The 144,179-nt window shown below is 42.3% G+C and overlaps 1 protein-coding gene across 2 annotated transcripts; it reads left to right on the forward strand.

Annotated features, from left to right (window-relative positions):
* Window positions 1–18,904: 18,904 nt before the first annotated feature.
* On the forward strand, window positions 18,905–94,753 carry LOC138199375 (matrix metalloproteinase-16-like). Of its 2 annotated transcripts, XM_069151425.1 has the most exons (11): window positions 18,905–19,419; window positions 37,245–37,393; window positions 39,308–39,322; window positions 39,639–39,761; window positions 46,557–46,861; window positions 68,788–68,949; window positions 73,581–73,798; window positions 84,078–84,216; window positions 89,201–89,351; window positions 90,232–90,347; window positions 94,392–94,753. In XM_069151425.1, the coding sequence occupies exons 1-11, from the start codon at window positions 19,294–19,296 to the stop codon at window positions 94,724–94,726; spliced, it is 1,839 nt and encodes a 612-aa protein (XP_069007526.1). In that variant the 5' UTR covers window positions 18,905–19,293; the 3' UTR covers window positions 94,727–94,753. The 2 variants fall into 2 exon arrangements, with proteins under 2 accessions (XP_069007526.1, XP_069007527.1); XM_069151426.1 differs by lacking the exon at window positions 39,308–39,322.
* Window positions 94,754–144,179: the final 49,426 nt, after the last annotated feature.

A 144,179-nucleotide genomic window follows, 5' to 3' on the forward strand; every position in this document is an offset into this window, starting at 1 on the left:
AAGACTGTCAGGAGCCGAGTTTAAGTTTGTTCAGCAACGTCAATGCGGCTAGAGCGGGCAAGACCTCTCAATGAAAGACATTCTGAAAACTTGTGCTTTCAGTCCGAGGTACAGTTCACAGCACAAATTGAGCAAAATTGTAAACTGTCTCAGTTGACCTCCCTCTGAGACACAGTGTAGCATTTCCCATCCGGTGAGTGCCATGCTTGTTGAATCAAATTCTACTCAATTATTTTCTCCTATAAGTGCACCGTGACCCCGGTGAAAATATACAGTACTGCAGGGCTCGCAGGAGAGGAGGAAGATGGGACTCATTCTGACAATCTCCAGCAGAGTGTCTGGGGTTGATAACACCCATAACCCCCCAGTGTGTCCAATTTTTCAAGGTTTCACAGGGTTTGGACATAAAAAAAACACTACCCCAAGGCAATCATACCAGCTTGATTTTTATGCCACAGTGTACACTGACTCCATTAAATCTTCATGTCCTCTCATAACTGCCATTGCTACTCAAGCAGCAGTGTATTAGGATTTTATTGATGATGATTTGGTGTTTTCTTTCCCTCTAGCTGCTTTCATGGCTTGTGCCTGCAGCAAGTGACACAAACAATAGGGGGCTAATGTCCTCTTAGAGCTCCGTTCTGCGTATTAAGATTAGGTTTTTTATTATTGCTCTCATAGGTGCACTGTCATTGTAAAAGTTTCCCCAATAATGACATGCAAGCAGCAGTGATGCCAGCAATCCAGGGTTTCATCAAGTTTGGAGTGTACCTCAGACATTTTGCCTAAAGGGGAGATAAAAAATAATTGAAGACCAACCTGTTGTTTTATGATCCATATTTGTCAGAAAAGAAACTCTGGAGGACTTTCAGCTCTGACTAATATAATATTTTCTATTGGAACGTTATAACTTTAGCTGGCTACTGGCAAACATTTTGCTGGTTCACTGGATTTAATGACTAAAGCGTAATTTTGACTTTGGCTTTGACTTTTTGACTTTTGACTTTAAAATAAAAGAAAGTTAATTTGCATCCATCCCCTTGAAAATGCACTTCAAAAAGTTTGGTAATGTTGTCATAAAAACGAAAATGAAAAAGAACAGTTCAAATTGTTCTGCTCCCTCAAAAGTCACCATATTCTCTCCATCAAGTAAAGTGTCACTGTCCTTATTTTTAGTCACACAGGAGAGCAGACAAAGGTCATTCCTTCGTCACTTATCTTCCAGATTCTTCAAAAACTGCATCTCAGGATGAATCTTCCAAAAGTTGGACTTGGTGTAAAACAAAGGTGGAGCGAAAGAGACATTTTGGGTGGCGTACTGCAAAGTGAGGTGAGGGCAGTTGCTCAGGATGTCTCAACTACAGTACAATAAAATGTGTTTTTACGCAAGGTCTGCATGCAATTGAGTTGTTGATCCTTTTCTTGATTAATCGGTCCGTAAAATATTCGGAAATATTAAAAATGACACAGACACAGTTTCCCAAAGTATAGACATGTTCAAATTAAGTGTAATTAAAAGGCAATGATTGACAATGCTATCATCTGAGAAGCCGTAGCTAGTTTTTGGGATAAAAAAAAAAAACAGTGAATAATGCAATATTTAAACTAAATGGGGACATTAATAATTTGCATGTACCAGTGGTCACAATGTTGGTCAAGTAACGTAACTTTCAATACGTACTCGTGGAAGTTATAGTTTCCACCTGCACTGTGCACGCTACAGTGCTGTTTGACATGCAGTTTGTTTTACATGAGATATTTTCTTTTCTCAACATTAGGGTAGATTTTGCTTCAGAAATAACCTTCTATTCAAGAAATATCTGCAGCCAAGACCAGTATTTTAAATACAATATACTAATTGGCCAGTAAGATCACTCTTCTTCTTTTGCCACTGTCCTCCTCCAGGAGACGGGATAATTCAGGCCAAGACTGTAAAAGTTTAATAGCAACCTGTCTAAACCAGGTGCTTTGCCAGAGGGCATTAAGGGAATGTCGTCCCAAATTTCCACCTTGGTAAAATGAACATTTGGACGAGACAGTGTTCATCTTCTGACACAGCAGGGTGAGGGCTCCTGTCCAAGTAGGCCATTAAATCTTCTCCAGCCTTTTTTTTATGAAAACTGTGGAATGTGCTACTAATGACCAGCGGAGGGTAAGAAATAAGTCCTGCACTTTTTTATTCTGTTTGGAATTGTTTATACAATGTTTATCTGGTCTGATGTTAACTGCCAATGTTAGCATGTCAAGATAATTAGCTTACTACCTAAAATAAAGCTCCCTGTTAAGCTAAAGTAGTGTTACTTTGAAGGTCAGGCATTTAAACTATCTGGGGGCTCGCAGACCAGAGTTTTCTAAAAGCCCTGTTCACACTTTGATTATTTTTTTCACTGTGTGGGAGTCGGTTCTGGATTCTCCATCAGACTGCCAGCTAATGTGCAGCTCTATGGAAGCCGAGCTACAGTTTTTATCAAACCGCACAATGATGGAGGACCAATCACATCACGTCAGTGGAGCGACGGTCAAGCCCCCTTGGCTCGGTGGATAATCACATTTTTGGAGCAATAAAGTAACAGAATTTAGTTTTCCAAGAATAAGAGAGCCAACAGGTAACAGCACGGTGGTTTCCCAACACATGCAGCAGAACAAGTCTGTTAATAACATAAAAAAAAAAGTCAGCTGGAAACGAATCCACTAATGGAACTAACGTTAGATAAATTAGCTACAGTTTATAAAAGTTCAACCACCCTCAACCTCCTCCCTAATCTGACTTTATCACGTTGTATTTTATCAGGTAACGTCTGTCACATGACCTCCTCCTTCAAACTTGCGTGTAGTTTTCTCGCCTGGGTGAGACAAAACGTGTCCCATAGCAGTGGATTACCGGTTGTGTAACATCCTTTGGCGTTAAACTGGGCCTGTTAATTTATAGTTTTACCATATAAATGTATGTCAATTAAATTCTAACAGCACAAATTATCTACTCATGTTGTGCATTTAGAGTATTTGTTCTTCCTCTTCCAGTTACATAGTACTAAAGTATTGTCTTTGATAAAACCATATAATGGGAGAAATATTCACAAAGTCCTGAGGCTACTTTTTCTTCCGTCCAATAGTTAAGAGAGCAGTATTCCTTAAAGCCAGGAAGTTTGGCCTTGGTTTAAGCTTGCACGTTGTTGAATGAGAAGAAAAAGCTGTACAACACTGGTTTTCCCTGAGAACCTGGGAAGTGCAGCTGATGCCTGTGCAGACTGTGAGGGAGGATATGTTTTGAAATGACCTGTAATCCAATCCGAGCTCCTCAGGTTCCTCCCTGATGGAATTCCTTCGCCGGGCCTCTGTTGTTTTCATTTTTTGACAACACACTGAAGCACATTTCATCTCCACAGCGAGCACCCTCCTCTGCAGGATCATCCACTCCATGTTGCAGTGATGTTGCAGAGCCAGGTGCCCTCGTTCAAAGGAGAACATGCATTTCCAGTGCTGTTGTCTCCTGTGGAGAGCAAACCACAGGCCTTACAATAACAAGCCTTACCGAGTGAGCTGCGCAGGGCCAAAAGGTCCATAGCTTGGTACTCTGATTAGACTTTCATACCAACTCACAAATGAATGGAAATACAAAAGGGGCCTTGAACTTCTTATTATTGAGGTCAGCAATAAGAATGAAGGGGAAGGAGATAAGCCTTTCCAGAAGGAGAAAAAAAGCTTATATAATAGCAGTTAGCTGCAATTCAGTGTTCATGCTCTGGAAATGATTTGAATTGCAAATATTACAGTCATGCATTCACACTTTACAAATTCACCTAAAAGCTTGATTGAACAACCACTTCGTCATCACATCTCAGCTAGAAAGTGATACAAAGTCATCATACAGTACAAATATACGCACTGTACTATTTACTCTTCTGAGAGCGTTGGTTTATAACCTACTTACAGCTGAAAAACCTAACGTATGTCGTCATTTTCTTACATATGGAGTATGTATTATGCATAATGTGGGATAAAGCTAAAGCAACATTAATGCAGCAACCAAAAATCCAGTTAATTCACAGGTCTTTATATATATATAAACTTTATTCTCCATATATATTATGTGAACAAATTTTGGCATTCTTTTATGTGCCGGTATTGCTGCAGCAGTGCACTGGATGCTATGTTTAACTTTCAATGTCAGCATCAAATTTCTTTGGTCAAATTTTGTTCTCAAAGCATCTCTGTGGCGGTTCGGTGCCTGTCTGTTTACTCTACTGGACACAGAATAAGTTGTTCATTGATGAGGTTTTTTTTCCCTCTTTGCCCTGCAGCAGAGTCGACTGCAAAAAGTAGGGTGCACAGCTAAAGCTTCCTTCGCCTGCATGGCTCCATCTGGGCACCAAATGTGAGTGGGTAGAGAGAGAGAGAGAGAGAGAGAGAGAGAGAGAGAGAGAGAGAGAGAGAGAGAAAGAGAGAGAAAGTGTGCAAAGTGACCAGAGTCTCTTCCCAATGTCAGCTCTGTAACTGAGACAGATTGCAGTGGGAGGGACATGTCCCATTTCTGAGTGTGAGTAACACAGAAAGCAGATGACAGCATGATCTCAATTAAAGAGGCTGTCAGGGATAGAGCGACGGGCAGAGAGAGAGAGAAGGAGGCACAGAGCCAAAGATCCTGATGTAACACTGCACACTCAAACAAAAACAGTTGTTTCTGTTTTTTTGAAGAAACCTCAAACTGTTTGCCAGGATTTGCTTTATTTTGTTGACTCATTTGCAAGTCATTCTCTTCTGCTGGATATTTTGCTTACTCACTGTTGACAAGGAAATTTGTATTCTTCAATTCAGTTGAGTTTCATTTACACAGCACCAATATTTACAACAAAAGTCTTCTTCGTGCACTTTAACCCAACAATTCCGCAATTCCCACATTTGCAAACATGCACAGTAGGACAGTTCTTCTTGCTTGTTTCGTAGGGAAATGTACACTCTACCAATATTGTAGTTCCACTCTACAAAAGAGACTAACATTTAAACTCTTTCCAACTTAAATCTTGAAAGTAATTTCATACCTCTATACTGTTATAATATTCAGCATTTTGGATGCTGTTCTGTTTATATTCGACATGGAAGTTCGTAGCTGGCAAATTCAGTTCTTTTTAAGTGAATGCTAATTAGCTTCACTTGCTATCAATCGTGCTAGTTTAGTGACCTCGGCTCAATCCAATCAAGGCTGCTCTTGTTTCACTGTTAATGACATCAGTTGAGACTTTAATATTGGATTGTGCAATATTGGCTGCTTAAAAATAGTATGCATACAGACCAAAGTAGATGATATGAACTTAATGAGTAATGTTTGTGTTCTGTTGTTGGTGATTGTGCATGTGTATGTTTTGACGTGTGAACACATGTTGAAAGTATTGCCGAACCATGTTATTGATTTTAAGATGGGTTACATATATTTTTTATTTCCTCCCCATTTTTTTTTTTTATCATACTGTGTAACGCTACATTGTGCGGATTAGATTTTGTTTTCATATTTGATCATTAGAAAAAAGTAACTCTGTGAAGATGAGTTTACACTTTAAACGTTGATAGAGAAAACTCACATTTAAGAACTACTGTACAGTTTCAGTCCAGAATATCTCCAACAGTCTCCACATTGCGTGTGCATGTTTCTGAGTTCATGACATTTTGTATCACTGGCACCAGTGTGTCCCTGCAGCACCGGCCGAGTGATTACGCTGCTCCCACTTGGAACATCCACCCTGCAGCTGGCTAAAATGCTCAACCGCCACCCACACGAATCGCAAACGACCCAATCAGATAATCCAACTCCACCTGGCTGTCCAAACGACCGGCTGAGCTGCCGGGATGCTTATTAGCCATTGATTACAGCTGGCCCAGATTGCCTATCATAGCTTTAGAAAGGGCTTCAAGCACCCATGTGCTGTGAGTCCATACTGGGTCAAATGGATAATATTGCAGATAGCAGTGTGCATGATTGATCGTAAGATAGCGAGCTGGTGCCGGCAGCTGTTTGGCTCGGCAGCAGGCCACCAGTGGAGGATGACACTGACTGGATTCATTACGAAACAAAATGGGAGCGATTGAGCATTGTTTGCTTTTGTAATGGGGATTAATGATGATGATGAACTCAGCGAGCTTTACGAGTCTGTCAAGTCTGCACACAGCAGACTTACGTACAATATAGTCACATGACCTCACAAATTGGTGGAGAGGAGCCACCTATTGATAACAAGAGCCATTCCTGTATTCGTTAGAAGGCAAGAAACCAAAGAATAAGTGTTAGATTGTAAACCTGCTGAGGATCTTGCTAGAAGAACATGAAGTCAATCAACCACCTCTACAAACTGATGGTAGTATCATGTAACATATTCTTCTTTACATTGTTGTATCGCTCATGCTTTTCTGTAAGGAGATAAACAAATGACGAAGTCAAGCAAACTTTCCTTCCAACCACCTTCTAACTTTGCACTGTTTAATACATAGATAATGTAATATTTGCAGATATCTTCCGCTGCCCGCTTCAGACGAGTCTGACCTTTGAAATGAATATATCTTCTTATCATGAACACACTTTTGGTAGATTTGTTTGCTGCCACGCAGAATACCAACAGCCTGCGCTCCCTTTGGCTGAATTTATTTGCGGTGGCATTTTGATGTGGCCTGCTCCCCGCCGGGAGCTGCTCATCAGGGCCGGCTCATCATCCACAGGGGAAGAGAGAGCTATAACCCCCGAACGGAGGATAAAAAGTCTGCTCTCCCTCCCACCTGTGGTCAGCATTCCTCACCTAATCCACAAACCTGTCTGGAGTTACCTAATGAAAAATTTACAGTGTGAAATTTAGTGTCTGTCTGTGTGTAAACACACGGTTCAGCCTGACACCATCAGCTCTTCTATTTGCCCTTCAAAAACAACCCTGTTATGCACCCAGATCTACTCTAACAAAAAGATGTTGATACCGTTTTTGGAGTCTGTGTTGTTGCTGTGACATTAGAGATATTTCATCTTCAAAGTTTCCCCTGAGGTTTCTGTTGATCAACTCTCTTAAACTTTAAGATGTGATCCTACACTGCTTGATCAGTCAAACTGTGTCACACTAGCTGGATCTGGGTTATGAGAAAAGGCCAACATACAGTCAGCGGATGTGACCTGTTACATCCTCCATGCGGGGATCCGACGGTGATTCAACACACATATAAGCACACTGAACATCATCCTCACACCAGTTGGCAGTTTGGTTTATGAGTCAGGGTCAAAAGCAGCAGGTAAACTTCCCGTCACGTGTGTGTGGGGGGCAACGGGGCTGCCAGGAAATGACATGTCTAGTTAGTGATGCTGCCAGGTTGTTCTCAGCGCACGCTCGCACGCACACGCGCGCACGCACACACACACACACACACACACACACACATACACACACACACTCACAAAAAAAACACCGTTCAGTTTGTTTATACATGTACCTTTGACACTGTGATATTTCTATTCCTGTAGCCTATGTTTCCAGACTTCAGTTCCTATTTTGTGAACCTTCATCATTTTTAAGAGACAGGATTTTTTTTTTTTTACTTTGAGTCCACAGTCCCTTAACTTCAGAAAAAAATGTGAAAGATGAGAACTAAAATATTTTCTGTTATTTCTGTGTTTATTATCACTGGAAGTTATAGTAGTTATAATTAGAAATTTTCTCCCCCACAACTTTTTGTCATTATTTGTCAATTACTGCAATTTCACTGCAAAAATGTCACACAAAACTCCACAAATTTCATTGCAATTGTTCATAATAGCGTCTGCCAAATCAAGGATTTTTAATTACAACAATCACAAAAAAATGGACTGACTGGCTGCTAACGTTTAGCAGGTTTAAAGGTTTCCGTCTTCCCCATAAGCATGTTAGCGGTGCTAACACTGGCTACTTAGCACAAAATACAAAGTAGAGCAGAGGGGAATGTCATTATTTTTGCAGGTATTTATACAGATTATTATACAAAGATGGATAGCTAGAAATTGCCCCTGAAGTGTGTGGCCTTCTGCACATGTGCATTAATGCTTCACCTATAACCGTGTACCTCGGTCAATGTAGTATTCACCTCTCTAGAACTCCCTGCTATATTAAATTGCACCACTTTAGCTTCAATGCTAACATTACAAGAGGAATGTTTCAGAGACTCAATTGTTTTTATTGTTTTTGTATCTGGCCAATATTTTGGTCTGGTCTCAACATGAGGCGAGTTTGTTATTGTACCCTCATTTTTAGCAATGGTCAGCAACAATTTACTGCACATACATAGGTAAGTGCAGTTCAGGTCAAAGTTCAATAAATTTAAACTTTAAGTGCACCTCACTCTGTTCCTCCTGCAGACACCCAGTCGTCACAAACACACCACGCACACAATAATGCACAATAATTCATGCGATTATCAGAAGATTATATGCTGGGATGATGACAGTAAAATAACTAAAGCTGTTCTGACAGAAAATACTGTAGTCATGTAGGATCTTATTACTCATATTCAGAAGCCGATAATTCATTCAGAGCCTTGAAGTGAATTAAAATAGCCACGAAAACGCAGGACCGTTAGAGCTGTCATGGATTAGCAGCCTTATGTCACTTTAATGTCTGAGCTGCAGGTGAACTCTTTATAAGAACTAGTTCTAATGAGGTTGAGTTATTTGGTGTTAACAAGCAGAGCAAGCCCACCTCCCTTCCTCTAAATGCTCCCAGAAGTGTTTCCAGTTGCACCACATTAAAGTTGGTAACATTCTTGTATCTGCAGCAGAGTAAAACTTAACACAAAACCCTCTGACTCCCCACTGTTCCCAGTTCACTCATTTTTATTAGCGAGGAACATTTCCCTTAATGACCTCAATCTGAACGGCCTTCTGTCTTCAGTTAATATCAGTTAACATCTGCAGCATAGCATCCTCTTAAAGTGTTTCTTAACTGTTGGAGTAAATTTGCCTTTGAGAGCCCAGGGCTTTTTTTTGCTTACAATTAACATTTTTAAAGGCCTCTAATGTCATAACACTTTTGTTTTAATATGATCGTTCATCTGAGAAGCATCTGCAAGATAATGGCTTTCCCATGGCATATATTCAGCTCATTATTATTCTTGACCCAGGGCTAATTTAGTCCATCACATTTTTAATTTTTTTTCTACATTTACATTTTAGAGTCTTGGCTAACACTTGTATCTGGAGCTGTACCACTTGAGCAGGCTTCAATTTCAAGATCACCAACTTTAGCAGCAATAGCTACAATATATTTGAAAAGTATGAATGTAATTCAACACATATTATTCATAAACCTCCATAGACTTACACTGAACATTTGCCTCTCAGGAAAAAGAGCAACTTTAGAAAGACTTAAAAATATATATCTGCATTGAAGCTGCTATAATCAATATTTCTTGTAATAACAACAGGCCAAATGGCTGTATGAGCATTTTAGCATCTTTCAGCAAAATTGTTTGTGAAACTATGGCCGTCAGTGTTATTATTTGGTTCACTTTCAGCAGGATGGAGGAGTTCAGCCGAGCACCAAATGGCCAACAGAAGATATTTATCTATCTGGTGAACATAATAAAACATTTAGCTAATACGTTTAGGGAAGACGTACAGTAAATTACTCCTCAGGAGTTGGTGGAGACCAAAGCCGAAGTAAAAGAGACTTTTCCTGAAATGTAGAGTCACCAATAAACGGACAAAGAAAAAGGGACAAAGTGGTGGGACAGAAAGTTTTGTGTTGGTCATTCTCTCTGGCTCCCCTCTTTTCTGTCAGCGTCAAAACTGAACATTTCTGTATGAAGTGAGTAAGATGTCATTTTACCCTATTTTGATTTCATTTTTAATTGTATTCATTTTCATTTAGAGGATTTTAACAATGCAGCTTTTCAAAAGTGGAGCAGACAGAGCTTGGGATCTAAACTGATGCAGACTGTCAGTGTGGGCACTGTTGTTAAAAACGACTACTTCTTGTACTTTTTCTTTTCCCTCCCTTGAGCTGAACTGACAAAAACTTTCCATCTGCGGAGTCTTGTACTGCTTCACGCTTTATGACCTGAGCGAGTCTGGGCTAACAATTCAGACACGTTTGAAAAAAATCATATAGGGTCCCGACTGGGTCCTGAGCCCGGACGACAATCAGGAGGGTCTAGGTGTTCACTCTTCAACCCGTTCGGACTCCAGGCTAATCTGTGCCGACAGCTGGGTTACCGCAGTCCCACTTCGAATAATAATAAAACTCATCCAATGTGAGATAGCTTTAAATTCATCTGCTACCTGTGACCACTCTGGGATAACCCACTTCTGCAGGCTACAGTCTGCTTTAAAATGGTCCTGTGTGACATGGGGCTTTGCCCAGAGCCAAGAACCGAATTATAGTGCTTGAAGAAAACTGACGTGAGAGCCGCTTCAGGGAGCTATAATCAATCATAATTGCTCAAAGTAGGGTGCTGAGTGCACTGCTCACCTTCCCGCTGTGGCAGTCCCCTCACTGCTGGACTTGATCCATTCAGCTTTTTCCCCACAGTATGCTGAGGTGGACGACAGGCGGGAACGACAGCCGTGATGCCAGAAGTGCTCAAGTATTTTCCCCTCAGCATTTGCTGTATTACAACATGTTGGCTGAAGTCTTACCATCATATTATTCACACAAGGCCCGGATGATTCCTGGGTCTTCGGTTACAGCGGACTCCTAAAATCTCCACCACACACACATTAACATTTGAAGAGGATGGTGCAGATATCAGTAGACCTTGCCTGGTAAATTATAGATCAGCTGGCAAACACAGCACTCTCTTTCACTGAGCTCGAGCATTTCGTGCTTCTTCACCACAACATTTTTTTTAAATGACTCTGACAATGAATAATGTATTGGTGGCAGTCATTTACACTCTTCATTTTTCTTTTCTTGATACAAAACACATGCACTGGTGCTGCTTCCAATATTAGTGGATCGGATCATTATGAGTTGTATAAACAACAATCATCAAAATGGTAATAATAATAATCAATTTGGTGAAGATGTTTTGCCATCTGTCATCCTAAATATTATTTCCATTAAGAGTTAATTTGACATTTTATGAAAGAATTTGCATATTCACTTGAAGATACCACTCTGGGCATTTATTGTAAATGTGAAACTACTGCCAGCAGCTGGTTGGTTTCACTTAGCATATAGACTGGAAACAAGGGGAACCAGTTTGCTTGCATATGTTCAGAGGTGACAAAATCCATCAGCCAGAACCTCTACAGCTCATTCATTACCATAATATATGTTGTTTGTTTATGCACTCAATCATGTCCCATTGCTTAATCCGTGCTGGATTGTGGTGGCGGCTAGCTGTGATTATAGTCTGGAAACCCTGTTCGTATGAAGGTTTGCTCAGCCACTCTGAAGGGCGGACCAATCAGTGACCAGTGGGTGTGGCCAACTGTGATGACTTTGAGGTCAAGCATTTAGTCTGAATATAGTTTCAACAACAGCAGGGGTTGTAGAACATGCGACGCAGAACATATGTCATAAGGTGGTCAAAGCCGATTGGTTAAAGGATGCTCCAATAGTTCTAAAATTAACCCGACGTCTACGCCTAGTACGATGCAATGACTAGAAACAATCCTCAATGAAGTGTACCCAGACCCATTTATTCACACAATGAATGTGGGTCGGATGATATGGTTACGTGGCAGCAGGCAAAGCAACGTCTTGTAGCTCCTCCGGGGCGATCCCAAAGGATTCCCACAGAAGTGCTCAGGAACCTTTATCCTTATCCACGATCTCCAGTTCTTTCAGTCCCTGCCCAAAACCTGTGATGATAGGTAAGGATTGGAACATCGAGAAGAGTGGACTGAGCCTGAAGGCAAAGCTCTTTGGGACGATAAAACACCCACATGCCTGATGCCTCTCCAATCCACGTCATCCCACACAGACACTTAATGTGCCAACCAGGACGCTCCATACGAGTGTAAAAATGACATATTGTGTCTAATATTTTTTATGTTGGACTGTTTCCTCGCCTTGTACAGTAACTCCCCCTGTTTCCAGTTTCTATGGTAAGCTAAGCTAACCTGGTGCTGGCTCTCGGTTAATTTTAACTTTACAGACACAAGATTTCCCTCATCTTTCTCTTTTAGCAAGAAAGCCAATTTTCCAAATATTCCCCCAAATGTCTGTCATGTCAGAAAAAGAAGTAGTCAGTACAAAAGCCATATGTCTTTCCTCCGCACAACCTACATATTTGTACATCTTGCCATTAATTGCAGGAGATAGGAAGTGGCCATTGCCTTCTATAGTGTTGAGCTTTCCCTCCAAGTTTCTCCCACTGACGTTATTAACAGCTCTGTTATGGCATCAGTCTGACTTATTCCCACAAGCACAAGATTGAAAAAAGGAACTGTTGGCCACACTGAGCCAGAGAGAGAGAGAGAGTTTGCCAACAGCACCAATCGACCTACTTCCGATTTTGCGGTGAAGATCAGTTTCAGGTTTTTGGCCAGTGGGTGGCTGCATGGTATGAATGTTTACCTCGTACAGGAAGGGTGGAAACATTTTTTGGTGCAGAGCAGAAACTCTGGGTTTCAGAGCCTCTGCAACCACAACCAATCACAAAGGAAAATCTCCCAAAGCCATTTGTGTGTGTGTGTTGTGTTTGTGTGTGTGTGTGTAATGAGTTACTCTCCAATGCTCTGACTTTGAAGCTTACAGTTTCTAGTCTTATCAGATCTATGGGGAGGTACTGCACAACCAATTTTGACATTGCGGTAGTCATCTTGATTGCCCATCTTTTAATCAGATCAAATTCATTTTTTACCCCAAAAATATGGGTTTGAACTAAGTGGAAGCATTTAGAGGGTTTATCTTCTATATTATGTGAATCCTTTTCTATCGCATTCTTATTTAATGTATCAGCACAGTTTCACCAGGAATTATGCCTTTTGTTACTCAAATTTACGCCCAATATCAATGTTCAGAGTCAAAGCCGGAAGTCGTTTGTCCCACAGCATTGTAACACGAGGTTTGTGTTCTGTTACACACAAACAGACCAACACCAAAGTTAAACCATAACTCTGTTCCTTCTCAAACCATAAAGTTTGTGGCCATTCTGACTATAGGTCATGCTTGTAGAGATTTGTCAAATGCCAATATATGTAAGGATAGGTTGCTTGTGCCTCCATTCATTGTTTTTCTTCCTCTATTTGATTTTACCCTCTCGATTTTGAGTGAAATGACTTATAGTCATTCCAATAGTAGTCAGCTGGATAACTAGCCATTTCCCTGAATTTCTTCAGACAATGAGAAGTAAACTGATTTTTTTCCTTGTTCGCTGCTTATCTAACATGCCTACACGCCCAGTGTACAACATGTTACTGGCATGTAGCTAGTTTAGTAAGCTGGTAAGTTACACTGGCTGTTCATACAGTATGACAATAAGGTTTTGGATGAGAAAAGAAAGCCCTTTAAAAATGTTTTGCTGTATAACTGAAACCCTATCTTTTTCTAGCCTTACCTGTATCTCAATATCAACATTATCATACTGCAGTAGGAATCCACAGAAAAGAAACCAATGAACAATAGTTTGTGTTAGAATTTCAGATCGTATGTTAGAGTGTACCTTAGTGAGATGACGTTATGGACGTACTGGACCATTGGTTCCCTTTGACTCCTGTTTTACATTTGCTTATCGATTGAAATACATTTTTAAAAGTGCATTTTCAGTTATTATAGCAGACATAATTACAGCCTCAAGAAATACTTTCAGGCATTCCAGTTTAGGAATACTGAGTAAATATGATGGTGGATGGCACATCCTATGAATCTATGCTTAATAGATTAAAAGGAAGCTTGAAAGATGGAATATCACCTTGAGATCACTTTGGACTGAAGCACCAACTGTAAGCCTGTTCGATTTCAAAAACAGCTGAAGCTCTTTTAATGGAAAAATCAATAAAGAATAAAGGAAAAAAATATGGACCACACTCAAACTACATTCCCAGCCTCTAAACATGCAGTCCAATTGTAGTAGATATTGCAGTATGTCCCACGCTATGCTTTGATTTTCACAGCCCTCTTCCACACCTTCTTTTTTCTGTCTCTCTTTTTTTATTGGGGTTTTTACTTTTATCAGGGAAAACACTGCCAAGATTTTAAAGCCAACCAATCCACTGCCATCCCGACGCATGCTCGCCCAGTTTAGTGCCAAATCAATTGACCACCCTGCTGAATGAACAGCTTCATCTCATTCATACATCCACATCTCTTCTCAATAACTGTCTCATCAGGTTTTGGAGTCTGGTGGTGAAGCATGCCGCACACGCTTGTTACCTGCATATTTCTCTCTCAATACAGATTACAGGAGCCCTATCGTTTCTGGCTGCTGTGAAGCTGAATGCACGACTAAGCTTATTATGTAAATATCCAGTCTGTTTCGGCGACGGCAATGTGTGGGCTGTAATCGGGTTATTTTTTATCCCAAGCCGACCCATTTCTGCTCTTTGCCTGTGTGTCCAAAGTTTAAACGAGCTAGTGCCCAGCACCGATGAAGCTACCTGGCAGCGACTCTGGCGTCACGACTGGGTTAATGGAGATCAGCTCTCTGCCTCATGTATAAACTTCCTAGAAGGAGGTGCAATGACATCACTGATGGGCTCTGATCGGAGCCAGGGACCCAGATGTGTTGATTTCCTGTGTCATTTGGTCTTGAGAGCTGAGCCAAGCCATGATTCAAATTGGCAAAAATTAAAGGTTCAGCGAGCTTGCAGTACCATATTCTACAATGACATCATGTGTAGGAATGCATACATGTGAAAGCTGCAGTGGGATTTATTTTCTTTTTTTAAATGTAGACCTGCATAAGGCTGTCTTTGAAATGTGTACGGAGTAAAGTACAAGTTGGGAAAGAATGAGACAAAACTTTCCATCTTTTATTGAACTGAATGACTAAATGTGCATTGGCGGCCTTGAAATCCAAAAAAATCCTCTAAATCCTAAATAAGGGAAAACTGCAGAGCTATTGACACACGTGGAGTAAAATAGAGTTTGAGCAGAAACTGTTTGAAATTAGAAGATAACCAAGAACCCCTTTTAATATAAGATACTTGAGGTACTATTTTTAAATGATAAGAAATGGTCGCATTAAATAAACAAAAAGTGATGCTGGCAAACACAAACTGTGCATGGTTTGGAAGAGTTTCCGTGTAAAAGAAAAAAGGGAGAAAAACAACCCAAAAGGATTTTGGGTTGAGACCCAACTAAAATGGTCCAACTGTGAAAAAGACTCTTTTTGGAATAGAGCAGTTATTTCAACTGGAGAGGTTTTTCCTTTTCATTGGCTTCAGCTGGCCGTACGATAACACAGCAATCAATCCGAGACCTTGTTGAAAGGGCGGCTCCTCGCTGTGCTTCCAAGCCGACCCTGGAGCTTCATCTGGGGAGAGAGAACGTGATCCCGTCATGATCCCACCCAACCTCAGGAAGCACATTCAAAATTTAACAGATTATGATGTGACGCGCTCCTCCCAAAGAAGTGAAGGAAATGCCTGCTCCAAATTAGATTTTGTTGATAAATTGTGGTACATTTTAAATTGTATTGCTTGAGCCAAAGCAGAACTGCACATTACTTATCCCCAGAACAAATGTACTGTAGGTTTTCACTTAGAAACTCTTTATTTAAATTACCAACCAGCTAGTGATACACTGCAGAACACTGGCCCCCTTGATCATATCGTTTTATTTTTATTTTATTCCTTTGCTCGTAGAGAAAAGAAGGCAGACGGGGGGGCTTTGGTTTCATGCTGCCAGGAGATCCAGGAGGTCTGACTGGGAGCAGATGCAGCAGTTATGAGACAGAATCCTGTTTGCAACGGGAGGCTTTAAGGATCCTGGCAAAGCTCTGCGCTGGTGGGAGGACCAGTTGGAAAGGGCCAGAACCTTTCAAAAAGGGTATTCAGGATTATCAAGAGAGAGGAAATCATTAAGGAGACGAGAGGAAGGGAGACGGTGAGTGCGACAGAATTAGGGAAGGAGAGAGGAAGTCAGGATGAGAAAATGATTCTTCCAGCCAACAAACTTCGAAATGAGCACAAGGAGAACAACGAGACGATGTCAGGCCTTTAACTCTGGCAAAACTATTTTAAATTTGTATCATGGCAAAGAGCAAATAAAATTAATTGAATCCCACAAATAAAGAGAAGGGAAACAACTTAAATGTCACAACTCTGCAGTTCTTTTCAGCTGTGTCTATGCAATTTATTCAGCTACAAATTACACATAATCACTGAGAAGCACACTGGTTTTCTTCTGTGGTACAAATGAGTCTAACTTATAAACTGTGATAATAAAGAAAGAAATGCATTCACACCACCTAAACCAATTGTTTGCTCCTAACCGACTAGTTTCTGAGGGAGTTAAACAAAGTAGAATGACTGGAGTTCATTCAAGATCAACATGAAGAGTTGTTTTTGTACCATGAACTATACCAACTTCAATAGTTCTGGGTGTAAAATCACCTGGGCTCATATTAGCGATTAGCATCTTAATCATTTTTCACAACCCTGGATTTTAATAATGGGTGAATACTTTTGGAAAGAAACAGTTTCGGAAGAAACAACTGTGACCAGCTCCGAGTTCACAAGTTGTGTATTTGCGGACGTTTATGGAAATTGCGGGTGGCCATGTTCATTTTTCATTGGCTGTTAAGATAATATACTGTAATTTTAGTCACATAGAGTATTACTCCATAATTCAATCATTCATTGAGGAAAATGTTGACGTTCCAACATCTTGTCCCTTCTCGTTGTGCCTTTGCATTCACATTACCCGCATGCTGGCTTGCTGCATTTTTTTGCCTCTGTGCCTTTGAGACGCTGTCCATTTTGCTGTTGCCTATCAGCAGCGTTCTCTCGATTTAACCACCAGACTGTATATAAAAGTGGACGTAGCTTTCGGGTCTGAAAAACAAGGCCGATGAGGAAGTGCTTTTTAAGCTGCAGTACCACCGAGTGTCACTAGAGGTTGGCTCCAAAAAAGCGTTTTGTGTCAGCTGCAGCACAACTTTACCTCTAAACTGCAATTTCACTTGTTTTCATCAAGTTGCATCTTTTTAATTGCGCAAGCTATCATGATATTGTGGAAATTAGTTTTCTAACCCCTGCTGCTCAGTTATTAAACAGGAAACCTGCCTACATATTAGCACTCACTATTCTGAGTGGCAGGAGGACATAACCATCATCTCCCTGGTAAGAAAATGAGAGCTTGTCACATTAATTTGAAATGCTCTCCTGGGAACTCTGAGGGTGATTTTAATGTCTATATCCTTATCACTGATGAGGTAAATCAACCATTTCTGTCCTCCCTTATTGCCCTCAATTCTAAACAGGGGGCTCGGCTATGCAAAAGGTAAATCAACAATTCATAAGACTGCGGTCCACCCAGTGAGATCTAATGGCTGTGTGGATCAGCAGACCACCGAGCGACCCGTGATGAGTTGTGTCACGTATCAACCGAGCATGATTGCCACCTCCTGTGTCTCGATACTATAAACTATCAAGTATGCTACCGTTATGAAATGCGGTTGGTAAGGTGTTTTTTTTTTCAAGATTCAGTGTGACAGTATGTCCTGCAGAGCCTCGACTCGACTCATGTGGGTCATACAGGGGTCAAACAGATAACTGTGGCAAACAGTTTAATTCCTGACTGCAGTGGTGCCTGTGATTTTGTAAAACTTTAAATGGAGTTTTCCATTTAGTGTGGTCGGTGAGAGTTCCTCAGAGGAGGACGGCGGGGTGTGTGTGCAAATTGAAACCTCATTAATGGGCTAATGGTGCGGCTCACCTAACTTTGCTGTAGCACACACACGCACACACACTGACACACACACACACTCGCTTGTTCCTCATCCCTTGGTGTTAGTCTAAGTGGAAAATCATTGATCTGGTTCATTAGGTCTGACCCTTCTTTATTATCTGGGAAGACTAAAGAAAGGCCTTTTCATCAGACACTCTTTGTGTATTACGAGGGAGCCGCAGCCAACGTATAGGTCTTTATGAGGCAGTAATGCTATTTTTACTATTAATATGTGACACACAAAATTATAATAGGCTATTATCCTTTATGAATATAAAGAAGATTAGACCTTGATAAAAGGTTTCCTTGTAAAAGTGGGACTTTAAAACCTTCAGCCACTCCAATGTCTCTGTACAGGAACAACAATAACAGTCCGGGCGGTGTCATAATTTTTTAACTGGAAGTAACACTGACACAGAAGAGGTTTCTCAGCGGGATTACTCATCCACATTGAGGGTGGTGGTTACCGGAATTGAGCACTGAGCCTATCATCGCCCTCTATTGGCATTGAAGGGTTCATAACATAAATACAGTAAATAAATCCGCCACACAGACACAGAAACACGGTGACACATGTAGTTTTCTACAAACAGATAGAAATCCTAAAAAAAAAAATATCCACATCTAAATCTACTTGTAAAGTAGGGAGAAATAAAAAGCCAATATCATGAAATAATGTAAACCTTTACACATAAAATAATTTATCCATCTCCAGAAATGTATGTCGTAAAATGCCAGCATCAGTCACATTCTGCATATATTTGTAAAGCCTGGTAAAGAAGTTGTCTTTGTTAGTATCGTAAACCGACACTATTGTTGTCATGTGAACAAATGTGCTCCTTAGTCCACATATGGAAAGGCTACGTGAGTGTTTATTTTCATTAAAAAAAAAAATGAAATAAACCAGAGAGTGTGAGTGAAAAAAGAGCGACTAAGTTTATGACAAAACACGTCAAATTGAACTACCGGGATGAGAACTGTTTTTTTTTTTGTGTGTGTTTTTTTTTTATATAGGAGAATTTGGATGAGGAGTGGGATGGGGGTGCTCGTGCCAGTGCGCACATGCGCATTCGGTGGGAAACACGGTTGAAAACGGGCAGCTATGCCGCGCGGTGCAGAAAACGGGCTGGACGCGTCGGCTTGGAGCAACGGCCGGAGTACCGAAGTACTGACCCGGGAGAGTGCGGGACCGGGACGCTGCTGACAGGCTGTAACGACGATTGTTTTTCCCACCGGGGGGGACAACCTCCTCCTGAAGAAAACCGCGTGCGAAAGCAGCGGCGCGGGCGCTCGACGAATCCGCTCCGTCTCCCATTTCTCCTGTCCTCTCCGCTGCAAGAGAGACACCAGCAATGTTGCTGCTAAATGTCTAGGATTTATTCCCGCTGTCCGTTTGTTTGTATCGACTGTAAATAGAGCAGAGTACAGACAGTAAGCCACCGCAGCGGGGTTCACTATGGTTTTACTGGCGCTCCGCAGTGGGAGATGTCTTAATAGCTGCTGTATGGGGACGTTATGCTTGCAGTTGTTGCTGTGGATTTTATGTGCCGTGAATGGAGAGGAGCAGCAGTTCAGTGTCGAGGTAAGAACAGGACCGATATATGTTGACATGACAGTGTTTCTGTATAAAAAACAACAAAACAACAACGAGCCTCCCCTGCTGTTAAATTGCATTATGTGTGTCTTCACGCAAAAGTACGAGAGGCGCACTGGAGCTCATGTTCCCTCAGTGTTGATGTTTCAGCAACAACAACAGGGTCTTTGTGAGATGCCTAGCTGGGTTGTTTCTTCCCCACTTTTTTCTCTCCACTTTGAGACATTTTTTTTTTTTTGTTGAAGGAATAAAATGAACATTTTGAATGGGAATGGTGCTAATGTAGTTGAAAAGCCCCCAATTGTCTCCCATACTGTTGTTTGTTTATGTTCTCAAAGTGGGGAAACGGTTTAGTTGGGATGCCAGCAAAATGAGGGGCACCTACATTTCAGTGTAATTTAATAGAAAGAGTGAAGGGTGAGAAAAACGTATCCCATTTTTGTCCACTCCTACCTTTCCACGCAAACACTGCATCCCCCTGGTGATTTAATATTAAGTCAGCACCAGCAGAAATCTCAGAAGTCGATGGGGCAGATACTGAGCGAAGCTACTTGTGGTAAAATAACATTCAAATACTATCACTTGTCACTGTAACAAAAGCAGCCCATGCTACAAGGCTTAACTCTGCGTCCCAGGGGGGGGGGGGGGGGGGGGGGGGGGGGGGGGGGGTGTCAGAGACAACAATGTGGGCAGCGAGATGAGATTTTAACTGAGCAAAGAAGGCTTCTTTACAAAGGCGGCTTATATTCTGATCTGATCTCCAAATTCAATGGATTGTTAAAAGTCTTCAGGCTACAAGTGTTACGCCAATGCACTCTCAATCAGCCTTTATTCTTTTCCTTCCAGACTGTGCGGGACCACCACAGGCGTCCCCCCCCCCCCCCACACACACACCCCTTTAGAAAAGAGCAGATTTGGGGTTTTATCAAGAGCACATCTGTCTATTTGACATCCCCAGTTAAAAAAAAAAAGAAAAAAGAAAGTGTTACACTGTGTCCCGCAACCCCGAGCCATCTCTCGCTCTCGGCTGTGCACACGCACATAGAGACACCACACAGGATCACCCTGGCATGTGTACTGACAGTCATTCAAGCCCCACGTATCCACACGGTTTTGCAAGCCTGGCCTGCCGTGCTGTTCCCCTCGTTGAAAAGGCAGAAAGGCAGCAGATTTAGTCCAGATGCTACAGGTTATTCTGTTAAAATGCTCAAGCTCACATGACAGACGGAGGATGTTAGTTAGGAGGATGTCAAGAGATTTGTTTGTAGCTTTCAGTAGAAGCCAATTCTGGATCCAGTTACTTGACCGTTGTGCCTACATGACCAAAAACAGCTTTATCTTTGTGCCCGACTGCTGTTTGAATCCATTCCTTTCTCCCACATCGTCCGCCTCCTCTTGAATGTTATTATCCTCCCCCAGCCTTTGCATCTCTTATTTCTTTGTCCACTGTATTGTGAATATGGCCATGGCACTCTCACCTGTTCATTAGAAATCTCCCAGCTGTAGTAAGGCAGCCTGTAACCAAAGACGGTTGGACTTTTAAATGTGCGAGATGTGTGCATGGAGCTATTTCTACATGTGTAGGAGCGAGAGGATGACAAGATGCCGTGAATATATGTTGCTGGCAGCCTCCTGCTATGTCTGTCGTGTTGACGACACTGCTGAGCTCACACCAGCACATTATCCTGCCTGGAAGATGTAGTACTGTAATAAATGTGGTTACAGAAGATAGATAGATAGTTACTTCATTAATCCCACAAGGGGACATTTTTTTCGCTAGTAGTTCCAAATCTCTGTGTTTTCCTGAGGTGACAGCATGTGTGTGGGTTTACAAAGCTTCCACATGTGGATTCACAGCCAGTGAGAAAAAGTAGCTGGAACATGAGACATTTACGGCCCCTTATTTAACTGTCGGCACTGTAATGAAGCGAGAGTTTTACTAGCATTTACACCCTTTTGTCAACAACTGTTGAGGTGGCCTTGAGCACACTTTGAGGCTTTAAACTGACTAGATGTTCCAGCGCAGATGTCTGATGTTACAGGGAAAAGAAAAGAAAAGAAAAGAAAGCCCACACATCTGACTAAATATGAGTTATACGGTACAAAAAAAATACAATCTAACTTGACCTCGGGGGGTATTTGAAGCCTGAAATATGTTGTACAGCAAGAGCAATGTCAACAGCACTGCCTTGCATTCGTCCCACTTCAGTCCGGTAGAATTAGGCTGCAGTCAGACAGCAGTGAATGACGTCCGTCTGCACGTCTGCAGCCTTATAAACACTCTGTTTTGGAAAGCCTGTGGAGACTCAACTGGTTTCACTGGAGCCACTTAGTGCACTTGTTATGACTGTGCGTATGTATGTGTCTGCCTCTCCACACCACCGCCACAGGTTACAGAGGGTAATAATGAAGACAGAGATGAGTGTTTCCTTCCAAATAACAGGTGTGGTGTGTGCGGTGGGAGGTCATCCTGAACCTGCCCTGTAATTGCCGGTCGGACTGCAACCTCCGAGAAAAAAACTTTACCCTTTCGCATGGCAGCAGCTTTACTGCCGACTTCCTGGATTTGACTTCATGGCTGAACTAACTTTAATACCGCTGCTCCCCAATCGCTTTCCTTTCTCCGCGCTTTGGATTATTTTTTTTTTTTACTTTTACAGAAAGCGCAGCCTGTCACTGGTTGATAAAACAGTAATTAATACCAACACCTCACTTCAACACTATAGATCCTCCGCTCTGTGCTTACTGCTGAAATATTTCCCAAAGCTCTTTAGCTTTTGTTTATCCGATTGTCTTCCCCCGAAGAAGTAATTTTTTCCGGAAATTAGACAATGTTATTAACAAAGGCTCAGCCACCAGTTGATTTTATTTATCTACTCGTGCGGTTTTTTTTTTTCTCTTCTGTTTCAATCCGTATAGATTTTATGTGAAAAAGCTAACAATTTTGTGTGACAGCCAGCCGGTAAAGTCCTCTCTGGTGCTTAGGTGGGCAGCCCAGCTATCTTGAGTTATTTTTATCATTAGCTTTTATATAACGCAGAGTAATTAAAAGAGAGATAATGGAGGTTTAATCTCTTTTTCCTGTCCGCGTCTGACAGTGTCAGACAGTTGGGGGGAAATTTCCCTTGATATTGCATAAGAGTTGTCCCCACTCAAACTCATCCTGAACTGCGTTTAGCCCTGCTCACGTTTTTTTTTTTTTCTTTTCTAAAGGCTTTCAGTTCAAAGTACAGCATCATATTTAGCACTTTTAAAGGACAAGTGCACCTAAAAGTGTCGCCCCTGTCGTACGTGTACGTTTGATGACTCCTGGTTTGAACGTTAAAACAGGAATCGGTTCATCTTCAATCCTTTTGTTTCCATCCGAGTCCAAAAATTGTCGAGTTATGTAAAATCCTCATTGTATCACTCACAGCTATTTCTGTGCTCCGCGGTCTGCCTTCTCTCCACTCTGCTGGGAGTTCAGATATTGTGGTTCATTTTTTTTCTTCTTCTCTCGCTGCAGTAGCTTTCTCTAGGAACACAACAACAACAACAACAACAACAACAAGAACGTGGAAGTGCCAAAAGCCTCATGAGCATCTCGCTGCCTTGGTTACACTCGCTGCTTCACCGAGAGGCATCAGGTGCAGTGCTGCTATCTGAGTCACATTAAGTGTTTGAATCATGCCACTATGCTCACCAGAGACAAAGTGAAGTTGCTTAGTCAGAGATAATCTGCTGCAGAACAAAGGGAGCGCAAAGTTGTACTCCTGTCTCTTAACACATCCTGATGGATGATGCAGACGGATGAATGACTGAATTGATAAAAGGCGGTTTGGCGAGACGCAGCCGAATGCCGCTTCTAATTGTCAACTCCACCGAGGATTTGATCTGCTCCCTGTGTTTGTCTCTCTGTCTGTCAGTGAGTTATCTCCGAAATCTGGGAGCTGATTTCCATGAAATGTCCTCGACAGATTGAACCTTAGTCCCAAAACATTTGATCAGACGCCGCAGTCATTTAGGACGGTGGTAAATCATTGACTTTGAGCCATAACTATGATACAGACACGGATGGAGATTTAGGATACTGAATTTACAAGCAGCCTAAATCTATGGAACATTAAAAGCATTGGTAGATTTTATTTGGAAATTCATACGCGTGACTGCATTAAATACTTTTTAGTGATGGATTACAAAACTGTAGTTAGCACTAGCTGTGACAGATTATTGTAAGAGCTGCCTGCTCGTCATGATCGGGGTTTTGCCCTCTAATGGACTGAATTGTTGACTGATTTTCGAAATGATCAGGTCAGATCAGATCAGATCCAGTATCGGGTGGACTGGTGGTGTCCTACTGTGGATGTTATTTTTGACTTTTGTTAGTTTATGTATTTGCTTTTTTCGCAGAGAGTCAGATCTCAGCGTTGATTGGCTATCACTCATGACAAGACACGACAGAGTGGAGACTACAGACTGAGAAAGACGCTGCATCACAGCCAAAGCAGCGCATTTTTAATTCATTCATTTTATCGGCGGTTGAACACAAAAAAATACAGATAATCTGAAAAATGCTAAATATCGGCTCGGATAATCGGTCGACCCCGAGTTAAATGTGGACCTCAGCTTAGTTGAGCACTGCAACTGAAAACGAGGTGGTTCGAAGCTCTGAAATGAACTTACCAGCCTCAATAAAAGTCATTAACTAACACTTATATTGTTCGGTTCAATCATACGCAAACTGAACTGTAGTGAAGTGAAGTGCGGTTATGTGGAGGAAGTATTTCTCAGCCGGCCGCAGTGAATCATAATCCGTCAGTTGTACATTTGCGTTTGGCAATAAAATACAAAATTTTAATTAGTGACCTTTTGAAAGCGCATGTAGACATTTTTTGTAACCTTTGTATCGAGCGAGACTCATAATATCTCCCTGTTTTCAGTGTTTACACTAAACTAAAATAATCTGTGGTTCTAGCTACGCCTGATGGCAAATATTTGAGCTGGCTCCAACCGACTTCTAGTTTCATCTTTAATGTACAAACGTAAAAGTGGTATCAAACTTTTCATCTAACTTTGGGCTAGAAGTCGTATAGCCCCTATTTACCTCGGGGATTATTGCTGTGGTGGCTACCCAGTAGATAACAGCTGAAAGAAAACAAACTTATTTTACACGTGTGAGGAGTTTGATTGAAGTACGACAGTGAAACGATGTGTAATATTGTCTCAAATATGAGTTTCACATTTGAGACAATATTTCCCACATTAAATATACTTTACTGTATATTGATAGAAGAGCAGTATTCTCATTGATGTCACACTTCTATTAGTCACCGGTGTAACCGGTGGAGCTGTTCGCAGCACTCTGCTAACGCCGAGCTCACTGTGTCCACTGCAAACTACTTAATGCTGTTGTCACTATGTGAGCAATGGCAGAGCTTCATCCACCTCTCGGCTCCAGTTACTGGTTGGCATGCTCGGCCCTGAGTGGCATCTGAATAATGGAAAGCAACTGGTGCGTGTGCGTGTGCGTGTGCGTGTGCGTGTGTGTGTATGTGTGTGTGTGTGTCTGTGTGTACCTTCACTGCCCTCAGCTTTGCCGTCAGCAACCAGGTCACAGGACTAAAGGAGAGACTTGATTTCAGGCTTGAATACGGCTGCACACAATAGAAGAAAATGATCTTGGTTGCTATTTTTGGTGATAAGCGCTCGCTGGCACGCAGTTGTTGCGCCGCATTTCCCAGAAAATGTTTGGCAGTCAAACAGCGCACCTTATACTTTGTTGTGTTTCCCCTTGAAATTTCTCTTAATGAACTTCGAATGTTCCTTTACTTCCCAGCGCCATGGTGGTTATCAGCATTGATATTAACTACCTAACTACTCCACACGATTCTCCAAAATAGCCCCAAATTCAAAATGCATCACTTCCTTCCTTTCGCAGCCGAAGCTTTTCTTGTTTTTTTTTCCACGAGCAGCAGATGTAAAAACGACAGTTATAATTGCCTTTGTGTCCCATCGGTCGGTGGATGTGATTGGGCTTGTATTTGCATGAAAATAAAGCCCGTTCTTCCTTTATTTCCTGAACAGTCTACGCCCTTATCTTTACCAAAGTAGATGTTAAATTGTTGCCTTTGTTTCCCTGCAGCCACATCTCCCTCCTACATACAGTACAGTAACACTCTGTATGGACGAGCTTACCTCCTGTGTCTGAGCGCATGCAGGCGTATTTATGAGTGTATTTATATTGGTGTCCTTCGCCCTCGTTTCTCACTGAGCAATCGTATGGATTGCAAACGCACAAACACACACAGACACACACACACACACACACACACACACACACACACACGCACGCACGCACGCACGCACACACACACACACACACACAGAGAGCATTCCTGACGTCATTTGGCTTCGGTGAGAGAGCAGATTTAAGAGCCACTGGGGTGTCTGTGTCAGTCTGTTCACCCAATCCTGGAGAAATACAACAACACCTGCACAGACCTAAATGATTCACAGTCGCAGACTTTCCTCCGCAGCCACTTTGTTGTTGTTATGTATTGTTCTAAATCTCTCTGTGTGTCAGCAGACAGTCTCCGTCTTTCTAAGACGTATCTTTGGTCACAGCTTACTGAGTTGTTAAATCTTTAATGTGACTGACAAAGGCAACATTAGATGGTGCCAGTGGGGCATCACGTGTAAAGCTGTCAATTAAGCTTTTGACAGAAATGCTCAGGGACGTGTGTGTGTGTGTGTGTGTGTGTGTGTGTGTGTGTGTGTGTGTGTGTGTGTGTGTGTGTGTGTGTGTGTGTGTACATTGCTACATTGCACACTTTTTTGTGAATCACGACAACTGTTGCAGTTGGTTTCTGCGCGCAGCCGCTAATATAATTACCTTCCTGCATGTTTGAATAAGTGATTGCTCGACGCTTCATCCCCAAATTAGCACAAGTTAAAACCTGAATATCAAACAGCCTCATGGAGGATTTTGTCTTTTAGGATAGATATTATTCAGCAGCTGCTGTCAGATTCCATAATCTAGACATTACTTGTTATCATTCTCCATCATCTTAAGTCATTAAAATCCTTTGACAAACCCGCTAAAGATCATCCAGTCAAAAGCCACTGTTCTGATCAGTATGTACGATCAGACTGTGACATTTTTGGGTGACATTTTTGTGACATTTCGTCCTAATGGGGCGACTGAGATGGTGGACATGACATGCATAAAGCGTGCGTGTGTGTGTGTGTGTGTGTGTGTGTGTGTGTGTGTGTGTGTGTGTGCGCGCGTGCGTGTGTGCGTGTGTGCGTGCGTGTGTGTGTATAGGCACTAGGGGGCTAAAGATGAAGCAGTGCCCCTGTTCAGCCTCTGCTATAATCACATTGCGTCGGGGTCAGGAGGTGCAGCTGATCGTTCTGGTATCATCAGAAGTCTCGTTGGCTCCTTCTCTAATTAGAATTTCACATTTTGGATTCCAGTGCAGCAGTTTGAATTATGCGTGCATGTGTGTGGGTTTGTGGTTATTGGTGTGGGCAGGAGAGGCTGCGGTTGCCTTGACGACCCTGGCACACTTGCCAGTGGTTTGGCATGTAGTCGATGAATAATTCAAGAGGGGAGGAGAGGGGAGGGCAGAGGAGGGGAGGGCAGGGGAGGGAGGGAGGGAGGGGGTCAGAGGCAGAAGGCTTTCCACAAGTCACCTGTGCTCAGAGCTCCGGTCGCTCCGAGCTGCTGGACTGATCCACGTCTCACCATCACCGCCTGCCAGCTGACGTTTTACAGTCCGGGAAGATGAATGCAGAGTTACACAGCAAACCCACTGGACGTTTTGATGTTAATGTCTCTGCTTTGCTGCACATTTACAAATGTATGACGGGGCTGGATGTGCCTACCGGTAACACTTAGAAACACAGGTACAGTTTCTCTCAACAGTCTGCATGTATCTCGCAGCTGGGTTCATTCAAATAAGTGCTTTCTTCTAGAGCTGCTTTGTAAAGTTTGTAATAATTGGTAGACCTGTTATTTGTGGTATAAAAATGACTTGGGGCAAGGTCTCCCTTTGCTGATTTTCCATCCTGGCAGGGAGCTAATTGTATTCTGTCAGCATCCCCGTGTGTAAATCATTCACTGATAAGATGGGCAGAATTAAAAGTAGAAGGGCTTTAAGTGTGTGCGTCAGTGACTGACAGGCACTGGCTTAGAGCAGAAGAACTTGTTGGCATCTTGCAGCCTACAGGCAGTATTTCTGTCCTGCCAACACTTTACCTGACAGGCTAAGTACCGCTCTGCTAACTGTAGCTCTGTTGATGTTTGGGGAACGGTACATTAGACCGCTGCCATCACACCTGCGACAGATGGATCTCCTGAATTATGAGTGAACGACTAAAAAGACGAGATTTAAAACAGACTTTAAAACGCCATATAAGTGAAACACTGTATGTCATTATGCAGTGTTTGTACATAAAGTCTTATAAAGGAGCTGCAGCAGTACGGGTGTTCAGCCCGCGCTGTTCCATTCTGCCTGTAAACCTTCTCTAAACTCTCTGCTCTCACAGGCTTAATTCAGAGATTTGGTAACGGCCAGAGCTTCATTACCTCCGTTGTTACGGTTACCGGACTTGGGAGTGAGTGACAGAAGATTTTGCAAAACACTTGACAATAATACACGGTTCATGGTTTCAGAACGTTGTTTGGAAAAGTTATCGAAGCCCGTGACATGTTGCAAGTGGGCAATTTTCGAACACAAACCACCATAGTTAGTATTTTTCTGCTTATTATAAGAAATACCAACTCTTCTGAACTGTTCCAACAAAAGACAGGAGGAATTCGCAAAACAGGGAAAATCTCGTGTCTCAAGTTCACAGCATAAATTTGCAAATTCCCCCAATCAGCATTTCCAAAATGTCAACCCTAGATATGTCACCGCTTCATGACTACTGAATATGCAGCTGTTGCTGGTAACTCACCACCACATGTTTTAGAATGCTACGAATTATATCCAGCGCCGACAAAAACCTGAAAAGCTGGCAATTAAAACAAACGTAAAGAAAGTTGTTGCCATGGAGATGTTACACCGACGGGTCTACTTGCTTTGATGTAAGATGTTGAGCTGTCAGAAGGTAACAGATCGGCAAATCATCTTGTTGTGAATCTTTGGTCTGAACTGGGCTTAAGTTGCTTATGAGACCTGATTCGTGGCAACATTTCCCACAAAAGTCTTAAAATTCGTGACCAAAGAAAAGTCCTGATCTCTCCCCTGATGTCTTTTTTATGGCTTCTCACACAAATTTCAGCTATTTTGAAGTCACTATAATGTCAAAAGTGCACCGCCACCCTCTGACTGCAGCTCCGACTCTCATGTCCACCACTGGCCATCAACAACTAACGCACACGTGATCTGCGGCACGGTAACCTGAAGGGACCCAGCTCCTATCAGCTGACCGCCCACAAACGTCAACATCAGCAGCTGCTGCATGCCGTCCACGTGTTGCCATGCCAACCGGGCGTCCTCAGCCAGTTCTCATCCATAATAGAGTGAGTCCGCCGCCTTACAAGTTGGCCTTTTGATGGCACCCATCGGTTAATTAGCTCGCCTTCTGCTCGTCAGGTAGCGGGCCAAGTCGGCTGGTTTAGAGGTGGTCTGGGGACATGAACGCTGCCAGTTCAGGGCTGTTGTGAAGCATCTGGATGAGGACAAGACCTCTGAGTCACCTCAGTTCTCCGCCACCTCTTTTACTGGGTAACTCGCCTCTTTCGTTTCCGAGTTTACCCGACACGGCTTTGCTGATTCTGGTTTTCTTCTCCCTGCTGGAGACCATTCGCCACCTGAAAGGTCTTAAGTAGGAGGATAAAAGGCTTAGAGCAACGGGAAATTGTATTTTCTCGTTAGATAAGCATGTATAAATGCACTGAAAAGTCCTTTTAGGGTAGCTACGTGGACAGAGATTTTAAACCACAAGCTGTGTTTTTATTCGTAATGTGTAAGAAAGAAATGCACTCCGCGTGAGGAAGTGTGAGGTGAGGTGAGGTGAGGTTCTTCTTGCATCTGAAGCATGAGAGAAAGTGTGGAGAACCCCAAAATAGGCACTGATGCAATTCAGAGATTCTAGCCTTCATCAGGGTCTCGCTGGTGGACGCCTTATCTTTCCACTTCGAGAGGGTTTCTGGAAAAGTCTAACCTCATCACAGCACTCACCGCTTTCTGCTTACAGGAAGTCCTCAGTACAAACAGCGTTATTGTTAAATCGCACACGAGAGACCTCCGCTTGTTCTCTCGCATATTAACACTTGGCTGGTTTGAATCGGTTGAACCCCGGCAGGGGTTGGAGTTAGAGTTGGTACGGATGTGTAAATGAACCAAACTGGGACACCAACATGATTTCCGCTTAACTTGTGGTGAGAATGTAACACGAACCACGTGATATGTGGGAATTGATGAATGGCAGCTTAATGAATTTAAAAGCTGTTTTTTTTTGTTCTCTACAACAGAGTAAATATAGTTAAAGCATTTAAAGAGCGGTTTGATGGTGCTAAGATATACTTTCACTTTTATGAGAAGATTGACACCAAATTACTGTTTGTTTTAGCTTCGTTTAGCATAAACACTGGAAGGAGGGGAAAACCAGCCAACAGGAAAATTGTTAATTTTACAAATATGGTTAATATTTACCAGAAGAACCATCTCTTTATAGTGCTCATATCCAAATGTTTTCTTTGGATGTCTTTCTTAGCTTTACTTTCTTCAGTTCCCTTTCAGCCAATGTGACTTGATATAAAAAAATAAATCAAATCCAGTTTATGGTTTGGTTTGCAGAACTAAAATGTAACAGTGTATAATTTTCTGCTTTGATCCTGAGAACTGAGCTACACATGTGAACGAGCTCTTAATATCCTCATTAAGCTTTCATGTGGTTTTCAACCCCATCTTTTCTCGCTCTGTTATGTAACTTGTTTTTACTCCCGCTCATGTTTTCCTGAGCTCTATTTACACTGAATGCTGTGGTACCCCGGTGACTACATGAAGTACGGTTACCATTCTGGGTATTACACCACGAAGGAGTCCGAATTGCAGCTCTATTGAACGGCACCGTCTATGCTTACAAGCTCCCTCGTTATCCATTTGCAGAGAGAGGACGGGGAGAAATTTCTGTCTTATTGAATAAAGGAGGCTGTCGAGCCGGAGCCTCCTGCTCTCAGGAATCCTTACATCGGCAAAACGCCGGGAACCATAGATCACGAGGCGAAAGAGGAAATCGATTAGAAAGAGAAGTGGCCAGCGGAGAGGGAGGATAAAGAAAGGAAATGGAAAGAGATAAGGACAGATAGAGTGAAAGGCGGAAAAAAAAAGAAGCAAAGGGCTTCGCACTTATTCAGCTGAACACATCTTTAGGATCTGCTCTTTTTTCCTCTGATTGTAAGAAGATCGGTCACTATTGTGGAAGTGGTGCAAGTCAGCTGTGATAAAACGAAATGGCCCTCAGTTTAACAGTACTTTTGTGGGTCATATTCTCCAGCTTTATTCTGGGTTATAGGAAATACTTGCTACAATCTACACTTAATGCCAGTTGTCCTTCCTCTCTTTTTAATCTGTTTCCTAAAGAAGTCCCCGAATGCCTCTAATGTCCGAGTCGAGGTATGATCTATAAACTTTGGCCCGATGATGAGATCAAAGACTCGGATTCAATCTTTGAAAATGTTTGTAGCATTAATACATTTGAGCCCTCGAACTTCGGCTCCTCTTGCTTTCTCACATGAAAGCGTGGATTGCGGTTGTGGACGTGCAGCGGTGGTGTCTTCTGTTTGACTGTGGAAGTTTTAGGTCGACTGTGTGCCTGATGAGATGAGGAAAACAGCAAGCAGCGAAGCTTGAAGTGATCTGAGCAGTGTTGCACACACAAAAGATATTTGGCTGAACACGAATAGTTGCTCAAAGTTGCGTATATACAGCAGCTGTTCAGACTAAAGCTGCAACTTAACCACAGTCACTGTTTTGTTGAAAAGGGTGGGGCTGCAACGAGACAGAAAAAACACCCCATGACGACATCGTAGTGATGTCATTGCAAATTTAAAACAACATGTCTGCTTTGCAAACTGGAGATGGAGAGTTTCAAAGAAGTGGACAGAAAGGAAAGTTTTGACGTGCAATCCAAAAACTTGAGCAAAGAGCGCACACCAAAGTTTATGTCAACTCTGGAAACGGGCAACGGAGACCCTTGAAACGCAGCGAGTGGTCACGTGTTGCTGCTGCAGTGATAAGGAGTTCCACCGTGATGTCTCCATGACGCCCGGGAGCGCCGTGGAAACATTTTACACGCAACAACTGCATTCAACTTTATTTGCACAATAAGAGAAAAAAAAAACCAAAAGTCAAACCGAGGCTGTGTTCTGCAGTTCTTTAACTTTATGCTGATTGATGTTATCTGGGATTCTTACAAAGGATGATGATTAGTTTGCAATGTGAAGGCGGTGAAAGGGAACGTGTTGGACACGCGTACGATATAGTGAGCGTGAATTAAATGTGAGGTATAGATTTGCTTCTATCATTTACAGTTCAGAGTTGCTTATGGAAAATGATGGAAAGATGGAAAAATGACCCCGCTGGTTAGAGTCTTCATGATAAAGTGGATCCACGTCCAAATAAGATGTGACATGAGGCCAAATTAAATGTGTGAGAGGCTTCGTTCAAGCATCAAGTTGTCTTGTCACGTTTCATCTCCACAATCCGGCTTCAATTCACCACCTCACCGTCTGTCCTCAATGTCCCCCGTCTCCAAAACGTGCGTACGGACGGACGAACCGTGGCCCGATGGCAGCCGTGTTCTCCAATGTGACGACGGTCCTTCTCGGTGAGATGAAAACGCGCGAGATCATCGCCCACGACAACGCCACCGTCGCTCTCCGCCACCTCTGCTCACCGCGTTTTCTTCCTGGAACTTCTCCCTGTTCCCCAACAGTTGGACACACACTGAATGTACAAGTACAAGTGGTCACAAAAACTTGAGCGATTTAACGTGGAACACTTCCTCACAAAGCTCACAACTTCCTCCCGATTCATGCGAAGGCAGTGAACAGCACTCAACGGGAACCGTCTCTAAACTTTTTGATCTCCCTTTGTTGAACAAAAAGATCATGGATGCATTGTGGGAAACGTCGGCTCTTTGTATTGTACTAAAAAAAAAAGCTTGAATGCAGCCGAGTGGTCGTGTACGGCCGTGAAGCCGCAGCAGGTGGGACGTTCACCTGTAATTTGACATTTACCTCCGCACGAGCACATTTCAGCATCGCGCCGTTGATGCCGCGAAATGTCGCAGCGGAAGACAGCGACTCGGCTGACTGCTCGCGCCATCAGTGCAGAAAGTTTCTTTGGAAAAAATGACCGGCTGCCCGTCTTCTGCTGTATTCGTCCTCCGAGCGGTCTCGCCGGCTCCCCGCGGTGCTGTATGTAAAGAAGCGGCAGGGAAGCTGCACCCTCCACATCCTGCCCGCCGGGTCTCTCCGGCTCAGTCTCACGCGGGACACCGAACAACCCCCTGGCACACACAGACACCGTCCAACAATCCTGCCAGCGTGAGGGACAGACACAACGGCCGTCTCGGCTCTCCGTTTTCTCCGATGGCTCTTAACGCGTCCCCGGATCTCATCATGGCGTCTTTTTCGGGAAACATCCCACCGCCTCGCTTCCTACTTAACGTCCAACACCTCTTTCATTCACGTCGCTCTGCGTCTGTACACATAGATGAAATTCATATGCAGCGATGTTAGTTACAAATAGACAGTTTGTTTATCTTTTCAAACATCTTAGAATCAGGAGTGCAATTTTTCCTCGGGGAAAAATAATGAATGGGCCGACACGGTCTCTTTTATCTTATAAAAGCTATTTGATGTACCGAAGCTCGTGTCGCAATAAATTAAAAATATTTCTCTACTTGCGCAATCAGGGTGTACAGTAGTCTTTTAACACTTCAGAAGAAGAAGAAGAAAAAAAGGTTTTTTCTTCAAATATGCAGCGTCACGTCTGAGCTGGATACTTTCTTTTTCCGTCTCTCCCTCTTTCAACTTAAAAGCAACGGAAAATTCACCGGGGCAGTTGTTTGTAGGACAGAGATGAAGTTTGGTTACAATAATAATAATACAAAAATAATTTTAAAAAAAAACTCCCAATGTCACAGAGGAGACGAGAGGGAGGGACAGACATGATGACAGGATGAGGAAAAGGGAAGTAGACATTAGGAGGAAATGCGAGTGACTTGACGGAGAAGAAGGAAACACAAACATTTTCAGAAAAGGAAGCTCTTACGGTGGGTTCAATACTTACACTGTGAATGTTGATTGAAGTATGACCAAATTCAAAATCATAAAACTGAAGATTTAGATGGTTGAACAGCTCGAATTTTGAAAGTTAAAACCAAGATGTGTGTGTGCGTGTGCGCGTGTGTGTGTGTGTGTGTGTGTGTGTGTGTGTGTGTGTGCACGTGTGTGTGTGTGTGTGTGATAACAGCACTGCATGTGTTTGCACATTTCGTTTAAAATTTGTATGCGCATCTTTTCTGCAGAGATTAAAACGTGCCCTTTCAGCTCTGCCTCCTGGTATCTATGACATGTTTTAACAGAAAGATCAGAAACTCAACTTCAAGCTTGGCTGCTTCTGATGGAGGACCAGTCGCTTCAGCATTTTAAGCCCAAATCACTCTTTTACACTTTCAACATCTCAAGACTCAAAAATGTGAATTTGACCTCGTACATTGTGGCTCTCAAACCGTCGACAGCGCGGTGGATTAAAGTGGAGCATACTGGATGTTCTGGAGAGAGGTTTGTTGTATTTTCTCGTTTGTGTAGCTGCACTGTTGTCTTGTGATTTCTTCGCTGTGTACCGTCATGTGTCATTTCATGGCTGAGCTCTCTGACAGTGTCAGCGGGCTTCAGTGCGTGTGTTTGTCAGCACAGCTTGTTTGCAAGTGTCTGATGAGAGTGTGTCTGCGTCTTTGTCCAAGCTTATGCCCTTTTGTGTGTGTGTGTGTGTGTGCGTGTGTGTGTGTGTGTGTGCGCGTGCTAGGTCATCTACACCTCTGTCATAGAGGTGTAGTTTCAGTACCTGAGCAGCCGAATGAAAGTCTCAGCCATCAACCTCTCTCCCCCGAGGTCTTTTTAGAGTGTAAAAAGACCTGACACACATTGTAATGTTATCACCCACTCACTCGGTGGCGGCGGAGGAGGGACGGAGAGCGGAGGGAGGGGGGGGGGGGGCAGAAACAGAGAGGCAGCGGGAAGTGCAGGAAAAAGGCCAGAGAACCCGGCGCAGGATGATTCAACCATTAACCTTTTAAGAACGACAGCAAGACGCACTTCTGATGTACAGGAATGTTTTAGAAAACATGAATCATGACATGAGCAGAACATTTTGACACGTGCCACACCGGCAGGAGTTGGGTACGATAAGCCGTCGCTTCCGAGCGTTTGACCATCTGAGGTCCTCAGTGGGCAGGACGCAGGCAGGCAGAGCAGCCAATCACAACACGGATCAACTACAAAGAGAAAGTCGGGCATCGAGAGGGCCGGGTACCAAACTTTGAAACATTCGTGGCACTAATGCTTCATTACTGTGCTGTAGAAAAATGCAATCCACACTAATACTTTCTTTCTTTAAATATATAGCCTTTGCTACAATTACACAGGAGTTAATCTCCTTTGGCTCCATTTAAGCCCTGGGAAAGACTATATAAATTAACTGTCGACGATTCTTATAGTTTTTTCATATTCAGCTGATCTGCTGTGCACTGACTAAAAGTTAATATGCCACTAGCGCATAAGTGTGATGAATGATTTTTTTTTTGCAGGAAATTTAACAATAAAAGTCTCCATTAACACTATACTATTTTCAGTTGATTTTCATGGTAAAACCTAGAAAGGGGAAATTATTCTGAATTATTGTTGAAGGTTACACGTTCTAATTCATGATAGGAAACTGGGACCTAGATAATACAGTTTTATATGAATAGGTATGAATTTAACAATAATTTGTTAAATTAACAATAATGCTGTCTTTAAGGTTGTTTTTCCAGAATTTTAGATGAATAGTTAAGTTGCGTCACTTAACGGACAAACGTGACATCAAGCTTTTCGTTGAACTCTCGGCATAAAAAAAACATACCTTCCAGCATCACATCAATCTTTTTAAAAGTAGCCTTTCATTCTTTGAAATTAATCTTTTAAAGGAGTGCAGTTCAATGATGAGGCTTTTGAGTTGTTGCAGCTTAATACATTTCTAAATATTCTTCCTGTTTGGATCTTACACAATCTAAATATGACCTCTACATTGTGTTGTTGTATTTTTTTTGCATATTTACAGTATTTCCCAACTTATTTCCAAAACATCTGCCTTGACAGCATTTAGTATTTTTTTTTATTGTGATTCACATATACTATTGACCTGAGCTGTGCTGTTCAAATTCATGAACATTTACAGCTAGAATCTGCTGTGTACGTTCACTATTCAACCACTCACCGCTGCACATTATACACCATTATACACGTGGTGTTCAGGCGCCTGGGCTTCCCTCTAGGCATTACTACAGTGCTTCTCATTTACTTTCCTTATTTGCATGTTACGTGAGTAAGATCCTCCCGATGAGTTCAATATCTCAGGAACCATAACAAAGATAATCATCTTTTACAGTTGTAACACATTTTCTGTTTGAATACACAAACAGCCGCTGCAATGCATTTCCAAGAAGCTCATTGTTGCTGTTTGGACTTTGACACGAGGCACACTGCCTGTAACTCGAGCTGTACACTCTCATTTGTTCTGTTGTTGAGTAATGGTTTGCCTTTTATTGCCGTCTTCTCGCTCGCTCTCACACCACGCTTCCCTCCGTGTTTGGTGAATTGATTCTCAGTGTGTACGCTATCCTGAGCAGCGGGCCGCCGTGATGACTGAAGCAGCTCGACAACACTGTGTACGAGAATAGCGCTCGGGTTTCACGGCACAGCGCTTCTGAATGAGGAATAAAAAAGGGTCTGAGGCCAATACCTGACAGCTCATTGGGTGTTTGAGATTCCAGTTCAGTGTTGTGTTGTTTCACTTTCTCCACACTTCAGGTGAAACCATTCAGCTCTCCTTTTATTGGCTGGTTGGCTTTGTTCTGATAAATGCAGCAGTTGGTGAATCTATTTACCATTTTTACGATGAAAACTGAGAAAACACAGAGAGGCTGCGACAATCCAAATCCCTAAAGCCTCTCGTGTGGGAAAGCCCAGCCGATCCCCCTTCTCCTGCCTGGTCGAAGATCTGAGCTGTGATTCCCTCTGGCAGGATTTTATAGGGACACTGAGAGCTCTATTACACCAAAGCCTTTCCCTGACAAGCCAAATGACATGATAACAGATGACATGCTGCACTATAAACTAGTATAGAGATTTATTTCTCTCTACTTATGCCCTTTTACAAATGTCTTTTCAAAAAATGTCTTTAGATCTGTTATTTACTGATCTTTGGTCTTTTGTACAATGTTGTATCTTGATGACATTTAAATGATGTTCTAGGTCTTAAAGAAAAGGGAATATTTTTTTGCCTTGATTTATTCAGGGTTATTTCGTTGAGTGTATTGTCTGTTTAAAGTTCTTCTCACGCACAGATACAACACCATACATTCACAGTTACTATTTAGTATGATGATATCAATGCTTTAATTGACCTCTTTTCAAGAAAGCCAATAAGTTTATCTCCCAAAATGTTGAACTATTCCTTGAACCACCAGACTACAGTCACCCTCAGGTGTTTATACTCTTTGCATTGACTTTCCTATAATGTCTCATCTTTTCCTGTGTGTTTCCTCGTTTCCAGGCATGGCTCCAGAGGTATGGCTACCTCCCTCCTGCAGACCCCAGAATGTCAGTGCTGCGTTCTGCCCGAGTCATGCAGTCTGCTATCGCTGCCATGCAGCGCCGCTACGGCCTAAATGTCACAGGGACTCTGGACGGCCACACTATAGAGTGAGTCACACACCTTTACAAATACCCTGAAAAGATGTCACAGTATGAACCGTGTGTTGAATTCATGATGGGTTTCTTAGGTGGTAGAAGGACGGGGAGGAGTGAACTGCAAATACAAAGCAGCCACAATGTTTTATTTACGAGTGTACATGGTCATTTCTCATGTTGGCCTGTATAACAGTAATTAACACTGTTGCGTTGCACTGGCTAATATAATGTGCTATTACATCTATGTGATTAATTATGGAAATAGCAAAACATGAGCGATAGGAGAAACATGCTCCTCAGTTATTTTTTTGACATTGCATCTAAATAGATTGATGTTATTTATCCTTGATTTACATGATTTGATAAATAGTACCATTTGCTCTGGGCCTCTGGCATAGGTTGCTGTGTTTTCCAAAAGTTTGTGGAAGACTTAGGTGATCATATTTGGTGGGAGTTTTGGGTGTGGTATCCCAAGAAGATTTGATGCGTTTCAGTTAAAAATAGGACATTTCATAGAATCTTTTAGTATTATTATTATATCTTGTGTAAAACCTTCCAAAAATGTGGAAAAGCTGCAGAAAATTAGCAAACAACACCCAAAAAGCCTGAAGACTACTTTGTGGAAGACATTTTGTGGCAAACAAATACAACTATTAGACCTGGGAAAAGTCATTTAGTTATAGTTGTGATGCTCTCTACAATGATTCGGCTCCTGTAGTGCCACAAAACGGCTTCAACAAGAGGACTGAACAAAAGCCAGGTGGCGGAACATGCCGTAAACGCCGCTGCTGTTGCAGTCATTTGTTGTTTTTGATTAACGATCACTGCGTTCTCAGTTCAAGTTGACTAGACGTGTTCAAACTGGGCGTACAAATGGTCGACGCTTCTTTCACTCAGCCCGTTTTGCATGCTGAAGGCAAGCAGAGTCATTTTGCCAGACACAAAGTTGCCCTGACATAGATTAAGTGGGGCGTTTTAATTTGATCAAAGGGACCTTTTGCAGAGAGTACACCTCCGATGTCAGATCAAAGGCTGCAAAATGCCTCTGTATTAATACTCAGAGGAAGAGAAGAAAGAACAGCGACGGCAGGTGGCTACTCCTCATTCGATCAGTCAAACCTCAAACAGACGAGGACGACACGAGGGTTTACAGTGAAACAATATAAAAGACTTGTGTCATCTACAAACAGGAGTGTAGTGGAGGATAAACCTACACGAGGCTTCCATTAATCTTTAAAGAGCTATTTTTAAATTATGCATAACATAAAAAAAAAGAGCTGCAAATAACCATTATTTTCATTGTAAGTTAATTGGGCGATAGTTTTCTCGCGGTTTGGTCTTTAAAATGTCCGAAAATGGTCCGAAGTGGAGCCTAAAATATCCTGTTTTGTCCCGACTAACATTCGACAACCAAAATATATTCAGTTTATGATCATGGAGGACTAAAAGAACCAGAAAATGTTCATATTTAAAAGGCTTGAATCAAAGAAGTTTTGTATTTTTTCATTGAAAAAGGCTGGATAATCCATTTTCAAAATAGTAATCAATATACTAATTGTTGCAGCTCTAATTAAGAATCACTGATATGAGTGCAGTAGCAGTCATTAAACAAAAGACATAATTCATATTTTTAGACCAGATGCAGTTTTAACCTCTGCGCTGTTTCCAGATGTCTCTTTTACCTGCACATCACTAAAACAGTGCTCAGTGACATTCATCCCCGCCAACAGTGAAATACCATCCGTGCTGCAAATAGCAAATGAGCTGAAATTGGCCACTGAAGGGTAACACGGCAATGTAGTGGCCAGCGATGTGGACGCGGACTAACAGCTGTCCAACCACCGGGCTGAAACATAGTGAAATATGATAAGCTAACAATATGTCTTGTTTTTTTTTCCCCCCTTCTGCTTCTCTCGGTTGATGTAGCGATAACACGATAAGGTGAGGCACCTTTTGTGTGTCATATTGTTCCTGAGTGCTTTACAGTTACGTGTGTGGTTGGTCTTCATTCAGAGTTATGATTGGTGTTTTGTGTGATTTGTGCCAACACTTTGTTTCATTTAAAGACATAAAAAAAAAAAAAAGCACAGAGGGCTTCATATGAATAATGTTTCTCTCATCTGTTGTGTCTGAGCTACGCCGGTTCAGAACTGGCTTCTGTTCATCATTTATATCTGTTGATCACTTTGTGGGGGGAAAAAAAGGCTGCTGTTGCTGCTGCTGCTGCTTAAATGCCCTCCTCACCTTCCTCCTGTAGGTGGATGAGGAAGCCCAGATGTGGGGTTCCTGACCAGGTCGGAGGTGCATCCAAATTCAGCGTGAGGAAACGGCGGTACGCCCTCACAGGACAGAAGTGGCAACACAAACATATCACATACAGGTGAGTGGATTTACTGTACCAAGATTTCTGTTGTTATTTGTCATGACGCCATTTCATAAAAATCCAACTTCCCTCCAATCCCCGGAACCGTCCCGATTCAATTCAATTACATTTTATTTAAATAGCGCCAAATCACAACAGGCTATTTCAAGGCACTTAACACATTCAAGTCCTTACAACAGAGCTTTACAAAAATATACAGAGGAACCCAAACATTTAACACTTACCATGTAAGCTTGGAGGAAAACGTCAGACAGAGGGAAGGAAAAACTCCCTTTTAACAGGAAGAAACCTCCGACACAGCCGGGCTCAGAGGTGGGCGAAGAACATCATAGAGATCCAAGACATGAACTGTTGGTGGGGGCGACAATCGCAGACCAGAGACATGCAGCTTGAGGGCCAGGGATATCGGCAAAAGAAAGCACAGAAACTCCGCGAGTGACGGAACTGTGTGGAGAAACAATAAGCAAAAACTATGGGAGAGAGAAAGCATGAAGTTAATGAGATGTAATGGTGGCATATGAGTGCATAGGGAGTGAAAGAGAGAGGAAAGGAGCTCAGTGCATCATGAGATCCCCCAGCAGCCGAGGTCTATAACGGGGACAGCAGATGAAAATTAGCCTCTCTGGCTTACTCTGGCTTACTTACAGTTTTACTGTTGATTGGTGTGCATTGTCCCTGCAAAATAAACAATACAATAAATAAATAACAGCCTAACAAAGGGGTGGTTCAAGGTCACCTGACCAGCCCCTCCAATCCGAACTGGGAGCTGGTTCCACAGAAGAGGGGCCTGAATTTTCTGTTTCTAATTTTGGAAACTCTGGGAACCACAACACTGACTGTCCACATCAAGGGAGCTTTTGAAGACACCCAGTACAAACCTACTGATATCTACACACACACACACACACACACACACACACACACACACACACACACACACACACACACACACACACAAAGACGCACACACACACAAACAGGGCTTCAGGGAGGAACCAGTGTCACTGACCTTTTCATTAAGAGACAGAAAAATACTTCGCCGGCTCCAGCAGATGTGATTAGTTCTTACTTTTGACTGGACGGCGCTTCTGTGTCTGTCTGGAGACTTTTAAGATTAAACATTTTCCCCCGTATAGCAACACAATAATATTGATAATATTTTAACTTAATTACATGACAGACACTATGCTATGAAACTAAAAAGGTCAGCTAAATTTCCACGTCGCTTAAAGCCACCATCACATTACACATAACAACAGCCGTGTTCTTAAAACCTCCCAGTGCAGAAGAAGCAGCTTTATCCCCGACAGAACATGCAGCACAAATGGGAAAAGAGTGTACATGTAGGATGCACCCATGTGCCACTGACCTCATCACAAATTTCATAATTCACAAAGCCCATCTTCTGACATCAAGTTACATGAGTAATAATGTATAGGACAACATGCAGCGGTTATATAATAAGACTGTGTTCATTTAGTGAGGTCAGCAGCCCAGATTCTGTAATGTTTTATTTGTGGTATACTGTAACTCGCCTCCAGCTTCATGTTTCACTGGGTAATCCTGAAGAAGTGTGCTTGTTTTTTTTTGCGTTTTTGCTCTGCCCTGGGGATAGATGTAAGCAGCATTACATGCTAAATATAATCTATATTGATCAGTGACCCACTGCTGAAGTATAGGACTGTGTATCACTGATGGAATAACTGTCCACATTCATGCATGTACATTTCTCTCCTTAAAAAACGACACTGGGACCGGGTTGCAAATCAGTGTTCATCTGTGACGGCGCCGCTGTGAAAAGAAGCAAATGAGCGGGCTTGATGAAGAGTGGAGGAGCGGATAGGTGAGGATGAGGAGGGAGCAGAGTGAGGAGGAAGAAGCAGCTGCAGAGAGAAAGCGATGAGCTGAGAGGAGAGGAGGAAACCCCGGTGGAAGGCAGAGGGTGCTCTCTGACAGATTAGGGTTATGTAATGGGAAGGGAGCATTTTCAGAGTGTGTGCACATGTGTGTGTGTGTGTGTGTGTGTGTGTGTGTGTGTGTGTGTGTGTGTGTGTGTGTGTGTGTGTGTGTGTGTGTGTGTGTGTGTGTGTGTGTATGTGTGTGTGCACATGTGTGTGTGTGTTGTACATGGATGTGATGTGTGCTTGGCCTCCAGTCAGTAGTCAGATGTGCCTGCAGCTGCTCTTTTTATCTCAAATTGGTGCAGTGGTAGTTACAGTATGCAGCTTATTCATGTAGCTGTACGACTCACCACCAAATTATCAAATATAATAAAAGTATCAAAGTGTGACCAATAATAAGAGATGTGCTGTCTTGGCTGGAATCAAAGTGTGAAAGAATTTCCTGTCTTGGGAAGAAGCAGCATCTTTACTGCATGTGGGGAACTTCATCTGAGGTTGAAATAATTATGCTGAATTTTAGAGTGATTTATTACAGCTTAGATCTTCTATTTTTATTTTTCATTTTTAGCCATCATTTATCATAACATTGACAAGTTACTTCGAGCTATGAATCATCATCCTTTCTATCACAACATCCACAAGCCAACAGTGTGAGAGTATCTAAGCCATTTTATTTGCAGGTAAAGTGCACACACCTTAAGTGTTGCTAATAACCCGTCATTGCACAAATGTGTGGCCTCAAAACATGAATATATACAATGAGAATATATGAACCAGTGATCATTTTGTCATTCAGCTTGGTTTTCTCCTCAACATTATTTGACGTTTACTTATAACTTTTCTGCCTGCCTGACCACCTGTGTTTCTGTGTCGTGTTTTTTTTTTTTGTCCTGTTTTCAGATCTCAACATTTACAAAGCTACAAAAATGAAATCACAAAATTATAATCAGCAGAAATGATTAAAATCTGCTAAAATGCTTCCATGACACTGGGTTGCTTGCACAGCTGCTTTAAGGTACAGCTGCTAAGTAACCCCTGACTGCCAGAGTTATATATATATATATGAATATATATATATATATATATATATATATATATATATATATATATATATATATTCATGCTTGGAATCTTTCAATTCCCACAAAAATAAAACGCATCTTATTCCTTGCCTTGGTTAAAAGTATTTTGTTGTGCTACCGAATCTTCTTCACCGTGCTGGTGACATCACATTGTTAAGTGGCTCACAAACTAGGGTGGAAATGTGCTTTGATTGAAGATTTTAACACCTATATGATCATTTAGGATTAAATAAGTGGACTACAGGTTAAATCGCCAAGCTGCAACTTTATATCACCCCAAAATAAACTCACTTCAGGTCAACAGCAGCAACATTTTTTCATCTGTTAAGTGTGCTTTAAGTTAAAGCTTGAAGTCGAGTCAGCGTTAAATGCTGAATCTAAATTCTCCCTCCTGTCTCAGTTGGAATACTAGGAAACTGTAAACAAAATAGAAGATGTCTTCTCACTCTTTCTCCCTGAAATACCTCCGTCTTTCTCTTTCAAGCGTTTCAGCTTTTAAAATAATCGTTAAAAAACAACGCTGGCATTTGGAAAGTGTAACAAATGCATGACCGCCCCTGGTGTGTGCTGGTTTCCATGTAGCCACATACCGTACTTGCTGTGGGGAGGCACTAATTAGCTTTGGCATCCCTACTGTGCTCCCTGCATGCAGGTACTATAACAGCACATGAGTTGCATCTGGAATCATTATCACCTCGCCACACGGACTTTAATATCTGATATGGCCTCAGAGCAGGCTGTGGTTCTTTTCAGTTGTTGTTTTGCAGCTTCTCGCCACATGCGTCTCTGTCTTTATCCGCCCTGCCCTTATAATAGGACGCACGTCCGGCGAGATGGGTCATAAACTCAAATTAAACCATCTTTTTATTCCTCGAGTGGCCGCGCAGTTGTTGGTGAGGCCTTTCAGATGGAGCAGGACAAGGGCATGTATTCGTGCAGAGCCCTGGAGGTGCTGCAGTGGGTTTTCTTCATTTTGAATCTCAGGGAAGACGTTTGCAGCCCTGGACACTTTCTAGGTCAGATGATACTGATTTGATGAAAATATTCTTTCCTTGTGTGCTCGTACTTCTATCTGCTCGACATCAGCTGTTCAAAAGACAAAGCAGCCATTCGTGCTGCCTCCTTAAGTGGTCTCAATCAGGCACAGACAGTTTGCTTACTCAACAGCCAAGCAGTGCACTAATGCCTCTTCAATTGATATTCAAGATTGTTTCTGTAATTTGAGCGCTTGTCAGCACCCATCTTGAGTTGCGTGCATTATTCACACTTATTGAAGGACAATTTAGGACGAGCGCAATTTTCTGGCTGTTATTCATCACAATTTTGTATCACTTAAGACAAACGTCTGAATGGGGATGTTGCTGCTTTCAGTTCGTGGTCCAGCTGATCAGTTGTTCTCTGACAAAGCTGCTTTGAGAAGAGTTAGGGTTTGTTGTTGACAGCATATGTCCATTACGGGGTTTCAGCCAACATGCTGTGACTGAAATGGACACAATACTGCCTCAAACCATTTTCAGCCCTCGAATGCTAACTACAAATTAAAATAGTGATAATTTATGCTCGTCTGCCAGCAGTGTAATGAAACATTAGTGACAATTTCACCTGCCGTATTAATACATGGCAGCTACTTGACAGCTTGTTAGCAGTTAATGCTGCTAATGAATATTGTCACTACGCAGCAGACAGACAGAGCAAGTGATAATGTGTGATGGAGTTCCTATCAATGCAGATGCAGAGGGTGGGAACCTTTATGGCACCAACCAAACTGTTTTCATACTGTCTACCATCAAAAAAATGCCTTTTCATTTGGTACCATATTTCGATACGGCGTCTTTGTTTATTGTAAACAGTCTAGCTTACACTCTCCCCCTCTAACGTGCATGAAAACTAAAGTTTTGTACCCTAACCTGATGTACTGTTCTTTTTCTGAAAATGAATTTTCTAAAGTTGGTGTCAAAAAAATAATCGTTCAGGAAGCGGTATGGAAGCCACGCTGTTGGAAACTGTATCAAGAGTTGTTGAATGATATGCAGCTGTAAATGTAGGAAAGCAAAAACATTTCAGACAAATGTTTGGGGTTCATAAAACATGCAAGAATATCAGATGATCATCAACTGGCCCAAACAAAGACTTCTTACCTGTTTCTTTACATTCCCGATGTCTGGTTTCTGGGGATCTGTATTTTAAAATGACGTGTACTTCATCTCGTCTCGAATTTAAAGGTCAATTTGAGAGTTAAAACTTGGTTTTGGAGTTGAGTCTAGAATTAGGTTTAGGCCAGCGGTTGGGGTAAGTCACTTAAAGTTAGGGTTAGGTGGCCAAGGAAGACACTGTTTCAATGTGTCTCCACAAGGATAGAAAGACAAACGCGTGTGTGTGTGTGTGTGTGTGTGTGTGTGTGTGTGTGTGTGTGTGCGCGTGCGTGTGCGTGCGTGTGTGTGTGTGCGTGTGCAGGGATCAGTTCTGACAAAACATGAATCATTAGCTGAGAGAGAAAGTTTTTCAGAAACTTGTGAGAGCGTAATTATAGCAAACACATCTCTGCTGAAGTGGTCGACGGCTGTCAGCGAGTCGGTCTTGAAAGAGCAGATAGATTTAATAATGAATCTGAGCTTACATGCATTATAAATATGCAGTGTACATAAATGTGCCTGGAAACAGCAGCAGCCAGACGTTCTGATAATATTTATTCCTATTATGGAAAATGACAGCATGACAGCCAAACACAGACACTGTGAAGGAGTGAAATGAAAACAGGAACAGAGGCGAGGAGGTGACAGAGGGTACACAGAGGTGACGGGGAGGAGGAGGGAGGGGGGGAGGAGGAGGAGGAGGAGAGGAGAAAACAGGCCAATCTTGAATAAAAATTAACGCACATGAACAAGAAGACTTGAAGAAAAGAAAAACAGATAAATGGGCACAGCGCTACTTTTTGCTGCACAATTTATTTACACTGCACTTATCAACTGATCAGCCAAACACCTTTACACCCAACTCAAACACTGCACTATCAGCAGCGTAATAACACACAGAGCATCGTGTGTTTACAAGTGTCGGAAGTTGGAGGATGTAAACTACACCTATCTGTCTATCCTTGGAGACAAACCAAATTTTAATAGAGCGTGACACTGAGATATTTTCGGAGCGAATAAAGTGGAGAGAGGTTTTTCCTGATTGCCCAAACCAGACTGGGGCTCTCAGCAGGCAGTGGGCTGTTGATAATCCTTAATTAGAAAATAAATTCCAGAGGCAGGAAATTGTCCCGTCCTCTCCACACCTGCAGCAACTCAAAGCCGGCAGGAGAGGACTCAGCTGTTTTCTCTCACAAATCGCTCCATTTAGCTCTCTGTTGGGGAACAGGATGAGCGTGAAATGGCAGCATGCAGGGAAAACGTGATCGTTTTTTGGGGGTTTTTTGGTGGGGGGGTGGGGTGGGATCACAGATTGACATGCACTGCTAAACTGACTATTGTTTTCTATCTCGCCATATCTCACGCTTCAGAGGAATTGGATACTATTTACTTTCCCGAATTAGATTCTGTTCTTTAAGTTTTCCTCTGAGTGGTCAACCAACAGGATAAGAAGACACTTGAAGGGTTTTACCAAACGCCCGGAGCACCCGCGAGTCTTATCAGACCAATTTACAATGGATTTGCTCATCCAGACAGCTGAAGGAGAACCCCTGATTTGAGGCCTACTAGAGCATGATGATAAGAGAAAATTATCTGGTTGTGTGAAATGTTTACAAAGACTTGCCAGGATTCTCCCAGTCTAACTTTGTCCCCCCGTTTTATCTCGTGTCTCCGCAGCATAAAGAACGTGACGCCCAAAGTCGGTGCCGAGGAGACCCACGACGCCATCCGGCGAGCCTTCGACGTGTGGCAGAACGTGACGCCGCTGCGCTTCGAGGCCTTGCCCTACAGCGAGCTGGAGAGGACCAAGAAAGACGTGGACATCACCATCATCTTCGCTTCAGGTTTCCACGGCGACAGCTCGCCCTTCGACGGCGAGGGGGGCTTCCTGGCCCATGCCTACTTTCCAGGGCCGGGAATAGGAGGCGACACGCACTTTGACTCAGATGAACCGTGGACGCTGGGAAACCCCAACCATGACGGTAAGAACTAAGTATTATCGGGAAAGTTTATGATGACACAGCACAGATCGATGAATAATCATGCAACAGTCAGCCAACACGTGCGGGATCGATATATACAGTATGTGTCCTGTTGAACATTGACATTAATATTTAGGTCTATGTATGATAATATGCTGTGACTTGTTTTATCGGCGATCTATAAAAGCTGGAAAAAAATCAGCGACCAGTGAGGGTCAAATGTTTGCTTTGAAATGTAGCTCCAGCAATGGTGGCGGTGGCAGAACTAGATGAAGTGATACAAACAGGTTTAGAAATGTCAGAAAATACTGAGAATTTGAAGCCAGAGTAAGTAACAGTGTCTGCATTTTGGCCATGCAGTGGACATTTACCAACAAGGCGCTGTACTCTGCTTCTCATTGGGGAAAGGTCTCTGTCGTTTAAAGCTTTGTAAGTTTGGGAGCACACTACGCGCCTTCTGATGGTCAATGCTGATTGGTTAAAGGCTGCTCCAATAGTTTCAAAATGAACCCGAGGTCTACGGCAAGTAGCATGCAACGACTGGAATTAATCCTCTATGGACCATGACCTGACTCGTATATTCACTAAGTGAATGTGAGTCTGCTCATACCGGCCTGAGAGACACAGTATGAGCTTAAAAAAAAAAAAATCACCTCACTGGTGCCTTTATGTGGAAACTCAAGAAGAAACAGAAGTGATTTTGTTTGTAGTATTTGTGACAAAATAACCCCAACAGACCACTTACAACCTTTTTCCAAGCTTTCAGCCGCAATTTACACTCTCATGAGTCGGGTATCATCGTTTATCACCAGGTTTGATGTCATTACAGAAACTGAAATAGTAAATTTCTACTGTACACTCATCGCTGAGAAATGGAATCATGTTATCAATGCATCGTGATACAACACAAACAGGTCAAACACGTTGGTATTATTTTCCAAACTGTAAATGTCAAGTCTCTAAAGAAGTCAGTGAAAAGTATTTGTCACATATTCTACACTGCTGTTGTGGATTTCACTGCATGTTCTTTGCTTTAAATTGCGCATTTAAGCTCGACTGTATATGAAACTACACTTTTCTTATCTCGAGTGGTAAAAAAATGTTTTTTAAAAAAAAAATATTTACAGCAATAGCACATATGGACGCAGAAGATATTTTATTATGTGCAGCACATCTGCTCTGACTGAACCACAGAATCCTGATGCTCTGCTAGCAGACCTGATGTGTGGCAGCGGGATGCCTGCTGGATGTTGGTTGTGCTGGTCAGTTGACCGCTGCTTTCTGCTGCGATTTAACTCTGATTTTCCGAGCCTTGCTCAGACCTCTCGCTCTGAAAGCAGATATCTTCCCTCTTGAACTCCAGTAGTCGTATCACCTCTCGCTCTACGCTGACCTCCAGCCCGTGACCTAGCGGAGTACTTGCCCTCGGAGCCTTGCAGCTTGTCAGACTGCCTTTAGCGCATGTCATTTTGTTGTGTGGGTTGCATGTTGAGCAGCTGCGGTGCTGTTTAGTGTTGTGCTGAGGCTCCGTCAGATCTCCGCTTGTCTGTAGGCACGTTTGTGAGTCCGTGGCAGGCAGAGGCCCGTCGACTGAGCTCACAGGTCGACCTCTGAACCCCGTGCATCCTTCAGCGAGCGTAAACAAGACAAAGAGATTGTAGGGAAGCATCGAAGATGGAGAGAAATGGCTGTGAAAGAGGTTTAATACAAGTAGAGTTAAACAAGAGCAAAGCAAATCAAAGCAAAAAGGTTTCGAGGGTAATTTACAATTTGTCTCTGGGACTCTAAAAGTTGAATGTTTTCAGTTCCTCATTAAATCTAAGGAGCAATCCAGCCCCGCGGTCCACAGAGACAACTCAAGAGGAGCTGTTACGGAGTCACGAGTCAAAACAAAGACAAAACAAAGACAGAGACGACTGAGCGAGAGACAAGAAAGAGAGACACAGACGGAAGACACACAAAACCCGATGAGTTTACGAGCAGGAAGGTGGCGGAGATGACAGAGCGAAAGAGAGGATGAGAGAGAATGGTGGAGTATATCTAGACAAATATTGGAGGTTCAAGAGCTCACAAGAGAGACAGACGTGGAGGGAAAGACTGAAAGAGCCGCACAGCGAAGTAAAGAAAACATTTGAAGAGGAAAGTGGAGAGAGGAGAGCAGAGGAGATGAGTGGGAGCTGGAGAGAGCTGCGCATCGGAAATAGAAGTGAGGAAGTCACTGCTGAAGACTGAATTTCAAGCAGGAGCGGGAGGGGGCGAGGGGGGGGGGGGGCGTTTGTAGGCTTAAATAACATGTAGTGAACGGCTTTATTTACAGCTTTAGTTCGATGTCTTTCATTCAATATAACAACTGATGGGATCGAATTAACCTCGAGTTAACAGTTTTATTCTGCAGCATTCACTAATATCATAAATACATCAACACACATACCGTATGTGCACATGTGAAGGTGAAGATACACACACGCGCACGCACGCACGCACGCACACACGCACAGTGTTGTCATGACTGCTGTCGCACCTTGGAGGAAGGAGAAGCAGCTGCCATTGAAGGCTATGATTCACTGCCTTCAACACACACACACACACACACACACACACACACACACACACTATGCTCTACCCCTCAATGCAATATTAATACAGCCCTGCTGCGGCCCATACTTCTGTGAAAACATCCCATAATGCATGCAGTTCTAATACGCGCTCTCCAGCTGGCTTTATTGCGAAATGCGAACATGCGCTGGGCTGAATTCTGCCTGCTCGCTGTGGTGTGGGATGGATGGAGGTGGGTGGGGGGGGTTGAGGGGAAGTGTGATGGTGGTGGGGGGTGGTAGTGGATGGGGTTGAGGAGGTGGGAGTGGATGGGATGGGGTGGGGGTGGGGGGTGGCTGGGGACTCCTGCATGATGACCAGCCGCCTCACTGAGACGACTTTCTGAAGGCAGAAACGACTCCACGCTGCCAGCGACCAGTGTTTTGTGCTGAGACTGAAGATCCTGAAATTTAACAATCACTCTGCCAAATATCAGGTACTCCAGTCTGTATTCCTGCCAGCTCGTTTTTTCGTCTTGGCACGGCAGTAGAGCCTATCAGGCGGTATGTAGCTTTTGGCCGGCCAAGACAAATAACCTGTAAGATAATAGTGCTGGAAGTAGAAACACCAATGTTACTACTAATAATTAAACATAGTCCTGTTTCTTTGCAACATGTGCAGACTTTGAAAAAAGTGGAGCAGAGATCAGATTAATATGTCGTGACAAAATATAGATTAGGATGCAATATTGCTACTCTCATATACTCTCAGTATAGAGTCAGACTTGCTTCATCGAGTGAACACGTTCAAATCTGAACTCTTTATCTCTGGAAACGAAGCCTTTTGCCAGTTTATAACTCTGTGGTGTCAAGACAGTGTGTGTGTGTGTGTGTGTGTGTGTGTGTGTGTGTGTGTGTGTGTGTGTGTGTGTGTGTGTGTGTGTGTGTGTGTGTGTGTGTGTTTGTGTGCATTTTGGTACATGCTGTTGTATTTTAGCTGTTTGTAAAACTGAAAATTTTGTAACGGTGCAATAAAAAAATATATCACAGGTTTTATTCCTGGTTTATAAAACCTGAAGCCCGAGTTCTTCAATTAAATGTAATTCTTATTTCAATTTTTTTTTTTTTTTTTTTTTTTTTACAAAATAAGTAATAAAACAAACATTTCAGAGCAAAAAAGATATCAGAGTAAAAATACATGATACAGTTCAACAAAAAAAATAAACGAAACAGGAAAGAAATCCTTAAACATTGATACTTATATAATAAGATAACAATCTTTTATAATAATATCTTTATATGAAACCACACACTTAGCACTGTGATTTCAGACCAACTGTATTTGTAATCATTTAAACTGCACTTGGATCCATTTGAGAACGGATGTCACTGACTTGCCAATATCAGACTTTACTGCAAAGCCGTTTAACAGCCTTACCAAAACACAACCTGTGACTGTGAGAAGATTGTAAAGCATTAGCGGTAATTCCAAGCATAAACAGCCCTGTGTTTTGTGTTTGGCATCCCAACAGCTGAAGGGTTGAGGGGCACGTACAGTAAAACACAAGTTCAATGTCCTTTCTGTCTAATGGAAGCAAAAATGACAAAACTAAGTCTACAAAAAAACAGTTTGAGTGCCTCCAGTTTCATGACCTTATCAGAGGCCAAAAAAACTGCACAAAGGTTTGTAATGTTATTCAATTCAGTTTTATCTATATGTCAACAATTGATAACAGTGGGTGGGAAAAAAAACCTCCCTTTTGACAGGAAGAAACCTCCGACAGAACCAGAGTCAGGTGGGCGGCCATCTGCCTCGACCAGTTGGGGTGAAGGGGAGAGCGGAGAAAGAAAAGAACAGCATAGAGAGACAACAAACAATTAAATCGGGGAGGTGGGTGTCTCCAGTAACCTCAGATGGAAAAATGCAGCTCAGAGCCAGAGATACCTGCAGAAAGGTGCAGGACGAGAGAGGACAAAGAGGACAAAGCACAAACTAAGACACAAAGCTAATGATCGCAGTTGTGGCACATAAATGCATGGAGGGTAAAACAAATGGTAAATGGTCTGTACTTGTATTGCGCTTTATCACCTTTCGGTCGCAGTGCTTTAACATAGTTTTCCCATTCACACACTAATGAGACAGATCACCATGCAAGGTGCTGCCATCAGGAGCACATTCACACGCCGATGGTACACCATCGGGAGCAACTTAGGGTTCAGTGTCTTGCTCAAGGACACTTAGGCATGTGGACAGGAGGAGCTGGGGATTGAACCACCAACCTTCCAATTAGTGTTCAACCCACTCTACCATCTGAGCCACAGAGTAATCTCTGAAAGGTTGTCCTCATGTGCTCTTGCACGTATTAGATTTTCTTTCTGGGTGACATTCAGAGCACTGTGATAGAAGTTGCTGTCTTTAATGGAGCGTCCTGCGCTGGTGCTTACTCTGTGTCTGTGCTGTGTTTCCACTCAAATGAACGAGGGGCCTGCTTTTGTTTTCAGTGCTGTTGTGTGAATGAACGTGGCCATAAAGAAGGCATGCTTTCTAGATTATGATGCCATTTTCTTCTAACCTGTGTGTCTGAATGGGATCTATACATTCAGTTTATATAAGCACATGTCCAAGAATTTTTTTTTCCCCTCCTAACATGCTCATCGTTTGACTGTTAAGCATCCGAATCCGATCTTCCACATGTCCAAAGTTCAAAGATGCAAACCTAAATAATTTTATTTTTTTTTGACATCTCTGAAATGCAATAATTATACAATAATTTAATAAATACATGCATGTAGATGTTTAGTTTAATCTAGATATTGGCAGAGCAGAGATGGATAATTCCATATATTTCCATTACATGTTGTTTGATGGATTTGGAATCCATCTATCATCCACGTTCTCTCTCTTTCTGTACCCATGCTTTGTTGGGAACAGCTGGGAATGATGCAATTTTAGCTCAGAGCAGCACATGATGTCTGGCTTTTCTTTTCTCTATCAGCTCTATTTCTTTAGTCTCTTGTGTCTTTGTTTTTTATTGACTTTTAACGTCACAACACACACACACACACACACACACACACACACACACACACACACACACACACACACACACACACACACACACACACACACCGGAGATGAGCTGCTGTCCGGTAAGGTGCCCGTGCCTGTCGTACCTAATCCCCACCCGTGCACTGTTGTCAGGAAGGATCAGTCGTCACGGCGACTGTTGCCAGCATAGCACCAGAGATGTTATTGTTGTTGTTTTGGGTGATGACGTCACAGATGCACGCTGGAGGATTAATCTCTTTCTGCATGGAGATAAACACTGGCATACACGTGTTGAAGTACTCTCACATACACACACACACACACACACACACACACACACACACACACACACACACACACACACACTGTTTTGTCTGCACCTTGGCTCACACTGCAACTCAGGCATTTGAGAATAGGGGATTACTCAAAAGTTGCATTCAGTGGGATTTTTAGCACACACAGCAGAATGATGTACTTATTAACTAATGGCATTCTAAGAGACTTTGATACACCGCGTGCAGCAGCGGCTTTCTGTGCGTATTTGATTGGATGCTTTTATCATATAGGAGAGGCAGTATGTGATGTATACAAAATTAAACAGAAAAAAAAGGCACGACCAGCGGAGCATCAAGATCAAGAAAATAGCATCTGATCAGAGCTATTTTTGGCAAAATGTTGTTTTGGTTCTGAAAAGTAAGGCCAATGCAGAAGTGCTTTCAAATGTAACACCACCGAGGGCCACTAGGGGCCGGCTCCAGAAAGGCTGTGGCTCCAAAGACTTCTATTCAACTTCTCTTATGAAATACAAAGTCGATACATTTTTTCCACAAGTCATAATGGTGTCATTCACTGAAGTCACTCTTTCTTATTAGTTTTCAGGCAGTCCATCTGAAAACACCTCCATCATTACTTAGATATTAGGTCTCAAACAACAGTATGTTTGGGGGCATGCCTGTTTGATTGACAGGTCTGCGGTGTCGTCAGTTTCACCTCTCAGTGCTCCCCTGCTCGTCCAAATACGGTCCCTTCTGCCTCCACAATAGCAAGATGGCGATAGCTGAACTCGAGGCTTCAGAAAATCAGCTCACAAACTAATGGGTGATGTAACGGCTGGTTGCCGCTTCACTGAGAAAGATAAGGAAACTCCAGGGAAGTAATTGTCACGTGCAGCTTCAGTCAGGCCTGTGTTATCACCTCGGCTTCACACTAAACATTAACTCCTCTGTGCTGTGTCTGTGTTAACAATTAAATGAACAAACCTTTCCAACAGTGGCTCTCTAATTCACTGTTGTTGTTTGTTTTGAAGTTTGATTCCATCATCAGGAAACTGTTTGTATCATATCAGTTCTCTATAACGCTTAGCAAGCGTGAACAATTAATTTCCTCTGATAGGGAAAAAAAGTATACTGGATATATACAACCTGGCAGTATACGGTATTGTACATGGATGATGTGTAATTGAGCATCGTTCAGGATGTTATGAACTGTTGTGTATCCCTCCTGGAGGTAGATAACAACACTGCTGTGTAATCTCAAACCTGTTTGCACCTTAAACTGTTCACTTCTTTTTCCTCTTGCCTTTGAGCTGTCCAAGAAGGTCAAAGTTGTATTATAAAGAAACACACTGACTGACTTGGTCGGTCTTTGGATCTGTTTTTTTTCTTTCTTTTTCTCTCACTCTTTTCCATTTTATCTTTCTGAGAATCGACACATTACTGTGTTGAGGCTTGCACAACAATAGCTCCCAGTGTTATCGTAGCCAGTATGATGCACAGTGAAAGACAACAGGGAAGCAGCGTGAGGGGGGTGGGTGATCTGCCAGTATTCCCATTCACAGTGCAACAACCCTCCGGCCAAAACACAGAGAAGTGGTCCTGGAGCTCCGGCAGCTGCTCCACTGCCCGACTGTTGGGCTTGGGAGCCTGATGGATGAATAGATGGAGGGATGGATAGAAGAATTAAAGACCGAACACTGCAGGTTACAATGTGAGAGAGAATAGGTTGGAAAGGAAAATTATGCAGGGAGAGAATGAGGATGAAATATGATTGCATGCAACGTCATGAAAAAAAAAAGTCAAATGGGGAGGCAGAGTGCTGGAAGGCAGAAAGGAGAGAGGATTGGAGAAGAAAGAAAAGAACTGGAGATGGAGATGATTAGATTGAGTTTTCAACAGATCTCGACGTGCCACGACCATTTTTGAAAGGGAGTGCATTTGCAAAAGGCAACAACAACAAAAAAGGCGAACAAGCAAACACTCATCTGCGCTTTATCACAAGGTCATCTTTGTGGGCTGACGCCGCCGTGTTTTTCTTTGTGAAAAATCAAAGCGATTCGCACAGGAAGAGATAAGACCGATTCCATTTAGACTTTCAGTCACACTGAGGCTGATTGGATTTTACAAAAAAAAAAAAAAAAAAAGCTTGGCACCAAGAAAAAAATACAAGTTTTATCACCGTCACTGCATACCATGACTGTACACAAACACCCACTTTCACCCGAGGGTGACTTATAAGGCATGGTATGTCTTCAAGAACGTCCAGCCTCCAGTAATATCAGTGAAAACTATGTAACAACACGGCATGCGAGCTAGACCTACACACAGGAAATGAGAGATTCCAGGGGCTTTATTATGTTCTTCACCCTTGCCCCCAAAATGAGCCACAGAGGTTAGAAAAACACGCTGTCACCAGGACAAAAAATAGGCAGAGAATTTATGTTTCCAGGTATTGGTATTAGACGGCGGGTGCCGGGTTGGTGGGGCACTCCATAACAGAGTGATGATTGGCTGATGGAGGGGATGCTGGGACGGTCTCGACATTAATCAGCCGATTTGATCGATGGTCGTAGGAGAAAGCTGGGCTCCCTGACGTCGATTGGCAGAGCGGTTTATCATCGATGTTCAATCCTGTTATTCAATTGTGCATTCAAAGTAGCTGTCATTTCAGCAGCTGACAATGAAGGGAGATCAATTTTAGCTTGTTAGCAGCGGATGGTGCCGGCGTTGTTATGTGGCGCAATCTCTGGTGAGTCAGGGTACCGTAAGGAAAGAAAAATACCACAGAAGAAGAGAAAAAAAAGCAAAGGGAAAATCAGAGATGGTGGAGCAGGGTAGAGTACAAGAGAGGGAAAAGGAAGAGCAGTCGAGGAATAGAAGAGCATATGGTGTCCTTGCAGGTTTATTTTTAGATTGCTACTCCTACTGGGTGATGAGGAGGAAGCACTCTGGCTCTTCCACCCTGTTTTTCGTTTTATTGTTGTTCCTCACTTGTCATTCTTGCGCTCACTGTCCATTAAAGGGGAACTTTGCTCGTTTTCAACCAGCTTTGTATCATAACAGTGTGGGTAGTATATGCTAATGAACAATTTTTGACGTCCGTGTCCGCTGCCTGCATCCAGAGCTCCCCCGCGTTGTTCGCCATATGGCGGACTTTTGCCAACTCTAAGGCTGGAAGGTTGGAACTACAAATTGTACTAGCGATTTTATTTACGCCCATCCCCTGTGCCGGGGATAGCCAGGAAATCTCTGAGGCCAGTTTGTTTTGGATGAAGTAGATGAATCTATAGAAGAGGTGGCACAAGCGGGTGTAACGTTACACCAAAGCTTTGGGCCACAGGGACATATTTCAGGATCCTGAGAAAACAAGCAGTTTCCCCAACATTAGTTGCTCTGACTCACTATAGGAGTTGGAGAAATTGACTCCCGAGCAACCCCGTCCTCATTCATTATCCAAAATAGTCCTGTGGTCTGGTCAAGCCTGCCCAATAAGAGCAGCCTCAGAGTGGCATAGGAAGGCAACAGCCCCAGTGCATTCTAGTTGTTGTAGGTTTTCTACCTTATGACCAAAAAGGAATACTACAGCCCCTTTAGTTGATTGTCATTGGTCATATAGTGCCAATGTCTGAAACATTTGCAACTTTCTTCTGCATGAACAGCCCAGTTTTATGTAAAAACAGCAAAATACTCCTTTAAATTCAGCTGGTTTGGTTGGCATGAGGCTTAAAGCTGTTGAAATATTACGGTCTACAAAAAAACCCCAGAAAAAACAAGAACAGAAGGAAATTTCCTTTAGTTAATGAGGTAACCGTTTATCCTAAAATATGTAAAACAAACCCACTTGATTTGCTTGATTGACTTGCAGATATTTCCTTCTGGCTGTCTATTTTTTGTTGCAGACGGTAACACACTTAACGGCCAGCACTTCCCCATATTGAAGAGTAATTTCACACTTGTTGTTCAGACATTAAAATTATAGTGTCTGTTTTTCCAAATGTTGGAAAGAATGTCTCCGTATGATGTTTGGACAAAGTGCGAGCAAGTTAAGTCTGTCTGCTGTCAGACCGTGGTCACCCAGTCTGTACATCATCATGGTCTTTGTTAGATTTCTTATCAGATATATAATTTTTTTGTTTTTTTGTCAGTTAGTCTGCAGCTGCATATTATTCCAGTTTGTGTTTGGTTTTGTTGTTTCAGGTCATATATCTATGTTTTTCTTCAGTTGTAATGTGGTTGTATTTTCGGAGTCTCCTTTGTGTCTTGTGTCCGGCTCAGGTTTATGATGGCAGTAGTTGACTCTGGGATCCAAAAAAGTGCTTGATAATGTCTATGTAGACATTATCTACTGGTAGAGTCACCAGTTTTTGATGTGGGTCTACATCCACATCTACATCTACATCTAAATCTTCAGAATATTTACTTCCTGTCCTCAAAGTGAAGTGGGAGTTTTATCAACCCTTAAGTATCCAAACAAACTTGGATCTACTTAGATATTTGTTTGTTCCAGTAACTTTAATAACAAACAACACAGAGCATTATATTGTTTAATCGAATGAAAGTGGCTTTAACAGTCTATTTCCATTACGACTCTATCTAGTCTGAACGTTTTCTGTTGCTCAGCAGTGCGCTGTTAAGTGGATTACTTGGCAACACTAACTTTGTGCTGAGAACAGACAACGCTCTGAAATTCTTTGTTTGCCCATAATTGCCAATATCGGGAAACACTTTTAAGTGGAATTTGGATTAGAATCTGATGACATAAAACAAGTCTTTAGACTTTATTTAAGTTTTCTGTAAAATGTTTGTGTAAGATTCCCCACCATATATGATTTTAAATCATGTCCCTTTAACCTGGATCTCCTTACAAAGCAAGTTGAAAAAGCTGGAAAAGTCCAGTCCCTATTAAAGTACTTTTTTAGCGAATAAGAAGCGTATTATCTGCATAAAGGAGGATTTAATTTTTTTTTAATTTAGTGACATATTTGTAATAGTTTTTCAAATGTAACAGAAATATTGATGAAGATATTAACGAGGATAAAAACTGACATCTAATCTTGTTTTCAAGGCGTCTCTAAATTCTTCAATTAAAGGAAAATCCAGAAAAGTTAAATACTTCTTTCAAGGTTGTCTAAGTCAGAAAACCTCCTTAATCATTCGGCAGTTTCCATAAAGATGTTTAATCTTTCCTATGCCCTCCAGTCTCTATCTTTGTCCTTCCATCTCCCCTGCTCTGCTGCTGTCTCTCTCTATCTCCCAGACAAAATAAATGGGGAGATCCAGATGCTTTTTCTTACCACAGGAGTAGATCTTTATCTTTTGCTGGAAACGTGTATGTGCGAGTCCCAAGGACGTCCAGCGTGGCTGCATTTGGGCAGGCAGTGGGAACAGTATTGATGGCTGGGTTACTGTAAGTAGAATAGTTTGTGGGAGGACACAGGCGGTAAAATGGCACACAGATCTCTACACACACACACACACACACACACACACACACACACACACACACACACACACACACACACACACTGGCACACACCCACATCAATTTCAAGGGTGTTGGAAGAACTCACTCCGTTGTCGGCAGTTTATCTGAAGGATGCTGCATGACAGTTGACATTACATGATGCAACGCTGCGATATGATACAGTGAAATATAACAGATGAGTATCTGATGCTACACAACCCAGTCGAGGAACATGATGAATATACTTGATGCAATAATATATAGTAGAACATAAACATATACAACAATGTGCAATGTATATCTGTGACATATTAGGTAATACATCCAGCTCAATGCGTTCGAGGAGTAACAGTGAGTGGTTGGTACACTTTCCTTTTTGCCCAGGGTTTTGTCTCTCAGGAAACATACAGGCTGTCACAACAGTGGCTGGGAAAGAGTTTTGGGGCTGTATGTATCCTAACAGGAGAAGCTGCAGATACTGTTCAGGGATGAAAAAAAAGGTCCTCTCTGCATCTTATTTTAATATAAAAATTAAATCAGTGTAAAATAAAATACAGTTGATATCAATTAAAAGGCAGCACAGGACTATTTTTTGAAGATACAAATAACTACCAATGAAACTTAATGTGGTTTTATGTCGAGAAAACAGAAAATATCTGGTGTTTTTGTTCTAGATTTATATAATTGTGTTTGAGTACAGGAAATAACATTCACATAGTTTAGACCTCTGTTTTCAATGTTTCCAGCTTATCTCTGAATCCAAACTCAGTTCATTAGAGACATCAGTGTTATTAGAGACCATTACTGAAAGGACTAGTCCCCTGTATCTGTCAGAAAATCTGATCAATTAGAGTACAGAAAAGGAAACTATGAAAGCTGCTTTATGGTACTTCCTGTTGGCAGGAGGATCAATAATAGTGTAGCCTTTACCTGTGTCAGAAAATCAGATTTTTTTGTTTTATAACAAATGAATAGAGACATATGGTTTATAGTACGACTGGCACTGTAGGCAAAAACGCCACTAACAGGAGGAGGTGAGATGCTGGAATCAACATTGTTTTCATGGCAGCAGGACACCGAATTTACGAGAAATATGGTCTTAAATTTGTGTTAATATAAGGTGTGATAATTGCACAGGTGTTACATAGTTTCTTGTTCTAGTTTCTTTATCGTGTGTTTGCTCGTGCTTGGATTTGGCTAGAGCATCTTTAATACCTTGTTTATCATGTGTGAATGTATCTTTGGTGGTTACATAATCACATTTCCAACTACGACGACCAGTTTGTAGCTTCCACACTCTCCCAAAGGAAAATGAAAGGAAGAAAGAGAAAGCAGAGATATCACCATGCCTTCCTGCCCACCAGGCTGCCACTAGAAATAGACGGCTGCCTACTGACAGCAGCATCAACTTCCACGTGGGCGGCAGTACTCTCTTCCGCCCCCACACACGAATACGCTCACACACACACTTACACTCTCAGAGGCACACAAATCGCGCACCTGGGGAGGCAGCCCCCCCCCCCCACACACACACACACACACACACACACCACCACCAGTCAGTCAGATGCTGTCATAAACTCTTACCCATAATCCTTAGCAAACAAAAAGTGTAAACAACCCTGCCTGTGGTGCGTCTCCTTCTGAGAACACACAAAACACTCGAAACACAGGAATATCACTTGTGTTGGTTCTGGTGTGTTATCGACATTTTTTATATTTTAAAGATGGAAGTAGCAATGTTATCCTCAGTTACACATTTCAACTTCAACTTCAACTTTAATGTCAATCCAACATATGACATACAGACAGATTGAGAAATCGTTTCTCACAGTCCCACGGACGAAACAAGAAAAGTATAAATATGTAACAACAAAAAACAATAAAACGGACAACAACCGCAGTGACGCTTAACTGCAGTATAAAGTACAACGTAGTGCAATTAAGGGTCCATAGTGCAAAAGTTCAGACTTTATGAGGCTGTGGTACCTCGTCCCAGAAGGCAGGAGGCTGAAGAGGCTGCGTGAGGGATGTGGAGTCTCCTTGATGCTTTGTGGGTAAGGCGGGTGTTGTAGATGTCCAGGATGGGAGGGGAGTAGATTCTTGAGGTGGATTTGGGACATCAAGGTGCTCACACTGCAGTGAAATCTCAACCTTTGTTAGTGTTTAGATCATTAAAGAAAAGTGTGTTTACTCCAAACCCAGACAGCCTCTCCCTACATTAAGACCTCAGGCTGGACGCTCTGAAACACATCAACAAAAGCAGAAACTGTCTGTAAATATCTTGATTTGTAGCTCTGCATTCTGGGAGGAAGTCACACCTTAAAATGCTTCTGTTGATGCCGTCATGAAAAGAGGACGAGTTCTGGCAACAGTCTCAAAGCAGCAAACATTTTCTGTTACTCTACAAAAAGATGGAAAAGTAGAATGCTGAATTTTGCAGATGAAACATTTGAAATATTAGTTGAAGTTGAAGGAGTTGGAACGGCAGTGAAAAATAGAAGCGTCCAATTGAACTAAGAGTGCTGAAAGGAGTTGAAGTGTTCGAGGGATTGAGTTCAACTGACAGTGACGGTGGAAGTGTTTAAAGGAATGAGTACCATTTAAAGACAACACAAATAAGAGTTTGTGCTGAATTTTGAAGATGTAAAACTTCTTTCTTTTCACGTCAATAATCAACAAATGAGTGTCAATATTTTTTTCATACAACTGTCAACACACACAGCTGTTTGTCGAACTAACCAGAGAACCTTTATGACCAATGGAGGGACATTAGTGATACAAACAGGGCATTTCTGAAGTTTATTAGGTCTGTTTAATATTTTTCTAGCACTTTGGCTTTTGGAGCTTCCCTTAAAACTCTGTCACCATTATATGTGTCGTACAAGGTGAGATCAGAGTTTTCTCCAGTGTTTATACGGTAAAATAACAGTACGGTTTGCTGTATGCAGTGAATAGGGTACTCCCAAAGTGTATGCAAACGCACACATGCACGCACCATCGCTTCACTTACCATAGCCAATGCATTATTAATGATTAATGATCTTGACGAAACTGTACACACATCCGCGTCTCGCTCGCAGGTGCTGCACAGAGATAAACATGACACGAATAAAAGCTGTCCTCTCCTTGGCAGCACTTTTTTTTCCCCTCTCCTTTCTGCTAGTTTATTTACCTCGAGTCCACGAGAACAGCCAATATTTGGATCCCTGGCATCGTTTCCACACACCGAATTTCAGTCTGTAGCCGTCTCTGTAAATAAATAATTACTCCAGTGTACATATGTTGCTCTCATCAGCCGGGGTTTTGTTCTCTGACAAGCTTGTGCGAATTAAGTGTAATAGATTCAGCAGCACAAGTGTAGCTCGACCAGTGTCAGCAGCCCAGAGAAAGGGAGAGGGAGAGGGAGAGAGAGGAGGGACGAGAGCAAGTTGAACAATGTAAATGGATGGTGCTGTAATACTATAGGGTTGGGGCTTTGATTAACACAGGCGATAACAGCACTGACAGTGAGGTTAACCGACGTTTGCACTCGTCTTTGGGGTGTTTTTCAATTATGAAAGCATTTTTACTAACACATTCTGGTCAGAAACAGTCGATGAATTTCATAAATTAGCTGTGTTAGAAATCTGAGGGAATACAGCAACACTGATGACATTAAGAGGCTCCACTGAGTCTTTTTTTTTTACTTACATTACAGGTATATATTTTGTATCTATTAATATTCCATTGTTGTTTAATTTGAACTAATCATGTAAATAATGACAAGTGTTTTACAACAGTTGGAACAGTATTACTGATGTCTTTTTCAAAGCATCAGAAAACATCCAAATTCATAGCAGGACTATCTAACTTTTACATTCAAATGCAAAGATTAATTCCATTCAGTTTCATGACAAAATGTATTTAAGATATTCAAATCCTTACAATATTATAGAGAAGAACACAACAATTCAACAATTCCAATATGAGCGGCAGCTTGAAAGAAAAAAAACTATATTTTAACAGAAAGAGAAACCTCCAACAGAACTGGGCTCAAAGGTATGAAGTCATCTGCCTCGACTGGTTGGGTGAGGGGAGAGCAGAGAGAAAAGAACAGCATTGACATACAAGCGATGATAAACTGTTGGTAAAGCGAGTAATCGCAGACCACAAAAGCACAAAACACAAGTAAGACAATAAAGAAACCTACAGGAGAGAGAAGGCGTAAAGTTAATGAGACTCTACGGTGGCCTATGAAAGCATGGAGAGTGAAAGAGAGCGGAGAGGAACTCAGTGCATCTGCGAGGGTCTTCCAGCAGCTGCAGCCTACAGCAGCATAACCAAGGGATGGCTCAAAGTCACGATAAGCTTTAAGTCATAAAGGAAAGTTTTAACTCTAATCGCAACAGTGGAGAGGGTAACTGCCTCCTGAACCCAAACTGGGAAGCAGAGAGCCAAAGGCTCTGCTTCCCATTTTACTGTTTCATCTGCATTTTAAACACAAGTTGTGCCGACGACAAATGATAATTTCACGTCCAGAAGTCCCACATCTGAAAACCTTGGTGTTTCTACTCGTAGTGCTGTAAGTCAGTTTGGTGCATTTCACCGAATGGCCCTCTGCGTGTTTCTGCTTTGTCCTGTGAGGATATGTTGGAAGCAGAGAGAGTGTGAAGGCGAAGCGAGCAGAATGCAGCCATTGTACATTGGCTTCATTCCTCACAATGGTCACTCTGTCAAATCAGGCACATAGCTCCAGTTTGACAGCCAGCAGAGCTGCGTGTGCCCGGGGCCCTCTGAGCCAGGCACCGAACCACTGGGCTGAGATCCTCTGGCAGCTTGTCAGCGCAGCATAGCACTCCTGGACAGCCAGCACTCTCATTGACTCACACTCTGTTTCACCGTCTCTGCTGCCTCTCCAGACTCTGCGTTTCCCTCTCACTTCACATATCTCCAGCTTCCTTCAGGGTCAAGGTTGTTCTGATTTCTGATGACGTGCCGCCTCAGACAAACAACATCCAGTGTCAGTATCTGGAACTTCAACCCAGCTAGTGGATTACAGCTGATTTCTTTCCTTTTCCTTTTCTCCGCTGTCAGGGACAGTAACGTGCAGTATTGTTAGCGCCTCACTTTGCGTGTAGCTTTTCAAGCCAATTTTTGGGTCGATGCTCGTCGAGCACTTTTCATTTGTTTCAACTGTTTTGGATCAGTTCTTGTCAGGTCACCCACTTTTTCTGTTTAATGTTACTCAGGTTCTGCCCGAGCAGTACTTTGATTTTTATGACCGCTACGTAGTAATAAGATGGTTTCCTCTCACAGATCCATAAACCTTTTGTGCAGTATGGAGGCTCGTCAGACAGTACACCCGACTGTATATCAACCAAGAGTGCATGAACACCAGTGGTGTGGTTGAGCTAAAAGTAGCTTATCAATAGAGAATAGGGAACACTTTAGCTTAAATAAAAGGTTAAAATGCCCATGTGGTCGTAGTATTAATGAAATCCAACCAACCCAACTGTTGACAGTTTGATTGAATGAAAATATACACACATAATTCATTGCCTAGTTTAGGCATTAAAGGTTCCCCTGCAGTCTCATTAAGACATTTCAAATTTCTGTTTTGAATAATTAATTTTTTTTGACAAAAAAAGTTAATTTAAGTCCTTTTCGTCTTCTAATTGAAAAAAAATGTAGAACCTTTGAATTTGAAAATAGTGTTTCTTTTAAAAGTTTAATTGATCAAAACAAGATCTGTCCTCCATCACCATAAAGTCTGTTTCTCATTGGGCATTTGCTTGAAGCATTCATATCACACTTCCTTAAGTATCTTATTGGACTTGGATTGACTTGAGAAACATTTGTGATGTCAGAAATTATGCTTGTGCATACATGTCTTAAAGAGGAAGGAGGGGCTTTACGTCCTTCTGGCATTATACATTATATATCAGAAACACGGTGTGCTACGAAACAACTAAAAACATTTTTGAGATTGTGATTAACGGCTTTTTGCATTTACTTTTCTATGCTGTGTTAGTTTTTCCAAGACAAAAACATCGTGTCTGCCACTCAGTCGTGGGAGCTGAACAATGAGGAACATGTGAGGTGCTCTGGGACAAAGGGAGGGCTTATGCTCATGCTCATGCTCATGCTCATGCTCATGCTCATGCTCATGCTCGTGCTTATGCTTATGCTTATGCTCGGACGGCACAACAACAGGGCCAACTGTATTTTCCATAGAAAGAGCGGAGGAGTTAGGAGCTGTTCATCTCTGCTGGGCGCCTTCTTCGCTACAATCGGAGGAGTGAGACGAGTAGTTGCTTTGTTTGAGGGCTTTCAGCAGGTCAACATGTTGATATGGTGTTAATGTCACAGGGGATGTTGTGTTTTCAACAACTCGGTCCCTCGGTAGCCGTTGTCTACACTGGACCAAAAAAAAAAGACGAGAGTGATAATTAACATTTGAGCGCTGAGGGAGGGAAATCTTGTGCGGGGGGACAAAGACCAAGAAACGGAGAAGTGGGCTTCCTGCTGGTCACCCGTGCTCGTAGATTACGTCAGAGGTTACGTGTCGAGTGAATCGCGGGTGCTTAGTTAAGAAGTAAGGAGGCAGAGGAGGGTTACAGGCCCCCGGAGGCATCCGCTGACAACCTGAGCTATTACTGCAATTCACCAGCGCTGACCGGGGCCCCACTGCATCTGATTTGTGGGCCGGTGTGTGTTTATCTGTGTGTGTTTATGTTTAAAACCGATATTCCCGTGTCATGCGCGCCTGAAGGCGGCGGCAGCAGCATGCGCAGGGAGCCGGTAAATTATGGAGAAAGAGAAGGTAGCGGTTTCTGCTTTCTAATCACAACCTCTGTTTACTTTACTGCAACCCCCGTGGGGAAAGACAGAGGGAGGCACATCTGATCATAAATCTCCAGTGACTCTCCTCTTCCACCTCTTCTTCCACTCCGTCTTCTCTGTTTTATGTTCTGCCCTTTTTGTGTTTTCTTCTTCTCGGCTACACTATCTCATTAGCGGCAACCTTGACCTATCCTGAGCGCAGTGTCGGCAAGACTCCTGCTGCTGCGGGCTGCCACTGTGATCATTGCCCACTTAACAAAAAAAAAAAAAAGAAACTGCTAAATAATTTAACAGAAGTGGAGATTTTGTTACTTCAAATGTAGCTTTCATTCTTTAAATAGAAGCTCGAGACGATTTATTTTTAACAAAATTCTCGCTCTAAGCAGCAAATGGCAGACAAGAGAATGATGAATCACCGTATGATAAAAATACAGCAAAGAAAAGTTGTTGGCCTCGGTGGGTTATCACACAAGAGCTTTCTAATGTATTTAATTTCCTGGCGTTGTTTTCTTCAACTGTATCCTCTTCATTATTTTGTGTTTGAGGCTGAGATACAGTCGCTGAAAGGAGGGTGACGTTATAAATGCCAAGGTCAAAGGTCAGAGTTGTATAATTCATCATCTCCATCTGTGAATGCACGAACTCTGCAACAAGATAACGAACACTCCCGAGACTTATCGTTATTTTACTCGCCTCAGGTTTTCCCCTTTTCTTTATCATCCATTTTTTTTTCTTTTTTCCCCACTTTCCCTCGCAGCTATCACTCCGAACGCCCTCTCTCCTCAGTTTACCTCACCTTTTTTTTTTTTTTTTTATCTCTCTATTTATTTACTCTTTCGAATCTTTGTCTCCCACTCATCTGTTCCTCCATCCCGTCATTTTTTCCTCTCGCCTTCATCTCGTTTATTTTCTCCTCTTGTGCTCTTTTGTCTCTCACATCTTCCTCCGTCTGCCTTCTACCTCACCCATCTCCTTCCACACTTCCCCTGCGTGCAGGCTCCGTATACCTTCCAGTTGATAATTAGCCCAGGCAGCGCGAACTGCCTCGGCTTTTGTTTGTGGCCCCCGGGGGCCGACAGGACTTCCCCGTCCGCCGCGGCGTGGCTTACATAAGTGACCGAAACAAAGTGACAACGCTGACCTCGGATGGACCCCGGAGGCAGACAGGGCTGACTCAAGATTGAGGGATGGAGGGAGACGGAGATGGAAAAAGACAGACAGTCCTTTACTTACGCGGAGCAGCTGATGTTGGTGGAACATCTGGAGGATCAGAGCTTCATGTCTCTCTGTTTCTCTGTGAATGAAACACCTTGGCATTAGACATTTTTACAGCATAATTGGACCAGTGTGGTTATAACTGCAGTACTTGTTACCGCTTCAAAGTAATAGTAGGTGCTTGATCATATTGGCTTTAAGAACTAGTACTGTATGAGAAAGGGCAAAATGTATTAAATGTACGCAGGTTTGCATATTATTTAATGAGCTGTCCCTGAGAAACATTTGGCGATCATTTTCTACAGTTTTAAATCTATATAATGCATTTGGAGACACTTCTCATTTACACTGTAGAAAATGAGACTTATTATGAGATATACAGTCCACTGAAGTGTATGGAGCTCCATTCCTCTCAGCCAATGCGTCAACACCTCACGGAAAATCCTGCCACATCGTTGGAAAGGCCAAAGCCTCACCATTCAAACCATGTGAGCCATTTTAAAATGCCCAAACTACAGCAACGGTAGTTTGTTACTTTGTAAGAAGAGTGCACACACAGCAATTTTAAACAGGCGTGTGCTGCACACACTTCCATCGAAGCAAGCAAGCAGTTTTATTTATATCGCACATTTTCTACACAAAAAACAGTGCAAAGTGATAAAGTTGATTGTTTTTTGTTTAAAAAAAATATATAATTTAAAAGGGTGGGGGGTTGAAGGGCGAAGGTCAGTGAGTTGTGATATGATTATAGATGCTAAATGATGCCTCACCTCAGTGAACTCACAAATCATACACATTTTCTTCTTAATCAGAGCAAAATCTACCGGCTACATTATTTGTGTGTAATAACTGTGCTGGTTACGGGAGCAAAGTTAATTTAAAACGAATCTTTTGTTGTCTAAAACTTGATTGGGCCACTTTCCCTCTTGTGGCGTCACAGGAAACAGTCTGAAGAGGGATCTTCAGCAGCCGAGCCGCGTCACTCCGTTTCCTCCTCAAGTGATTCCTAAATCACTGAGCCTTATCTCTCCTTTTTATCTCCTTTTTTTTTCTCCTCTAACTCTTTATTTGCTATAAACCACATCTCCAGACACTTGTTCAATATTACGAGCTTGCATAAATTTCGCCTGAATTCCTGCACTTCTCCAACTTTTACAACCCGTCTATTTTCATTGGAAGACTTTCGCTGAAACACGAAGCCTTCCTTAGCAAAACCTGTGGATATTAATCCAATCCAGCGCAGTGGAGGACTGTACATCAAGCTTATAAAGACCCACTGACATTTATACAGTCAAATATCATTCACCAGGTCCCAATTAAGCCGTTTCTCTGTGGTGGCCCCGGCCAGTAAATTCTTAAGTATCGCACTGTACCTGCTACGAAGTGATCTGATTCACCGCCTCTATCTGCTGATGCGTTATTCATGTGACAGATTTGCAGCAGATAAGTGCCTCAATTTAGCAGGAATTCCAATGAATAAGTGATGTTCTTTTTCCATTCCTGTCGAGTCTCGGGGTGATGGTGAAAAGAGAGGAAGGTGGTAGTGAAGGAAGATGGCAGAAACAAAAAATTGTAAACCCTATTTTGTGCTTTTTGACCAGCAGAAATCTAAAGCTGTATTTGCTAGTATTGCGTCATTATTTTTTTTCAATGCAAAAAACAGAAACCATAACTTTTTTATTTATGACGGGGAGGAGAAAGCTCTCCTTTGAAGTTCAAGAATAACATTGAAGCCTAAGATGTCTCATTGGAATCAGGTTAATAGTTTTCCACGAGCAGCCTGTGTACTGTTATAAATAATAAAAGACGTTGCAGTCTAACCCTAATTGTATGATGATGAGATTTTTTATGGGTCGGATTCGACATCTTGGCGAAACATCAGAGGGGAAGTTGAGGAGGAGCGGTTTTTATTTTTGTTTCAGTTGCCAGTGACGTAAATTGAGGAATGTGAATAGGACACAGAGAGGCGGTTTTAAATCCCAAATATCTCCATCTAATACAGTTGGGATTGGGTCGGGGCTCGGCTGTCGGCCACAGAGGGTTTCTGAGTCAAAAGGTCAGCCCAGTGTAGTCATCGGCTTACCACGGCTCGAGACTAATTACAGAGAGCAGGGCTTTCCGTGCTCTGTAAAGCCGTGTGTGTGTATATGTATGTGTACATGTGTGATATGTATCACTGCTACATAATCCACTCAATTATGTGCATGGACGGTGGATCATCTGTCCTCACACACACACACATCCATACATGTTTGGATGCATATAAATGACAGGAAAAGCAGTTTTATTGTCTATCCATGAACTTACACAGAACTCTATGCTGCTGTTTATTCAAATCAGACAGTGCCAAACTTGGCTTCACTTGGAGGGAACTACTCTGGCACTGCCAGCCAGAACAGGTGCAACCGGAAAAGCCGCGAGGTGACAAAAAATAACCCGAGGCCCACCAAGATTTTTATTCATCTTTACTTTTTTTGTGAGACATAAAATGCTACAAACACATTTACTGCCAGCAGCACTGACAGATCTGCTCTCTCGTCCTCCTCCCCTCTCTGTGTTTCTAGGTAACGACTTGTTCCTGGTAGCTGTCCATGAACTCGGCCACGCGCTGGGCCTCGAACACTCCAACGACCCCACGGCCATCATGGCTCCTTTTTACCAGTACATGGACACGGACAACTTTAAACTGCCCATGGATGACCTGCTGGGCATCCAGAAGATTTATGGTAAGGCCTCCTGGCGTCATTTAAATGCACAAAGTAGCTATCAGCCCAGTGCCTCAGTAACCTGACGAGAACTGACACACCAGACAGTCACACAGTAAACAATATCTGCCCGTAACTGTGAAATCTGCGCTTGAAGCTTTCACTGAAAATCTTGATGACACTGTGACTCCAAGGGTTATGTGTCAAACCACAGCTAATATCCCAGAAAGTCGAACAACATACAAACATCGACAGCGGTGCTGTTCCAAATGGCGTCCCTGTGCACTGACACTCACTATTTTGAGTGCATAAGTGCGTTCACACTGTCGAGTACAGAAACATGCAGTGTGCTAGAAGTGCCAGGATGATGCACTCAAAACAGTCCAAAAAAGAATTGTGAAACGCAACACAACCCAAGTATGCCATTTGGAACACAGTATTCAAGAGACAGACTTGGACCATCATTTCCTGTCACATGACTGTCTGTAAACTCATCGGGGAGCAGTGGAGGAGCTCAAGAAAACGTAGATGGTCCAACACAGCTAATGAGCTTCAGCAGCTTCCTCCAGTTTGGCGTTCAGCCCCCTTAAAAGTCAGCACTTTTGAGACCTCTTCTTATTGCTCAGCATTGAAAAGATTTGCGTGAATTTACTGTACTAGACTCCTACGAGAAGATATTAATCCCAGTTATTCATCTGAAATGAAATGTGAAATAGAGACTTGAAGTCATGACTTCAAGTCCCGGCTCGCCTCCGTTTCACGACAGCTTCAGTAACTCAGAGCAATCTCTCATTTAGTATTTCCTTCATCTGTCTTTCTGATAAAGTGAAGCGTGTGGTGTTACTGTCCATATTCAAAGACAAATCACCGTCCGCTGCAGCCGTGGCATAATTGCCTTCTAATCTATGAAGTCCAACAACTTCCACAGCGGTCGCTCGTCTCGTGTCCTGCTGTCATTACACACGTTTCAGAGCCAGCGAGTCCCTCGACTCGTTCGTCAAGGGCTTGTGGGAAGCCGTGTTTGTTAAAGCCAGCAAAACACATGAATATTTGACACCATCGACCATGTGAAGCTTTCATTGGAAGTTTTAAAAGCTGGTGTGTCTTAAATCAGCCATCACAACTGTGTTTCTCACAGCTTGAATCGATAGTTTCTGAGTTATTCAAAGACATTTACAGCACAGAATCACTTTGATAACAGATTAGAGAAAAAGATGTAAGACTTCAAATTATTTCAAATCATACACTTTCATGATGAGCACACATTCCTCATTGACACACATTTTGAGTTGACAGACATTGATTGCGGAGTGCTTTGTCTGCTCATAAAGCTGATATAACTCTGGGGCGGAAGTGTGAAATTCAATTTGACGGTGAAGGATTTATGTAAGCACCAGCATAGTTTTCATTTTTCCCACTCAAGAGTTGAATTAGTGGAGCAGTGTGGCAAAATCTGTGTTTCTCACTGAGACCCCAGTCACGACATTTGTATTTTTTGATGTGTTGTTCCAATGAGGTGGGTTTGATATTCAGATGTGTTATCTGGATGTCGATGTCATCGTCTCAACATCAGTTTGACATCGAAGTCAGGAAACAAGTCGATGGTGAGTGACAGTATTGTCCCTTACAGCTGTCGACTCTGTAAACCGGTCACACTCTGCTGAGATGACTCTCGTCTGTCACATGAATGGCTGCATGCACACACACGTGCACACACACACGTGCGCGCACACACACACACACACACACACACACACACACACACACACACACACACACACACACACACACACACAAAAGAACCTGCCATCTGCTTACATGGTCAGGGCACATCCCTCTGGGAGTGACAGACCTGGGCAAGCGATCAAATGTCTCCTCATCCCTCTTGTGTTTTACTCCTCGCCGCTTTGACCTCACCCCTCCTCCCCCTCCTCCCCCTCCTCCTCCTCCTCCTCTCTGTTGTACCAAGAGTTGAAGGGCAGGACAAGTGATGGTAGTTCCTCTCTCAGCCTAATTTGTGTTTCTCCCCTGCAGCAATTGGCCTCTTTTCCTTCCTCATGGCAACATTGATCCTGGATGTGGAGCTAAACAGGGACAAAGGTGGGAGGAGCACAGTTTAGAGGGATTACAGGGAGGTGGACTTGAGGTTGAGTCAGTGTGATTGAATGAAGGTAGAGAGTAATGAGATGAAGAGAATGATGGGTGAGGGTTAAAAGAAGCAAAACAGGAAGCAGACGTTTTTAGGTACAGTCACTCAAGGAATTGTGGGATGAAAAGGATTGACAGGAGGTTGATGTTGAACATTTCAGACGTGTAGCTGTGCGGTTTCTGTTCTGTGCTTGAGGTCACAGCACTGTGGGGACGAGATGCTGTCATATAGTCTGTAATTGTTTGTTCTTTTGATTGCTCCCGGTTTTTCTCACTGAGCTTTGAACATAATGACTTCCTCCCCTTTTAAAGAGAATCGACCACTTCCTGTTTACACCAGCTGCAACACTGACATTATCGTACATGACCAAGTTGCCAACTGGGGAGGGAAGTTATATGAATGAAGCCTGATTGTTGAAACCAGCGTGGAGAAGAGACCCCGTACGTTTGAGTCTGGTTGACAGTTAACAGCAAAGCAGACAGCAGCAATCCTACTGTGGCTGAACCCACCTGTCACTCAAAGCGACCCTGCTCCTAGTTATGCAAAACCTTAAGTCTAAATGAAATTAGGTTGTTGGCTTATAAAATATTCACTCCCATACAGTTTTCATGTTTTCAAACTGGCCATGAGGCCCAAAAAAAAATTGTACCAGGCTGTAAATGTGTTTATTTGTGCTTCTCTTAACGTGGAGGTCTATGAGGATCGGCTCACTTTTTGGGCCAACCTCAAGTGGCCACTTAGGGAACTGCAGTCTTTTGTTGTTGCTTTTTTTTTAAATTTGTGCATTTGCTTCATATTTCAGTCCCGGACGTTGCCTTTTGGTTTCCATCTACGGTCCATTAACATCCAGCTTCTCACTGTAGTGAGTCACCACACAAGCTGAGTGCACTGATTAGACTCCCGTTCTCTACTTTCAAGTGCACTAATCAGTGAAATGAGCTGATTGGCCTGGCCGATCACCACAGCACTCGTCTCACATGGGGGACCACCTGAAGATCTCAACAGGAAGTAAATTAGCAGTCAGATGCAAAAAATTTGAGGGAGACTGAAAGAGCCTAAATCTGCCAAATGCATCGTTAGATTCTTGTTGTTGTGGGTTTTAGCGTAATGCCGCTGTGTGTACACATTTGCATGTCTGTGTACATGTCCATCTGACTGTGAATCTCCCAGTGCTTACATAACCACGGAGTACTTTCGCTGCACTAATCTGGGATGTATTTCAGGGGATTTAATCCAGTCAGTGAATGGAATCGCTCTCGTATAGACCGGCTGATCAGTTCTGTGGACGCTTTAATCCCGAGATCGTCTGCTTTGTCATCGAGTTTGATGGTTTATCTGTCCTTATTCCTTTGTTTTATTGCTCACTATGGATTCAGTTAAATGGCTCATTCAGTTTTTGAAACCTCGCTTCATTAACTAACATTTCAACCACGTGTCGAGTCATCATTCATGCAGTACTCCTAAATGTGTACAGGAGCTTTTCAGGTGGTTATTTATATACAGCACCATTACTCAGTGACTAGGGAGGAAGGGGAGGAAGGGGGGGGTGGGTGCTGCTTGACACGTCTTTCATATTTCGGTCATCTATTCCTGTATTATAACACATGGCGCCTCAGCTCGTCAGTTACACAGTGTGTTATTCATGCGTTGTCATGCGCTCAATTATTCATTCACACAAGCCACTCGTTCGCCCCGCCTCTCCCTCTCTCCTCAGTCTGCTCTCTTTCTCTCGTGTAATTCATGAATGTTAAATGACACCAGGGCATGTCTGGGCCTCCATTTGGGAGGACATTTTTATTTTTATCTCAGCACTATCTACATTTTTTTTAAGGTTAATCCCGCCAAGCTTTTTTATTTTTCTGTTTTCTGTTTTGTTAATCTTAACATATCATAAGATGCTTTGATGATCTGAATCTTGGCAGCGTTGAAGTCTTGCTCGACGTCATCTTGTTTTTTTTGCTTTGTCCTTTATCTCTCGTGTTCTTCTTTTTTATTATTATTATTATTCCTTGTTGCCAGTTTTCTTCATCACTTCTTACTTATTGCCATCATGATTTCAGTTACAGGTAAAAAGAGCCAAACTTGGATTAAACATTTGCCTCTCCTGCCAGGCTTCAATTTTTTAAAAGTGGAGAATTTAACAAGATAGAATAATAAACAATTATTGGTGCAAATGTTCCCACGGCTTCTCCAGGTTCATATTTGTAGTTTGAAGTAAATTGTGTTAACAACTGTTGGATGGATTGCTGTGAAATTTGGTCCACCCATTCATGCCCCCCCTCCCCCAAGGATGAACGCTAACAACTATTTTGAATCTGTCGTAGTTGTAGTACCATCAAACACCTGCTAAACACATTCACATTTTCATTATGGTTTGATGAGTTGTGCTTCATGACACTTTCCTCCATAAAGTTGATCGAAAACAGTGGTTTGGGTGTAAAACAACATGTTGCTGATGCGTGTATCACAACAAGTGAGATGTTATTCCTCTGACTCCCTCCAGGACCTCCTGATAAGATCCCACAGCCCACCAAGCCTTTGCCCACGGCGCCACCTCCTCGCTCCCATCCTCCGTCAGACCCCCGCAAGCCAGACAGGCAGACGCGACCCCCAAGGCTGCCCCCGGGGGACAGACCATCCCACCCCAACGCGAAACCTTACATCTGCGACGGAGGCTTCAACACGCTGGCGATACTGCGGAGGGAGATGTTCGTCTTCAAGGTAAATGAGGAGTCTGTGATATCAAAACAAACCTCGGGCCTTTTCACATTGGGTTTGTATTCAGCAGTCATTTTCTACCCTGGAGCTGTTTTGCTTTTACCCATCGAGTCTCTCAGCAGCGGGAGAGCACAGCAATCAGTCTTTGCAGGCTAAAACGTCACTGTACGCCTGAAGAGAGTCATGACATCTCTGCCTGTAATATATAACTTAATTGGCTGATAAATGCAACAGAAAACCAACTCATCCCTTAATTCAGACCAGTATAAATGTCCAGTAGGTCTGAGAGCTGCCTCTGGAGAGAAGCAGCTGCGGCTGGCAGTAGTTGAATGCAGAATGAATTGCTTGAGAGCTTGGAGGATTACCTAAATATACAGAGGGTGGGAGCTTTTCTGCTAATCTGCTTCATGTTTAGCATGTGCAAAGTGTGCATAATGTGGAAAAAAACACTCACTTGGATGTGATATAAATTATTTGGTTGGAAAGTTGGATGGAATTTTTAGTAGAGAAGGTTTGACACTTTGCTTATAGCTTGTAGAAATATGGTGGAACCTGTTCTGCACTGGAAAAACTGCAGAAACTGTAAATGGAAAAATATTATTGTTTCTGGTATAAACGGATCATATAATGCTGACTCAGGCAGATTATTTGACTTAATTCAAGTAAATATCACTTGCCTTTTCCAGATGAACAGCTTTGTTATTATTTATTATTCTTATTATTATATATAATTTTGTGACTCATGGTAGAGCAGGTTGCCTACTAGTTGTAAGGTTGGTGGTCCGATTCCCGGTTCCTCCTGTCCACATGCCAAAGTGTCCTTGAGTAAGACACTGAACCGTGAATTGCTCCTGATGGCAGGCAGGCATTTCGTTCTGCACCATTGGTGTGTGCATGTGAACCATTGATGTGTTTGTGAAGCAGAGATTGTAAAGATGTATGTCTGGTATTAAATAAAATATGTGTTTAAGCCTCCTTGCTTCACCAGTATTACATAATTTCCACTTAAATTAGTGATTTATTCTGTAGTTTTTTTGGCCAGGCTTTTTGGCAGTGTATTATCTTAAAATTAGCACCTGTGTCCTTTATTGCATAATTAAAGAGGCTATTATGTCTGAAGGTTCCAGGTTACTTTGAGCAGGAATTTGTGGAAAGTGGATTTTTTTTTTTTTTTTTTTTTTTTTTTTTTACTGAGAAGGAACACCATGGCATGCACCGTGCAACACCATTTCCCTTCATCCCGACACACTCAGCCTGGTTTTCTTTCCAGTACAAGAGAAAAAGTACACATCTTTATTCTTGGTCTAAGCTTGTGAGCACAAGGCCTTGGCAACATGCAGCAAGGAACAGAGAAAAACCTTGAGGCCACACAAAGCTGTGCTGTGTTCTCCACAGAAAGGAGAAAGAGTGCCTCTGATGCTCTATGTGAGTGTGACTGTATTTTTCTGGGGATATAAATAGATAGTATTCATTGGTTAAGAGGCTTGTGGAAGTAGGGAAAAACCCTTCTCTGTCCTCTCTGCCCTCCTCCCCTCCTCTCAGAGTGTGCTCTTTCAGCTTCGAAAAACAATAAATCTGGCTCGGAAGCAGAGCTGCTACCTGTGGAGGTATTTAACCAAAATTAGACTCAAAGCCCACACTGTTTCTGTTTTGTAGTGGAAATAATATCTGCTTGTCACAGTCGTCTAAATACAGCCCCTGTTTCTTTCACGTGGCGTCTGCAGCAGCTCCCGTCAGCCCTCATTACTCCCAGCGCTGCCGCCTGGTCTGACGAAGTGATGAGGATCATGGGATTGCTGCAGAGCTCCGAGGTAGCGTTGTTCATCAGGAAGTGAAGGAGGCGAGGACAGATAGGCTCGAACATGTCTCAATTGTCACAGCGTCTGAAATTATATTTGGACGTACTGCTGCAGAAATTAATTGTTCTGGCACTACTTTTTCTGTTTTTACCTCTTTTGTCGTACTAAACTTCATTTTTATTTTGATGGACAGATAACCGTCTCTCAGGAAGGTTCATTTTTAAGGAAGGGTCTCCAAATCTGCTCACGTTTCTGATGTTGGAGTCTGTGGAAAATTGTGTGTCAGATGGGCGTCTCTTTGTTTTGGTGCCCTTGACAGTTAGTACTTTCTAAGATGCCTGACGTACAGGGATGTGATGGTTTGTGGTCAGGGAGCACTTTTTTAGCATCTGTATCAGTGTAAAAGTGACAAGGAACATTTTGATTAAGTTATATTTGATCTCTACAGTTTCTGTTTTTTCCTGTTGCATTGCACTCATACCTGTCATGTGTTTCAATGGAGTTCCTAAAAACACTTTGGAGGCTGATTATCAGGTGTCACCCATGTAAAAACTAAAACCTTTCCTTTTAATGTTGCGCTAGAAATGAAGTGTACTCTGTTTGGATTCGGGGAACATAAAGGGCTCAAAAAACATCCAGGATAGAACCAGAAATGTCTGCAAACCAGTTTGTTTGTCAGATTTGAGAATTGTCTCTAGTTTGCGACTGCACACTAATTAAGATGAAATATCTGTGATTGCTTGGAATAAGTGGGCCTCAGCGCTGATGTGAAATTGGCTTTTGGAAGGCTTGAATGTTTCACCAGCAACAGCTTCCATTTTCCCGCAGATCCCGAGGAGCGGAGGGGAAACACCGACAGAGGGAGGTGATTTTTTTTGTGTGTGTGCAGCTGTAAATCCACTGTGTTCACATCATTAGGACCACCAGTAATATTAGCACTCCTGATGATTTGCTCCGCCTTTAGCATAATCCGCGTCTCAGTCCGTGAATCAAAAGTGTTTGGCGAAGTGAAATCAATGAGGGCTCACAGGTTTGACTTGGATTCCCTCTGTGAGTGGGTTTCACACGAGGAGCAGGTGGTCCTAATATTTCTTGATTCTCACAGGGTGTTTTGCCAGTTTTCTCCAACGTATCGTGTTAACGCCTTCTTTTCTCCTGGTAGATGAAGCTGCCCGACTGTAAAACAGTTGATCTGGAATCATAATTAAAGATGTTTGTACTACTCCAGATCCTGATATATCCCTTTTAGATCGCTGCCAAGATCTACATATTAGACTAAAGACTGGTTGAAGTGATGGCTCACAGAGCAGTGTGTGCTTTTGCCTGGTTTCAATTCTCTTTGAATTGTTGGTCTCTTCATGCTGTCATTTATGAGGGTGTTTTCTTCTTTGCTTGATCGTTCGATTGATTCTTTGCTCGGTTACTTCGTTCTGTAGGTCCATTTGGTCTGCGCAGCTTGGCTGTATTCACCGTCCCCACTTGATTGTTTTGGAAGACTGGAGTCTGGTGGATGCCAAGTCATTTTCGCAGAGATCTCAGCAGTCTCACTGCCCCTGAGGTCCACAGGTGGTCCAGCGATGTAAAACAGGCTTTAGAGGGAGCTTTATCTGCTGAAATACACTGGGAGGCTTTCTAAGAAGCAAAATCTGCAATCATACTGTTGAAATGTATTACTTCTGGCGATAATTGATTCATCGTGTGCTTTTTACATTTTGTTTTTGTATTGCTATCTACTAAATATATGACTCATACTAGGCTTTTGTAGCTCACTGTCAGCATTGTAGCTCATTTCAGAGCTCAGCCTTCATTTAAGTGGAAGTTATTGGTCTTTAAAAGGGAATTTAGACAAAGGAGAAAGTATTGTGGTCAACTACAGTCATGTTTACCGAAGAGTTTTCATTTATGGCTCTACTCTGATGTTTACTTTTGTCAAAGCTTTGGATATCATTCCCACTTGATTGTTTTCTGCCTGTGAAAGTATATTGGAGGCTACAGATTTGTATATTGCCCTCACAGCCATTTACATGTAAATAGAACATTTCTTCCCTCTCGACTGGGGTATTTGCAATATATACTGTAGGACGCCAGTAAGTCTCAACAAACATCTTTCCTGTGCTTGACTTCCACAGCCTTTCGGAGTCAGTCGCATCAGTGATTTGCACTAAAACAGCGCTTGTATCTTCAGGATTTTTTGGCATCAGAAAGTATTGAAACAACAAGGGTCACACTGCATGTCTTCCTGCAGAGACAAAGGTTATTGTTTTCAAAGACATTGAAATTCCACTTTTGAAATCACAAAGTGGTGCAGCTCATCAAAGGACTGCAAGGAAAACGGTTCCACTTGCAAATTTATGTATTCGTTATCGCAGTAGAACTTTATAGTTTATCCCGATCAGTGTCAATAAATACAATAACAAGCAATGTAACATATTACAGATAGAGGACTGCACTTTCATAAAGTTAGTTGTGCATTAAAGTGGTCAAAACCTGGCTACAGACATGCCAACACTTTTACTCGCTTGTAATGCAAAAACACTGCATCCTACATTTCCCACAATGCACCCCAACATCATCCTTCCTCAGACTCTCACGGCTGACTAAAAACCCACCTCAGATCTACATTTTCTGACCAGAGGTTGGTGTAATAAGTTAAAATGCAGGGTTAAGCTCTTCTTCCTAACAGCTCTGAGAGGAGCCTGATTTATACGAGCCGCGTTAATCTACAAAGCCAGGCTGCGAGTCATGCTTGTTAAGCTGGTTGTTTTATGGCTTGCTCATTTTTCTTCTCCGATGAAGTGACACAGGGGTCAGTTGAGGTTCACAGATGACTGCGTGGCTCCAGTGTCACCAGTAAATGTCCCATTAAAACTTAAAAAGTTCTTGGTTTTATGGCTGCAGTGACTTTAGGTTCAACTCTTTATGAACCCAAAAACCATATGGTGTCCCACTGGAGTTACAAGTAGTACAATATACAGCCATGTAAATGCACATGAATAGTGCTTTTCTCTGGCTTTAATTGCAGCTGTGTTTTTTCCAGCTGTGCCACAGATGTACCGGACTGTGACACTCGCATTGTCTGACAACAACCAGACAGGAACTTTCCAGGACTTCATTCATTTCCCATCAGGCTTGAAGTGAGGTGAATTATGGATGTAGAGTCTCAGACATCCTTATTGAAGTTTTGGATTTGGGTTTTTGGTGCAATTCTATCTCGTCAGTTTGTAGAGCCAGAAAATCCAAGCAGGGATTTGAGGGATTTAGACCAAAGATTCCAGACAAACTAGTTCTCTTAGAGCTTTCTTAAAGGAAAGAGAATACAAACAAGACGAACAAACACTACAAGAAGGGAAATTAGCTACTGTGCTTTATTTCTTGTAAGAATCTTTTTTTTTTTTTTTCATTGAGTTTCATATTGTCAGAGCACATTATTTATTAAAGGCAGTTCAAGGCTCACAGTTCTCCTTTATATAAAATCAATGACACAGGGATGGTTGTATCCATTGTTAGCTCTTCAAAAGTTAGCTGCAGACCATTACATAGCCAGATCCTTTTGCCCCGCCCACATGCAGGTATAACAAAGAAGAAACACACGTAGGACCATCCTCTTAGCGCTCTCCTTGTGTAAAGGAAAACCGATTGTATCTACTTTCTTCAACTCGAACCTCCATCGTCGGTCCATTTCCCCTCTCTCGACACGAGGCAGTGTACAATCAGGGAAAGTACCGCCCTCTCTCTACTCACTGAGGGAAACTTCCTTCCTTGATGTGGACAGATATAGAGCTCGGGATTCTGGGACGCCGGAGAGACCCTCACTGTTCAGGACTGCTGATGCTGAAACCGTGCTTTGATTCCGACATCCATTAATGAGAACACAGTAACCGCATGGGCAGTAAGCTGTCCACTCTTCTCAGTGTCATTTCCGGCAGTGGAAGGGAAGAGGTGGAGAGTCCTGAAGTAGGAGGACGACTGAATGGACTTTAAAATGCCAACCGTTCAATTCTGGACCAGGGATGCGAATATTTGATTAAAAATCAAATAGCTCTGAGCAAATTTCAAACAGTAGTTTCGCTTGAAATGTCCATCTGTAGTACGGTGTTACCACAGCAACCCATGCAGATGGGTTGCTGATGTCTGGACACACCAAATCCGATACGCTCACTTGCAAATAACAGTGCAGACAGTCTGTCCTAAAGAGCTGATTCGAGAAACAAATTTGATTTGCCTGCAGTCTGAACAAAGATTGTATGAAATCCACAGCCTGCAGGCGACAAGCTTATGTTAGCTGAGCATAAAGACTGGAAACAGGGAAAGCAGCTAGCCAGGGTTTGTGTGAACAAACATGGGAGTGGTATTATTTACCATATTACTTATTTAACTTTATAATATTACTTATTTAACTCTCAGCAGGACAGCAAATAGGAACATTTCCCATGATGTCGTAGTGTTTCTCTAAACATAAACACTTACAGTTACAATAAACATTTACAATTATTGATCCACGATCATTCGACTTTTTTTTTTCTTTCCATTAAAGAGATTTTTTTCAAACCATAAAATTGCAGAATCTTTGCTGCTGTGATGTGAAGACATTGTTTCCCGATGTTTTGTTGTAACTTTGGCTTCTGCACGTGATGCTTCACCTGTTGAACGCCCCTCTGCACTACCTGCATACAGCATCATGCTGTGTTGACCTTTAATTGATTGGAAAGTGCTGCCACATTTAATGCTGCCACATTAGAATGAAAAGTAATGGAAAGAAACAGCTGCAGGTTGAAACCAGAGTTTATTGCTCTGACGACTGCATTTCAAGGTCGTACTTCATTATTTACAACAGTTGCAGTTATGATCCATGCAGTCCAGGCAGGTTTTCTTCCAGGCCGTGTGTTTGGCTCTTAGCACACGCGAAACCATACAAATCCACAACTGCACACACATTAATAAAAGCCGGTCTCCTGCAGTTAATTTCCTCAGTGAAAAGAGCAGATTTTGGCTGGAAAGCCGGGTAAATACTGTGATCTCCGGCTTCGGGCCTAATCCTCAGCCCTCTGAACGCTCTGCTTACACTCCAGTGTGTGCGTCGTATTCGCAGAGTGAGAGGTCAACACCGGTCATCCTAACACCCCTGTCTGTCATATTCTCACCTCTTCACTCTGACACAAACACACACATGCCAGCAACAGATGCTCACCCAGGGCTGACCTGGATGTCGGTGAGGTGTTACAGCTCCGTCTGACCCCGATAGACCAAATATACCTTTTTTTTGTTCTCCTTTGAAGGATCGAAACACTCAGAATAAGGTTGTTTTCGTGCATCTTCGGTGTCTCGAACTCTATTCTATATTCTTACCGTGTTTTCTCTCTGCTAGCAGGACTTTCTTCCCGCTCTTTTTAATTTTGACAACTTTTTTTGTTTTTTTTACACGTGACAGAAAAAAACCTGCGTTCAGTGTAACGCACATAAATATGTTACAGCTCACCTGACATCGATTAATGATGTTCAGTTTTTAGGAACCCAAAGGTTAAACCGTCTGAGAAAAAGTGCAAACACATCTTTGATAACAAAAATATCAACCTTTATTATGGGAAGTTATAAGAAAACGGACCCCTGGGCAAAGAAATATAAAAGTGCCCCGCTCCTCCTGCACTGAAGCAAGACACCCTGAAAGTGACACAAAATTGTTTAACAGGTCTTTGTGCATCTCTTTGTTGTCATTTTGTGCTGCTTTGTGGGTATTTTGTACCTTTTTATTGTACTTCTGGTGTCTTTTTCGTCTCTATGTAGTTGTTTGTGGTCCTTTGAATCTCTCTATTGTCATTTTGTGTCTTTTTGTGGTGTATTTTTATATCTTAATGGCCATTTTATATCTCTTTGTAGTCATTTTAAGTCTCTTTCAGTCATTTTCTTGATTGTCCAACCAAAAAAAACTGTTATTGCCTTAATGTCTGCACAATGGTTATTTGCTCGTTCATAATGACATGCTGAAATACCTCTTGATTTAAGTATTAATTACATGCGGTTACCATCGTTTGTTCGTTCTGATGCTGAAACGTGTTTATTATTTGTTTTGTCAGTTCAGCAGGTCGGTTGCTTGATGCAGCACACTGATCAGTATTGATCTTGAACTTGCAGAGCAGCCGTTTGCAGGGCATTTTCTGCAGTTTGCGTTCCGCTTCACAAACTTCCCTCAACTCGGAATAAAACCTCTGGGTGGAGACAGTTTATTAATGCCGTTGAGCAGCCCAGAATTCATAGTCCTACAGAGAGCATATGGAAATTCAGCCTTATTGCTCTGAATGCATTATCATGCACCGAGACAGTATGCGTGACAAAACCTACACTGCCCTTTTTCCTACAGCAGAGAACACGGAACAATTTGCAGAAAATAATTCCGACTTGTGCTAAGACTAAACTTGTTGTGATTATTCTGGATGTTCCTGTAATTGCAAAGTGCCGGCTGAAATTTTCTACAAGTGAAGTCTGCTCGCCTGAGCTTTATTTTCGGAGTGGGAGTGGGAGTGGGTCGGCCGGCCGGGCCGGAGAAAAAACATTTTCCCTTTTTATAAAGTCAAAAGGATTCAAATGGGTCGGATTTCACAGTTCGATCTGTTTTCAATTACTGGGACAGAAGAAAGTGCTGAACAATTGCAATCTGTGGAGGCAGTAGGTACAGAGGCACAGCGGGAGAAGAAGAGAGGAGGAACTGGGATGAGAGACAATGGGAAATGAAAAGAAAGAGGAGGAAGAGTCTGGGGAGAGTGGAGAGTCCCAGAGAAACAATTGGATTAGACAAGGAGAGAAAGAGAGCAGCGAGAGCAGAGTTCTTGATAAATGGGCTGTTTATTTCGCTTTCGCTGTGAATGAGGCCGGGTGTGATGATGTGTTGTCCCCTCTCCCCGTCCCCGCGTCTCTCGCTACGAGGTCAGGCTTTTTGGCCCGAGCGCTCGGCGCGTTCAGGAGGCGCAATTGGCCGTTCATTGCCAAAGGGTGGGACGTCTCGCTGAGTCCTAATGGCTTTCACAGCTGGGTCCCCCCCCCTCTCCCCCTGTCATCAAGTTTCCTCCAACATCAAAAAGACACACCTTCCACTTGGCCGCACTCACGTTTCCCTCCCCAAAGGAAATCAGAGACTCTTGGCTTCTCATAAAGCTCCTGGCTATCACTTTGCCCCCGTTACTTGATGGTTTTCCCAGTATGTTCTTTAAGTTCGGTGTGTGTAGCGATGGTCGCTGAGGCTTTCCAGGCCCCCTGAGAAAGTATACGTGAATCTTAGAGGCATCACGGCCATCAAAGCAGCAGCCGAAGTTTGATCATCGCCGGCAGGCTTTGTTGAAGTGAGGAGTTGGCCTCAATTCAACGGTGTCAGATGTTGAATTTCACCGCCAACTGTGTTACAATACACAGAATTCTTTTGTAGATTTTTTCTTGGATCAGAGATCAAGAAACATTAACAAAATTACAAGTTCTGCATGAGAGATTTTTAAAACGTTCAAATGAATGCATGTTTTCCAACTGATTTTCATAGAGATACAACACACACTGCACATGATTAGACACACATCATGTAATAGTGTATTATCCACTGGAAGACCAGCCGGGATTCCTCCTATTGCAAAGCTTTGGGAAGCAGCTCTGAGTTGCTCTTTATCAGAGGCGAGGAGGTTAAATCTGCATTCAATTATTTCTTGGTTCAATGCTCCATTTCGTTCACTCGTTAATTGCTAACTTTTTCTTGCGGGTGTTTGGTGCCAGGCACGTAGCATACAGTTTTTGAGCCTTCGAGGACAGAAAAACAAACCCGCGAGCTTGTAGGGCTTTGCTCTTGTAAAAACAAAAAAATTGAATTTGAAAACTGACTTATAGCATAAAATTCACCTTTCTGGTGAGCGCTCTGAAGAAAGATGTCATTTTTCTGCTCTGTGATGACAAGGGGCAACAATGAGTTCATTCCACCTCACATACTGTATGTAAAAGAGGACGCATAGCTTCCGGGTGTAAAAAGTGAAGTTCAGTGCCTTATACCACTGAGGCCCACTAAGGGCTGGCCCCAAAAAACCTCTGGCTCCGATAGACTCCCATCTCCTCTAATAAAATACAAAGTCAATAAATGTTTTCCACAAGTCATTATGGTGTCATTAGCTAAATCCGCCCCTTCTGATCAGGGCGTGGTGGTCCTTCTGAAATGCTGTAGTTCTGTCATTAATTAGATATTTGGCTTCGAATAGAGGCATGTTAATCTGGTGTGATGAACATCCCTGCGGTGCAGGCAGGTTGCTGGTGCAGGTGGGAGGGTGTAGTGTCTTCAGGTTCTTAGCCAATCGTGAGGACACTACACCCCATGTCATCCAAATACGCTTCTCTTCAATGGGTGACGTCACGCACAAACATTCCTCTTAGCTTTTCTGTTGTCAGCATCCAAAATGGGCCTCCTGTGTATTCGTTTTGTAATTTGAAGTCATGCTTGACCTTTCTGTGTCCTCTTTCAGGACCACTGGTTTTGGCGGGTGAGGGATAACTCTGTCATGCCGGGATACCCCATGCTCATCAGTGTTTTCTGGAGGGGCCTCCCGCCCAAGATAGACGCAGTCTACGAGAACAGCGAGGGCAAATTCGTCTTCTTCAAAGGTAAGGCCACGCGCTCCACCAAAATCATCACGTGTCATAGTGTTGCCGTGGAAAGCTCGCTCATTAGTCGCAGCATCATAAAGCTTTGATTTACTCTGTTCTTTGTATTGAAGCCCGGTCCAAATCCTGGTGTTCATCAGCTTCATGTCGCCGAGCGTGTTTATTATTCATCCACAGGAATCCCTACATCTCTTCTGTGTACACGGATGCGCTGTCGTCTTTTTGTTGATGTTCGTTGCTTTTCAGTATTCTGCACACATTTTCTATATGTGTCTGCATGTCGAGGCAAAAGGAGGGTTTCTTTTATCTTCAGCGACAGCTGTATGCTGTCATGTTCACTCAAAGCACCCATTTGATCTTGTCTGTGTACTGTACATGTTAGTTTAGCGTGAATCTGTAGGAGTTTAAAACAGTGGGTTGCAATGTTGGTACGACAAATATATTTGATATATTTGAATATGAATCTCCACCTGCAACGGAGCAGAATTAGGATGCACAGTTTTTGGAAATCACCGTCCCGGCCGGTGCCAAAGAGCTTCCCTGGCAACTGTCAATGTTTGATGATACCTGATTTTGAATTTTCTACCTTTCTGAAAAGATTTGTTGACATATATAGATATATATGTATATATATAAATCTAGACTAAGCTCGCCCCAAAACACAGAGCTTTAAAAGCTAATTATGTCGAAAGCCAAAAAGTCACTTAAAAGAAACGGCAAACAAACATGGCAACCCTCATATTTGAGGAAGAGGCCAAAAGAGAAAGGATGTTGATGAAAGTAGACGTAGGTAAGCAATGAAAGTCTGCAGGAATAAAAACTACAAATCTTCTCTCAAACCTACTTCTATTTTCAACACCGAACAATTCCTGGAAAAGCAGACTGCTGGTCCCGTGTGTGCCGCGAGCTCCGCCAGTTTGGTTTCGCTGCTCTTTCCTCCGCCCTCTTGCTCTCTAAACTGGCCGGGTAGATTTAGACAATTCATACTAACAAAATGCCATTTTTTATTTGAACACACACTGCTGATTTCCCAGAAGGCCTTATTCTGTCTGTCCCCATTTGGAAGCTAAAAGAAGTTGGGAAGAAAGTCGGCCAGAAAACAAAATGCAGCACCCCAGGTTCTTGTCTAAGCAGCCGTTTTGAATATCCTCTAACAGCTCCGGGTCTGATGAATTCCCCTGAATTCAGAGTCTCGTTGCTGAGACGCTGATTAGCTGAGTTCATCTCAAAGCAGGTCAGACAGCAGACTGCTTTACATGAGAAGTAGATCCAGCATGTGTTCTTCATTCCTACAGTGAAGTCCAGGGCCAATATTTAGTCCTTGTTTCCCTGTTTCCATTCCTCTCAGACTCGGGATATTCAGGTCAAGAAGGTGTACCTGAAATTTACATGTCAAATGAAGCCTGTTGGAGGTTTTGCTTATCGGACTGAACATCTTTAGAGTTACAGTTCAGCGACGGCACGCGGGCAGATTGTGAAGACTTCTGCTTGATGTGGAACTATTTGATTAAATCACAAAGTAAGAGGCTGCAATATAAATTGAAATTAAATGAACTAAATACAGCAGGCTTTTGCAGGATTACACACAGGCACCCTGCACATAGTACTACATGTAGCAACCTCTATACATCAGTATGCATTTTGTTCCTGGGTGGCAGGATCCAATCAGCTTGATTGGAGCTTTTGATGGGGCACAGACGTGCTGATTGCCTCATTTATACCAAGAAAACCTGTCTGAGATTGTGCTGTTTTAGATCAAAGTTAGGACAATGCTTTAGCTCGGCCAGTATTAGATTGTTGTCCATTTATCATACGTGTACATTCGTTGATGAATAAGAAATTTCATAGCTGAAATGCAAAAGTCAGAGTTCATTTAGAATCACCACTGAAGAAGTTTTTCCTCCAGAGAGCACTGACAAGTATGTTTTTTAACTGTACAATGTAATTCTTACCTCACATGGAGACACGAACGCCACGATGAGTAACCAGTTATTTTGAGTTTGTCAATACTTTCCTAGACCAAACAAAGCTCAGGGCAGAGCTGCTAATGTTAGACTAAACTTTCATATCCTACCATTTGACTCCCAAAGAGGTGAATGCCCCACAGATACTTTTCTGGTATGCTATAAACTGTAATTCAACATAATATTGGAGGTAGTTAATGATATGCTTCTAATAAAACTGAAATAAAATGCAGGTTACAGCTGAAGGTAGGAAGCTGGTTAGCTGGAAATGCTAATGTTTGCTAATGGGGGGGGGGGGGTTTGGCTTCATTGGATAGTTGCTGTAGAGACTGACAGGAAATGTAGGAAAAGACATGCAGGGAAGATCAAAAGGTAGAAATTCCTGCTCCTATCTGAACTCTACGCTTGTGGAGAAAAAAGTCTGACAGGCCTAAAATGTCATAGAGTGTGTGGTGCAGGTTTAGAGTATGTAAAAAACATACAATTATGGTTATATGAAAATACAAGAATGTACTTTACAGACATGTTCTTTGCATTGATGAGTATGTGTGTGTGTGTGTGTGTGTGTGTGTGTGTGTTTGTGTGTGTGTGTTTGTGTTTGTGTGTGTGGCCCGTGTAAAGGAGGAGGCGTCTCTTTTTTGGAACAAATCTTCATCCTATATAACACTCTTTATACAGTGTTGAGGGCAAGCGGGGGATTAGTCGCTGCAATGCAGCAGATGCCGGAGCCGCCACGACATCAAAGCAGCCCTCACAGCTCTGAAGATGAAGCTCAACTTTTATGTGGAGGGCAATGCAAGTCGACTCCAATTTAAAAAGAAAGAAAGAAAGAAATGGAGAATCCCATTTTATGGAGAATAAAAAGAGAGAGAAAGGATAGTTTGGGCCTTTTTTGTTTTGGTGAATCAACTTCAACTCAGTCTTTTTGGGGACGTGAGGTTATACTTTCCCAACACTTCACCGTTAAGCAAAATTCACCACTTTGAGATCAAAATAGGTCATCTTTGAGGTTTATATAGATCTGAAGGGGAATTGGGGGGGTATTGATTGGGTTAGATGTGTGTCTTGAAGCGGGTCTCATGCATGAACATGACAACAGAAGAAGGTCAGAAACACTTGTTCAAGTTCACTGCGGACTGCATGCTGTGCCTCCGATTGGCTCTGACCCTGACACACTTCCTCCAACCATCCCAATAGCGGCTTTTAGAATTATGTTTCAGGCTGATGCAAATATACTTCATAATTCTTGAAATGATCACGTAAAACAAATATCTTTTAAAAGTTTTCTCCCGGTGGAACATTGGCTTCCGGACTCCCCTAGTTGCGTCGGTTTTTATCTATCCACGTAATGACCGCACCTTATTCTTTACCTGTTTGCATCTTTCCTGTTAATCTCAGGGTGTGGTGTGTTAGCGTGTGCGTCAAGGCCACAGGAAACGTGACCCACAGCGAGCGGAGCGCTGTACGAGAATGAGGTGAAATGACAGGAATTTCCTTTCCAAAAAAAAAAAGAGGCCGCTGCAGGTCTCTCCTTCCTACTTAACATTCAGCCAACACCCCGTCCTACTGTTCCTTCCTCCTCTCCATCTATAACTCAAAATACTTCTTTAAGGTTAAAATGTCAGCGGTGCGGCAAGAGACGGAGTGCAAATATTGCTGGGATCATGTCTGCCTTATTGCACACCCATTTCCTGTATTTGTTAAAGAAAAGTGCTCAGGTCATCTTAAAGCTGACCTTGCAAAAGTTCCACATGCTCGTTCAGGCTCGCGGAGGTTCAGTGAGACGCCAGAGAAGAGGAGGAGATATCCGGCTCTGTAAACACAGCAAGTCAGTCAGTTCCCATGAACGCTACGCTGATATTTAAATGTCTGATCCCCTGTTTTCTTTGGGAGAGAGGTGTAAATTAAAGGTACATTGAAGGTTTATACGAGAAAAAGAGCAAATTGCTTATTTGTCTGCCAGTTTCCTCCATGTGCACACGTCCCACGCACTGTCCCCGTCTCTCTTCCTCATCAGCCTTTTCATGTTCCCATTCTCTTCCTGATGGAAGGACATTTCATTTAGTCAGTCCTGAGATCATTGAAAGACTCCGTGGAAAGTATTTCTAATTTATATTGTCATATATTATCATATTTATAGTCCTTGTGAGGAATTTTATTTTCCCTTGTGTGAAAATATTGAATATTTCCAGCATTCGGGCTCATTCCAGTGAATTATCAAAATGAAAAAGGAATAATAACATTTAGAAATACGCTACGTCTTCCTCTTGTGTGACACACACACACACACACACACACACACACACACACACACACACACTTCCTCCTGGCCCATCCTACACCTCGCCCAGTGATGGAGAAATGCACTTCCTGGGGTCGCATTGTGTCAAAAATGTGATGTTTAACCTGATTACGTCGCAGGAAGAAGGGACTGGAGAGGAAAACGGAGAAGAGGAACAAACAGAAAACTCCCAGACTTCAATTTATATTTAAAAAGAATTGACATCGTACATGGTTTTTAATAATTCAGCAACATTATCACTTCTCTCCCCAAAATGGACCCAGTGTCCAGGCTATTGCTTGGCTTCACGATGTTGGAAAACAAAACAAAAAAAGAAAAGAAAACGCTTTAAATTTACTATTTGGCCGCCAGTTTTCCCAGAACACTCTTTGCTGGGTTTTTAAAAAGATGTTTGAATCTCAGCTGAGTAGTTACGAGCTCAGTTTGCCAGCACTAAAAAAGTTCCCAGAGTACCTCTAAGCAAGGGCAAGGACAGCTCCTCACCATGTCTGTGTCCTATTTTAAATTAGACAAGCATCAACATCAAATGCAGTAATACAAGACAACAGGTTATTGCCTCCTCTTCGTTACAAGGCTTGTATCTGTCCTTGTAAATGTGCCCTTCGCGTGTGTCTGGCTCCTGCAGGGTAATCCCTGACGTTGCTTGTCCTTCTTCGGCTAATTTATTTTTCTCTCTCTCTCTCTCTCTCTCTCTCTCTCTCTCTTTCTTGATGTGCAGGAAAGCAGTTCTGGGTGTTTAAGGACACGGTGTTGCAGTCCGGATACCCCAAGGACATCACCCAGTTCGGCCACGGCATGCCGGCCCAGAGCATCGAGACGGCTGTGTGGTGGGAGGACGTGGCCAAGACCTACTTCTTTAAAGGGGACAGGTGGGTACGAGGGGAGGAGGAACACTGTTTTACATTTCCGTCAAGATGACACCAAAGCGTGTAATACACCCGTCCGTCCACTACAGGATACGGCGTCAGTTTCACGTTTTGTCTTGCCGAGACGTGAAAAGTAATGTCTTAGACTTTGCGAACAGAAACCACATGGCACAGTTCAATTCAATTTTATTTATATGGCACCAAATCACAACATAGGTCATCTAAAGGCACCGAACATAGTAAAGTCAGAATTACAGAACCTTACAGCACTTTAGAGAGAAACCCAACGATTCAACAGTTCCTGCATTCGCAATAGCTGGAAGGAAAAACTATTTTTAACAGGAAGAAACCTCCAACAGAACCAGGCTCGACCATTTGCCCCAACCGGATACAGATTTGATTGGTGATATGATTTGTTTTCGGGCAGAGTCTTGATTTCATTGCGTGTGTTAATGATAGTAGTCTCAACACGTCACTACAGAATCAGTTCAGCGACCCCTCTCGCTCTGCGGATAGGGGGACATTATCATGTTGAAAGAGACTACTGTCATTAGCGTTTCGCTTTAATCAGTCACCCATCTTTATTTCCACTAGTGTGAAAAAGGTGTCAGAGTTCAAAGGTATAGTTCAAAATAAAGACATGATGATGATGATGATGGCCCTCTATTGAAGACTGCATGCAGCCCAACGGCTCTCAGTCCTGCTGCGACAGAGTTCATTCAGTTTAATTCAAAGACACTCATCTAGAGGAAGCCCGTAGGCTGACATATGAGGTACGAACATAAAATACCATCTGTTGTCAGTTTCACCCCTATTTCCTCCAGCGGTCACACATACAGTACCTACTTTGTCGTCCTGTGGCTCATCATTTGTTCCTGTTTAGGTACTGGCGCTACAATGAGGACACGAGAACCATGGACCCCGGCTATCCTAAACCCGTCACAGTGTGGAGGGGTGTGCCTGATTCGCCGCAGGGGGCCTTCGTCGACAAAGCCAATGGTACGATTTGTCCTGCCCAATACTCTGCATTGGCAACTACAGCACGGTCCATGTGCCAGGCTGCATTGATTTCAGCCGGTCACTGGCACAGACTGTGTGGGAGGATAACCAGGGGAGCATTGATTGAAATTTGCCCCAGTTATCACACTGAGTCTTGGTGGGTGGCTCGCTTCCATACATGCAATATCAAGGGAAATAGACACTGTTTGCATAATGCAAACGGAAGATGAAAACGGGTCAGTTCATCCAGAAATATTTTAGCATTGTTTCACAAGCAAAATGTTCCATAATCTGTCCACCCTGCTCAGTGTGCCATAAGACCCAGTTGGAGCAGGTCTGTGGAAAGCAGAAAGGACAAGACCACCGCCGGGGCGCTCATTCCGGTTTAAGCCAATTGGCCCCTGCCAAGGGTTGGGAGGCGGGGTTTTGCAGCTTTCAAGGAACTCGCCCATTGGCCAGTCAGGTGGTGTTAAGAGGAAAAAAGCTTTTCCCATTGGATGTATTCTGCCAGGTGGGTTTGAGTCTGGTCTTGGCAGCAACTCGGTTGGAAAAAGCAGAGCAGGTGGTGTTGAACGCTCGGGCCATCTGTGCCGAGGATCTGCCGCCAGATCCGTAGCCGGGCGTGTCTGCTGGTGAGTCCAGGTGGAGCGGGCATCAATCAGAGCATGAAGGGCGGGTTGATACGCGAGGTGATGATGGGCGATTGTATAGATTTTTTTTTTTTTTCTGCTCGTAAAAGTGTCGGCGTGCGTTTATTTTCAGGCCGGCCGTTTACGGAGACAGTGTGTCAAGTAGCGTGCTCATAACATTGACCCAGATAACCAGGCATAATCAAGTACATCGCTGTAGCCGATGATAGTGTGTGTGAGGCAGCAGAGAAAGGGCTCCAGGGCGACGCTGACCTGGCTCTAACCCACAATATCTGAGCCCGTCTCTCCTCTCATCCTCCCTCCCTTCTCTCTCCTCCTCTCTTAGCAGTTATACTTGTTATTTGTTTTCTCTATCCGTTGCTTCATCTGGAGCTTTCTGTCTCTAAAAAAAACCCTCCTGTCTTTGCTTAATTTGTGTTAAATGTAGGAGAAAAGAGTGTCAGAGGCTGCTGCCAGGTTGGAAAGAATAAAATCCCAAAAGTGGTTTCAATTCTTCAGTTAATCACGAGACTCAGCTGAACTCTAAATGAGAATTTGAAGGGCGTTGTGTGTAGATTGGCTCGTGTTTCGCTGCATACACAACCACATGTTGCTCCGACTGCAACTGGTCAAGCGGTGAAGACCGATCTTCTCATGGAACACAGCACCGGTCCAACCCTCTTACTGTTTCACACAAACAACATTCATAAAAGATTAAAGAGATGTTTTGTCATGTTGGAAAAAAAACTTTTTTTACTTTAAACTTCTTTTTTGCCAAGAGAACATCGATACTTGGGCTGCAGCCAACTCAGAATTTTGTCAGTGGAATCGGTTTTGGCTGTTCGATAGATTCAAAAGATTTGACTATTTTCCTTCCTCTTTTCTTTCTTGTACTGTCTGGCAATCAGAAAACCAGCAGCTCCTTTGTTTCTTCCTTCCTAGACCGGGCCTCGACCACTTGTCTCCCACCACCTCTTAAGACTGAGCTCAGACTACACAAATTCAGCCCCATTTTGACACGATTTACGATTCATTGCCGACAAATTTCCAGTGTGAGGCCCGACCATGAACGTCGGGCGCGACAGACGGGCCTCGCGGTGTCCTACGACGTGTTCCTGTACGTCAACCGATGAGATGACGGACTGCTCTCTGGCGGGCATTCTTGCCTGAACTAAAAGCTTCCTGGTATCAAACTTTGCCTGTGAAGCAAACGGATCGTATTTCTCAAAATGTTTTTCTCTGGAAATATACTTTAAGGATATTTGCGATTTACTGCTGTTCATAAATTCGATGTAAGATGTCATCGGTGGAGTCATATCAGATGACATTGAACTTTAACTCAAATGAACTTGTTTGTAATTCCAGATCCATCCTATAACTACATTCTGCACCAACAGTTGTCCACGCTGTCCGACGTCTCACAAAAAGACGTCCAAATGGAAGACGCAGGTTCCAGTAATCTGTTCGCTCTTCTTTTTCCTTTTGAAGAAGACGTCGCGCTTGTTTGATCATTTCCTTTCCTTCCGAGATGAATCTTTAAAAAGTTGTTCTTGTGCCTCTTCTCTTCCTCACCGCAAACATCTCCACCTAACAAGTGATTTAAAAAGGAAGTTCAGTGCATTCCTTCCCTCATCTGCCCAGAGAGGAGTGTCCATGAATAATAAATGGCCAGACATAAAGTGTAAGGGGGGGAGGGAGGGAGGAGAGAGAGAGAGAGATGGGCGGGGGGGTTGAGCCAGGCTGTCAGGCTCAGTTTTACACAGCATATGTTTCCCCAGCGAGCATCTCAGTGACGGCCCGAACAGAAGCAAGCTTTTCACAAAAAGTCGCGAAATATTTTCTGGAGTGTCTGTGCATGTGTTTGAGAACTGTCTTAGTCTCCATCATCATTGAAGTCTCCCTGTGGTAGTGGACGTGTTCACCCGGGTGACACTGGGACGACTCCCGTCCCCGTTGTGTTTTGAAAAGCAGCTCGTTTCGCGACGCCATTTTCTGTGCTGTTGTGTGATTGGAGCTGTGGGGTGTTTTCTCTTCTTCTGACCGATATAATTAGTCCTGAAAGACAGTCAGAGGCGTCTTAGCGGAACAGTGGAGCTGAAACACAGACAATGGATCAGCAGCTGAGCAGCACACGGTAATTCTGAAATTGTTTGAGGTGCGCTTGTTTTACTTTACTGGCAGGTTATCTTCACTTTGACTTCAGATGAATCCTTTTTTTTTTTTTTTTTTTTTTCCTGTGAACAGAAAACGCAGCTCTGTTGAATATTTTTAGAGAAAGAAAACGTTTCCCCTGAATTGAAGGCAAACAACCAACAAAATATCCAAAAACGAATTAGTTACTCAGGTCCTGTGCTTCACGGTTGGCCACTTTACTTCCATTTTCTTTTACTTCAGTTACTTTTCAAATAAAGATTTTACAAATAAAAATATAGGTTTACCTTAGAGATGATGTTGCAGTCCTATTTATTAAACCAACACTAGCTTGTTAAACTTAAATTGTGAAACATGAACTCCTCCTCAACCACCTATAAGAAATCTTACTTAAATGTCAATGTCTCATTATTAATATCCAAATAATATAAAGCCGTGTTTTGATCTGCTACCGTTTGTCCTGTTAAAGTGACTTTATTATTACGTCGATACAAGTTCAACACTTCTTGTATCTGTTTCAAATTAAAAGCAAGACAGAAACACTGCAATTTTTATCAAGGCTTTTATTGTGAAACACTCACAGGAAGTTGCTGTGACTGAAATCAGACAATCACACTTTAGCTGAATAATCCAGAACAACCGTTCAAAATAGCAGGATTACATTGGTGACTTCATGAAATAACATTGATGGAAATATTCATTACTGACTGTTGGATGTAAACTTGCCTCCAACTCAACTCTGGAAACCACAACTTAATGTTTTCCGTCACTGGTTCCCTTTGGTACGACGACGAATCGCACTTCACTCCTGCACATGATCACATTATAAAGAGAGAGCTGCATTGTGGGAACTCTTACCTGGAAGTACATGTTGCTAATACAGCTTTTAGTCTTTGACTTTTTGTCCTGTTTTTACTGTACTTGGTTTTATTATAGGTTTATTGATGGGAGCATTGCTTTTACTAAGGTGTACAATCCTCTTTCACCGTTAAGATATTTCATATTTGGCATATATAACACTTGTTGTAACTTTCCCATCTTTAGAATTAAAGTGTCATAGTTGTGTGTGCGTGCGTGTGTGTGTGTGTGTGTGTGTGTGTGTGTGTGTGTGTGTGTGTGTGTGTGTGTGTGTGTGTGTGTCAGACTGGTCACTTGAACCAGTGTCGGGCCAATCTTCAAATCTTTTTTATTTTTATTTTTTTGTTAAACACCTCATGGACCCCGTTGCACTGACAGGTTCCTCTTTCCTGTGTCCTAACTTCAGGTTTCACCTACTTCTACAAGGGGAAGGAGTACTGGAAGTTCAACAACCAGTTCCTCCGGGTGGAGCCGGGCTACCCGCGCTCCATCCTCAAAGACTTCATGGGCTGCGAGCTGACGCCCGTCGACCCCGGCCGCCCGCCGGCCGACGACGGCAACTCGGACGTGGTGATCGAGCTGGACAACGAGGCCAACACGGTGAAGGCCGTCGCCATCGTCATCCCCTGCGTGCTGGCGCTGTGCCTGCTGGTACTGGTCTACACTGTGGTGCAGTTCAAGAGGAAGGGCACGCCGCGCCACATACTGTACTGCAAACGCTCCATGCAGGAGTGGGTCTGACGCGCCGGACGGAGACGAGAGGGCGGGGCGGGGAGGGGAGGGGAGGGGAAGGGCAGGGGAGGGGAGGGGAGGGGGGGGGGGGGGGGGGGGGTTGGTCCAAAAAAAACAGGACAGGAGCCCTCCACTTTCACAGAGGGGAGGACGGCGGACTTCGGACAGCTTTATAAAAAACAAAAAACAAAACAAAAAAACAGCCGTGCCTCCTCCTCCTCCCCCTCCCCCTCCTCTTCCTGGGGTGATCTGATACCTTCGTTCAGACCCGCAGAAACAGCCGGACAGCCCGTCGGCGATCCCAGGACTTACAGCTGACTTCCGCTAGCCCCCAGCCTTTTTAACAAACAGGGGAGCAGAGGGACAGTTTGTGTGTGTGTGTGTGTGGAGGGGCGGGGGGGGGGAGGTATTCGCTGGAATTGACCTTCAGTCCCCCCCCCCACCCCCCCCTTAAAAAAAAAAAAAAAAAAAAAAAAAAAAAGCAGAAAATAACAAGAGGGTCAGCATCACTTTGTATCTCAGAAACTTGACTTCCTGCCCCGTCTTCTTTTGTTTCTCTGCCTCTTTTAATCCGAGGGAGGACGTTCAGGGGGACACACTCTTCCCACAGGGCACTGCATTGTCACCTGTCATATCGGGTTGTTGATAAAACAACAGGTTTTCTATTTTCTGATCCGGGTCCCCCCCCCCCGCCTCCCCCCCACCTCCTCCCTCGTCACACTGCGCTCAAAAAGCAAAACCGTCTCAGAAAAACACGACTTAATCACATTACCAATCATCAATCCCATTTCTCTTGTTTTTAATTTTCCTCTTTTTTTTAATGTCTTATTTTTAAAATTAGGAGGTCCTCACTGTTCCCTTTAAGACACTCCTGAGGAAGAGACCAAACTAAACCAAATAAAATAAATTTCTCTCCAAAGAGGATGACGTTTTTTTTCTCTTTTTTTTTCATTTTTTCGGTTCATGTTATTCTTATTTCAGTTCTCTCTTCTCTCCTTTCTCTGCCTCCTCGCAGCGATTAAGAGTCGGGGAGCTCCGACTGTTGTGGCAGTCTGTTTCAGACACAGGGGCCAAATTATTCTGCAATATTTTAACTCGCCTTAATTATAGATCATACTATTTGTGCTTGGTTTTTGCTGTTCTTTGGTGTTTTCTTTTTGTTTTGTTTTTATTTGTATACTGCTTTTGTTTTTGTTTGTTTGTTTGTAAAAGAAGCTAATTAAGTGCTTCTTGTAATTGGTATTTTTCTGGATTTTATTACATTACCCAGAATCCTCGGCACTGGCTTGCTGAGCCATTCTGGACAGAATATACAGTAGGGTCAGCCTGTATTGAGAGTAACGTATTGTATCGTAAAAAGATGTCGGAAGGTTCTGGAGTAAAGCCACTATTTTTTGTGTTAAGATATTTGTTACTCTTACTTTTATTATTTCCATACGACAGAAACCGGGGCTGGCGAGAGCTTGAAGGTGTTGTTATTAGATTTGTCCATGGCCCATATTCCCCTTCAGTCTGAAGAGTTGAAGTGTGTATCCAAAATGGGTATTAGTGAACTGAAAGACCTTCTTTTAAAAAAAAAAAAAAAAGGAAAACCTGTTAACTGCCTTGTTTGAGAGAGCTCACAGTTCCCAGAATGCTTTTGTCTCGTGATTTGAGGAGCCGCAAAGCGAGACGCCAAGTTAAGATCAGTGCCTGTCAGCGTGCATGCAAGCATTTACTGTACATCCAACCGGTTCTGCTCAACGTGGCTTTGAAACCTCCTCCGAAGCTGATGAGGACGTTTTCTCTTGAAAATACTGTTTTGCATTTATTTTTGTACCTTTTCAGTGTACCCCGGCTCCCTCCCCCTCCCCCCCCCCTACCTCCTTTCCTCCAGGTACAATTCAATCGAAGAGGGAAATAAAAAGATAAAAGTGGTACATTTGGGAAAATATTGGGAGATCTGATGTGGTGATCGAACGGGCCTCAACCGAACGTTGGAGAAAAAAAAACAAAAAAAAACACGCCGTGTCGTCGCTGTGAAGGCGAGCAGTCTCTGAATGTGTGTTTGTTTTCATGATCGCATTCTGCTTTTTTTCTTTCGTTCCTGTTTTCTGGTCAAAACAAATTGGACATCTCACAGTGACTTCTTTGTGTAAGACATTGGGACAGCAGAAGAAACGTGTCCCGACTGAATGAATAAACTGATCAATATATGACGACGAGCTGCCTCTGAACTCTCTGCTCATCTGTGAACTTGTGTGTGGAGTGTGTGTTTGAACAGGCTGTGGTTGCACGCAGGCAAACAGTGCGGACGGACAGCAAAAGAGGCAGAAATACAATTTGGAAAACCCATCAGCTACCGTCTTATGACAATTTCAGGTTTTTTTTACCAGCTTTTATTCCATCTGTCTGCATTCATATGGAGATAGAGATTAGGCCGGTCGCGCATCAAGTCCGACACTTTCGTGTCTGAAATTGCTCATCTTTCTGGTGACAATTGCACGCACAAAGAAGAGGAAGTATTGGCCGAGATATCCGCGGAATCTCGAAAATATTCTCCGTCGTTGATAGCCGATGGGTCAGAGATTGCATATTTCGCGAAAATGAGAGGGACGTCTCGCTTCTCCTGACTCAGCAAGAAAGTGAACAAACATATCTCCCAAAAATAGCACATTTTCCTTTAGATGAGGCTGGACCGGGATTTACTGTGCCCTCCCACGCAGTGCAGACGGAGGGCGGACGGACAGTAAATAAGGGTATTGGCTCAAACCGCAGTATACTCTGGACTCCAGAGATGAACTCGGTCAGCAGCAGAAAAGAAGAACAATAACAACAACAAAAAAGCCGCATTTGATGGGGAGAAATGTGTACACGTGTTGATCCGAGGCTCCGAGAGCTCGGCGGTCTTCTGCTGCTGTATTTTTCGGGCGGCGTGATAGAAATCAGCTCTTTGGATGTACGATCCCAGAGGTGCAGCGCTGGCATTTTACTGCTGAGCCAATGTGAAACGGGAGCCGCGTTCGGCCCGGTCGTGTTTATTCTAGCTTCGCCGGGACACATTTGACACACAGTTACTGACAACAAAGTGGGTGAGGTCAAGCCAGTTTGCTGACTGCGGTCACTGACTCCCTGTGAGTGAGTGTGTGTGTGTGTGTGTGTGCGTGTGTGTGTGTGTGTGTGTGTGTGATGAAATTACACTCTTAGGAATAACACTTCATTGGTTCTCATCATAGGACTGCTCAATGGTGAAATTGCCTCTGTGCTTTTAAACAAAGGCATTATATGGTCAGCTATGTTTAGATTGGTGGTTTTTCTGGAGGCTTTTACTCATTGAATGTTCTCTCTCTCCGTGCCTGTAAATACACAGACTTGGAGTGCGTGTCCATGCGCCTCCCTCATAGATCACGTCCCGTGGTTTACTGGATCAGTCCTTTAGCAGCGATCCAGTTTAGTCCGTTAAAAAGTCTCCGTCCATAAGTTGGTCCACAAACCACCAAATTTGCTTTGCTCATCGGGGTGTAACTCTGTCTCCGTCTCTCTCTGGTTTCTAATATGTGAATCTTTTTTCCACATCTTGACTGTGTGCGTGCTTACTGGGCAGTGTGTGTGTGTGTGTGTGTGTGTGTGTGTGTGTGTGTGTGTGTGTGTGTGTGTGTGTGTGTGTGTGTGTGTGTGTGTGTCTTTGTGAACAATTCAGCCTCACAACTTGAGCCTGAGTAAAACCCCCCTGTGGTCCCAGCAGCCTCTTCTGCGCCTGCCAGGCTAAAACATTGGTGCTAAACTGACCTACACTGGCCAGGGCTGTTTTTCCACTGTGCTATTTTTGTCAGCACTCTTCCTCCGCCTCCTCCTCCTCCTCCTCCTCCTCCTCCAGCTGTCATGGCTCAACATTTGAATGATTACAACAGAAACCAAAGTCCTACCTTTTCATAGAACCCGAGTCCTTACAGCGGACCACTTCACGGCTCTTCGGTTGAGGACTGTATATCCTGGCGGTTATTAGCGCAGCGCAGGCTGAAGCAGCTGAAAGGAGCTTGTTGAAAGTCAGCGGGGGTCAAGCTGTCCCGCCCAGCAGCAGAGAGGCCAGCAGATCCTCCACGGTCGGGAACGGCTCCGCATCATCGACTCCCAACGTCTTCCCTCGTCACCTCACGTCGTGCGCTCGTGGGTCCGCGTTAGGGAGTTCGGAGGGTGATATCCTTTTTAACCTTTTCAAAACCAAAAACACAAAAGCAGCAAGAAATAGATCATAAAAAAAATGGTGTTTTTTTTTTAAAGTGTTTGTAAGCCTAAATTTAAGCAAGCGTGGCTAATTGGCTTCATAATCCAGAGGTACTTCCACGGCCAAGAAGAACGTCACGGACTGCATGAGGTTTCAGGGTTGTAGTTTGCGTAGCCGACGGGAATTTAATCGAGAACGAGAACACGCACTCTTTCTCATGTCCTCTCTGGATGCCATCAAAGTTTGGGCTAATGTCAGCCGCTCCGTCCCACTCTTTATTTAATTTGGAGAAGCCAAACTATTTGAATAAAATGAATCTTGCAGAGATTTTGACGCTAACTGTCTTTCCACTGCAATAAAAGACCAGCGCTTTTTCTTCATTTCTTTGTTTTTGACATGGATCAACCGGGCGCGTAGCTTTAGCATGCTTTTTTTGGAGGTTCTTTTGCCATTAAGTCCATTTGTAAGACCCCCTTCTATCACTGTAAACGGCATATGTTCCCTGTAGAAGAGTTGGACGGGCCGAGACAGACAAAGGGGGGGAGGGGGGGACGGGCTCGGCCAACCACCAGCTGAACTGCCCGATCGTGTCATTGTGTTTGCGGAGGCGCTCTGATGACACCCAAAACATGTCGGGTCTTTTTGGACCGTTGTGTTCTCACTTGAACGTCTCTGCACTGTTCATCTGTTGTAGTTTGTCTTTGGGAGTCTCTGTGGATCAATAAATACTTGTGAAAAGAAGATCCCATGCGTCGTGCGTGAACACAGCCGCCACTGTGACGAACTCGCTCAGTCGTAGAAATCGTGGAAGAAGTTTACAGATGATCCAGGAATTTTCCTTCGCTTTCCTCCATTAGAACAAGTCATACCTAGCTGGATCTAAAATGCACCTTTCACCATTTTTTTTTTTTCCTCCGATATTTTATTCAGAGTTTGATCATATGTGCGCCTTTCATGTCATTCCTCCCACATCCACTCGGAGATCCTTTATCATTCCTTCAAAGAGATGAATGGAGCTGGAACGTGATTTTTCACCCTTTTTTTTTTTTTTTTTTTGGTAAAGAAATAGAATAGTTACTGTCAGTATGTGGAGTGTGACAGATGAAAGCCATCTTCCAATCTCCCTCCGGTCCATTCAGCGGTGGAAAGCCTTTCTCCTCGTACCGGTGAATAAGACCATCTACATATTTCTGCAGCCATAAACTACCTCTGTAAGGACAGGAGAATTTCCAACCCTGCACCATGTAGAGTGATATTGAATGAACTAATCAATGACACCTCTCCGCTGCGATACGCCGAGCTCTACATCTCCAAAGAAATACTCATTTCAGTGTCTGCTGGCTTTGAAGGGGCTGCTCTGACCACACGAGCTCGTAATCTGTTTCCAATTTCTATCATTTCCATCATTGCTTCCAAATGGTTTTTCATCCGTGGTGCACCTTCTTGCAGGAATCTGCTTAGAATAACACCTACAGGCATATGAAAACATACCCGGGGTGCATTGTACATTCCAGACACTCAAATGAGACACATTATGCTTTTGTTGAAAGTACTTCGGTGCTGTTGTAACAGTATTAGATTCTTTTTTCTTTTTTCTTTTCTAATTGCTGACATTTTGTTTAGCCTTCCCACCGTGTTTTGACTGAAAGCTTTCTAGTTTCTGATTCTCCATCTGTCTCGAGCTCTGCTGTAATGCATGCTATGTTCACATCATTAACTTCAGTGGTATGGGGCTGATGGATTGAGACGCTCAGGAAAAGAGGTTTAATACAGAACAGACCTAAATGAAGGAAAGAAACGGTTCCTTGCTGTACTTTCACTCACTCCCTGTCGCGTCCATTTGCCATCCCTCCTAGTAAGCATTTGCTTTAATGGTACTTAGGGCACAAGATGGCACAACCTACAATTAGGTGCTAATAGGGTTGGAGCTGCAGGCATTATCTTCCTATGCAGATTGAGGTAAAATAAACTCAGGGTTAGAAACGTATGGACCATCTGCTCAGCCATTAAATAAAGATACTGATCTCAGCTTTTAAGGTCTCCGTTATTCCTCAAAACATCTGCAAGCTGATGCAAAGTCCCAACATCACGACGTCTAATTGTGTACTAAGAGTGATGCCACTTTGCTTTTTCTGATATTTCACTCAAAACTATAATTATAAAACGTAATCTTACCAAAGTAGGACACATCATCTGGTAACCATGAATATCTGTACAAATTGTGTGCCAAACTATGGAACAAAACAAGTTCGGCTGTTTCACATTACGCATAGAAGGTTTGACCTGCTGGGGGTAAATGAAATGTCCAAGTATCACCAAAGTCATTGGGATGTATCCTCTGGGTACCAGGAATATTTTTACAGAATTTCATGGCAATCATTAAAAGTGTTGTTGGGATATTTTTTTTTTTTTTAAACACAACAGTAATCCTTATCTCAATAGTAAAGGAAACCAAAGTCATTAGGATATATCCTCTGGGGGACATGAATGTCTGTACTAAATGTCTGTCCATCCCATAGTTATCAAGAAATTGCATTTTTTTTTTTTTTTTAAACTAGGACAGTTAACAGTCATAGTGTGAGTAACGGTACATTTAGAAAAGAACACAGCCTACAACTGAAAACACAGCAACTGAGGAAAAGTGTGTTTTATGATGTCAAAGAATATAGTACAATAATGTTAATGAGGGACACCGTATGGTTGTTTAAAAGTTAATGGAGTCGTTGAGCTCAGCTGACTCATATTGTCACCCTCACACATTGTACAGGCACCCGTGGGCCAATTTCTTTTCTCTTCTCCTGCACAGGTCACAAGTTCATACTTTGTAGCGGTCGTAGTGAAAAAAAAAAAGCAGCCTCGGGAGTTTCCCTGTGTTTAGTCATATTTCAAACTGCCGTCTCGGGTGGCCTCTGTAGTAATGCAAGCGAAACTCCCAGGGAAGGGCATCGCACATTCGACCTGCTCTGAAACTGAGCTCAAGGTTAAGGTCAACTAAAGATGCTTTTCCTTATTGTTCTTGTGGGATGGGAACTTCTAAAATGTCGAGGGTGCAAGAGTTCAGGAAAACCAGCCTTGACCTCATGACGACCTTCACCGCAGTGCGTTTTGTGTTTTAAAAAAGGGCTTCACAGGCCTGAAAGCTCTGGAAAAAACAACAGGGAAACGTGTGCAAACATAAAAGGTGTCTCACAATTTCTGCTATCATCTGAGCTACAAATGTTAGCATTTACAGCTGACCAGCAATACTAACCTGACCTCAAACCCAGTATTACTTCCTTGGCCGTCACTTTAAAGACATGTGAAATTATGACATTAAAAAGTGATACTGAGATGACATTTGAACCCAACTCATTAGGTAAAATTCATTATCAACAGTTCACAGGAAGATCAATGGTACAAATGAGTATGGATGTCACAATCATGCGATTTTTGTCGACTGATTGTCACAAATAACTGCAATTTACAATTGAATTGTCTTATCCTGTCCATTTTATGCCACCGTTGTAGTTTAGGCCTGATTATCATTTAATAATATACCTTATAAAGATGACGAGCCACTGAAAGTGTCTGCCTGTTTGGCTTTGCAACGAAATCCATGAAGTTAATGTCAATCGTTGCTCATCAAGATGTGGCTGTCTGAATATAAATGTTAAGCGCCTCGAGATAAACAGTTGGTGGCGCTAATCCTTCACTTATTTCTTCACCATTAAAGCAAAGGAGAAGAAGGTGGCGCAATGAGAGTTTGATGAATTTTTTCAGACCAAAGCTGACATTTTATTAAAGCAGCAGCTACGACTATTTACATTGTCACTTACTCTTTCAATTATTTGTTTGATTAATCGATTAGCTGTCGACCGATGTTTCGCAAAACCCAAAGTGCCGCCTAAAATATCTTGTTATGTTCCGACCAGCAGTCCACAACCAAAATATATTTCTTTTTTTTTTTTTTTTTTATCGTGGATGGCTGAAGGAAACAGAAAATATCCACATTTCCGAAGCTTGGAATCAGAATTCTTCTATTTTTTCCCCTTGAAAAATGAATGAAAACTATTAATCGATCAACGAATCGACTAATCAATGCGGCTGCGTGTGAGTTTAGTGTTTCTCCGGTGTTTCCATTCTTGGTACAGGAGTCTTTTCAGAGGCTCTCCGCAGACAGCCAGGCTAATGATATATTGTTATGAGACAGGTATGCGGGGTATCATCTCAAGTCAGCACATTGTCGGTGGTGGAAGGTCACGACTCTGTGAGCCGCGCCGGTGCTTTCGGTGGCTGCTGCAGATAGCATCGCGGCGTGCCGGGCTGCAGTCCCAGATGACTCGTCGTCCGTGGCTTTCACCCTCCACTGTCCTCTGTCTCTCTCATTAGTGAAGCAAACACATTACCCACGCTGGCCTCCGTATAGACAGGAGGGAGGAGGAGATGGAGAGCAGGAATTAATGATCCGCAGTGTCCAGGTAAAATTAGCTCCATTAATCACACCATTGATTTGGTCAGCTGCAGAATGCGATGGCCCTTCGCTGTCTCCCACACAGGAGCCACTATTGCAGACTGGCGTGGCTCTCTGCTTAACTAGAAATGATATGTTTGGACTGTGGAGGAATAGTCTCCGTTGAAACGTCTTTGTTTATCTGGAGGCTCTTTTTCTCGGGCTGTTTGTGTTTTTTCCGGTCTTCGGAGGAACAGTCGATACCTGCCTCCACGCAGATTAAGAAGCATCGGGCTTGAAAACCTCCTCCATCCCCTGCTCATTCAGAGAAGTGAGACTCAAAAGCGATTTGGCCAAAAACTTTTAAATCTCACTCTTTGCCCCCCCCCACCCCCTACCCCCCAGTGGATTTTCTGCTGGCTTCTTGACCCCGACATTATGTACTGTTTTTTTTTTTCCAGTGGGAGAATGAGAGAGCCTTCTCTTTGACTGATATCCACCTTTCAGAAAGATGTATGAGATTTCAAAATGGAGAGGCTCGAGAGGCCATTACCGTGCATCACGTATCAAAGCCAAATACCTGTAACCTGGAAAACAAAACATCTTTCCCATGCTTGAGAGACTGCAGCTTTTTGACTGCACAAATAACACATTTTTATCTGCTTCACTTTACAAGTTTCACAAATTAGAATATACATGCAACAAAATCGTCTTTGTTTGTCTCTCACACGTACACCTGCACCATTTGCCTTCAGTCAATCTGATGGTTTTCTTTAAAGAGCGTGTACTCACTGCCGACACTGTGGATGGATATGCTGGAAGACATTACTGCCTGTGAGGGAGTAAGTTCCTCTGAATAAGAATACCTTCATTTCAGAAATAAGGAAGTCTACTTGAATTGTAGAAACACATTTTACTTTACTTTACCTGCCTCACAGCGAGACGGTTTGGGGTTTGAGCCTCAGATGGAGCTTGGTTTGAACCTTGGCGAGGGCGTGGGCCTTTCTCTGTGGAGTTTGCATGTTCTCTGCTGTGCCAGTGCAGGTTCTCTCCGGGTACTCCGGCTTCCTCCCACCGTCCAAAAACGTGCATGTCAGGTTAATTGGTGGTTCTCCATGGTGTAGCCCGCCTTCGCCCCAAAGTCAGCTGAGATAGACTCAAGCCCATGTGACCCTGTTCAGGTACAGATGATGGATGGATTGAGTTTCCGTTTGGGTATGAGACAGTTTACATTTCTGAGTCACGACAGATGACCTTAAAGTGTGATTTATATCTGAAGTTAATGCTCGGTGTAAATGCGTGCAGTACGCGTTGTGATGGGATCAGCCGGACCAGTTTGGAGGTTGCATTATGATCAAATCACAGCATTAATTCCCCGGCAAGTTGAAAAGTCAACGCCGCTTCTTCCTGCTGAGCTGCCCAGCAAACACTAACAGTACAGAAGCAGGAATTCTTCCTGATTTGAAATGAATAAGATTATTAATTGCGTTGCTTCCTCTGACCTTGGATGGGCTGTACTCCATCAGACCCGCCTAGCTGATTTGCATATTGAGATCCAATCATAACGTGGGCACAACCGAGATAGTGAGAATAGATTTGAACCCTTTCCATGCTGGAAGTTCCTGTTCTTGTAATGATTTCACGTTGACCAGAATAACATATCTCAGATTGGGCTGTATCTGTTATTAAAACAAAACCTGACACCATTTTTAGAAGGTTACCGAGCGTGGCTCATTCATCGGCTAAAATGGGTGTCGCATTGTTGTGCTTCATCACTGTTGCGTCCACATTGTTCCAGTTGCAGTTGAGAATTTTTAGGACACGTTCAAAATAAGTGTTCACTGACTCATTTGTCATAAGGCTGATATTTACTCTCTAATTTACAGTTTTGGTTCGGTCTCTGTCTGGCCTGATGATGGGGACGCAGACATTCATTGTGTTTCAGAATCCCCCCCCACTGTGTCTCTCCTGTTTGTCGTTCTTTTTGTTCTTACAGTTTTGGAGCTGTTCCTAACTGAATTTTGCTGGAAATAGCCTCAGGATTAAAGGGTTAACATCTTGCATTGGCCAGATCAGATCATCGAGGAAACGTGTCTCGATACAGACGACATGTCAATTTCAGGTATGAATGAATGAAGTCTCAGAGTTGCTTTCAGTTCTTTTTTTATCTTGCAGTAATGAAAGATGGACGGCTAGGAGCAGTTTGTCTGTTCATCAAACACAATTATGATCGAAATATAATTGATAAAAATATTCTTTGGTCAGCGTGAAAGTAATAAATGTAATTCACCAAAATGTCATTAGTCTGTAACTTACAGGTGCAGGATGATCAAAAGTTGTCCTGATTTTAAATCTCTGGAATGGGTCACGATCCAAATATCCTGGATCCTACATTTCCAATAACACAACTGAGTTCGACTTGTTGTTGTTGGTTAATGGCAAAGTCTTTCACAAACACAAAACATCTGACCTCGTGTGTGTTGTGATTTTGGGATCACCAGGGTTATTTGCTCAGTTATGAAGTGCTCTCTGCAGATCATGTAACTGTTTTCATGGACCAATTGTCACCAGTCACACTGATCTTCGTGTGTAAAATAGATGGATTGCCCCTTTACAAAACGGCCCAGTCCACATTTTGACCTCTCCCCCAGTGAACATACGAGCGTGAGAACATCCAAAAGAGTAAAAATATCAGTTTATTTTTTCCCGCACTGATTTCACAGCCTCCTCTGACAGTGATAACGTTTTATCAGCAGGAGACATGGATACAATCTTTTCATGTTGAATGCGACCATTTCTGAGGACCTCAGCGACAAATCTGCTAAATCAACACACGCCAGACATTTTCCCTTTTTTTCCCTCGCTCTCTCTTGCTCTCTTTGGTGATTGTTTTCAGTGAGGGGAAACTCAAGGCTCAGGAGGTGTTACGCATTTCAAACAGTCCGCCGAGGCGGGCCGCATTAGTTTGCCTTCTCCTGCTTTGTCTTGAGCCTCAGTGTGAAGATAATATGAGAGGGCTGCTCTGGACTTCATTTTGGTACGACGGCCACGATGGACCCCTCGTTTTTTTTTTTTTTCCATAGACAATTTTCTTCCCCGTGCTCAGCAGATTTTTTGGGGGGGTTTTGCTCAAATCTCAGGCAATTAGGATACGATCTGTGGGATTTCATGAGCCTTGGTCAAACACATCTGCATCTCTAATATCTAACAAAAACATTTCGCTCTCATAAGTAGACCTCAAAGAGGATGAGGTCTCTGAGGAATATGTAAAGGAAAGGAAGTGAGGGTTAAAATAGGATGACAGCAGGCTGTAGGAAACAAATGACTGTGGGAAAGCGGGGGAGCTCCACGGAGCAGTCAACCTGATGTAAATGGCTCTTTACAGAGGAAATGTGGGCTGCGGCCTTGTAATGCAAAGTGCATGTTATATATGCTGTGCTGTGAGATCACAAAGGAATTGATGAGGAGCGATAAAGAGTGGAGCAGCGTGGTGATCTACTTACAGGATGTATGGTCAGTGGCCTGAATAGCCTCAAATTGTTTCTGTGTGTGTGTGTGTGTGTGTGTGTGTGTGTGTGTGTGTGTGTGTGTGTGTGTGTGTGTGTGTGTGTGTGTGTGTGTGCACCTATCTGTGTTACGTCTGAGCATGGATGTGCTTTCAGCATGACTCACGGACGTCCTGAGGTGTGTGTGTGTGTGTGTGTGTGTGTGTGTGTGTGTGTGTGTGTGTGTGTGTGGTTTGTGTATTTTGTTTTTGGCCTCACGCACAGCAGCATTCAGTTTGTGGCTAACTGGATTTACTCCCGGCCTTGAGGCTGGAGCTGCATACAGTACGCACTATATGGAGCCGAAAGGCCAACTCTGATGAGTCAGGTCAACCTACACGCAGCGGATCACATGTATCATCAACAGTAACACGAGCAGAACTCTTGTATGAAACTAGGGAAACAAGATTTATGCCCAAACGTCACTTTAAATATTTCAAACATGGACGAAAGGAGTAAAATATACAATAATTCACTACATGTAGGGATAAACTAGTGTAATTAGATAACAGAATGAATCAGTTGCTGAGAAAAAAAAAAGATGTGTAAAATATTGCAAAGGGGTTCTATCAGAATATTTGCTATTAAACTCATATGTAGAATATAATATTCATTCTGCTCCTTTGCATCTTTTCGCCTTGCAGAAATGCCTTCTGTCTACGTCTAGACAGGCTCCAGTCATTTGGCAGTAAATGATGCGCCTTGTTTTTGATTGGTTCCCTTGTTTGAATTTGCACCGACTCCCATCTGCCAATCAAATCAATGAGCAGCGCTCCGAGTAACCACATCAAGGCGGCTGGCCATGTCAGGAGAAAAGATATTTTAAAGCGGTCATTCAGGAACATTGTGTGAAAACACGGAGCAGCGCTGTTGATTTGTCCATCATCACTCAGCACGGAGACGACCTGCATGTAGATTTTGTTTGCGGTTCTGTGAACATTTTTCCTTCACTGCAGTCAGTTGTGATCTTCATACTTTTGATTTGTTTTAGTGCGGTTCATTAAAATCAAAACATTTCTATCTTAATTCAAGTTATATTGAAGCACTTTTAATTAAAGTTTGACAGTAATCGCTGTTGAGTTCTTTTGGGAGGTGCGTTGCCTAGTTTAAATATTCTTTTTTTTCAGCTTTACTGCCCGGTTTAAAACATTTGTTAGAAAAGTGATCAAAAAGCCGTCAAAAGTTACGTAACTTTGATGACGTAATTAAAATAGTTACATTAATTATTCAAGTTTTAACAGCTAGTAATCTGTAATCTTTTACATTTCAAAAATAACCATCCCAACATGAATTTCCGTGCAGGACTGATTGTAATACGTTAAATATGAATTGCATCGTACATAATTAAAAAACAAACAGCAAAGACAGCCATAAGTCAGGATTCAATTGTTATATTTCTGACAAATACAAATAGGCTACAATATGCTGTATTTTTATTTGTTGAAACACATTTTGAGCAAATTCACCTGTTGGCACCTGTCACGTGACATGCGGCCCCTGTGAGACGTAAATTCAACGCACCTTTTTTTCTTTTTTTTTTTTTAAACATGGCGGTGTATTTAAACGCCACGTGTTCAACTAGCGGTGCTCCTGTGTCTGCCATGTTTCCCCCGTTACACCATGCAAACACACCGTCTGCTGACGTGTTAACAGCCCCGTTATATCGCTTCACGACATTTTGGGGAGATAATATTGAACTTTTCATTAAACTGCGAGGCACGAATAACAAATGTCAAAGTAAAAGCAGCAGCTCTTCTGAGGGAGTTCCTGTCAGCTGGGTGAAGGAGCTGCTCTTCTCCCCGACAGGCTCCTTGTGTCGACTAACTTTGCCTCGGTTTAAGGTGCAGACATGAGTCAGCTGATGCCTCTGTGGTGTTTGTTGTTCTGCTCTCAGGTGGGCGGTGACGTGTTGTTAGTTCGCTGCTAGTTTAGTCTCTTCTGCTGCGTGCAGCGTCGGCTGTTTTCTTGTGTTTGTTTATGAGTGCCGTGTCCTTGACTTGACCTCCCTGCTTACAGTGTTTACTCTGCAGAGAGGACACGTAAGTGATGATGTTTGTACACGCACACAACTACTTCATTTGGCTTCCCTGTATAATTAAGAAGTCCGACATGATGTTGCTTTTGCCCCTTTTAAGGTGACGTCGGTTTTCTCCACATACTTTATATTTCTCCAAACATCACAAAACAATATTTCAACCCAAGGCTGCGGGTGTCAGCTTGCTCGACTATTATTTATCCAATAGAAATTGCTTTGGTCCATTTCTTTGATTGATGCTGCTGTTGGAAATCTAATGCAGTTTGTGTGTTTGTTATTTTAGCACTCAGCCTTGCATATGAGACAGATTTGACAAGGTTATATTTGTCCATCATCATGTTTGTAGGTGTCCAGCAGGCAGTGGTGCAAAGTGGGCTAAATTAATACTTTTATTCATAAGCACTTTTTTTTTTTAATTAGAATTTTGAGGTACTTGCACTTCACTTGAGTATTTTCATTCGATGCTACTTTACTTTGCAACACATTCAACAGCAGTGTGTACTCCGAGTTAAGTTTCAGATGTTTATTAATTGTTAACAGCTCCACCAAATAGTGATTTAAAAAAAAAAAAAAAAATTCCCCTCTAAACTTCTCACTTGGTTTCATTTCAAGAAATGTTCAAATGATACAATTTATCAGCGAAGATTAAAGAAAAAAAAAATCCCCAAAACTGTAAATCATTTTTTTTGTCTTTCCTCTCCCAGTAATCACCTGATGACGCCTCATATTTATCTGTTGTCTCTGGATATAAAACTGGATATAAAGTAAATCAAACTAGCTCCACCTGCAGCAGCTACAACAGTAACATGCTGATACTTCAGTATTAACAATCTAATGACGTCATCATGAATCAGTCTGAGGACCAAACCAGGGCTTTTACTTTAATATGTAAACCACATTTGCTGCTAATACTCATGATGCACTGTTACTTTAGCAGAACTTTTCAGGACTTTAACTTGTAATGAAGTATCTTTAAATTGAGATATTGGTACTTTTACTTAAGTAAAAGGTCTGAATCCTTCTACTGTCGGCAGGCGGAGATGCATATTTTTTTGAGTAAAAGTATTGACACAAGTGCTCATTATTCCACAAACTGTAAATGGAAACTTATTGTGACAACATTAATTAAATTTTTACTTTCGCCAGAAGTGGTAGAATCATTTTTCTTTTTGCACTTTCAGAACAAACTTTTTCTTTTCTTTTTTTTAAGAGAAAGTTGATTTTCAGACAGTGTTTTCACCAGCAGAGAGCTTTTGAAAATGTTCCTGCTATTAATTGTGTGCAAAGTGCAGAGTGTCTGACATTTAGATGTGACTCTTCTCACTGAAGCCAAACAATACTGTTTTTATTTGTGAGTTTTTGAAATCATAAAGGTTGCTCTAATTTATGGCTTCCTCCTTTTCACTACTCAAAGTTTATCGCCTCATAATTATGTATGTCTGACAGCTGACAGCCAGCTCTCTCTGTCGCTCATCCTGTGGATGATGTTTCATTTAAACAGAACATATTGAGTCATTTTCATCTTTTCGTCCTTATAGAAGTTTTCTTTGGGTGTGGCAGTGTCTGGATATGTCACCTGGACTCTGGACAGTCATGCAGCCTCTTTGTAGTCTGTTGATTTATACCATATAGTTGTTAATATAATGAACCACTTGGTGTAATTTGCTCTGGATAAGATCCGTTCAGTCGGAGGAGCGGATGTAACTTCACTCATGAAATCGGCTTAATCCATCTTGTCAGAATAGACTCAGCGAGACTTTATCAACATTAATATCCTAGATTAAAAACAAATGAACCCTTCTGCCTCATCAAACTCTCAACTTGGGCTCCACTTGGCACGACTTTATGAATCGATTTAAGACTTCATAATGGAATTTTCATTATTAATGATTCAGACGCAGGCCTGATAAAACTGGCTGTGCCCTGCAGATGGTCCTTTGTCGGGGGAACAAAGGGCTATCTAAAAACAGTCACTCATTGATCCTCTACTGTAAACCGGCTGCGACTCCTTGTTGTCACCTGTACAGTGAAGACACAGAGAGATGTCTGTTTACAGTGTGGAGCAGAGCTGTGGAAACGTGCTGCTCAGCAGACGGTGTGTATTTATAGTAAGCGGCTGTGTTAGCGGTGAGTAGCCGTGGCTCTCTGACAGAGTTACTTAGTAAACCCCCGTGGGCTCAGACTATCTGTCCCTTTTACAGGGAAGTCATTATAGAAGTGGATTATACACGACAGCAGAATCTCATTTCCAAACCTCTCTGGAGCACAGGCTGCAACGTTTGGATTAAAATACTCGGGCAAAGCTTATTCCAAATATGAAACATAAATTTGCACTAAATTTGTAATGCTCTGTACAGTTCAATTTTTTAACTCTCAGACTTGTGTGTATCAATAAGTAAGGTGTCATTTTCAGTGGACACCCTCGACTACGGATTCGCCCAGACGGCGGGCCGAGACCTTGGACCTTCTCGTTTGACGACTCGATCGTAGATTCCGATCTGATTCAATCTCTCCTCTAATCTGGCGGCATACAGACACTTCGACCTCCCAGAATCATGAGACCGTGTCATTTCTCTCTTTTTGTATGTTTGGGAATCAAGGCATCGTAAATGGCAAGAAAGTGGACCGCAAAGGGTGTTTTCTACTACAGTTCTAAAAGTTTTAAGATGATATTTTTGTTATACTTAAAGATAGAGAGCAGGTTTATATTATAATTTGGATGCAAACCAGTACTGAAATAGAAGTAGTAATAATAATAAGAAACTAAATGTCTCTAACTTCACCATCTTGGTGAGTCTTGGCACAAAATGGACAGTAATAATTAATTTGCAATAATCAAAACAGGAATGGGGAAGATAATGCTATGGCACCACAGCACACGAGAAACACTTAACTTTGTTATTAAATTATCTTACGATTGCTTTTTTTATTCATCTGTTGCCAGGTTGTAATAAAATAGAAAATATGCAAAGCACAATATCCTAAACCCCTAAAGTAATAACATTAGATGTTTTGTTTTATCTTACCAACAGTCTAAAACTCACAAGATATTCAGTTTACTGTGAAACACAACAAAGAAAAGCAGCCAATCATCACAGTAGCGAAACTGCAACCTGTGAACTTCTGGCAATTTGTGACCAAATAATCAAATATGTGCTCAATAATGAGACTTTTAAAGTTATTAATTCTTAAAACAATCGCAACTGCATTTGATCTGTCCGTGACTACCTGGTTCCATAATACAAGGTGGTCATATATTGGTACCCGATCAGTTACTGATCAGTTCATGAATGCCTTCATCGGCTGTGGTGCCGGTCTTTGAGGTCAGCTCGAGACGTCAATCATATTTGTTACAACTAATTGGAATCATATGGAAATCAATAACCGTGTTCTCAGCTGAAAGGTTTGTCAAAAGTGAAACCAGAGACTTCACCAGAAAACATTTTCATATTTACAGCTAATATGTATGTAACTACAGCTCAGCTAAACTGTCCAGAACTCGATCATGCAGCGATGCTTGCCGTTTTAAAATAGCTCTTTTTTTATGGTTCACTTCAGGCTAATTTATCCTTCGGAAAGACGTTGAGTGATCACTGTAATAATGGAGCATCCATATTTGCTTCAGCCTGACTACTTCCTGTTATACTGCCACAGTATTGTTGAGCATTATGTTAAAGAAATTGCCTTTCATATGAATCAGGTCATAACTTCTCTTGAGTGCTCCCTGCAGCGATGTGGTCACAGAAAGCCTCTGTCTCTCTCTCTCTTTAGTGCCTCCATGAAAATGACTTCCATAAAAGAGGCTAATTAAAAATCGTGCTAACTCTAACACTGACTATGTATCTTATCTTTGACGATCTGTGCATTGCGTCAAAGGCAATTAAGGAAACTGGATGGGCTAAGTTGGCTTTTGTTCCCCAGTCAGTTTAATTAGTGTGATGAATAAGTGTGTAAGAACCAGGATCTAAATGCCATTCAGCGCCGAGCTCGTAGGACGAAGGACGGTTTTGTGGAGTCTGGGCAAAAACTCTATGGAAGTTTTTAGCAAGTGGTGCCTTGGTAATACTTTAATAATACTAAGGTGTTGTTGTTGGAGCCCTACTGGAAAATATTAAATGCATTCATCACACACACACACACACACGCTGTGACTGAACCTGGGCTGTCTGAAATACACGTGAACTGTATTTCATTCTTCTGGTTCTCATAGTTTGCCTCCAAATTTACTCCCAGCCGTAAAAGCCCCGTTAAAAGCAATGAGGAAATGCTCTCATTCATCAAGTAACGAAGATAAAGACCATAAAATCCAGCAGTTGTAATAACGTTATGATTTTTTTTTTTTTTTTTATAACCCAGTGTTTAGAGTATGTATGCGTCTCTCGTGGTGTCGCCTCCTCACTGGCTGAATCATTCAGCCTTACCGGTTTGTGGTTGTTGCGGCCCTGAAGTGGCTTCATAACCACTGTTGTGTCACAGCTTTGATAACTACAAGTGTGGCACAATGGTCCTGAACGCTGAATGCGTCTGTGTGACGAGTGTGTGTTTCAGAGAGAGAGAGAGAGAGAGAGAGAGAGAACGATATCTCATTTAATCATTTCTCTAGAAATATTGATCTGAGCCGAGCGCCGGAGTGGTTTCCATTTCGTACAAGTTGCTCCGTGATGGATCCACTTCTGTGGAATCCTCTTGGTTTCATGGTGTTTTGTTTCAGTGATTCCCCTCAGTGATATCTGAACTTGCAGCGAACTGCAGCATAAACACGGTGTCTCCCGTGAATGATGCAGGCAGTTCTTCACATTTTGGCTGTTTGTCCAGAAATTTGACAGTTCATGTTGCTGCTTGTTCTGGGTTCCACAGAGATTCCTGCAGGGTTTAGGTGATGTAGTTTTAGAGTTGTATAGGCAGTTATTTGGCTAAAAACTATGCATCTTCAAATAATTTTGGACTGTAATTATGACAGTATTTGTTAAAGAATTTTACAGTGTGCCATTAAAATCACAAAATATTGGCAAAAACAGGGTTTATAGTGAATGGATTTTAACCGCCATTTTCTCATCCTCCTGTAGTCCGTGTTTAAACAGCTGCAGGGATGGCCAAAAAAAAAATGTCTTTATCCAATCCATACTCAGTATCGTTCTTTTTAATACTGAGGATTTGGATGTTCTGAAATTATGGTTGTGAAAAAGAATACATTTACAACAGAACTAAGATTTATATTTATACAGCAACAGTAATGTTTAAAACAGCAAAGTCATTCAAAAGGAACAAAATCGAAACATGTCATGAAAGTTCTGGTTGAGCTACGCATTGCTGCTAACTTTAAAGTTAAACCCCTGTCACCTTTTCGTGGGCGGTGTGCTTGACACGAGAACTTGGCTTGGGTCTTGAGTAATTGTTGTATTTATTCACTGGAAAGTAGCTTAACTGTAGACAGAAAAAATGGTTGCATCAAATCTGAGAACTAAAACCCAAATCGTCTACGGAAATCAGCTTTATGCCAGAAGGGCACAATGCTGCATCTTCAGTCGGGTTCTTGGAAAGACAAAAAAAATAGTCGGGATCCATCAAAAACAAAAAAAAAGCCCCCCAGTGGACTCACTGCTGCATCATGAACCTATTAACTCAATACATGACAACGCACATAATCATGGTCAGAGCTGCTTCATCAGATAAAGTTTCAGCCTTCTGCATCATTTGTAACGGGACAACTAACCTCAGGTGTTCAATACCTTAAATCTGCACTGTGTATTCAAATTCAACGTGTTTGTTTGCAACCGGGCAACAACTATTACTTCAATTCACCTGCTGGAGTTTGAACCTTCAGCCTTTGCCAAACAGCTGATATACAGCATACGATAGTTTATAACGTATATTTCTCTGAAAAAGTCCTCAAAGCTTTTCTCAGGACACAGTGTGCTCCAACAATGAAATCTTTAGCCTACACGTCTGCTGTGATATCTGTCGTGAAATCCATAAGCTGCTTAAAATGACTGCTTAAAGAGACACCTGGCGGGCTGAAAGTTATTGTATACATTCGTTGCCGGAGGCCTTTTTCCACTCTCATTAGTTAGCGAAGCAGATATATAGCGTGGACACCGTGGTGTATGAGGCTGCGCTCAATTTTTTTTTTTTTTTTTTTTTTTTTTTTTTTTTTTTTTTATACTACTCTATTAATCCCCGAGGGGAAATTTCTTCGCTACAGCAAGGGGGGCTCTCAGGGGGGGAGCTGCTGCAACAGGCTGCCACTAGCGCGGCGCCAGGTAACCTGACCTGAGGTGCATGTTTTTGGATGATGGGAGGAAGCCGGAGAACCCGGAGAGAACCCACATGATGGCAGATGGAGTAATCGGTGAATAACAGGACAGCCACCGGTGCTTGTTAGTTCCACTGACATCCCCCAGGTCCTCATCAGGAAGAGTGAAAAGGCAAATCCATACTTTCCTGAACAGTGCGCCGTCATGTAGGACATTCACACGGACAAATCAGGAAATTATCTTTGGATTCACTCGCATCACAGTCTGGAACAGCCACTTTTCTACTGAGACAAATGAAATACTTTTCCTCAGTGTGTGTGTGTGTGTGTGTGTGTGTGTCAGAAATCCCCCCCCCCTCTTGTTCGCTGGTTCTCTACTTCCTGTATACTGTCATTTGGACTCAATAGTTTAGTGTGCAGTAAATTCAGATTCTTTGAACAATTTACAGAATCAGTTCTCTGAGATTGGGTTTCATATCGCATATGAGCAAAATGCTCATTGTAACTGAAATATCCCGAATCGAATGGAATCGGGACCTTGGGTATCGGAATCCAATCGATTTGGGAAATCAGTGGCGATCGGCATTATAACAAGCAGGGAGTGATTCGGACACCTGTGTGTCACGTCTGATCATCACCTTCATGTGCAGAAACGGCTGCAGAGCTGTGGAGGATAAATGGCACCGACTTCCTGTTTTTACCAAAACACATGCACACTTTGCATCCGGCGATGGACGGATAGATGACATTCTCTGGTCAACTCACCCCTTTAGAGCTGTGCGCTCTCCTCCTTCTCCACCAAACGTCACCCATGGGGTCAACAACAATCTAAATTTCAATTAAAGAGGAAAATGCTGCTGATAGAGACCGAATGAATGTTGATGCCTCTTCGTCTGAGGGGTTCAGGTTTCAGCAGCTGCTTCGGTTAAAAGCATTTGGGGCAATTATTTCATTATCTCAAATCCGCTCGCAGCGGGCTGGGGTCACAGCTCCATCACAGCTCCAGCCGAGATTAGCCGGAACCACAATTATTATTACAATTAGAAAGCAGACAGCACCGGCTTAAGTGTTTGGCCCTGGGAAAGACTGAATGTCAACTTAAGACTGTTATTAGAGAGCTGAAGGTGAAGAGAAGATTGAGAATGCGAAGAGGGACGGGGCAGGTTTGGGAGATGTGTCTTTTTAATTGTCTGTTTTCCGTGTTGATCACAGGCTGTGGCATGCAATTTGTGCTTCATTGCAAAGCCCGGAGTCCAAGCAAGAATTTAATGAGTTGAAGAAAAGTAAAACATCTCTCCGCAGCTACTTTACAGAAACAACATTTGTGAAGTTAAACTGCATAAAAGTTAAACCTGCAATGGTAAAGAATGGACGATCAGAACTAACGATAGAATATGATAAATGCATGTTAATTTGTGAGAGGACTCTCCGGGTTTGACTGGTGAACTTTGTCCCACTAAACTGGCTTTGGTTTTCCCCCTAAAAAAAAAATGATGCGGTCTTGTATTCACTGACTGGAAAAGAATAAAAAGAGACAGCTTTGGTACAGAGAGCGAGAGATACACGATGTACCTCCAGAAAAGCAGATTTGCATTGTACTACAAATCGAGTCCATGTTCCTTTTACTTATATCATGCCTCTCCAATTACTGTTAACAAAATGAACGCTTTCTGAGCAGTGCAGATCTGAAAGTGTGAGATCAAATAGGAAGGAGAACATGACGTTGAAGCAGCGGAGGGATGGACTGGGAGGGGGAGGGGGGGGTTTCCAGACAAATGTGGCTGTTGTGAGCATTTAAGTGGTGATAAAAGAGCGGTAAGGGTGGTTAGTAACAATGACTGAACAGTTACTAAGAGGACCTGCTGTACGACACCACTTACAATGCAGTCCAGAGGTCCCACTTCAGCCACTTCATGACTCCTGAGACCCAAACACGTCACGTGACCGCTGTCTGGGCCTTTCACACCAGGACTCATCTGTGAGCTGTTTGGGTCAAACTTAGTGATAGTCGTTCCAGGGACGGACTCGCATGATGGCTGGTCATTGACTCACATGTGTCTCACATGTGTCCTCAACAGCTCATAGTGTTAACGATCTGACGACTTAGCGTTATGACCCAAAATGTAAACAGTTATGAGACATAGCTATTATGTTAGTTAACACAGTATAGAGCAGCAGCGGCTCTCAAGGAGGGAGGGGATGTTTTTTTTTTGACATTCTGGTCTTACTTTTCCTGTATGTTTCTTTATTAGGAGAAAAAGTAAGAAAATTGGGTTTGGCAAGTAATCAATCACTAACATCTGTTTGCTATTGCGATGCTATTATCCAGGCTGCAGCTGCAGGAGCAGATTGTATCGCAGTTACATTGTCTTTGGTTTACAGTGTTGAAATTTGTCAAGAAAACAATTCAACAGGTGGAAAGCAATCTGTGAAAGCAAACTGTTTTATCTCGGTGTGTACGCTGTGATGTGAGTCTCCACTGAGCAACTGAAGGTCGTTACAACAATGTGTACACGCACGCGCGCACACACACACACACACACACACACACACACACACATGCATATTCACGAGTGTGAATCAGTTCTACTTAGCAGCAGACCTGAGATACTATTAGGGCAGACTAGCATCAACCAGAGGGTTTTTAGCGAAAGCATAATAATTGGAGATCTGAAGCGGCCGTCCTCTGCGCTAATTGACTCCAGCTCAGAAGTGGGCCCCGGTCTGCAGTTTTCCAGCCCGGCTCCTATCAATAGTTGATATTAATATTTTGGCGAGAGAGCAGAGATGCCATTCAGAGACGGCGGTGTAACTAGTTTTTGATTTGTTTCACGGCAGGGAAGGAAATGGAATGAGGTCTCCAGAGCTGGTGTGTGTTTCCAGGACCAGGAACACATAATGATAATCATAGTCATAACATTAGCGTCTAGGCGTGATAATGTTTGGAGCAGTGGAGTTAGGGAGAGCTAATGGGAACATAATGACTGCTAGGGTCGGTTTGCTGGGTGGTGGGATTGGTTCAGTGTGCTGGAGAATGGTTTGTCAAAGTTACAGGAAGCTGAATACAGAACAGGTTTTTTTTAAACAATACTGCAGCTTATTGAAGAATAACAACTGATAACATAACTCATGACTTCCCAGTGGGACATAATAAAAGTTGTAAATGAAAGGCGGTCAGTGGGCAAACTATGCATATCAAATATAAGCAGTGGTTTAATTCTACTTCTTTTCCTGCTTTGATAAACTCTTTTCTTTGGTCATTTGTTCCCAGCTTCTCTTGACATTCTGCAAGTCATCCCTACCTCCCTCCTTACTTCCGTTCCCTCTTAATTAGCAGTCGCTGCCATCAGCAGTGATCTCAGACGTCATGCAGTGTTGTGAGGCTGCCGGAAATCAGCGCAGAGATAATCAAGCTCGATGGAAGTGGATGGAGCAGGTCGTGGGTGATCAGCTCCTGATTAGGAAGCTGTCTGACTCAGTCGAACTTCAGTGAAGAAGTCATTATCAGACTTAAGTAATATACTATAATGAGATTTGTGAGTAGAAGGACTGTTGAGCAAATAGCATCTCTGGAAATGATAAATTGAAAATAAATGTAGGAAACAGTCAAATGTGCATGGGCTAATGCCGCCGGGGAAAAACAATTAAGTAGTAGGTAGACTGTTAACCAGTTTTACAGCGAGGGATGTCAGAGGCACCAATACTCTGGTACCAAGCCGATACCAAAACTCTGAAAACACGGCGGTACTTGTTCTTTTATGGCACTGGAAGTACTTAAAATGCTGGGCAATAACCACAACTTGTGATATTTAATGTTTGCATTTTGGCTTTTGGTATATCACTTGTCATCAACTCAAACAGTGTCACAGAGCATTATGAATGAAAGGAGGAAATGCCTTTCAAACAGCTGCTCAGTCTGTCAAAATATAATTTTGCGTTTGTAGCACACTGTGTGTGTATCACAGGTTTTTATTAATTTCCCATCTCCAAAATTTTCATTTTGATCTCTTTTGCGGCACCAACCTGGCAGAACACCCACTGCTGGGTGATTTGGAATAAAACTGCACCGATTGTGAGTCTGTCCCGGTAATGTCGACACAGACACCGAGCTCATTCGGTTTGTAATACTGCAAATATGAGGGCTTTCAACAGTGGACCACAGGCTCAGTCATCCGATCTGATTTGGTGAATTAAAGAAAGTCATTTTTTTCACAGTGTTTCAGTCCTAATCAGGGCTGAGAAATGCTGTTAAACATGTTTGTGGTCAGTCATTGTGGTCTGGCCAACGGTTTGGCAGAAGGTTATTTTATACTCCGATATTACTTGTATTTGCATTTGACTAATCGAGGCAGCCAAGTAAAAATATAACCACGGCACACCAGTTAACTCGCTGATTGGCCGAACTTTACGTGAGAGGCAGGACTGGTTTGACTGATTGTTGACTGACATTAATGGCCTGGGGTCAACCTGTGATCGGCTGTGAAATAAAGACTTTATCTGGCTTACCAACGTGTGTTGACTGAACCCTGATACGTCAATCATCTTCATGGAAATGAATCACCCTTTTGTTGATTTTGAAACGGCAGCATGCCTGGCCCCCTGCAGTGCCTTCGTGCTAATTATTTATAAGTCCCAGTAATATGGTTTCTGAAGTGCTAATGAGATGGCACCCCTTGCTTTTTGTCCCCCTCCCATCAGCAGCGGTGCCATGCCTTAGTGAAGGTTTTAAAAGCGTGCCACAGGCTCAGCTGCCAACGAGGCTCCAGTCATTGATTCAATGTGGCTGTGACTTTTTATTCCCCCCCCTCAGTACCTCATCATAAATTCACCGGGGTAATGATAGGTGTCTGAGCTGGCTGCAGTCAGAGGACATGAGTATTTATCAGTAATGGTCAGCAGTTAGCCCATGTGAGTGCACACACTGCTCGGTATATACACCAATATTAGCCTTCTTAGACACATCTCTCCCGGCCATTACTCTCCTCAACGTCCCTCCGTCCGTACATCTGTCTCCTCCTCTCAGTAACCCTTCAGTTTTCTCACCATCTATCTTGCCCTCCATTTTCCCTCTACCTTCCTTTTCCCCCTTTTTTTTTTTTTTTTGTCCCAAATGGTGCCATCAGTCCTTATTGAGGCAATTGCCCAGGCTCATCACGCAAAGTGCCGCTGGCTGCAGCTGAATGCATCTCTATGGGCTAGCAGTGAGAGCCAGGGGACAGGCCGGAGGATACATCTGCCATGACACTAATGCACTGACTCAGCGCTCAGTGCTCAACCCTGTGGCCTGGACAGGCTCCTGAGGGGTCTGGACACACACACACACACACACACACACACACACACACACACACACACAGGAAATCAAGTCTGCAGACAGACGACCGTGTGCTCACATAAACAAATGCACAATGAAAGTTTGTTTGGATAGGTGTCCGGAGATTCCTTAAATGTTGAAGAGTATACTACATGCACACAAATGCATACAGAAAGAGTCAGCCGTGCACTGGGACGCCCCCGCTGTCTCCTCTCATGTTCACACAGAAATCCAGACGACAGCCCATTTTCCAGCGAGCATCTGGAATACAAAAACACCATCGACCCTCTGGCCACCCGCTCTCCGCCAAGATAAAATTCGCTTCCTTCCGGCAGAGTCTTGTGTTTGCCTCTCTTTCCCCGAGCTTTATCGCTCTCACATCATTGTAAATTGCCCCCTTTGTGAAATATACAGTGTGAGACGGAGGGATTCTTAGAAACACACACACACACTTGGGGGGACTTTGTAGGGAAATGTGGAGTGCTGCAGCTGCCGTCCTAACAATGATAAATGACAAAGAGACAGGTTGAGATGGCATCAGTTGTCCCCCTGAGCAGAATGATGATAATGCCTTTAATGGCTCAATCTCCACCAACTTCATCAGCAAAACATGCACAGGCATGTGTGCCAAGATGCACACAATTACTGTCTCCTCCATATGCCGCCATTCCCACGTCCCGTCCCCCTTCCTCTTCCACCTGCCTCTCGACTGGCCTTGATTCCCTGGCTCGTCTCCGAAGCTCCTTCTTTTCTTTCTCCTTGTCCACGTTTTGTTTCACTACGCTGATGTCAAGGTCACATTAATGAATGTCTCTCCACTTGCACATCCTACTTTCCAAGAGCGACATGGAAGGAAAGATGTCATAGGTCAACAACAGGCTGAGGGAGAGAGCACGCTGAAAGAAATGTCAATAATTAGCTTTAAAAGAGATTACCTATGTTTTGTTAGTAATGTCCCTTTTCATGTGAATTATGCCACACGTACATTTTCACATGTATGTGACAAGAACTGAAGAATTAAGACTTTTTAGTCGGCATTGCAGTGTTACATTAATAATGTACCGGCTATAGGAAACCACTGAGCTTTTTACAATTGGTAGAGATACAGCAGTCGCATAATGCATCAGAGCACTTAAATTGAGCTTAAATACTTTTTTGTGAAAAAGTCCTGTTTTATTTTTAATAGTTTTTATTATACACATGAAAGTTTAAAAAAAAAAAAAAAAAAAAAACACATCCAAAATGGGTTTTAATGTTCAGATATGGTCCAATCCCAGTGTTTGCAGTATCACTGATGTTTTTTTTTTAGAGTACATTTTAAAAGAATAAAAGTCTTCTAAACACTAAAACTGCAATAGACAAAGTGATCCTTAATCTTTTGGACCATATCAGGTTTCGCCACAAAATGTGAACATGATTTCCTTTTCACGTGTCTAAAGAGATTGGTGTTGCTTACTTGCTCTGTAGCAAAGCTGCCACTTTTTATCTAAAATTTTCCAAACTGAAATTCATGTCTGTCTGATCTTCATTTTCCTGTTCCTCTCAGTAACTACACTATTGTTGTTCTCTTTGTTTACTCAAAACAAGAGTGAGGACACGCTGAACATGGCAACGCACCATGTGAGAGGTAATATGGGGAAGCATTTTGGATTTGACACTATAAATGGAAACATTGTGGAGAAAGGTGAGGCTGATTGCAGGCCTCAGTAATGTTACTGCAGCTGCTGCACTGAATGAATTCAAACAAATTATATCTTGTTTCAAAATCATTCAAACTTGGTTATTGTTGAAAACATGACAGCTTGTAACAGTACATGAAACTAAGTGGACACTTTTTGCAGTGCAGTAGACACGGAGAGAATAAGTGAGAGGAAGAGCAGGAGGAAATGTTCCCAGCTGACCTCTCACTTCAAGCCGAAGAGACAGTAAAAACTCATCTGTGTTTGTGTGCTTGGCAGCAGGCAGACCTTGTGTACACATAGCCATGGAGGCCTAATAATATTTTCCAAAGGAGATGAATCTGTTTTTTCTGTGGTTGCTCAGATGGACCTGAAACATTTTTTGCTGAAGTAATGGAACAGATGGGATGTGTGTTGTTAACGCTGGCTCCCAACAGCAGGTTTGCAGTCGGGCTCCGAGTTCTTTTTTACAGGAAAGAGATATTAGTTGGCCTCGGGACAGGTGGAGGAAAAGGTGCAGGGACAAGTGAACCACGGGGCTCAAATCACTTCACTGTGCATCATCTAAAATGTTAAACCTTCAATAGACAAATAAACAAATCTGTGCTCTATATCCAGGCATTGTTGGTGAGATCAGTTTTTCTAGAATCTAAGACTTGCTGTTTGAAGTTTTCTGCTGGTGGTCCGCCTTCTTCCCACAATCCTACCACATGTATGAGGTTGTTTGATGACTCTAAAGTGATCTTAGGTGTTAATGTGAGCGTGAGTAGTTGGCCAGTGATGGACTGACGACCTACCAGGCTGTTCCCTGCCTTAACCCAAAACCATCTGATATAGGCTCCGCCTCCCCCTGTGACCCTGTTCAGGATAAAGCGGGAATTGATGGACTATACAGACATCAGAATTTATGTAGGGCACATACTGTAGGATGGATCTACACTGTCACAGCACGTTGTTCGTCTGCTGTCCCACATGGTGATTTCAACAAGGCCTTCAACCCACACGACCTCACAGGTTGGTAGTTTCTACAGTCAAATACGACCCACAGGACAGTTTGGTAAACTGGCATGCCTGGTTAGTTTCAGGCAGAAAAAACACCTCGTTAGGGTTTGAGAAAAATAATTGATCACTATTAAAATATTCACTTGAACTATATTGTACGTTTAAGTTACTGCTTTTATTCAAGTTGTGCAGCCTTTGTCACCATGGCAACAGTAAACTTGTTTTTTAAACTCTCTTAGTTTCGTTTGGAAACGGGAAGCGAGTCTTTGTCTCCTGCACTCATGTTCACTTTTGCATCCAACCATCCAAACAAAGGAAAGACTCACATTATGTAGACATCATTAGACTGCAACACTTCTCCAGGACACCAGATTTTCGGTATTTATACGACCACATTTTTTTGGAGGAGGATAGTCTGTGATTCAGTCTGACAAACAAACAGGATGTTACTTGTAGATCTTATCTTTTGCAGTTCACATATACAAACAGTCAAAGATACATTTCCCTGATGGTTTCTGTGGACTGTCTCAAGTCAAATTGCTCTGCTCTGCAATTACAGTATATAATTTGGCACTTACACACTTTAAACAGAATTTCAACCTCTTATGGGAGCCATTATATTGAAGTTTGATTAATTCCAACTGTTATGAGTATATACATTTTCAGCAGCTTCTTCACTTGCCACAAAGTCTGACATCGCTAGAGCTTCAGATGGCTTGAAATGATTTCAGTGAGTCAATATTGTTTGACAAGAAAAGTTAAGGCTGAGAACAAGTCAGGCAAATTTAGTGCGTAAACACCAGCGCCCTGTCATTACATTGCCATGAACAGGATGAGATGGTTTTGGCCCACGGGCATTCGGCCCATAATGCATTGGCTGCAGAGGCCTGGTTACCCTTACCCGGCCCTGTAATGAGTTAGTGGTTGGCGGCCGGTGGGGAACAGGGAAGCTCAGAGAAATGTGATTGAAAGTCAATGGAATAGAATGAGTCCTATTGATCCCTGTTGGAGATACACAGTGGGAGAGCAGACACATGCTGCCAAATGACCCCATTTAACTATAATGTGTAAAGCCCCAGATATTGAATCACCCTTACACATACGAGTCAGTGTGCCAGACTGCCGTGCAAATCAAATCACTTGTGCCAGCAAGGTTTAGTGTAAAGATGACGGAGGCTGTTTGCAAGCTCATCATCTGTAGGCTAAAAAAAAAAGTGGTTCTCATTAATCCTCTGGAGGACAAAGCCAGAGAGGGCTTCATTACTTCCACAGGGACTTATTGCCGTTATTATTACATTTCCCTTAACAACAAATTACTATTTTGACTTCTGTCTTGGTTCAGTAGTTTTTGTAGTTCAATTTAAGCTGTTTGTTGCTGTAATCAGCCCCTTGAAATAGTACACAGAAGTAAAGTTTATCCAGAAACTATAATTTTCTTCATTCCAATTTGTTTTCATCATGATCAGTAGTCTCCACTTCTGGTTTTCTGCTGACTTGCTCCCAGCTTGCCGTCTACTATTAAGAGTATACCTCAGAGATGATAAAGTGGTGGCGATTTTATAACAGCAAAGGAGGGCAGGAACCAAAGATGTCAGGTTTTACTGATCAGCCACATGGAAATACACAGGAGACAAATGTATTTTACAGTATTTATGATGTTTCCAGATGTGCGAGAGGTCAATTTGAAAGTAACCAGAAAGAAAGGAATGACGCTGTAACTATTTATATCGCTACAGATGATGCTCAGTAGTGAGTGTAGACCATAGATATAAAAGTGGAAGGAGCTCCTGGATCTGAGAAGAGAGGTCAATGCGAAAGTGCAATAAAGTGCAGAAACACTGAGAGCCCCAAGAGGCAGAAGGTTCTTGGAAGTCATAATGGTGTAATTCGCTGAAGCCCCTACTTCTTATTAATTCTCTAATAATGAATCACGTTAAGTCTCAAAAAGTGATATGTTTGGGGGTGTGTCGGCCTGATCGACAGGCCTGGCCAGGTTTCTGCTATAGGTGGGCGGGGCGTAGTTTCCAATGGTTCCCAATCCGATCGGGTCAGATTTACCGCTCGCTCCTCCCCACGTCGTCCAAAAATGATCAATTATGGCTCCAACATGGCAACGTTTCGGCTAATCTGCCTCATCAGGATTTCTGTGTTCATGGTTTGATCACATTTGGTAAACACAGCAACAAGCTGGAAAACCCAAAAACCTCCTCAGATTTTCAGTCAAATATTAAGAAGTTGGGATTGGAGTGGACGTACAGTATAACTACTGAGTACCACCCACTTTAAACCAGATACAAATCCAGAAATCTTTAAATTAACTAAAGTGGGTGTACGTTTGGAAAAACTTGTATTTATGTAGCAGGATCCCATCGCTCAGAAGAAGCCTCATAAATTATGTTTTTAGGGTCTTTAACATTTTTAATCCTCACATGGGAAAATACTTTCAAAATCAAATGTAATTCACCGAGAAGGTGAAGATTGATGTTGAAAAGAGAGGAGAACTTCCCTCCCAAAGTTCCCAGACTGAGAGTGAAACTTTCTCTCAACAGGATTATTATAAGAGCATAAAAACAGGTGGCTGTGTTTTCTCATGCAGAGATCTGGTAGTTGTTTGCCTGTCTGGCCTGCCTGTAGGTCACGGTTGGATGTCTTCAATGACACATCTGTCTCTCTCAGAAAAAGACTGGCCCCGCAGTCCAAAGAGCCGGCTCTGGTTACCTGAGGGGCCTCCCCCGTACTCTGAGCCCATATCAAAGCACGGACGAGGGCCACATTTCACATGTCCAGGGGGAAGAGAGAGGGGAGCTGCTGAGAGACTGTTTTGCTTCTCTTTACTTTGGATACATCTCAGCAGTTAGAGGAAGTGCTCTTTCCATGAATCCTTTTCTTTTTTGCTTTCGTCACTCATAAAAGATGTAGCACAGGAAATAAGAATGGAGAAAATGAGAAGGGGTGACCTTATTCTGTTGAGCTCATAACAAAATCTTTACAAGTGACCTTCATGAAGAGACTAATGGTTTGAAATGACCAGGTGTTGACAGTACTCTGTCATTAATAAGACAAAACACAAATTAAAAGGAGACATGGGACGAAAAGGAGACTGATACACTGTAGGCTCTGGGATATATTTTCATGTCGTGCAGTTTCTTCTATTAGAACAATGGTATATTTGTTGGGTGCTATTGAAGAAGTCCTTGTTTACGTGCACCCATTTGGGAATTTCATGACAAGTCTTGACATCATTTGCAATGCAATTATTGAAACTGAACGGAGCAATGTTGGTGTCCTAAAATATAAACGGTCTACAATTACATTGCATTTTGAATTACATTAATAGTGTGGCTCTACTGTATGTTTGGTTGGTCTATCTGTTGGTTGGTGGACTGTATTTTCTCAAAAACTAAAGGATGGACTAAATACAAATGACTTTGGTGACCGCTGACCTTTCATTAGGCTGACATTATTGGATTTTGGTGAAACGTCTCAACAACCATTGCATAGATTTCATTGAAATGGAATACAGACATTCATATTGCTCAGAGGATTAATCCTTATGACTTTGGTGACATCTTTTTTATCTTGCACCACCACCAGGTCAAAGTTTTAACTTTTTTTCTTAAAAGACCTCTTGTATTTATCAGATGTCGATTTTAGTGATCCCTGATGTTTTCCGAATTTGTGGTTTGAGGTGAAATTTCTGTATTGGAATAATCAGGGCTGCAACTAATAATTGGTTTCATCATTAATTCAATATTATCAGTATTTTTTTATTAATTGCGAAAATAATTGGTCTACAAAATGTCCGAAAATACTGGAAATGTCTCCTTAATCCTGAAGTTTTTGGTGTTGTCATTGTGAGCATCATGCTAATGTTAGCATTTAGCTCAAAGTATTGTGGTGCCAAAGTACCGCCTCACTCAGCTGTTACCAAGGCTGTAGACCCAGTCTGGGTTGTAATGGTATTGTTTGGCAGAGTTGCACTCATCATGGCCTCTCCAACACATAAACCCATCTGTTTTCTTTTATTCTTTTTGCGCTGGAAGCTTTCATTGCTCAGACAACTCGTAAGATGTTTTTTTTTTATGGCGGGAGAGTATCATTCATTTTATCTTGTTTTTAAACATTTTAAAACGCTGGATTTGACTGCAGGTTTACTTTCCTAAATTTTAAGGCCACCAACGGCTGAATGTGGAGCCAGCTGTGAGCTTATACTTTGAGGATGAAGACATCCCAAGGGCAAAGCAAACTCCATCCCTGCAGCCACAACACACTTCAGTAGATGGATCGTTTAGTGTGAAAGCAAAACACTTTTCCCCGTTCCTCATTTTGCTGTGCCTCCGTCGCTCATATCACCGATATTACTCTCCTCGTGCACACACTTCTTCTCATTTTATGCGATTTAGTCTCCATTAGAATTTTCCGTCTGCCTCTTTTCCTCCCTTTCCATTCTTCCCTCTCCCTGCTGCTCCGTGAAGTCTGGGATCGTCGCAGGAGGGTCGTCAGAAGATGCTCGCGGAGCCCAGATGCCTTCCATTACAACAACAACAAAAAAGATGCATTTTATAGGAATTGGCTTTCAAGGCGACCATGCAAGACATGGCTGAGTCAACCATCGTTTGGCTCTTTGTAACATCGCCACCAGAACAGCAGCTGGTTTGCGTTTAACAGCCCATTCGATCCGAGGTGCACTTCAGTCCCCAAAGCTGTCAGGGCTCTTGTAATGAGGTGGGCAGCAAAGACAAAGGCCTTGAGGGATCCCATAGAGAATGCTTTGGAAAAAAAATAAGCCTGTACAAAGTAGGGATGAGCATTTCAAGCTGAACTACTCTTCGAAAATTGATCTGAACTCTTCAATCTTTAATCGGATAGCATTGGAAGGCTTGTATGCTAGCTGTACCTGCACGGTTGGCACCGCACCGCATCTTCATTTCCACGCAGAACTTTCTGAAGGCTGTAGGTGTCTTTGCATGTTTCTACATGTTCACCTTGGACATCTAATACCGGGATAGCTTTACCTGCAGAGCTTCAGATCCATGAAAGCAGCGTGTTCTTCTTCTCCTTATGTTGTTTAATGGCCTGGCAGAAAGCAGCACATTACCGCCACCCTCTGACGGGATTGACGCATTACAGCCAGGCGCTGGTAAAAACAGAGGAAATGTTTCTGGAAATAAGGAGGAACGATAGTCGCGTACACGAATACATTTTCTTTGAGATTATGACGACTATTTGAATATGCGAAATTCGTGCCCCATCCCTAGTACACCGACACCGTATGCACTGATCAAAGCATAGTGAAGAGGAGGTTAAATCATCTCAAAGACTTGGCAGTTGTTGCTCTGTCGTGGAATCGAGTTGTATCAACACTTGTGTGCCAGTGTTTCAGCATGAGTGCTTTGAAAAATGACTGAAATCTCGGCAAATAAACATGTTTTAAAAATTCAGACCCAAAAGTCTGGAAACTGCATGAAGAAAAAAAGATACACTACCAAGGCGCTAGCGACTGACCTCATTTGCATCGTAAAAATGACGACTGATGTCCTCCCACCATGCAGAGCGGAGCCTTGCATTCCTGGATTTATTTCCTCCTTCCTGTCTCCGCGCTGAAACGGGACCACTTTCTCTCAGGATGGAAGCATCCCGCAAACAGCGGTGTAATGTCGTGGAACAAACTCCTTCTAGGCTCAGAGTAGCAGCCCATTTTGTCTGCTCAATCTACCAGTCAAAGGCTGACAACGAGATTTATGAGTGAAATAAAGGCAGCCATCGGGTCTGAGTAAACAAAGGAAGTCTAAGGAAGAGGAATATACCTTTTTATGTCATTATTTTTAATGGCATAGAACACAAAGTACAAAAGCAGCTGGTGAGAATTGGAATTTTTTTTCGCCCACCAATACATCCAGAAGGCCTCCGGAAATATGCAGCTGCCTTTGAAGAGGTCCTGAGTGATGCAGAAAAAGGCAGAAAAGAATAAGAACTCAAATGTGGAGATAAGAGAGGACTATTTAAAAGCATGCCATTCAGACTGATATGGCAGCATGGAAAAGGGAACAGTCATCCCCGCTAGGAAGAACTTTTATTTCAAACCACATGTAAAGTTGGTTTTACTGCAAAACTTCGGTATCGTTCAGCTAGGATGTGCATCCTGGAATACAACGTGTAGGCCTTCATGGAGAACAAAGATGATCTCGGGCTAAAAGAGCTGCTTTTATAAGGAAATAGGAAGCCGAAGGAGTAGCGGCAGGACTCTGAATCCTTATGTTGGATCTGGAAGCAGGTGGCTCTTGTTTTTACACTAAACCTCTTTCAACATGGCGCCGTCTTCCTCTCCTCACCTTCCCACCCGGCTCGACTCTGGGATTTTCTTTACTTTGTAATAAACTAAAACAGTGAGCTGTATCCCGTTTCAATTCCCCTATCCCCTCCAGTCATTATTCACCTAATTACCGTCATCCAATTCGCCATTTGCTGTGTTGTTCCTAGCATGTAACTAAGCATCCCACCACTATACAGTGTTAGTCCTCACTGACGGCACGGACAAAATCAAAGGAAAGGCTTGTTTTATTGATGCATTTTGTGTTCAGTGGTTCTTTTGAGGCATTTCATATCTAATATTGTACTGATTGAGCTTAAACGTGGGTTCAAATTGCATTTCTGTGACCCACAGTACTTTGTGTTATTGGTCGGCTGCGTGGGATTGACTGGTGTAGGGAATCAATGTGGATTATAGGACTAACTCAAATAGGGTGTAGCCTAAATTCCCGGGCAGAGGTGAGGGGTGGAACGCACACATTGTGAGGCCCAATGATAGGATGTCACAGCCACCCACGGAGAGTTTCAGTCTCACGAAAAGCGTGTGATGTCGACACAGCAGGCAAAGTGTAAGATTCCTCATTACCACCTTCAGTATAGTAGGAAGAGGAAAAGTTGAGGAAGAGGCACCTGCTCCCTGATGTACACGGATTTATAGGCCAGAGAGAAAACTTGTTGAGTCTTGTTGGGAATCTGAATGTACAAGTCTGTTTCTTCACTGGTATCAGGGCAGCTGCTAAATTTGTAGCACACTAAACCCTGACCAGAAGTTGTCTTTTGTTAAAAAAAAAAAAAATCATCCCAGTGATTCTGCAGTCCGATTTTTAAAAATGCACTCAAAGGCAACACTTTCACATAAAATTCTGTTGACAGGAGTTCAGGAGAACTTCTCAACCAGTGAAAACACTTGTATAATGTCTTCTGTGGTTGCAGAGAGCACTCTCTACAATTTGAAGAAACAATAAAAACCTGATCTGAGAATAGTTTTCTTGGCTTAGACTTGAATTTAAAAAGTTGCATATAAAAGTTGCTGCGCTGTATTCTGGGAGATGAAGAATTTAACTTCTTTTTTTTTTGGAGGTTAAATCACACTGTTTACTTATTTACTGTTTACTGAGTTGGGATTTACCTTTGACTATTGTTTTTTTTTGTTTAAATGTTTTTCCCATCTTCATGGAAGTACAATACTAAATCACCACTTTAACTTTGAAAAAAAAAAAAAAAAGAGCTTTGGATCGATACACTGCCTCAACAGAAACCCTGAGAGGATTTTTGTTTTTCTGTATTGGGATAAAAATAATGAATTCGTACATCCAAATAGATTATAATGGTACGATAACAAAGCTTTAAATCTAGTAAATTCTTATGGACCTATGTTAAACACAGACTTCTGTCTATTCATTAATGATATCTTTACAGTGGCTTCTCGGTGTTGTTGAAGAGGGAATTTAGGCTTGCTGGTGATTGTAATCAAGACTTGAGGGGCCACTAAAAGCACCTTCTATGGACCATGTAGCTCTATATGCATGGAAGACATGTAGGTTTGAAGGTATGATCAAAAGAAAGATGAAGAAATCAAAATGTAGAGTGTATGTTTTATCCTCTCGCAGTCAGCTACAATTAGAGTCAGCTACTTTAGCAGCTCTCATTAGGCCATATTATCCAGGTTTTTTTTCTTTTTCAACTGAACCTGGCTGGCTGGAGGATCAAACATCAAATTTCTCTCGTTTCTTAGCGGTTGAGACGGTCTCGCCCATGGGAGAGCAAAAATGGGTCAGGGATATTATTTGGATGCCTGGCCCATTATTTGATGAAGTGCTTAAAGTTTCCCTGAGGTCTAAGTTAAGAATCTCTAATATGATTTCCCTACTGTCTAATTACATCATGAATAATTTGTAGCCAGTACGCCACTCTGGCTATCACATCTGGAACTGAAATTGATTGAGAAAAGTGTGTGTGTGTGTGTGTGTGTGTGTGTGTGTGTGTGTGTGTGTGTGTGTGTGTGTGTGTGTGTGTGTGTGTGTGTGTGTGTGTGTGTGTGTTACAACAAAGAGAAGGGATAATAAAGAATTAAACAGAAAAGAGAGGAAAAAGATCTGTCTTGGCGACACAGGAGTACAGAGATGACAAGGTAACTGATGTAACGTCAGAGCAGCGGGCTAAAAGGGGCCATAAAAATGGGACATCCACTGGACTGCAGATGATAATAAGACAAGATAATGCATAGCTTTCTAATAAAATCTTTATGGGAGCTCCATGCTGGAGCTCTCTGTGCACACCATTGAGTCTGCCACTAAAATGCAAATTGTCTGCATGAGCTATTTAGTTTTTTCTGCTGTTACCAAAACGGTGTCAGAATAAACTAAAAGTACAGATTTTTGCTAAGAAATTGGTTCATAGGGTCATGTGAAAAAATAAGTACAGCCCAAGGAAATTGTTGTTTTAACATTTAAATATTTGGCCAAGCAAACATTTGTTTCTCTTTTTAAAAAAAGTGCCTGCAGATAAAGCTGTTTCTATTATTTATTCAACAAAAATATCAATAGATGTAATATTGTTGCATGGAAACAGTAAGTGCAGCTTTAGCTCCAACGTAGGATTGGCCGCTTCGGCAGGAATAACCTGTGGCTTTTTGTATAATTGTCCACCAGTCTTCGACATTGGCTTTCTTCGTCTTTTTTTTTTTTTATTGTCATTGGGGAGTTCAGTGGAGACAGACAGGTAAAGTGGGGAGAATAAAAGTAAAGGGATGACGTGCTGTAATGGTCCGCACGAACCCATACCTCACTGATGGCAACATGTTCGCACATGTTGACTGCACCCTAACCACTCGGCTATCAGGGCACCTGATGTCAGAGGTCCAAATTAAGGATTGGTCATGATTTTCGGACATTCAAATAGTCATTAAAACATAAGAATTTGACTTGTGTGTGCAACTACCTTCCTTATTTCCCCTGTTTTTACCAGCACCTTTTTTTTTTTTTTTTTTTTTTACCAGGGGGCGGTAATGCACCTGAAAGCTTTCTGCCAGCTGCCATGAAACAACATCATGAGATGAAGATCGCGTTGCGATCAGAGCTATTCCAGGTAGCGCTGTGTGGCGCTGTGGGATTAGAAACATGCAAAGACAACAACAGCTGTCAAAACGTTTTGTGTGGAACTTCTTGAAAACAGGGTTGTTAATAGTTGAATATTAGTCGAATAGTTCTGAGAAGTTATTGAATAGTAGTTTTGCCCATCCCAAGTTACAAGACTACACAATGCAAATCAATGACCGTCTAGTCATTTGTTGTTTCTGTATCTGGACCCATAAAGGATTTGTTTTTTTTAAGGTGAATAAATGGTTCTTTTTTTTCTTTTTCTTTTTTTACTGCAAATCATTTGTAAAAATGATCAATTCCACCGTTTCTTTCTGGGAATCTCTTAACCCAAGCGGCCACTTTCGATATTCCAAAAAATAAAACTTGAAGTGGTAAAAAAAATTAGACCAGATAATAATGCTGCTCTGCAGCAAGAGTGTTTGTTTGTGTTCGTCAGTGACTGATTCACTCGGCTCATCAGTCAGAGCGAAGCAGCTGTGAGGAGTAATGGGGAGCAGAGCTGAGTTTGGGAGGAGAGCTGAGTTTGGGAGGCGAGCTGAGCTGTGTGAGGCGCCTCCGCTGTTGTCCCTTTGGGTGTTTTTGATGCCTTCGCTGACACAGTGTAATTTGTTTCCTTTCTGTTGTTTCATTTTGTCATCCATCTAATCGAGTCGCTGCGCCCGTGTGTTTTCCCTTCCCTGCACCGGCATGTAATTGGTTTGTGAGGTGGCTTTTTGTTTGTGACAGTTGTGCAGCATATGGTGGAGATTAATGGAAACTGTCCTAAAAATCCCTTTAAAAACTGTTGCAGTGCGGTGGCATTAAATAGGAATCTGGTTCAAAGAGTTGAGTAAGACAGAATGAAACTGTGGTTTTCTCTTTGTATTTTCACTACCACTTATCAGCCGTGCTCCTCTGTGTCTGCTGTACGAGGCCGCAGTATGTCGTAAATACTGTAAAAAAAAAAACAACCTGACGATTAAACTAATAATATGCAGAGTTTTCACTGCACATATTTTATGTGTCTGTAATCTTATGAAACACAGTTATTTATACTTATAGGTTGGGCATGTTGTGAATTATCTGAATTTAATGAAAAATCACAGCTTTTTCACCCACTGATGGAGACCAACCATATCTATGTACGGAGAATTAGAGCCTGGTGACCTGACACTAAACTGTTGTTTAGGACAACGGGATAGAGTGAAACTATGCAACCCGGAATCACATCAAATTGTGTAATCTCAATCCACGAGAAGACAGATAGCTTGCCGGTGTCACATTTTGCCTCTCATTGGTGTGAAAAGTAAGGTGCCTTATATTTACGTGCCAAAAAGCACATGGTTAGGTTTAGGAAAAGATCATGGTTTGGGTTAAATTGAGTAATTTTCTGCGAGTAACATTACATACGTCATGTAAGTTACTCACCGTACATTACCTGATTTAGGGAGAGAAAAAAACAGGCTCAAACCCCACCTTCCTCTGTGAATGTACATGACCTACCTCTGCCTCTTTACCTGGATTTCACACACTTTGACCTTAGTCTCATCACCTGAGCTGATGACGTCGGTCACGTCTCCCGCCTCTGTTTGGGTACGTGTTTTTAACACGTCTAGACGATGTTGTGTCAAAGATAAGCTTCCCCCTAGTGCACTTGCGGGTGTCTTGCTGGGATGTTAAGATGTTTCCCTAGTCTGCACAGTCTCCCACTAATTCAGGTCGATAAAACATGTATACTCAATAATAAAACAGGTGCATTATGACTCGGATACCTTGCCGGTTGGTTCTTGCCTGCCTTGCTGTTAATAATTTGGTTCTGGCCTTTACTAGAGCTGTCGAATACAATTCGGCTACATGATTTTTTTTTTATTATTATTTCTTTTGTTTAAATTAGATTTAAAAAAAAAGACTGCATCAGTGTCATTTTTCAGTGTTAATTAAATGTCAGGGTACTTTTTGGGCTACTGTCACAGTCCCTCTAGGTCCTCTGGTCATGAAAACTGACTCTTCTTCTGTGATCAGAACAATAGGTATATACCTTTTCTTCAGGGGGAATTTTTTTGCCACAACTTTCATTCAAAAGCGTTCACATAAGAGGCTGCAACTAAGGATTTATTTTCATTAGGGGTGTGTTCACGATAATACCGGCGTGACTGTTCAGACGACAGAAAAAAAAAAGTACATCGCGATAAATGACGTTGTCCGACCTGTTGATGTAATACTGTCACGCCGCTACGCAGCGGAACTGTAGGACACTCGTTTGCAGCTCGTGGAGCAACAAGCATGGCTGAAAGACGCCGTCCTCTGCAGGTTTACAGCTGAGTGTGAGCAGCAGACGCTCACGTGAAGTATTCCACTAACACTCGGTTATTATTAGGCAAACGTCGACCCTAAAAAAGGAAGTAATTCAAAGCTCTACAGCTGCCGGGATGTTACGTTAATGCTGACATAACGTTTTTTTTCAAAATTGTATGTTATTAAAATAGATAATCAAATATTTTTCAGTATTTTCTGATATCGTCAAGAAAATCGTTAGCGCAAAAATACACAGATATGTTGTGATATTATTTTAGGGCCATATTGCCCACTCCTAATTTCCATCAATCATCAATCTATTTTTACTTTCTCATTTTGTCTTAAAACATGCTCGAAATCAAAGTTTCTCCTTTTGTCTGACCAAGAGTCCAAATCCCAAAAGTTTTCAGTCTGCTAACGAAGTACAGCAGCAGATCCACCCTTCTTGCACAAATTGGTTGCAAATGCAATGCTGGCGGGTACTTTGGATGGATGTATTCACCACATGGGATATCTTTCATACCTCAAGTTAAGACATTACAGGAGCGTGTTCTGCACAAGAATCCGCAATTATAATGACTTGTGAAGTGGCTTACAGCGGGGCCTCTTATCTGTACATTTTCAGAGACGTTGTTGAAGTAAAAGTCACACAGTTTGAGCATTTATTAACACAATCCACTCGTTTTTTTTTTGTTTGTGTGTGTGTGTGTGTATGTGTGTGTGTGTGTGTGTGTGTGTGTGTGTGTGTGTGTGTGTGTATGCATGTGCCTCCGAGCTTCCCATGTTTCTATCTGTCCCTCATACTGGGGGTTAAGTGACAGCAGAGGTAGATAAGATGACACAGAGGACTGAGGGACTCAAAGTTTGAGGGTGAGAAAAGGAGATGGCGATGGCGATGTAGCAGAAGAAACTGACAGAGCCTCAGGAGGACGGGCAGGCCATTGAGAAAATGAGGGGGAATGTCACGCTCATGAGCAGTGGCACGGAGGAGAAGAGGGCTGCAGGAGACGAGGGCTTAAGAGTGACAGCAGGGGAATGAGAGGGGAGATGTAAGGGCGAGGAAATACAAGAGAATCCAGACCTTTCGAAGAAAGAACGGATTCTACAACGGTGGTAACAACTGTCTATCACAGGGTCTTTAAGTTCCAGCCGAATTTTTGTTTCCTTGATTAAACTGATTATATTTGTATCAATTTCCATCAGAAAAATGACAGTTTTTCTGTCTTCCTCCCAACATAAAATAATTGTGCAGTAAACTTGTAGTGGTTTCATGTTAGCAGCCAAGAAGGACCTGTGCACTGCATCCATGCATGCAGCTACAGTTCTGCTCTTCAAGGCCCTTTGATGGATAATTGAGTGTGGCAGTCAGTCTTATTCATTCCGTAATTGGCAAGTGAATGAACGTACAGGGAAATCAAACTGTTCCTCAATTGGCCAGAGCATCATACATCAAAACTTAATCCTAAATGTTTGTAACAGCGGAGGAAATTGAAGAGGTCAAAGGGGCAAAAAGGCACGAAGAAATCCCAGAATGACCCTGAGAACTGTGACCGAGGGGAAAAAATAGCCCCCAAGATTATGAAAAATGTATTATGTTGCAAAGTTATGCAGTATGTTAATTCTACACTAAACCATCATTTTAATTTAAGTTTGATTTCATTGTCTAACACACACTCACACAAACAGTGCTGTCATACGTTACTCTGTTATGATATCTAGAAAAGACCTGCAGTGATTGCGTTTTTAGTTTATTTATTAATTTGTGCATTATATGTATAAGACGGCTATTAAGAGCTAAAAAAGCATTACTAGTTAGAATTGTTGCTTGCTTTCATTCACAAATACAGATGGTATTATATACACATAAGAATGAAAGCACACTTATGCTTTTTATTTAGTCCTGTACAAACAGCAACTTTATGCACTTTAGTTTTTTAATAGCGCCCCCAAAATTTTGGAAACACACAAATTATTTAGACAGTATATATATATATATATAAATATATATATATATATTTTATTTTTTATTTTTTTTTATTATTATTTGGAGTCAGGCTTTACCATTAGATCTTTGTATGACATATGACTATTTCTTACGGTGACTGGATTCTTAGTTTCAAAGGAGCACAAGTGAATGCTGGATCTTGTGCATTTTTGCTGCGTTTTATTACAAAGAAATTAATTTAAATGCCATCTCAAACATTTCAACACAATATGCATGAAGTAATTGTCAACACCCATATATGCAATGTTCATGCCCAGTTTATAAACAGTATTTACGTTTGTCTCTTCCATTGTCACATACTGCACACCATCACATGAAACTTCCACCAGTTTGTACCTACTTTATTGTAGCAATAAAAAAAAAAAAACAGCAGACACTGAAACTGTGACACCAATATGTTTTTCACAGGAACCATGTCAAAGTAAGAGAAAGCTGATGAGGTAAATTTGGTTGAATTTATAGACCTGCTGCAGTATGGACTCCATTATAACAGCACCCACTGTAAAACCGATCCTGTCGAAACAGGGCTAAAGACAACAACGTCCACCGAAAGCTCCAAAGGTCTCTCACGGCCTCAGCAACAGGAGCAGAGCCTTGCACAATGCTTTAGGTTCATTTAAAATATTCAATGTTCCCAAAGCTGCTCTGGGAAAGGCAATGTGGAATCCATTCATTTCTCAAGTTTTATTTGTGCTTTTGAAAATGCCTCGTATTCAGCATTTATCAGGGTTTTTTTCTCAAAAGGTGCCATATTAGTCTAAAAAAATGTTTAAATAAATCCAGAATTACAGTGAAAGAATTTAAAAGCAAACCTTTCTCTGTGAGCCAAGGATGAATGACCCAGTGGCAGCAAAAATTGGCAGCTCTGTTGCAGTTGGAATACCTGTCTGCATGAACTGCAACTGAAAAGCAGATGATTTCTAATGCAAGTTAGACCAGTATTTACAATATAAAAACCTTTCGTAATCTGTGGATTTGATATGTAAATGTTGGTGCATTTTTTTTGTGTCAAGTCCTACTTTGGTCAATTTTGTCCAGTGAAGTTGCACTGATGATCAACATTAAGCCATCTTGACAGTGACAGAGAGCGACGAGATTTCAAAATGGATACCAAGGCTTACATGCAAAATGGACTCCACTTACTGTATGTAGCGCCTATTTGTAAATATAAACTAATTAACGTATCATAATGGTGCAACAGCCAGTCGACTATTGGCTTGATGTAATGAGTCATCAACAAGGAGAATCTGTAGTTGGGGGCAGCCCTATCGATTTGTGTTGGCAAAGTAAACATAAGTAGCACTTCAGAGCTCAGCGGCCCCATTAGAACCCATAATATTCCCTCACAAAGTGCTGCCAGTTTGCCATTTTAGTTTACGCTCCCAAAAGCAGCAGTGTAAAAGCGAAAATCGAGCCCTCAGACAGTGAACCAGAGCCAGTTGCCCCTCTTTTTCTCCCTTTCTTATTTTCTCACACACACACACACACACACACAAATACACACAGATTCCCATCATCTTTGGAAAAGCATCATATAGCAACCGCAGTGGTTATTAACCTCTGCCACAAACCGTAGACCAACAAGTTGGCAGCCGCTCTAAAGAGCCATTGTGTGTTTGATGAGGTTTTAAGGTCCCTGGTTTCCTCCACTGAGGGAAGCACTGAATTCGAGGACAGCTGCATCATGCTGCTGCAGTTTGCAGTTATTCATCTCTCACTGTATTCGTTTACCATTTGTATTTCCAATTATCCGGTGAACATTACATTTTATATACTATTTTCCAAACATGAGCAGTCATTATTCAGAGATAAAATGAACACTGCAAACAAAGAAACAATCAATTCAGAAAAACTTTTCATGAATGTTATTACTGATTTCTCATTTTAATTGTTGACCAAGTTGTTACTGGAGATTCTTTATTTTGTAGTATGTGCTACTTGAGAGTTTTAAAGGATTTTTGCTGTATTTAGAGGTCGAAAGATATATTGTGAAATGTGTGCATGTATATCTTATTATTCACAGGCTTCCTTTGTCACATCTCTTGAGTTTGATGTAAATAAGCTGCTCTATTGGTTTGATAAAGAACATGTCAACTGGCTGTTTAATAATGTTTGATGTAGGTTGTTGGCACTTCTGTTTGAATCACAGGTTTATATTCAAAGTTCAAAAGAAGACTGATTGCACCGAGGGGTTTACTATATTTTTATTTTCTATGTCTTTAGATTCCCGTTTAAATATATATACTTTATCATGAATACAAAGATAACAGATTAATCCCCATACCTCGGCAACCCTCAAAACCCAAATCCATTAACTTTTCCTCCATTCCACCCAAAACCAGAGAGGCAGTGAAGCATTTGACTTCTGTCTGGAGGAAGCCGCTGCACCAAATGGCTCTGTTTGTTGGTTTGGATGATCAAGGCAGAATGTGTTTGCTACCATATGGTTTTATTTTTCAGCTGAGCCAAAGGCCTGAAGGCTGCATCAGTTTCATTATTATTTTGTAAGTCTGCCCTTAGTTCTGAATTTAGAAACAGGCGTAACACAGCCCAGAGGTTTCACTTGACCCTCCTCCCATCTGTTTGCATCCAAGCTAGTTTAATATTCAGCGGTGTAAATCAGTCAAGTGCTGAGCCAGATCAGTGGGTTTAAAGCATACACTGCATATTAAAAATGGACGTAGACTCCATGGCTGAAAAGTGAAGCCAATGCAGAAGTGCTGTAAAGTGCAATACCACTAAGGGCCACTAGGGGCTGGTTCTTTCTCCAACACACTCCCATTCAAAGAGCGTCAACTTCTCTCATGATATACCAAGTCAATAATGTTTATCATTATGGTGTCATTAGCTAAATTCCCTCCTTCTGATCAGTGTTCTGGTGGTGGAAAATAATTTCCAGCATTTATTAGATATTAGGTCTCAAAGAGAGGTTTGGGCATGTGCCTGGTTTGATTGACATGCCTGGGGGGCACAGGTTTCTTGCATAAGTGGGCGGGGCATGGTGTCTTCAGGTTCTCAGTCAGATCCACCCCTCACTGCTGGTTTCAAAGACTCAAAAGTCACCAGTATATCTATGTATGAGTATCACTAAAAAAACATGATATTTCAACATTAAAGTCTCAGCGTTTGCTCCCCATTGATGAAGATATCAAAGCTATCCTTGGATCAGCCATTTCTGCACCCAAAACAAAAGTGCACAGTAAAACTGATTAAGTGAGCTGGTTTAACTTAAATACTGACGTTCACCCACTGCCTTAAAAATGTGAGGTAACGCGACCAAACTTTTATAATTTCTGAATTGTAATAATTAATATATGATAATTATACTTTCATCATAATTTGTCATAAGAACTTAAATGGCTCTAAAAATAGAAACTAGAAATGTTCTACTTGAAATGTATAAAACATATATTTATATTATAAATTTGTGATGAAAAAGTTTGAATCCCACTTCATTAAATTAGTATGATGTTTTTGTATGATGTGTGTATATATATATATATATATATATATATATGTGTGTATATGCCTTCCTTCACGTCTGAGACTAATGATAAGACAGGGATGACGATAAATAACAATGGGATGACATCTCATTCCATTTTCCATCACCCGAGCCTTCAGTGGTTCAGAAGTGAGATACACAAAAGCACGGCATCCACATCAATCTCATACACGCACACAGATGCTGCTCAACACTTTCCACCTGCCTCGCCATGTCTGCCAAATTAATCTGTGAGGAGATGAGTTTGGGATGAATTCATCTCGACTGGATGAGAGAGCAGCTCCCATATGTTGGGCCTGCTGGGAACCTGAGAGCCGTATCCTTATTTCCCCCGGGGTGGCAGTCGGTGTAACCCAGGCTGAGGCATGGCGGCACTAAATGGAGCAGAGATAGGGGAGAGTTATCTGCAGAGACTGCTGAGAGCACACACACAGTTAAACGGAGGTTCATATCCTTAATGTGACCTACTTCTCCTTATGTTACCTGGTGTTATGATAGCTTCTTATCTGCTGTCTGCGAGGCGGTGGGGCATCTGAGGTGAACTATACTTCTGCAGATGTCGCCTTGAATTTAAATCAACAAAGCGGCGCACGATGCTCAAGACGAGCATTTGGAGAGAAAATGTCAAAAATAAACTCAGCGAACTGGATTACGGCTTGTCATTGCAACAAATAATGCACTACTGTTCAGGACTTGAACAAAATAAGACGAGGCATTGCAAATGTGTTGTGCTGCTTTGCATTATTTTGTGTTGGCATTCAGGATGCTTGAACTCTGGTTGTTCAACCAACAAATCTAAGAACTTAAAAAGATCCTTAAATGTTGTAAACGTGCAACATTAGTATTCATCTCACGGGATGTTTTGTGACCAACAGTTTTAGAGTGAAAGCTGTGGGCTTTTAAAACCAAAAGAAGCTGAAAGAGGATAAATCGGTCTGTAGAATTGTCCGTGGCTCCAATCATACAACCAGCTGTTTCATACCCTGTTAAAATACAAGTGTTGATTAGTGTTTGCAGCTGATAATAATAATAATAATAAAACAAAACTACAGTATATTTGTTATCAGTTTCAAAACTGAGTAGTTTTAAATCAGCCTCACAGGAAATACATAAAATGTTGTAGTACTGGTAATTGAGCAAGCATTGTACCTCTTCGCTCCCAACTGTCAGGCTTGGGACTTTTATCATTTTTTGGTGTGTGTGTTTAATACTTTAAATAAACATGCTATTAAAAAAAAACTATAAATAAATTGCAGTGAATACACTCCTTTTACAGTTTAGTACAAGATGCAAATAACACAGGACAAAACATACTGCACCTCCACCACGTCCAGCAGCTTATTATTCCACATATACCTCAGGCACTTACCAAGAAAACAAGCTAATATGGGCTGACTGAAGATTTCGTGCAATGACCCAGCTGTTGAGAACAGCTGTATTCAAACTCAGTTCAGACCAAAGAATCACGACAAGATTAAACTGTTTTTGAAAGTTGCAGGGAAAAGTTGCAGCAGCTGATTGTGTTGACTGAGACTTGCTTGTCACGTTGCAAGAGGGCAGTTTAATAATGTAAGGCACTATAGGAAGAGACACCAACTCTTAAATGACAGAACTGCTCCAGAAGAAGGTAGAATTGACATAACAGAGGAGATCTGCTACTTAAAGTTCACGGCATAAATGTGCTTCGGTATTTCATTGAACTACTCATGGGTGGCTCCAAATTCTTGACCTGCTTATGATTAAAACTAAATGTTTTCACCTTTCATCAGTACTAACATGCTAATTGTTGCAAGTAATGCACTATCACTATCCTGATTCTTGTTTTAAGACGTTACCAATTATACCCAGCCATGAAAAAGCCCCAAAAGCCATCAGTTAAACCAGAAGTACAGAAAGTCATTAGTATGGAGATGTTACATTGTCTCGTCCAGTTGCTTTACTGGCAGGTTTCAGGATGTTGCAGACTGGAGAAATGTGAGTACTTGCAAGTTTCCTGGCAAATCTTTGACCTTAAATGACACTAAGGTGTCCTGACAACTACTGACAGTGTGAATCTGACAGTGGAAACATTGTGGACATGAGTTACATTTGATTTATGAAAATGTAGACAACACCCACCACCTCAACCACATGAGTAATAGTACAAGTTAAGAAAATATATCTTAACTACACGTTTAATGTTTTTAGACAATAAATGTGAAGAATCTGCTGCTGAAAACTTTATTTTATTTTGCAGGAGCTCTGGCTTCAATGTCAATGTGTTGCATAAAATACTTTTGCGACCACTGATTTCGTTTATTATCCTTCGAACCTGAGAAAAATGATGAATGGATTTGTCAGTGTGATAAAACAGACTCAGAGTTTTAGTCAGTGCGATGTTATGCTCCTGCAAAACAAAGCAGCCATACTGGCCCTCATATATTACACTCAACACAGACATGTCTGGATACTCTCAACTTCTTTTGTTATGCTACAGCTGTGTAACGGCACATATGGAAGATATCACACACCCAAAGTCACATCTGAATTTCTCAGAATTATCTCCAAGAAATATTTCCATTTAATATTCACCCTCATGCAAGAAATATTACATCCGATAAAGACTTTGACCAGACAGACATCATTTTTAATATTTCACTGGGATATATTAAACTTATTTTGGGTTGTTTTAAAGATATGAAGCATGAAAAAAATTCTCAATTCGCCTTGACCTTGCTCACGAGGAAACACGTGTCCACATATGAGTTTTGCTGCAGACATTCATAACTCATACTTGCCAAACATTTATGGGGAAAAACATTACATTGAGATATACATCTGAGCTCAGACTAAACACACGGCTAACAATTTATCATGTAAATATTATGGCACAGCTGGAGCACAGCTAATTCCGTTACGAAACTTGTGGCACAATAGTGCATAAATCAAGTGGAAACTTGCTCTGCTCACCCTGCGCAGTGTAACTCTGTATGAAAATCAGATACAACTAAGATTTCTGATAGCCATCTGATAGACAGGAAATTAGATGTACGAGTTTGGTGCCAAAGAAAGCAAAAGACAATAAAACAAACAGGCCTGTTTGTTTTATTGCCTTCTTAGAGTTAAAGTCATTCAAGTTCGGGAGCCTGCAGTCTGTAGGACAGAAAATGAAAACACGAGATGCAGATACAGAGTAGACATTCGGCTTAGACGCAAACCCCTGCTCACACAGCAGCACCAAGGCTGGAGTATGATGAATGATGTTTGGGCTCGGGAGGTTGCACTTCATTAGGGAGGAGGACAAACTTTGTGCCAAACTCAGTGCTCTGTTTATCCTTTCGGGTCTCCGACCAGCCAGCGGAGACAGTGGGAAACAATGCTCCGTGTCTGTCGGGGGGCACGCGGCACATCCGTGACTGTTCCAGACGCTCTCAGACTCTCATCACTGTATTGTATGTCGTACACAAGGGTCTGTGAAAGTTAGCCAGTCAGCACTGCGATGATGGATCACCTATAAGGACTGGAAGTCAAGCTGGGTCTCATGTTTCCTCCTATGTCCCATGTTTATTATTACACACTGTGTGGAGTCATCTGTCAGCAGACCTGCCTCAGGCCGTGTTACACATATAGTGAGCTCGCACCAGCAATGTTTGACAAATCAAATGCATCAGGGATTATGTTGATTATTAATGTTTGTGTGTGGAGCTAATATAATTGCTGCTTATGCAGCTCTGTGCCACAAGTTGGCATGTGACCAACAGGAATATAAGAGCCTGCTCATGCCATCATTATGCAGTAGATATCTCAGATTGTTTGGAACACATTAGA

Source organism: Embiotoca jacksoni, unplaced genomic scaffold (assembly GCF_022577435.1).
Source record: "Embiotoca jacksoni isolate LCO1_2020_lvr unplaced genomic scaffold, fEmbJac1.0.p SCAF_17, whole genome shotgun sequence".
Classification (NCBI taxonomy): domain Eukaryota; kingdom Metazoa; phylum Chordata; class Actinopteri; family Embiotocidae; genus Embiotoca; species Embiotoca jacksoni.

What these genes read in the sequence shown, in the direction of transcription:
- LOC138199375 (XM_069151425.1), top strand. Translation starts at nt 19,294, where the DNA reads ATGGTTTTACTGGCGCTCCGCAGTGGGAGATGTCTTAATAGCTGCTGT. An exon ending in GGGAGATGTTCGTCTTCAAG is followed by an intron (nt 73,799 to 84,077) that starts GTAAATGAGGAG and finishes GTCCTCTTTCAG; the next exon opens with GACCACTGGTTTTGGCGGGT. An exon ending in TACTTCTTTAAAGGGGACAG is followed by an intron (nt 89,352 to 90,231) that starts GTGGGTACGAGG and finishes GTTCCTGTTTAG; the next exon opens with GTACTGGCGCTACAATGAGG.